Source organism: Plutella xylostella, chromosome 17 (assembly GCF_932276165.1).
Source record: "Plutella xylostella chromosome 17, ilPluXylo3.1, whole genome shotgun sequence".
Lineage (NCBI taxonomy): Eukaryota > Metazoa > Arthropoda > Insecta > Lepidoptera > Plutellidae > Plutella > Plutella xylostella.
Window position 1 is genome coordinate 8,285,630 of NC_063997.1, and position 144,179 is coordinate 8,429,808.

The window sequence follows — 144,179 nt, forward strand, 5'->3', positions numbered from 1 at the left end:
AATCAGATTCCAAATTGCTGCTTAGCTCTTTTTATTTTTAATATAAATTGAATTGTATTTTCGGCACAGTAAGGTCTATAAATAATAGAATGTAAGTTTATTTTGATAAATGTCTGTACGTATGACTGTTTGTTGCCATAATAAAGATAAATAAAAAAAAAATAAAAAAAATAACTTCACATTCAAATTAAACTAAAGCAAACAATGTAATAACTGGAATATTTAATTAATGAAAATCGTATAATACGACCTCTTTAAATAAAGAACTAATTAAGTAGGTACCTACGCCTTTTACTTCTTCTTTTTCAGCTGTGGCGGTGGTGATAGAGTCGGCAGTGCAGAGGTTGAAAAGAACTCCAGTCTCCCCTCCATGACAGCCTTCTTGTACTCCTCCTCAGTCTCTCTGTCCAGCGCCTCCTCGTCCGGCGGCTCCTCCGGCGGCAGGTTCACCGCCTCCTCGGCCTCCCTCATCTTCAGACGAATCTCCTTCACCCGCGACTCGAGAGTGTGCTCCCGCTTACTCTCGCGCTCGATAGCGCGCCCGAACATCGCCTTGTCATTCGCGGCGGATATAACCATATTCTCCGATAAAGCCAAACAGAAAACCGCCCCGTCTTCGTCACCCATCGCCACAATGAAACCTTCCTCATTGGGTTTGATATTCAGAAGGGGATACTTTGACAGAAGGAAGGTGAGTGAAGGGTCCCGGTAATTACGCAAGATGTCCCAGAAGCGGAAGGTTCCGTCCCCACCGACGGTCATGTAGCTGGACACGCGGCTCGGCGCCCACGCCGCGTCGTTCACTGGGTAGCGGCTGCTCGTCCCCGTTATTATCGGAGCTAGGGAGATGTCCTCATTCCACACGTGCGCCGTGAAGTCTCCACAAGTCAAAATAACTTTTGGTGAGACAGGGTTCCTGCTCACCGCGCGCACCGGACCATTGTGTGCCTTCTTGATCATCGTCATCCTCTCCGTATTGGTTTTGCCTTTGCGATTTACGGTTACCACAAATCCTGTATCTGTGCCACATAAATACTTCGTAGGAAAAGCGCGATCGAATTGTAGAGACGTCACACCCTCCGCATTAGCCATACTGATTTCTTCGTCAGGAGGGGGCCTAATTGACATAATCTGTTCGTCAACGGGTTCAGAAATGTCTCTAATGTCCCACCACAAGCAGCGCCCGTCTGTTGAACCGGTAAAAAACTCATTGTTAAGACGAGAACCCATGAACGACAAAACGGTAACAGGATCGCGATGGGCTAAATGCAGAGGAGATTTCGCGACTGGTGTTTTCTGCTCTCGGATATCGAAAACGCAAATAGTACCGTCTTTCAACCCTCCAATAACTGTAGTCGGCATCATAGGAGGACAAACAATTTGCCAACACGGCACTGGAGGCTCAAATTCGGATTCGGGATCGTTTGGGTACTCAATATTCCAAAAGTAACCTGTGTTACTTTTCTCTTCCTGATCGTACGGATGAGTTTTTTTGCAATACGTGGCAACTAATCGGGATTGCTCGTCGTTGGTCCAGTCGAGGCTCGCGATCGGTCGATGGAAGGGGTCGCGGCAGACAGTCTTGAGGCGAGCGAATATCTTCTCGACCGGCGCTTCCGGCGGCATGTCGTTGAAGTATCGCTCGTACATTTCGATGGCGTTGTTTTGGTTGACGTAGTGCTTGAGGCGCGGGTACAGGGTGAGCACGGAGTGTACGTAGGCGTCGTCGCGTTCGAAGCGGCGGCGGTAGCGGGCGGTGGTCTCCTCGTCGAGGCAGTTGACCTCCTTGGGCCAGCCGCCCTCCACGTGGTTGGCGCCGGCGTCCCGCGTGAGGGTCACGGGGGTGTTCACTGTGCACTCCGACTGCGGCACGGTGGCCTGCGTCCCCTGGTGCACCGGGTTCCGCAGCATGAACTGCCGCTGGACGGACACGTCGGGCAGGATGGAGTCCAGCATCTGCTCGCGCACTTCACAGAACAGTGGCTGGCGGCCGAAGTCGCGACGCTTCCTCACGTAGGAATAGTTTATGGATGACATGAGGTAAAAAGCACAAGTGTCCTTTAATCGCAAAGGGTAATAACCGAATATTTAATTAATTTATTTATTTATGATCCACAATACTCATCAATTATTTTTTTATGAAAATCACAGAGTAGTTGTGTCAATACATCATCTATGCAATTCATAGATAAATTAATGTCGACCCAATGTCAACATTAATTCATAGATAAATTAATGTCGACCCAATGTCAACCACAGAAAAATACTTACCCGAGACTGCCCGAGACTTACCCCCAGAAATCATAATCAAAATAATCATATACTTAAAAAAAAAAAAAATGGTTGTTTTTTTTACCTAAACATGCCTAAACACCAGTTAGCGCATAGAGCGCCGCCGCCGCCGCCAAAGTATTAGCACAGGTTAAAATATAAGATGTAAGTAAGTATTTTATAACACATTTTAGCAAACTGAGCCCAAGGGAAATTACACCTGAAAATTCTTGAAAGTTTCGCGAGTCGCCGTGAGAGGGCATAAAATGAAATTATCGAGTCGCCGAGGAGGTCGTAAAGAAGCCTCCAAGTAAACGCTTTAACTCTACTTCGGCGATTCAATTTTCAATTTACCTCAAGAACTTACATGCCCCGTGCATGCCCCGGACTAAATCTCGCGACGTTTGAATTTTCGAAAGGTCCAAATCGCAAAAACACCCTCGTCAAAATAACTAACTCGCCAGTAGAATGGTTCTGTATTCGAACGTGACTTGGGTACAACTGTTTCAAGTACCTACAAGTAGTAAATGTTGAAGAAGAAGGGCCGGCATGCACTTTTTGTTTCCCTGTAAATAATACTTCGAATATCCTAAAACAGATAGATATTTCGCCTAAAAAGCGAAAAAGAACTTTAACTGGGTTATGTTAAATTTAATTTTATATTTTGCATTCATTTATTTACCTACAACTTTTTAGTATTATTTATAAAAAGTTGTCTCATTTACACTCTAGCAGAACTCTTAAGAAAATCTTTTAAGTCTTCACTCTTAGAACTTTCCAGCAACAGCACACCCATATTTAATGATAAAGCGAGTTTCTCAGAATTTTTCATGAATTTATTTTCAGTCCTATCACCTTGTGATAAGGCATAAAAGGAATTCAGTTCACACGTTGAAACGTGAAGAATAATATAGAAGGAGACGTTAAAAGCAAAAGTATGTAGATTCAGAAGAGCCGACGACAGGATATAAGCCCGTCGAGATACGCGTATGAAGATTACCTCAAATATACGTGAGTATCTAATTATTTAAATGACTCACGGTTGCTGCTATTTACATGAGATATACAGATGAAAGTTTAAGCATTTGTTATACCAAAGGGTCTACTTACATAATTATCTTATATCTTTTTTGTACAGTTTTATTTATAAGTTGTAATTTTGTAATAATTTGTTCCATGTTACAAATCAAAAGAATTATAATATTTCTTTTTTGTTAAAAGTGCGTTTATTATTTTTATTTAAACCTATTGTGAAACTACTGAAAACTGTACTCTTAAGGTTTATAATGTTCATAAAAGCTACTGTGGCGACATCTATAATGAATACGCGCAAAGCATAGAAGTCAAGATATATAGATCCAGCAAAGAGATATCAAGGACGACCAACAGATGGCATGGAAGAGTGAAAGCAAAAATACCAAATCCTACATCGCGGTATCTAAGAATTACAGCTACTCAGTATATATACAGAATCCCGACATGTAACCGTCGGGCAGTTGCCCACCAAGCTAAACCGCCCAGCTTGGTCGGAGGATCCTCCCTTTTCAATGGAGGAGTGGCAACACCTTCGCTCCTCCACATTGGTGACCCCTACAACCTGAACACGACCTGATGATGACCATGCAGAACAGCAGCAGCAGAACATCTTCCACCATGTCGATGACCTCACAGACGATCAGCAGACCTTCCAGCAGCTACAAGATGAAGTCCAGCAGTACCATCACCCCCACAGCATCCTTCAGCAGCCACCCGCTAGTACCCGAGCTGTTACACTACATTGTTAAAATTTAAAAGAAACGTAAAGTGTCTTACAACTCATATCATGATACTAACATAAAGCTCGCCCTTATAAATAAACAATATTATTACGACACAATATAGCGGAGCAATAGGAGCGGTGGTAGCTCAGTCGGGTAAGCGCCCGCTTCTCGATGCGGGTTCGAATCCCGGCGCTGATATGTACCAATGAGTTCTTTTAACTTAAGTACAATGTATACCATCGCTCTTACGGTAAAGGAAAACATCGTGAGGAAACCTGCATATCTAGATTTAGCACATCTATGTGAACCCACCAACCCGCAGTAGACCAGCGTGGTGGGAAATGGTCCAAGCTTAGAAAGGCAGTTTAGACCTTGGGGATATGCACAAAGGTTCCACTCGAGAGAACCAGGTGCAGGTGCTTACACCCCCACAAATAATATAATAGAATATAATATAATACGACACAATATTTACCGCGAATTCGCAACATACATATTTTAATAATAACAATACACTAAGCTCTCAATATACTACATAACAATTTAATGAATACACGGTTAACGGCGAAAACAGCAGGTAAATAACGACATTTACTGGAATTAGGAATTTATTTATTACGCGAATAAGAGTGGTCCACTCCAGGTAAGAGCTTTTCCTAATAATGATGTCAAAGAAGCTATCCGAGCTTACGGCCAAAAGCAGGTTAATGGTAATAGCTATCGTTTATATTGCTTCCTACTTATTTATTATGTATGGAAGCGGAACGATAGAACCGAATATTACATTAGCGGTGTAATTTCATAATAATTTCGACCGGCCATGTTTATGAAGGCTAGTTTTAATTATTGCTGCAGTCGGTAGTGAAATATTAAAGTTCTATGCAATGTGCAGTGTTCGCGGGGCGGAGCGAATGCCGGCCTTTTAATTATTAAGTTTCTAATTACAAGTACGGAATGAACTTGGCAGGTGCACAAACTTATTTATACTTTTTCGAGCCCTTTTTATCTGCAGTAGGGTTGAGGTCAAAACACTCCAAACAACCTTTTGCGCAACACTGTAAACCTTTAAGAAAACTGCAAAGTAATGGCAAAATACGTACAAAAAATGAGAGATAAAGAAATAAAACCCCGGCCCGCCATCACGATCCCCGCGAACCCTTCTGACAAATCGGATCTGCGAACAGCAAATTGTTATAAAGCGGACAAGAAAAACGTCCATTCGTAGGCAAGAGAAGTGCTCGTAAAAAAATCATAAAGTTAACATTTTCGCTTTGCCTCATTCGTGGCACGCGCCGCCCCGCCGCCGCCGCCGCTCGGCCGATCACGTACGGTGGCCTGCGCCTAAAAGTATACAGGCGGAGATTTTAAAATAGCGATCTCAAGCTCACATGCTGCTCAAGCACATCCACATAAACACCACTGCTACACACATCACACACAACACGTCCCCGGATTTATAACAGATGTAGCTGGTCCCTTCATCATCAGGGATCGCTATTTTAAAAACTCCGCCATACTTTTAGGCGCAGGCCACCGTACGTCTTTGTTTTTTCCTAAGTAATCTGCCTGCTTTTTTCCCAGAAACACATGCGCATGACAAATGGTGCAGATTTTAGGGCAGTCGAAGAAGAACGGGAAGATTGTTGTCTTGTATTATTGTTTTAACCCGTAACTAAGCTTCTATAAAGCATTGTACCTATTATTAGTTTCCCTCTTTCTGTACTTTTTAAAGACTCACCTATCTGTTCCGCTGTGAGAGTGAATTGTATTTTTTTCCTAAAAAGAGGCAATTTAAAAAAAAAACTTTTTAATTTTAAAATTATTGTTACATATATACCTATTTATGTTTATTTTGTATGTAAAGCATATTTTAGCGCAACATCGGTATTTGTCGAGGAACAATGCTGAAATATGCTGGGAGAAACAGAAACAAATTGGGGCACACTTAAAAACTATTCAAAAATTTAAAAAAGCAGTGGGCAAAACAAAGTATTACAAAATTTAGATAGTTTAGCTGCAGTAGAGTTTGTTTTCGTAACTGTTTTCTCTGTGTGTACAAATATGGACAAATCCGGTGCGCAGTTGCCACTGCTAGTAACTTTGTGGGGATTACTTTAATCCCACACGAAAACAGTTTCATAAAGTACGTGCACACAGAATTATTGCGAGCATTACTGTCGTGTGTGAATATTGTCTCTATGTGTCAGGGATAATAACACAAAACTTAGCAATACATATTTCGCTAAATTTGGAGCACAGTTTGTGAAAGTTTTAGCGCATCTCTAAACAATTTTAACAAGCTCGGATAAACATAAATCCTAGCACTAACAAACAATATAGCAATATAAGTCTTTGAAACACTTGCGAAAAATTAAAATGAACGTATAGAATTTATATGGCTACGTATTACTACGAATTATGCTCCCAAGTTGTATGAGAAGCTACGAGTGCTACGCCACAAAAAGAAACAGTTGAAGTCAAGTATTCCAGTACCTAAACGAAATAACGATGATCATCATTATAAGTAAAACGTATGGTTAGTATATGTATACTTCAGATTACTACGAATCAGGTTCTCTAACGAAAAGATAGTTGAAAAAAAGCAAAAACACTATACGATAAAGAATATGTCCGTCCTGATGGGTCAGTCCAACAACAAAAATTTTCAACCATTCTCACATATTGTATTCCATCTGTAAGAAATACAATCAAACTATTTTCGACATGTATTTACAACGAGAATGCGAAAAACGATGCATCGCCATCTCAATAGTAAAACTGCTACGCATTGTTGTTGTTTATGCCTTGTTAGTTTTGCTACTGCAAAGAAACGAGTTGGTTATTTTAATGGTGCTATGAACATGAGAAACTAACAACAAGTATACCTAATGTAATTTTTTTGAGTTTTATATTATTATATATTATTACTTAAATAATGTATTTTTTTCATAATTATTACTATAGTTATCACTAGGGCTTATCGAATAATTAAAACTAAACTAAAAGGTAAATGATAGCCAGATCGCCACCGCTGTCGAGTAGGGTACCCAAAAGGCTGGCCGCGTTACTCCGCTTTCTAAAGTATTTTCAGTAGTTTATATTAAAACTGTATCGCTTTCAGAGTTCATGGTACGGCAACGGGCGTCGTGGGTCTCTGTACGATATTGTTAGCTACATCAATATATCTTAATTTAGGGCCAACGATCCATCAATTACACAAAAGGGTTGAAAACTGTTGGGACATTTTCGTGTGTATATTTGTTATTTTGAAGTCGGTATCTTAACTGTTTTGGTAAGAAAATATTTAGTTCTGCAACAGTATCGCGCTTTCCATTAATGTGAACTATGTATATTCAAGTTTTGTACATTACATCGATGCACATAATTACTAGTATAAAGCGATATACCCGTATATTCCAGCAACACTCACTATCTACTATTATTATCATTATCAGTATCATGACCCGGTATCGGATACAGACCTCCTTATGATTCTAGATTGTATGTTGTGTTCCTTAATTGTACTGTATCCATAGCAAAATTATTACGTGAGTACAAAATCTACGAAAGTTCGCTTGATAACTCAATTTAGCATAATATATAGTAATAGGTTGTAGGTAGGTACATTGAAAACTTGATGAGCATAATTATATATGTACTTATGGAGATACATAATATACAGGGTGTTGCAAAAAGGGTATATACTAAGCCGAAACCTACATGTGCAGCATAGTATATCCAAGTCCGAAACTGAAATCAGAATTTCAAAATTCGCGAAAAAAAAAATTTTTTATAGGAACTTTGTTGGTCACGTGACTTTTTTACTATGGAGAATGTAATTTTTTTTTTCGCGAATTTTGAAATTCTGACTTTAGTTTCGGGCTTAGATGTACCATGCTGCACATGTAGGTTTCGGTTTAGTATACCCTTTTTGCAACACCTTGTATATTTATTATAAATATGCTAACGTCTTCGGTAATGTGCAGCCCAATCCACACCCTATATATAATCTTGGCAATCAGTGAGCAGGCCAAATCACCGAGCTAGATAATAAAACCCGCACAAACTTTGTTCAACACTTCCCCTATAGAAACTCGAGAATTACCTCACAAGAGATGAGGTTATTACTGTTGACGCAGGCAGAGGGCCTCGTTATGTAAACAAGGAAGTGTTTGCAAAAGGTGTCAGTTTTGACCCAGCATTGGAAACTGCTAAGGAAATTGGGTCTCTCGAGATGCTCAGTGTATTATTTATTTAGGTGTGATACCGTTTTGAGAGAACATTATTGAGGTTTGCGCTCACTGGGAAATTAACAGGTGCAGGTTGTGGTAGATACTTTGTTCTTCTTCAGGTGCCATCTACTATCGTAGGTCGGCTATCATTATGGCCACTTGGGCCCGGGAAGTCGCAGCTCGGAATAGCTCTATGGTGGACATATTGAACCATTCGGCGAGGTTCTGTAGCCAGTGGGTTCTTCTACGGCCAGATCTTCTTTTGCCCTGTATTTTCCCTTGCAGTATGAGTTGCAGGACTTTGTAAGAACTAGTTATAGGTAAAGTTCCAGTGACATATGGAACGTCAATGGTAGGTGGAACTTTGTCATTGCTCGTGAGAGTCGTAAGTGCTTATGCCAAATGATAAGTAACTATATATAGGTAAGTACCTACCTATTCTTCTGATACGAATCAGGTAGAGTTACATTTAAATGGATCAAGTACAAAAGCAACTGCGTAGGTACATATTGCAAATGGGAAATCTATTTGCTGAATAAAGATTTATTTCGAGGCGAATGCTTTATTTTACAAATAAAAACAAAAGTGTACGCATGAAACATTGGCGTAAAACATTTTATGCATTTAACAATGAAATACTACCCCTTGGGGTAGGCAGAGGTGCATTGCTGCACCCACTTTTCGCCAGTGTTAGTAAAGTTTATTTTTCACAAAAAGGATTTATATTAAAACAAAGCAAATTTATAACCCAATGATCTTTGTAAAGACTGCTAAGTAGGCTATAAGATTTGAAAGAATGTTCTAAAATTGTTCTTATTCTTGCAGAACAATTTCATTTTCTTTTATCGTTTCAGTTTCGTTGTACTTAATGACGACCGCGAACAATGTGCCTTGATGGTTCTAATTAATTTTAATCTGTTTGTTTCTATTTTGCTCACGTTCTTTGAATTTAAATGTTAAGGGGACGACACGATATTCAATCGTTTTCTATGTACTAAATAATATTAGCGTATATACTTTATTATGATTGAAATATACTATGTACTTGTTATGTTTAATTTATTGGCTTGGGTGGCATTTTTCCTTTCAAAATATATTTTTTATTTTGTACGTTTTTTCAGTCTGTATGTAATATTTTGAAATAAAAACTAAACAAAAACAATATAATATATAAAAAATAAAATAAATAAAAACTACATAAACATTCAAAATTCGTATGTTTCACGCCAAATTTACACACCTACAAATCCTTTCTAGACAAGTAAACTTTTATGATCGTACCAGATATATTCACAGGTTTTCTTGTTACATTCGTCGCCTTAACAGCTTTGAATTGGGGCATCTTAACGGGGTAATATTTTGTGTAAACAAAAACATACCGGCAGAACAAGGGTCTCAATCCAATCATAGCTGATTCCCCTCAGCTTGCTCGTAAAATCACAAAGGGCTGTCGGTAGTGATATAACACCTCGGTTCTACGTTTCTCAGAGATATGACCTTTGTCATGTCCATAATGGTTGTATTATAACCAAACCAACGTTAAGAACCCCTGAAATTTAACACTAAAAGTAGCATAACTTATGGACGGCTAAGCTGATTTGTATAAAATGATTAACTATTACCCAAAAAACAAATCGAAAATTGGTGTAGCCGTTTAGGGCTACGTTACCACAGACAGATACACAGACAAGTTAAACTTACTTACATTTCCTCCACTTTTCCCCTTTTTTATTTTTTTTGTTTGAGACACACTGACAAAGACATATTTAATTTAATTGCTGTGTTGAACAAAATAATAAATTTTATATTTGAATGGATTCAAACGACCTGTGGAACATAATATATTTGAAGAATAACAACAATTGAAAACCTTTGTAAGGATAGCCATTGAAAACTGTCCCCTGTGAATCTTTTGTCATAAATATTATTACTATTGTGAAAGCTTTTCGTGAAATAACATTTCAGATTAAAAAAATATATAAATGCTTGAACAGTTACTTATATTACTTTTGAAAAATATGTGGTTTTGGAATATTGGATACATTATAACAGACAATAACGATAAATTGAAACTAAAGTACACTTTATTTTATTTTTTTACTACATCGTATGCTAAATACGAAAGTTTTCAGAAAAAAATACGATAAGTATCTACAACATAGACCTATTGTCGGGTATCTCTTAATGACGAAGGCGGATCGGCAAATGTAAATCAAAAACATACTGTTTTGACCGCTCTCTCTCTCTCTCAGCCTTCTGTAGTCCACTGTTGGACATAGGCCTCTCCTAACGATCGCCACCCCAAACGGTCACCCGCCATCTGCATCCAGCGGCTTCCCGCTACCTTCCGCAGATCATCAGACCAACGGGTTGGGGGGCGACCGACACGCCGTTTGCCGACACGGGGTCTCCACTCCAGAACCTTTCTACTCCAGCGGTCGTCGGCTCTGCGGGCTACGTGGCCAGCCCATTGCCACTTCAGCGTGCTAATCCTTTTGGCTATGTCGGTAACTTTAGTTCTCCTGCGGATTTCTTCATTGCGAATCCTATCTCGCAGGGACACGCCTAACATAGCCCTTTCCATAGCACGCTGAGCAACTCTGAGCTTGTGGATAAGCCCTTTGGTGAAGCACCACGTCTCGGCTCCGTAAGTCATCACTGGCAACACGCACTGATTGAAAACTTTTGTTTTCAGACACTGAGGTATGTTTTCGGTGAAGATGTGTCGTAATTTCCCGAACGCTGCCCATCCGAGTTGGATTCTACGAGCTACCTCTTTATCGAAGTTGGATTTACCTAATCGGATCACTTGTCCTAGGTAGGGATACTGATCGACAACTTCGATGGTGACACCTCCTACAGTTACGGGCGATGATGAAACATGTTCGTTCGACATGACCTTTGTCTTGTCCATGTTCATTTTCAGCCCAACTTGTTTAGAGGCATCATTGAGGTCTGTGAGCATTTCGCCCAACTCCTCCAGCGTTTCCGCCATAATAACTATGTCATCAGCAAATCGTAGATGAGAGATATATTCGCCATTGACGTTAATGCCCAGTCTTTTCCACTCTACAAGCTTAAAAACATCTTCCAGTGCACAGGTGAACAGTTTCGGAGAAATAACATCTCCCTGTCTCACGCCCCTTTGCAACTGGATCGGTTTTGTGCTATGTTCGTGTAATCGAACTGACATTGTGGCAGCATTGTACATCAACACCTCGATATAGCGATAGTCTATATGGCACCGCTGAAGGGATTGAAGCATCGCCCAGAGCTCAATAGAATCAAAGGCTTTCTCATAGTCCACAAACGCTAGACATAAAGGTAGATTATACTCCTCGGTCTTCTGTATAACCTGCCGAAGCGTGTGTATATGATCTATGGTACTATAGCCTTTTCGGAACCCGGCTTGTTCGGGTGGCTGGAAGTCGTCGAGTCTTTGCTCGAAACGATTCGTAATAACTCTCGAAAACAGCTTGTACACATGGCTCAGAAGTGCAATGGGTCTATAATTCTTCAATAGGGCTTTGTTGCCTTTCTTGAAGAACAAAGTCACTACACTTCTGCTCCATGCCTCCGGGCCTGTGCCTTCGAGTATGACGGAATTAAACAGCCTCCGAAGTGCTATTAAAATCGGTCTACCGCCGGCTTTCAGAAGTTCTGTCGTTATTCCATCATCTCCCGGAGCTTTGTTGTTTTTTAGCTGTTTGAGAGCTATACTAATCTCGTCTAGACTGACGTCCGGAATATCTTCGGTATAGTGTCGGGTGAGTGGCGCTCGGCTGTCGTGAGCACCGCTGGTAATAGGGTTTTGTGTTGTGGTGTATAACTGTCCGTAGAATCTCTCAATTTCTCCCAGAATTTCGGGCACTGATGAAACGGTGTTGCCACTGTCTTCAGTTGGGTCAACAGAGTCTGTCGAACAGATCGATTTCTAGCAAAGACTTTGGAGCCCTTGTTTTGCTCAATTGCGTCTTGAATGCGCTTGCAATTGTAGCGTCTCATATCGCAACGTCTTGCTTTGGCGATCTGTCTGTTTAGACGTCTGTATTCGACCATATCAACTGAAGACTGCAACCTCATTTCTCTCCGTTCTCTTATGAGACTCAGAGTCCCATCTGAGAGTTTTTGAGGTCCTCGGTTGGTTCGGGACGAAAAATATTTCGATCCTACCTCTTGGACAGTTTCCACAAACCTATTATTTAAATCGTCAACTGTAACGCAATTCTCTAAACATATCAGGCGGTCGCAAAGCTCAGACTGAAAGCTTTCGGGATCTTGAATTTGAGCAGGAGTAGGACGGAGCATGGACTTCATTAGACGGGAGCGTTCTATTTTGCAGTTTATATTCAAAGTGCCTCTTACGAGTCGGTGATCGCTGCCGGTCTTAACCCTACTGATCACTGAGACATCATTGAATATGTGCTTCTTATCCGTCAATATGAAGTCGATCTCGTTTTTAGTCTTCCCATCGGGGCTAATCCACGTCCACTTCCTTTGTGGCTTCTTCTTGTAGAAGGAGTTCATCATATAGAGGCCCTCCTTCTCCAAAAAGTCAGCCAGCATTTGCCCACGATGGTTCCTGACTCCAAATCCATGTGACCCCACTTTCGTCTCGCCGCCTTCTTGTTTTCCGAGCTTCGCGTTAAAGTCTCCACCGTGAAATGAGTAGTGAACTTACGCAGGGCAGACGATACGTCTTCATACGCAAGTTCGACCTCATCATCGGTGTGCTTAAATGTGGGTGCGTAAACCTGTATGACCTTCATTGAGTATCGTTTAGATATTCTCAGGATGAGGTACGCAACCCGTGTCGACACACTTCCGATTTCAACGATGTTGTTGACGAGGGACTTGTTGACGATGAACCCGACACCCCCTTGGGACAGTTGGTCGCCCTCCCGGTGGTACAGCAAGTTTCCGGACTGGAGAATTTCCGTATCCTCTCCCTCTCGTCGGACTTCGGATAACCCTATAATGTCCCATTTTAACTTGCTGATTTCCTCTTCCAGCTCGTCTATCTTCACGTCTTCCCTCAGTGTCCGTGCGTTATATGTTGCCAGGTGCAAGGGTCGGTTGGGCTGGTAGCCGACTCTCTGCCGGAGATTCTTCGCACCCCCTGCCCCGCCGTTACCGTGACCGCTACCGGAGTCCGGGATAGCGGGGCTGCCGGGGACTGGGGGCCGGGGCTTTGGTTTTTCCATCATTAGGAGGTGTTTTTGCCATAATCACCGCGCTTGGCAGGCGTGTTGGTGATTCTCCTTTTTTTTACGGCGGGAGATCGCCGCCTCTGCTAGGAGAGGAGGTCGGGTCGATTTACCGCCGCCCGACATTCGGCGTTGTCACTCGTTAGCACCACCCAGGGGGCACGTGTAGGGTAACTAGGGTTTGTACCTACGGACGTGAGCGACAAGCCCCCCGCCCCCAGTTTTGACCACTGTCATGTAAAATTCAGCTGAAATGTATAATTTCCACATTATACTCGTCCCTTTAGGGTTTACCGTATAATTTAGTATAGATTTGAATACTCAACGACGCGACGGTCGCTGTAAACCTTCCTAATACCAGCGGCTGTTTTATTTTTTCAAAATAAAATTCATTATTGATAGGTATTATAACCTCATAAGTATTTTTGCCATGAAATTCTGGCGTATGTTTCACTACTAAATACCTTTTGTGTGTGCATAAAACATACATAGATTTTTTTTAATCAAACTCAACTTACGGTACAGTCCCAGGTTCACATTCACAGGTGTGGCTTGAAGGAACAGATGTTGGCAACAAATCACCTGCGAAATTGCTTATACCTGCGGTGTATCGCTGCGAGAAACAAACAAGAGGCTATGATAAATTACCCTGCACACAAACCATCTTACTTCGATCCTCCCACTCTCAAAACTGACACGGAAGAGGATAAGGAAATATGAAACTTCAAGGGCCAAATTATAATAGATAGCTTCCGATGAAAAATTGTTTTCAATCTTTCCTACGGGGTCTGGGTGTTATTATGGTAAAATAAATAAAAAGCATACCTTTTTATTCATCTCTTTCATATTTTCTGAGCTCATTGAATCCACACGGAACTAATTCAACAGGATGGAGAAAACATTTTATTTACATAAATATTTAAAATAAATTAAACTGCATTCAGATGTTGATTTAAAATTCATATATTTCCTATACAAGCTTCAGAGAAACGGCATTAAATCTACAATCACGAGTACCAGGAATGGCCGGTCTTGCAGAAACAACAAAATAAACATCAATTAAATTCAAGCTATAGGCGATGACAAGACAATGAATGTAGGCAGAAATATAAGTGGTGAACAGGCGTCTCTATGTACCGACTCCGCCGAGATCTCGGATATTGGTCCCGTCAACAATTAGCTTCACCGAAACCCTTATCTCACGGCTTTCACGGCCAGTATCACGTTTCTCTTTGACTTACTCCTATTCAGTTTAATAAACCTATAATTAAATTTATGCTTTGAAAGGAAATCGATCCTATTTCTACTAATGTTTTGTTTTTCCGATCCTTTTTTCGCCTTTTCTCTAACTTTGATCCAGCGGTCGTTTTTCCAATCATACTTTTTTCCGATGGATAGAAGCATGTCTTCGAATTTCGGCCACGTAGAGTCGCGCGTGGTCGCTTCATCGATAGTATTCTCTCTGTCGGTTAAAGGAACAAAGGAAAATGATGAAAAAGCTCTGACTTTTTCTGCATACTCTGTGTGAGGGTACTCGTTTTTGTTGTATTGTTTTGTTACACTCGATACATTGGAAAGGGAATGTCGCGTCGGCTCCAATATCAGTTCGTTATAGAATTTCTTTGATGTTCCAGTTTCCAACTCAACGTGTGTGTCATCGTAAAATTTATCGTCGAGTCCTTTGTAGTCATCATCGTAGAAGTCGTCAATTTCACGTTCAATATTTTCTGAAAATAATAAAACAGAAATTTTGTTATCTCTAAAAACATTTTTCAAGATTTGTTGCAGTAAGTAATCTGTCTTAACTTTTTTGAAATTTTGAACAAAGCTGGTGTTTAATCAAATTGTCCGACCCCGCCGTATGTTCGAAGCTTCTAAATTTAATAACAATGAAAACTTACCAGATATTTTTCTGAATATCGAAATGTCACGCTCAAGTTTTTCTCTGCTTGATTTCTTCCATCGACCGTCGCCTCCGTCTGGAAAAATAATTAAATATTTCGTATCGGAGGGTCGGCGCTCTACAAATCTAATTCGGTACATTTACCAATTAAACTTTTACAACGTTCGACACAAAATACAAGCTGTAAAAGAAGTAATCGACTCGGTCAGGCTGAAAGTGCTTTCCGATTTTATATCTCTATCTAAATCAATTTTACGATGCCGCAAGCAGCGCCAGTAATAACTTCGATTAAGAAGTAATCTATGTTGTTGGGGAGTTACTTCGGTAAAGTTTAATTATATCGAACAGGGATACTTTAAATTGTATCTTACCTATGCATAATGTGAGTACGATGACGTAGTAGACATTCTTAATACAATTTTTCATCATTTGTGCACCAATTATCTGAAACAATACAGACAAAAATATTTCATGGGTTTGTATTACTTACACATTTTTCAACTCTAATGTGTAAATAAAATGGTACTGGTCTAGCAGATGTGTGATGACTCGATGTATTGTTCCTCTTTATAATCGTTGAAATATTATCTTGGACAGCTTTGTGTTTAATTTGGACAAGTTAAATTCCGTTAGCCATAATAATAATATATTTAATAGATAAGAAAAACACCCATTTCCCATCCATTAATTATTAGAATAGACTAGCAAAAACAAAAGTACTAAATTTTAACACGTCCGTTTTAGTCGTTTACCCTGTCAACTATAAAATGCATGACCAAAAGTTTGTCCCGCGTCAGTATATACCTATAAATATACAGTGTTACAATAACATCGACCGTTAAACCGGTATAGATAAAGTTTGGAGACAATTGTGTTTTTAATCAACGAATGCGCCGTGAACAACCAAAAACGCGCCGCTTCGTTATCAACTATTATGCAATACTCTCTGCTATCTACTCATACGATATGTTTTTTTTGTAAACCTGTATGATAAATGATTAGCTTTATTTACAATTTCACGAGCTTTTGCCCTGTTGTTGCTTGTGATTCATCACAGACTACGCCTACAGGGTTTCTTTGTTGTTGTTTTAAAATGATTTCCAATCGGATATCGTTTTTTCATGACATGTGATAAAATTATGTATTAATTAAGTTTTGGAGCGCCGTCACGCGTTTTAGTACTTAGTTAGTCCATCATATCATTAGCTAGACCTATATTAGACCTTTTGTCTCTTGAATTCCGGACACGTCTTTTTTCATGGCAATAGTGTATGGCATACCACATCCCTTTTCAAATATTTTGCATAGGTAAATAAATCTTTCAGATAACTTTATTAACACGTCCGACGCATATAACAAGCACAACGAAAACGAGCCAAACACCACTAGTAGCTGTCAAAGTTAATTTACAGCAAATTGCTCTCGACGCGAAAAGCCCTGCTACATGTCCCATTTTCTCTTTTGTCTCGCTATTTCCGATTTAAAAGCATCCGCCGGCTAAGTACACTGAGCTATACTAAGCCGATGCGCCCGGCGCTCACGGCATCACTAATGACGTAGTGACAGAGAGCCAAACGGGCAAACTTGTATGGTTGAATTGTATGTCGCCAATACGTTGCTCTATCTTAATAAGTGAAATAAGCCGATTCGTAAAAGAACCAAATTGGTTGCTGAATGGAAGTGGCAGTGGACCGACAAAACGTGTTCATGAGTTGCTGAGACCATGAACAGTCAAGCGTAGTATGGGACACCCTCAGCTCCGGTCAGTTGGACTGCTGATCGGTAGTGACGGGATGAAGAAAACCGAAAACAGAGTGGTGTGGTGCTCCTTAGCCCAATGTCTAGCTACTACAATGATAATGATTTTATCTTACTGTTATGATTTAACCCCTTCGCTACTCTAATCAAATAGTTGTGGCGATTCCTAAGGCCGTAAATTAAAAATAAAGAAATGGTAAATTAAACGTTATTTTCTTGTTCTGTCATATTCCTAATACGATAAGTACTTTAAAATTAAGATGCAATCACATTCTGCTACATATTTTTTTATTCTAAACACAACAATCTTAGTGTCTTGTGAAGTGTATGTTTCGTTGAAAAGAGTGAAAATACATTATCAGGATGGTTGACCTTAGTAGGTACAGAATGACAATAGAAGTATGTAGCTTCCTCAAACCTACTTTCAGGAAAGACAGGCATAGATACATAACAAGGTTCGGCCGCTCTCCAGCCCACTGGACTGAGGACCTCTGGATAAGAACGCCGTACTCGTAAAAAAGTTTATAGGGAAACAAATTCAAAATCAGATATTTTGGTTCAAAGATAAATATTTGTACTCGGGTCTTGGGTGTTGATATTTATATTTAATATGTATCTATCTATGTATTTGTGTAGATATATCAGCTGTCCGATACCCATAACACAGGCTCTGTCTAGCTTGGGGTCGGATGGCTGTGTGTGAAGATGTCCCCACATATATTAAATTTTTTTTTATTAAAAAATATTATTTGTAATTTATTACTCTAATCTACTAAGTACTTACTCTTTTTCAGTGATTGAGGGCTATCTATCTGTGACCCATTGAAAAGTTGGCGTTCTTGGTCTCTATCTAATCATAATCGAGTTGACAAAAAGTACTTGTACTTTCACAAAAAGTCGTCCACTTCTGGTCCATTTACCATTTGTGAGTTCTACACTCACGGGCAATAAAAAGGTTCCACTGAGAGAAGCACCAAATTACTATTAAACGGAAAAGGCTAGCTTAATGCAACTTTGAAGTACATTTTACAGAGCATCAGGATATTACCAACTAAAAATGGTAATATTTTGTTCAAATTTTAAATGAAATGTTTTATATAATCGGGGTCATTTGGTGTCGATACTTTTTGAGTGGAACTTTTTCATTACCTGTGAGTGTATTAATACGGTGGTGAGAAATAGTGAGGATTGTGTCGTCTTAGCAACAGCCGGTACCAGACTGAAGAAAAACTAAAACAATATGAGTTTTTACGTTTGGGAATCACAGCAGCAAAAAATGTGATAGACTGACATAAAACATATTTTTATGCATTTTAACCAATCTACTTGTATCTAATTAATAAAAAATCTAAAAATGACAGCAATGTAATACACGAGTATCGTTTGGGTAACTATTCCAATGGTTTTGATGAATTAAATTGTAATCGTAATACATAGTTTATGAAATTAGTAAGAAACTAAACTTTCCTGAACTGCGAGTAATTCAGGGCAACTAAGAATTAATTATTTATCTACGGTATGAGATATTAAAAATACTCAGTCCTTCGAGGAACTACCTATACATTCTTCTCGCCGCTATTTTCTTTATTAAATTGTTGAGGAGTTCTCACTTTGGAGTGAGATCTAGAACTTCTGCAAGTACCTATTGTTTTCTCAACCCTCACTCTCTTTCTCAACTCTCAATTCATTCATTTGAGCAAATCTGCCTGTACCCAACAGTGGGCGATAGCAGGCTGATGATGATGATGATGAGCAAATCTGCCTGAGTGTGAAACAGACAGTATAACTGTGCAGTGAAGACTCCCACTTTAGAACACTTGCCAAGAATGGTAAGTAGCACATATTATGTTATGTAAATAGATACCTAAGAATCCTGATATTTTTACACTGTTATGTAGCTACAGAATTATTTAGGGCAGGCCTCATATTGTACGGATAAGTTATTTTTGATTTATTGTCGACTTCATACATGTTATCTATTTAATAGAAAATAGCCATAATTGTTACTGGCAATAGTTTCATCTATGCAAGTATTTTACTAGGTAGGTATCTGGCAGTTTAAAATATGTACTTACAGTACTTAGTCTAAAACTATAAGTACTTATACCTAAAGTTAGTATCGAAATAAAAGAAATAGATATGAAAAAATGGCCTACATTAGAACAGTGAATTCAAGTATTGTATGGAATGTAAAGAATTCCTTTCTCAGTGCACCTCCGTTGTACCTAAGCTACGTCCCTTCCAAATTCAAGTGCCTTTGTCAGTCAGTTTCTCCCTTTATATATTTAGAAGATGGGTATCGAATACACAATTACTGGACCAACCACTTACCAGTTCACCATTTAATGATAATTAATAGATAACGTTTTGATTTTCCGCTTACTCAGCCCAACCAAAACAACAATAAAACTAAACAGCTATAAATCCAACTTTACGCACCTCAATACAAAATCCAATTCACTTTTACCGCTCCTTCATTCAACCAAACCAATTTAAAGTTCGTTTAGGTGAACGGAATATTTATCCAAACGATTTGCTAGTCACTTATTAAACTTTGCTTGATTACGAAACCCGAATGTCTCTCATTCGCAGCCGTGCGGTCACTCCGGCGGCTTCCAACACACTGAACTGTCTGTTCTGTCTGAACTCACAGTTTTCCTACCCCTAACCTACCGATTTCCACCCTGCGACTAAACCGTAATGCCCCCTTTCCATCGCTGCTCCACTTATTTCAATTCTCCGTGGACGAGGTTTTGAGCACGTAGTGTACATCGAGGATTTTAAAGTGTCACTGACTGCAGCAGCAGTGTTTGGGAACGTGGTAGCTTCTCCACTTTCTTGCCACTTCTGTACCTCGCTAGACGGCAGACAGCTACAATAAACTGCAACTCCACACTAACCGAGCTTTTCAATCAAAGCCTCTATTTTGCACAATCAGTCTTACCTATCCATCGCTTCTATTGGATATGGAAATTTTAAATGGAAATAAAACACAGTAAGTAATAGACACTATTCGCTGATATTGTTTTTGCATGTCCGAACTATACCTAAGCTGTATAGTAGCTTAGCTACATTAGATATACCTCTACTTATGGTATGGTATGAATGTAACAATTAAGGCTCTCGTGGTCGACTCAGCCTCGCTCCCTCTTCTTTTTAATTTAATTGTGTCCCCCATTGCTTTGATTGGTGTAGTCGAGGATAATACCAGTCTTTATAGTGCCATTGACCTTTGTCGTTTCGGGTCGTTATGCTGCTATTTAGATTAAATGTGTTTTATTACTCTCGAGTAATCGGCAAGCGCTAGAAACAAGAAAATTTATTTTGGACACCCGTGGTAAACCCAAAACATAAAAAATATTTTCAAAAGTGATCCATAGAAAATAGCGGTAACAATGTGCAATGGTCAAAGATATTGGTGAACATAATAATAAAAAAACATACAGACGAATTGAGAATCTCTTTCTTTTTTATGAAGTTATAAAAAGGAAGTTTTAAGTTTGTCCTGGTGAGTAGGTACCTATATCAGGCAAGTCAGATTAGCTAAAAACGGTGATACGGCTCGCGACCTATCACGTGAGAACAAATGTACAGCGAAAAGCGGGTGACTCGCTTGCGAGTCACCTCTGACTACCCCTTCGGGGATTACAGTCGTGAGCATATGTATGTATGTATCTCAGATTAGCTATCATCGTACAGCAACATACACTCACGGGCAAAGAAACAGTTCCACTCACAAAATTCCGAAAATAAAAGTCCTCAATTTGTTTTATATTTAATAATAAATTTGAACAAGATGTTTACGTTTTAATTGGTAATATTCTTGTGCATTTATAAATGTATATATGTATAAATATTGCAGAAGGCATTATTTTTTATTATTTTAGACGACCGAATGGTGTAGTGGTTAGTGACCTGACTACTGAGCCGATGGTCCCGGGTTCAATTCCCGGCTGGGGCAGATATTTGTTTAAACACATTTGTTCTCGGGTCTTGGATGTGCCCGTAAAATGGCAATAGGCCCGCCCCCTATTACATTGGGACTGACATAACACTCTGGCGAAAAGTGGGTGCAGCAATGCACCTCTGCCTACCCCGCAAGGGAGTACATTAGTACAAGGCGTGAGTGCGTGTGTGTGCATTATTAAACTAGTATTTTCCGCTTAGGAGTAATTTTGTGATTTTCCCATTGGAACTTTTTCATTGCCCGTCAGCGTATTAATATGATTAAAGTTAAAAAAAAACAAAGGAAACAAAACTTTTCTCGAACCTTCAATTATTCAATCAATGCATCATTACCGCTGCTACGCGAGCCGCCATTGTTGAGTTAATTAGCTTCGAACAAAAGTTGAAACTCACGAGTCAATTGGATTTGAAGTAGGATAATTCCCATCCATAATGTATACCATTTAATCCGTACTTTATATATATACAATTATTCATTGAGCCTATGTTTACGACCGACGTTGCAGGGTGCGTATTGCGACGTATAAAAACGAAATGTATAATTTCACAACATATAATGAACGTTACGTATAACAACAAAATCTTTATTTTCATAAGGTATAAGATTCAATTGGTATAACGTACATTTCATATAATAACAAAATAACTAACACTCACGAGGACTAATATCAATTCGTATAACATACATTACGTATATCAATTAAAATATATACTATGAATTTGTATAAATTTCTTCTCATAACACATAATCTGTGTTTAATTACCCAACGCCGTCAAACCCCCTAGTACCAAAACCTAAATATAGGTGCGACGACGAGGAAAGCGAGGAGGAGCGTGTTAGGTGCACATATTTGTCGAAACCAAAGCGGAGCGCAGCGAAGCGGAGCGGAGCGGAGCGTCTCCCAACATAGCTTCAATAATAACAACGCTGTGAAAACCCCTACTACCAAAACCTAAAGATAGGTGCGACGACGAGCAAAGCGAGGAGGAGCGGTTAGGTGCACATGTTCGTTAAAAGCAAAGCTGAGCGCAGCGAAGCGGAGCGGAGCGGAGCGGAGCGTCTCCACACATAGCTCCAATAATAATATTTTTTTGGTCATTATACATAATGATATTATATCCGTTGAATAATATATATTATAAACGTTATATATTATGAACGTTATACATTTTAATCGATATATCGATTGAAATTATACTTTTTGAACGTTATTCTTGACGAAATTATGTATTTAGTAATTATACCTTTCGTTTGTTATACACAGTGAACGTTATACTTAATAAATTTATATAATATGGGCGTATACCTTGTCAATGTTATACTATTCGTTTTTATACCTCGTATTACTTACCCGACGTTGCATCACAAAAGTTTTTCTGCGTAGTAATGCCGGTAACAGAAGGTCTTTTCTGCAACAAAACTGGACTTATAAAATTTGTAATAACTAAAAAAGATATTGCTTTCTATATAAAAATGGAATGAAAAATATTCAAATTTTTTTTTTCAAACGATAGGCAATGTTGTAGCAGTTTACTTTTAATACTTACAAATTTTTGCATCCCAGTATTCGAATTATCCCGCAATCAATTCATCCGTGACCATGGTATTTACATTATCAATTCCTAACATTCACCCCGGGACTTCATCCCTACAGCAATAATTACGCCATTAGGAGTGCTCAGGCATAGGTATAAAACCGGACCTTTTTAAGGTCGACACTCTGTTTGCATTGTTTTCGTAAAAAGCTCTCGTGAGAGACACTCGCAAGGTGTAATGCGAATGAAAAGGAGTTTTCGGACTATTATCGAGGTAGGTACCTACTGTTGACTTTGAGAATTGTAAAAACAAGTGCCGATTTACTGACTACCCCTTCGGAGATAACAGTGAGCATACTGTATGTATGTATGATGACAAAAACATTATGGATTCATCCCAACATTTTCAGTGTGCTACGCAATTCGTAGCACACTGCTACGAGCTACGGCGTAGCCTCGTAGCATTATCACCAAAGACGTCCGCTGCGAGGATGTACAGTCAGCTGCGTAAGTAGTTGTACACTTTTGTACCTTGTCAAACTCACAAACTGGAGGGTGATTCGTGTCACAAAAAACAACTTCGTTTTCATCTCGTTTTCAGATTTTTACGAACGAGCTATGAAATTGCGATTCACATGGCACTAAAAACAAGCTACATAGTAAGATCGTTTCGAGATCGCAAAATGAATGAACGGAATGGAGAATGACGCGATTCATGTCATTTTTGTTGAACTTTTTGATATCGCTTATCTGTCATATTTTGACGTTTTAGCGATTTTAAACTTTCGAAGAAAAGGGTGAAATTGTTAGATCGTTTTCAGAAAATACTGCTAAAAGTGAAATTGACCTTGTACGCATCTCTCCAAGATCTTCAAGCCATTTTTCAGCCGGACAGCCGTCCCTACGAGATACGTTTCCATCTTTACCGAATTCGTAATTTTCCTTTAGAGTAAGCTTGTATTAGTGATATTTATTTGATTGGTGTGGGTTTTGGCCTGAGGCCCTCGCAGAATGAGGAAGAATATTTTAACCGAAAGCATACACATTCCCTCAGTGTGCAAATTGTAAGTTAATGAATTAAACACATTGTAATGCATGTATATTTTATTTATTGATAGAACTAATAAATTCTATGAATTATCACAAATACTAAAAAAATATAGGTATTAATTAGGTCCCTTTACCACTTAATAAAGCTACAGATAATGGCAATCAAAGATTAAAGTCTTATTATTTTTCTCATATTCTCTCCTATAGGTTGGCTGGTACAAAATGCTTTTAGCCTTTTGTATAAGTAATTATTAATACTTATATATACAATATTTTGTTAACAATTATTAAACTATTATTGTATATAGGAACTTAGGTAATCAGTAATCACAGGTGCTCCTCTGTTTGAATTGACGCATGAAGAATAGGAAGAAGAGAGGCGTGAGGTCATTGAAGGCCAGGCGCATGCGCAGGGACGGGATCCTCCCGCGCAGCAGCCGCAGCAGCGCCGCGCTGACCGCGCGCTCCACGCCGGTCGCGGAGCCAGAGCTTCACTGGTCGCGCAACTGCGTCGCCGCTAAAATCTGTGGATTTTCAATTTATAATTAAAACATATACCTACAAAAATATTTTGTACTTATTCCGATATAAATTATGTATACGTATTATTTTACTTTAAGTCTGGTCTTGATTGTTCCTTTCATTAGCCTAGAAAAGACAAAATGAAAAGTTCAGTATGATATTGTTCTAAAAAATTACAGACAGATACTAAATAAAACTACGCTGTAACATAAATATTCAACACCAGTTTTCCTAAGACATTATTGGGGTAACAATGAAGTTAAATTCTATTCTATTATTTAGCCAAACATTTAGGAATAACCTACCTTTTTCCATATGAGGAACCCCTCCTCAAGAAGCCTCTCATTGACTGCAGCCTGTCTGTTCGTTACTTCAGCTAATCAGCTATCATTGTGAGGGCTGAAGCCGTGGCACTCTCACAACGCAGTTGCTCCTTCTGCTACTCAAGCACATCGGCTGCTGCTTGTGTTTCTAAAACAATTCAAAACAGAAATTGGATACATCGTAAATTACAATACCTTCTTGACTACAACCGGTAACATTTATATTTCAAAAAAAATAGGTTAATACATTGATACTTACATGTCTCAGTCGTATTTCTCTAAGTAAGTTAAACTTCCTTTCTTCTTATTTTCCAAAAAAACTACGTTGACACGAAAATGAGCAAAGAAAATCAATGTTTTTATGGAGAAAACATGGCGGCTGTCAAAAGTGCCACAGGTTATGAATTTCTTCAACGTTGAATTAAAAAGCTGTTTCTTGATACTTGCTATCGACACTAATTCCAACAAAATATATTGTAGGAACAAAATTATTTAAAACAATTAGTGGTAGTATTTATAATTTTTGCATGGCAATTAAAAAAAATATAGTTTCATTAATTTCACTCAAGCCATCCAAATACGAACTAGCGATATGAAAACGAGATCAAAGTATGTGTGCTATGAATCGCGTTTTTAAACATTGCGGATTTCATCTCGTAACTCGTTCGTATCGCTTTACAAATATTTCGGTTGAGATGTGAATCGCGCCCCTGCCTATACAAACATTGACGGTTTGTTATGTAGTCAGTTTTAAAAGGTACAAAAGTGTATATATATACCTAGGTACTTATGCAGCTGACCGTAGGTACATAATATTTATAAATATGATTAATGTATCTGAGAGGCAGTGATGACTCCTGATCAGACTTTGTGAGATGTGAAATAAATAACACGATCATCATCATCATCATCATCAGCCTATAGCAGTCCAACTGCTGGACGTAGGCCTCTCCCAAAGCACACGATCATTACTGATTAAATAGGATTTACATACGTGTCGCTTGAATATAATTATTTCAAAGCATAACTTTATTGATTGTTCTGCTGGTGTATAAGTATATGTTTTTTTGACTGTGCATCCTACTACACCGAGTAACGCTAAGCCATATGAATTCCATTTACATTATAAAGGAAATTAAGGGTTGAAGAGGGTGTCACTTGAAGTAATGATATACTGTCTGAACTCATCATTCATAGAAAGTTCTAGGTATTCAAGTAAACAAAGAAAATATCCTTCGTATTGGATAAGATGATGTGTGATTGTAAAAATTAATTGAAAACTTTACGTGAACCCTAATCATGACACCAACTCATTAACAACTATAGGTAATATTTCTTAGCAACGTAGGTTTTTTTAAGGTACTTGGAGGCTTACTTAAGCTTATCAAAAAAGAAGCAAAGAGCTGTATGCAATCGGTAAGGCCTTTGAATAAGTTAGCGCGGAAGGGAGCGTTATAATTTATTTTTTTCGTTATCTAAAGTGACCCCCCGGGAAAACCCGACGGCAGTACACTGATTAAATCCCACCCTATACAGGATGTTGCAAAAGGGGTATAATAAGCCAAAACCAGCAATAAGAATTGCAAAATTCGTGAAAAAAAAAATTTACGTCACGTGACTTTTTTACTATGGAGAATGTTGTTTTTTTCGCGAATTTTGAAATTTGGATTTCAGATTCGGGCTTAGATATACCATGCTGCACATGTAGTTTTCGGCTTAGTATACCATTTTTGCAACACCCTGTATTCATACCGAGCATCTAACACTAGGGCCAACCTCGGTCTGGATATAATTAGACCATTAATAGGTTTATTCCGAGATTTTCATAAGTGTATTACAGAATCACCGACAGACGTGCATCGTTTCTCCATTTGTGGGATCCATTATTTATATATACGTGGATGGAATGATTATACTAATGTGTATCGATTCTCACTTTAAAATAGCACTGAATGGATGGATGTATGAGCATTTTGGGACTTTGTGCGCTTTAGTTTCAAGACTTGAGCTCTGTGAACCAATTCTTAACACCCCAGCAACATAAAGCATTAATAGTGTACTTTTTAGTTAGGCCGCAATTTAGAAACACAATGGGATGGTCGACACTGGAGATCGAACCCGGGACCACTGGGTGTTGTAATAAGAATAAGAATAAATTTATTAAGATAACTATAGGTAATACGTATTTTAAAAATAGGTCATCTCTTAAATCTAAAGATAGGTGAAATACTGCTGTGAACTAGAAAATAACAGTGTTTTTCCTGTGTTTCAGATTAAAAAGTTACATACAGAAACTTAAGCATCTAATTAAATAATCTTAGTAACTAAACATCTTAATATTATGAATAAGTTTAAACAAGGCAAAATTATGTAAAAGGAATGTGCAAAGTAGAAGTAAAATTGTTTGCTGAATAATTGTGTATATGTACAACGTGCAGAGGTGACCGCATCATCATTTATTAGTAAACTGGGTCAAGATCGATATGTATTAAGTAAATACTAAAATTCTTTCTCAAGTCTGTTTAGATTTAGTTTAATACATTGTTTACGTGTAAATTAGCTTAGGTACGGTCAGGTGCAGAGAAACCTGACCCCCCTCTCATACTAACAATGCTTCTGAGTTTCAGTCCAGTTCCGTGTGTTCTATTACTTATGTAGAATCAATCTAGTTCATTAAATTAAGATAAGTACATAGGTACATAATATTATACATGAATAAGTTCAAATTAGACTACTTAATAAGAGGCGCCTTTAGACGTCTGTATTAGAGCTTCTACCAATAGAACACATGAACACAGAGTCATGTTAATATTATGTTATTTAGGTAAATACATAAACATAAGGTAATCAATGTTCTACTTTTAAATGAATAAAAGTTGTTGATTTAAAACACAGACGCGGGATGGTAAAAAAGCGAATACAAACGGACCTATTTGTTGTTTTATGTTTTAACAAAGGATGGATATTAAGGAAAACCGCAACCTTTTAAGCTTCGCAGATTGTACCCAGCCCCTCCGTATTGTACAAAGTGCCATCCCTCACTTAGTAGAGAAAGAAGCAAAATCATTAAAAGCGGTTGTCGCTTTATAAAAACACTCCATTATCTTACCCTTTTCACGTCCTACCTAAGAAAGTATAAAAAAACCGTTGCCCACAAAACCCAGCCATTTATTTTTACTATACCAACTTAACTATAGGTTACAATTATCTATGTTTGCCGAGTGTTAAAAAGGAGAGCACGTTGCAGAAAAAGTAATTTCGCACGGCATTAAAGGAATCGAGTTTTTGAAAGGAATTACCGCGAATACGCAAAGAGGCAGCGAGATATCAATTTGGAACTCCATTGACGTTTTCATTGGCCATTAAACCTCAGTTCAGAGTGGAAAATATCGGATTGTAATTTGGTATAAAGCAGAATTTTCGTTGCGGTCGTCGAGATAGCGGCAGAAATATTGGCAGATAGCGACGCCTCGGCACGGGTGTGATAGCAGGCAGGAATCGTTGACTTCACGTTAATATGTAATTAGAAATGATGATTAAATCAATTAAATTAACTACGTCGTATTAAATAAATAGTGTGAGAGTACACCTGAATAACGCAACTTTTTTTCTAGGCTTGTCGTGTTACTGTTTCATATCTGAGTCAACCTACAAGTTTATGCGAATAGTTATTAATTGAAGGACTTCTATAAAAGGCAAGTACTTTATATTTATTTTATGGATAATCACTATCATTACAATGTATAAACATAATCATACTAATAAAAAAAGTGTATTTAAGTAGGTTAATTTTGTATCTATGAACATTTGAGATCAATTCCACACTATATCGACGGTATACGGCGAGCCTCTATTTTTCGTAAATCGTTAATCAGCCAGCGAAGCGGAAAACTGATAAGGCAGACCTTTCACCAATTAACTTAATGGTGATTCTTTTAGGCCTTGACGTAAATTGCAATGTTATGGCCGCGCTCCGTTCCATAGAAGGCATAGATTACCTATCTAGATGCTGTGGGTTTGATTAAATTCTGTAAAAACTTTGTCTGACTTGGAAAAATAATATTTTGTTCGAGGTAAGTATATTAGCTAAGCGGTAGCAACTCGCGTACAATGTCCAGAGAGGAGGTCTTCTTTTTGGGTTTTGGAGTCCTAGAAATTAAAACATGCATCTAAAAAATATTAAAGTGACGACTGCTTGTGCATTGCGTTATGGAAGTTATAAATTCTTATAAGCTAATCGTATTAATAATTATAATAATAGATTCATACCTACGAAAGTAAGACAGTAAATAGTGCAACAAAATAGCCACCCGCTGATTTTAGACGGCAACATGGCCAGTTACTAGATAGTATAAAAAACAATTTCTTCCTAACTTGCTAACTGGAATATTGGTTCCAGGAACATGCGTGTGTTTATTTGAACAAAACGATTCCATTCACCGGCCATGTATATCGGGCAGCAAGTGTTGTATCGGAAAGCTGTCCATACGATAGATAATCTGGGTGTGCTCGTAATTGAATTCAGCTATCGAGCGTTGCATCTGCCCACTCTCGAGCGCTGTATGCGCCCACTAGCCAGCGCTGTACAGGGTGTCGCAAAAGGGGTATAGGTATGTTAGCTGAAGGAGGGTGATTCGTGGTGACTCGTTCTAAACATATTTTCTTCTACGAATTTTGAAAGTTTGTTAAAACAATGGAGATGCTAATATATTTTTTATTGAGGATTAAAAGTTATTCAGTATAACCCCCGAAAACAGACACTTTCGCTTCTACCATAACCCTTTTTTAACATCCTGTCACAGGATACCGCACTCGATAGTGAGCAAATAGGCACAGGATTCCTGTGCCTATGTGCTCACTATCGAGTGCGGTATTTCAGCCCAACGATCACAGCAGGCCGTCGAGACAATAATAATCTATGTGGGCATCTGTTCTGAAACCTAAGTTTAATGAAAATACAACGCATTAAAACTTCGGTACACACACGAACAATTAAAGTTCCAGTGACATAGGGAACGTCAATGGCATGTAGAACTTTTTCATAGCTCGTAAGTAAGCTACCTAATGCAAAAAGCTTATGAACAATGACTGAACCAAGAAACCTTAGACCTAATTTTCATGCGTTTGTGATTTCTATTCAAAGCATTTCTGAATAAATTCATAAATTGTCAGTCTGCGTAACTCCTTGTTTTAAAAGGGTCCGACAAAATGATAAAAGTGTCAATTATTAGCACCCTCATCAGAATGTTCATATAATTTGGCTTACGGGCTTTTGCTTTATTGAGACCTCAAACAAAATTATTGTTCCTGACAGCATCATTAAAAGGGAGAAAGTTTCACACCGTAAAAACATCCGCCTCATATTTTTGGTGAGTGAAAAACAAAATTAAAAGCACTTTTTGTTATAGGCTTCTACTTCAGTGGTTTTACGATTTCTTACATAAGAAGAAAGCTTTTTGCTTTACTCAAAGGTAAGTATATGTATACTTTTATCTAGGTAGGTGTATTCTAGAATACCTACAGCAGACACATACACAAAATACGTAGGGCAAAAGTTGTTCAGATTGACCACCCGAGTCACCCCCTTTTGGCTTAATTTACCACTTTTGCAAAACATGCGAATCTTGTACGGAATTTGAGGAGGATAACAAAGTACTGAAGCATAGTCTTCTCTCATGCAGGTCTTCCTATTTGTATAATACCTACAGTTCACATTCACAATGTTGAAACCTCAAAGGAGGTTCTTACGTAACTATACAAACTTTTGCAAGTAAAAAAAGCTCAGAATTTATTCATGCGGCACCAACAAACCTACCTAGTTATAGTTAGTGGCTTCAGTTCGAACCGGCTTGGTTTTAATTAAAAGCGAGCCGCATTGAAAGAGTCTAGCCTCGTCATTAAGCCAGAGATACGTGATCTATTAGACGCGTTGTATGAAAGTAGAGATGGGTTTTATCATCGTCTCTGCGAGAGGTTGGGTTTTTGTAGAGTTCCGAAGACCGTTTGCAGTAAATTGTCCGGTTTTGTCGCTATAATGAATTTACTTTTTGTGGACGTTTGAATATACTTCTTCGTGTTCTCTGGACATGTACTTTTTATATTGTGTACTAGGTTTTGGTTAGGTACCTAGACGTAGGTAGTGTTGGCAACACCAACACAAAGTTATATTTTTAATATTGTTATTTTTTCGTCTGGCAATACTCTCACTCTCTCTCTCTACCCACCTACCAACGTGTGTGCATTGTTAATCATATAATAATTAATAAAAGTGCAGTTAAAACAAATAATTAGCGTATAATTCAAGCGTATACAGTCCCGCTTCGCTACAGGTACCTACATATTATGAGGGAATCGTCCGGTGGCCTCTTCTACCTTTGACACTACAAACACGCATGAATGACCAGTGGTGTATAGAATAATGTAGGTACTTACTTACCTATATATGAGATAGCTTTTACACAGATGTGGTAAAACATGCACCAAAGTAAGGTATAAAGTAAGGTACAAATTTATGTATCCGATCTAATATATCGATGCGAAGATGCTCACGTTGCCTAAGGCCCACGTAGGTACGTGGGCCTACCTACACACACTATGTAGATAGATAGATAATTAGAATATTATTTATTTGTACACTCAGGTAGGTTTTCAAAGCAATATGTAAGCATGGTAAGTAGTTCTACCTATACGATAGCTAGGCTGAACTAACCAAACGTACCTAATTTAATATTAAAATGATTCCTTTGAAAGCCACTGAAATCAAATCCACAAGCGCTCCCCTTTCTTGAATAAAATAGGAAAGAAAACTAATTTATTTTCTTTCAACTTAAATCGCATCTGCTCGTATTAAATCTGCGGAAGCTCGTTTCCAATTCAATCTGAACTCGATATCAGAGGAAGATACAAGAAACTTGTGAACTAGTTCAATTCATTAAGTTTACAACAAAGCCATGCGGATATTGGGCGCCAAGTAATAGCTATTTGAAACTTTAACTTTCCACAACTGCTGTTTTGCTAAGGACTTTAGTGAAAAAAAAAAAGATTCTGGAAGCTTCTTTGCTAGCTAGATGGTTAGGTACTTCGAAGTTTCCCTTAGAATTCTAAAATTTATAACTACTTATTTGAAGTTTTGTTTTGTCTGAAATAAAATTTCGAGTGAGTACAATAATTAAAAAGCATTAGGTATTTCTTACCCCAGTTGTTATTCAATTTATAGCAGATTGCTAGCGGTAAGTACTAAGTATTAGTCGTAGTTCTGTTGTAAGCAGATAAAGCCTACCCGCGGTCACCCCTTTCCTCATTTCCCTATCTTCCCGCCCTACTACTTACCCAGGTGATGGGACCTCTATATGCTCACTTTAATTAATTTTGTGCGTCGGCCGGGCATGCAAGATGAAGCATACCGAGCGAGTAGGTATATCCTATTAACTGGGGTGTGCCGGGCCGCACTTTTGTTAATTAAACTTTCGAATAAGTACGGATAAACTCGCTTATGTTGATGGAAGAAAAAAAACTCACGAAAAAGGGAATACTCGTAGAAGTAGAAGCCATTTTTTTAGGTCATCACAACAACTCGAATCACTAATTTAACACGCTACCAGGTCATGACCTTAGATATTCACCTAGCGTTGTTGGGATGCTTGGGCACAAAGAGAACAAAGTAAAGCCTTTACAGGAAAGTTAATTACACAAGAAATTGAGTATAGTCCTAAGGGTGACGTAGAATTAGCATAAGTAAATTATTTGATACTTTTGGGCAGAAATCCTGTCGGGATTTTGCCCTAATTTAAGTTCCCGAGATTGTCGTAATTGAGTTGCTGTTTCGAAGAGTTTCTTCGGCTTATGTTTGTTACTTTGTTACGGCTGTTTCTCAGGGAATTTGTTATTTTTATTATTCCGAAGTAGGTGCAGCGTAATTAAAAATATGCGAGGCGGTCGTAAAGACGAACGCCGCGCGCCCGCCGGCAGCCATTACCGCAAAACCGCGTTAATTCCTATTTGATTAATGTTTCGTTGAAAACAGTGAAAATAAATTATTATGATGGTTCTTGGTATTTGACCTGAATAATATGAATACGCGTATAATTTGCTTTTCTTTTGCCCCAGCAAGAGCACCCTCACGAGGGTTTTTACCCTCGTGAGGGTGCTCTTAAAAGTGCATGACGAAGAGTTTTATTTTCAGGGTTCCGCAAACGAGACACTTATGGATTCGCCATGCATGCTTTATGTCATGGGCATGCATAAATCATACATACATATACTCACGCCTGTCTCCCGGAGGGGTAGGCAGAGACTATGGACCTAATGGCATAAATCAGCCATTTCATTTAAAATGTATGTACTTCCACCGTTAATTAGCAATCAACATCGTTTATCTGACAAAATGCTATGTACCTATCGGTTTTCGGTTAGATTAAGTACTTACCAAGTATATAAAAAAAAATACCTACAACATCTCGTTCATATTTATATAAGTATATACTAGTTAAATATTTTGTTGTCAGTCTTTAAGCAGCACTTGTTGTTTGCCTTTTAAATTATTGTTCATTTCATGGTTCCGGTTTCTTCTTAGCGTGTCAGTGACAAACACGAGACACAAGTATGTAGAATAGCGTCAGTCACTGACTGGCCAGGGTGCGACGGATGCATAATATGTATAAAGTCCTTAACTATACATTTAATATGTGACTTGTATTCTTCTTAATGATTGGTAAATATGTAAACAGTCCTAACAGAGTGAATAATTACCAACGAAATGTGCAAATTTATACTTTACATTTACAAATCACTGCCTATTTTACCTATGTAGTATACCTATAAATAGTACCAACCAACCTAAGCACAGTATCATTCTACCTACCTACAGGGGCTTAAGTAAATTAACTAAAAGGATTACAGACTTACCCGGGCTACAGCTGGATTACTTGTAAAGCTGCGTATTTAGTCGTCGTCGGCTCGGTGTCGCATATCAACTTTGTAGGGGTTAAGTAATTTGATTTAGGGTGCGTGCGTGCGATTTAGCTACAAGATAAAATAGAGGCTTATAAAATGTAACACCCTTTTTTCCACCAACATCACACAGTGAGGGTAAATTTAATGTCAACAGAGAATGAGAGGGCGATGGGTCAGACGCACAGGCGTGAACCCCTGGGATAGGTTCGGCTAAATCAACCTTTAAACTAGATAGGTACTTACCTATCTACGAGTATAATATTTATGCATAATAATTATGACGAATTTTATTTCATAACGTACTTACCTCAATAAATAAGCCCAAAATCCGACTACGCGAACTTGGCAATGGGTAAGAGATATTCTGGTAGCCCCAATAAGAAGTACACGGGTTCGTTATCGCGCCAATAATAGTGCCGTATTTATGACAAATCGCATTATAGTGACGTTTATCTACATAGATAACTAACCCGTATCGCTACAGCAGAAAATAGACAAGTATAAAAATACCTACCTATCAACACATCACAGTGTCGATATTATCGGTTTTAGGTATACAGGTGAGTCTTTCATAGGTGCACATCGGGAAGTAGGTATGTCACAGAGCTTTTCATTCTAAACAACTTTTGTTATGATGACCTTGGGATATTCCCGAAAAAAAATATCTACTCCCTATACACAGTGTCTCGTAAACAACATTTTTTTCGGGGAAGCATCTTTTTTTTTGATATATCCCAAGGTCATTATAACAAAAGTTATTCAGAATGAAGAGCTCTATAACATACTTCCGGATATGCACCTATGAAAGACCCACCCTGTACAAACTATCGATAAGTATACAATAGATCGCAGCACTACATAGCACCTCAAATCGCAATCATCGTCTCTCAATCTGGGTCTCAGCCAATGGAATCACGCGGCTGCGGCGCATTGAATATAAATGAGTTAGCTTTTAGTGAACCACGGTGGATGCACTGATTGCACATTCAGACATCGATAAAGAGCTATTAATTGAGTATTCAGGAGGAATGCTTATGGTTATTATTGAATACAGGTGAGACTTTCGTAGATGCACATCCGAAATTAGGTCACAGAACTATTCATTTACGATTATACTTTTAAAAATACGTAAAATATTAATAACAATATTTATTTCATAAAAATCTTAACAATTACAATTTTCTGTCTTACGTTACTAATTATTATAATTATTTATAGCTTATTTTTCTTAATTTCAATTTCATACAGACAGACCCGACTGTTTACGAAAATTGGGATAAAATCACAAGGCGTACAAATACATATTCAAATAATCATACCGTAGTGAAACATTCTGTTGCAAACCTTCGTTTTTAAAGTGCGCTTTAGTTCATATAATTACGCATTGTATGAAGGGGATTCACCGCTCAAACTTGGACTTTATAACAAAAGTCATAGCGTCTTCATTATTGCGTTTAGACTGTACAAGATTGGTTAAGAATGTTGTTTAGAACCACAAGCCATCTTCCGCCTCCTCTTCACTGTCCGTGACTTGCAAGTCGTCTTGAATAGCTGGATCCGGCTGTAAACAATGTTTTTATAGTATAGGTACCCAGTATAATTTATAATTATAATAGACCATAGTGGGAGTCAGTATTCGTAGCACGGGGCGCAAGACAAGACGTGAGAAACTTGCGGTCATGTCATCCTAGCTGTTGAGGTCTCTCTGCTGAGTTACCTTATCAAACTGTCGAACCGTCAATGTTTCAATGAATTGTTGATAGGCGGTTTCAGGTTGACAAGGTACAAAAGTGTATAGCTACATATGCAGCTGACTGTACGACGCTGAACCTACCATTGGAGCTTGCCAGAGACTATGAAGCCCTAATTCTCTTTCAAAAGAGGTCTATGAGTGCTACCTAATGATGATGATAGTTTAAACTAGGTATTATGGTCAAATTCAAACCATCGAGATTCCCCAAAGCGGTTTTAAAAATACTACATTATGGGGTTTAGTGTTCATTAATTGCGGCAGATTTTAGATCTACTTAAAACTCTAATTATACCCAGCATTTCAATTTACTAATGAAAAGTGGACGGTAATAATTAGTCAAATGCAATTTATGACCACTAATTGCAGGGTTTTAACAGGCGTTGTTTGTAGTTCGTAAGCTTTGATTTATGTAGGTGCCTAACTTAATTTAGTATTTACAAAAAAATACTTATTGTAAGCAGATAACGTGAATTATAGATGCATAACTTTATAACCATACGATAAAACGGATATTTTAATACGTGCTACATCCTTACTATCCTTACTAATAATCCTTACTAATATTATAAATGCAAAAGTAACTGTGTCTGTCTGTCTGTTACTCTTTCACGCCAAAACTACTGAACGGATTTGAATGAAATTGGGTATACATATGGTCTAGACCCTGAGAAAGAACATAAGCTACTTTTTATCCCGGAATTCCCACGGGAAAACTTTTTAAGGCGAAGCAAAGCTCGCGGGAACAGCTAGTAGAGTAAAAGTGCAAAAGAAACGTCTCGGCAAATAAAACCACTGAGGTCTTATTTGGAATTAAGAAGATTTGTGACTTTATTCATTGATACAGCGAATACAGTCACAAATTATCGTTAGTTAAAACGATTTGTGCTTTGTTTTCATAGTGACATACCATCTTGTTCGTATATCGTTGATCTAAGTTGTAAACAATGTTGTTTGAGCTGCAAGGTCTAGTCTTGTAATAAACTAGCGTAGAGTACGTACCTGCCAATTCTCCATGGGTTCCTCCTTAAGCTGCGGCGGCGCCAGCGAGGGGCCCTCCATCGGGTGCTCCATGTTCATATCCGGTTCCATTGGCTCCTCCTGTTTGCGTTAGTAAATTACTTTACATCTTAAACATAACTGTTGTAAGTAACTAAGGCATGAAAAATTCAATGAAATCGTGTTGAAAAATCTATAAGTACACCGGATTGCGTGACTCATCACCTGAAGGACTAGCACGGGACGTAATTAAGACGTGTATTTTTTTTGCAACGCGCTCACATCGCACAGCCTCAAGAGCGAGCGCGACGGAGATCTTTTGTCACGTCTTAAATGCGCTCCGTGCTAGCCCTTATGGTGGTCTGCCTTGTCGAGCTTTCACCACACTACATTGAGATACCTTTGTCTAGGAAATTATTTAATTAACCCTACAGCTCAGTCAGTTGTGTGTGTGTACCTTGACGACGGGCGGGAAGGAGTAGTCGGTGTGGTCGTCCAGGTCCACGAAGTCGTCGCTCGCGTGCGGCGGCTCGTCGGGGATCTCCCGTTTTATCTCCACGGGGGGAGGGGGGAAGCCCGTGTCTAGACCGGTGGATAGGTCGTCTTCTGGGGGAGGACAGATGCATTTTAGATTATTTTATTAAATAGCTTAGGGCAATCAATTTCTGATTAAATATTACAGAATAACTCCAAACTTATAGATACACTCACGGGCAATGAAACAGTTCCACTTACAAACTTCCGTCTCTAAATAACCTCAATTATTTTAAACTTTTAATAGGAAATTTGAACAAAATATTTACGATTTTCGTTGCCCGTGAGTGTAGAGTCTTCTAAGCATCCTTAGTTTATGACGGCTCTGATCGGTGGAGCAGTTTAAGCGTCAGGGGCCACGATTTAAGACGGTTACTCTTTATTGACGTGTAACTCGATTTTGTCGAAAAACGCACAAACGATAGCTTTCGTGCAATCGGCAAGTTTAATACAACGATATAGAGTCGTGGCTCGGGCAGCAGCGCTCAGAAACTTTTTCATCATAAATAGTGACATACTGAATCATACATAATCATCGGCAGAACAAAAAGCCAACGCGAAGACAACATAATACATAATATGACGAAGCTTCCTGCAACTGAACAGTATACTTCAGATATATAGGCAACTGCTTGCTAGGTACTAGGTTGTTGGTGCTAGTGGTGTAATACTGACGTGGGCGGGCGGGCTGCACCTCCTCCAGCTCGGAACCGCCGCTGTCCGAGTACTGCAGGTCCTCCTCGAGGCTGTGCGGCTCCTTGCGGGGGCGGCCGCGCTTGCTCGGGGTCGAACCTGGGAAGGGGACGGGAATGTAATTTTACGTACGTTTTGCTTACGATGCAAAAGGTAAGTATAGGATGTTCGTCAACTGTGTCGCTACATAATTAATGTGAACTCATTAAATAAAGCTTAAAATAGCCACTGGTTAGTATAAATCATTCGACGCTTTATAGCGGGCTAGAAGCGTCTCAACTTCCAGTAGATGAATAAGAATATGACGTAGACCAGTGATTATACTTATATAGGTTGTTGGAAAAAGTAACCCGAAAGGTCTCAATTGTAAGCGACACCTTCAAAAGTTATTTTAGTCATTTTAGTCATTTAAGATTCATGATTTTTATAAATGCTATTTTTTTACATAGGACTTACCATCAGATGTCTCACCCTCAATTTTAACTTTTCCATCTAGCAGCATTAAACAATAAAAAATTACTAAATCATTTGAAAAGCAACTTTATTTTCATTTTAAGCAAACACGGGACGCTCCTTTCGTCACCTCGCACCACAGAATACGTACCTGATCTACCTAGCAGAATTTTCAACTGAAAGTTAGGTATAATATAAAACAATATGGTGTGACATTACCATCGGCGCCGGAGTGCAGCTTGTGCTTCCTCGGCCGGCCTCTGCCGCGCTTCTCTCTCTCTCTCTCTAGCATCTTCTGTTGCACTAGCGCCATGTTCTATTATATATAATACAGTATAGTGTGTGTGACATTACCATCGGCGCCGGAGTGCAGCTTGTGCTTCCTCGGCCGGCCTCTGCCGCGCTTCTCTCTCTCTCTCTCTAGCATCTTCTGTTGCACTAGCGCCATGTTCTATTATATATAATACAGTATAGTGTGTGTGACATTACCATCGGCGCCGGAGTGCAGCTTGTGCTTCCTCGGCCGGCCTCTGCCGCGCTTCTCTCTCTCTCTCTCTAGCATCTTCTGTTGCACTAGCGCCATGTTCTATTATATATAATACAGTATAGTGTGTGTGACATTACCATCGGCGCCGGAGTGCAGCTTGTGCTTCCTCGGCCGGCCTCTGCCGCGCTTCTCTCTCTCTCTCTCTAGCATCTTCTGTTGCACTAGCGCCATGTTCTATTATATATAATACAGTATAGTGTGTGTGACATTACCATCGGCGCCGGAGTGCAGCTTGTGCTTCCTCGGCCGGCCTCTGCCGCGCTTCTCTCTCTATCTCTCTAGCATCTTCTGTTGCACTAGCGCCATGTTCTATTATATATAATACAGTATAGTGTGACATTACCATCGGCGCCGGCGTGCAGCTTGTGCTTCCTCGGCCGGCCCCTCCCCCGCTTCTCCTCGCTGGGCGGCGGCGGCGAGTCCCGCTCATCCGATTGCTCGGCTGCTTCTAGCATCTTCTGTTGCACTAGTGCTATGTTCGCTTCGAGTTGTGTGACGTGCTCGCCGAACTGGAAGTAGATTTAGGTTTAAAGTAAAGCCATTTTTGACGTAATGATGACAAAGACGTAGATAGTTCGTTTATTTATTTAAACTGAAACGCGTCTTTATTATTATACTCATGGGAAATATGGATACCTATAGCGCTCGCAGATAAAGTATGAAAGTGGCGGATGGACTAATAATGCGATCTCGGTATGTATATGACACTAATCGTAGGCTTTTCTACTCCCATCTATGTACCAGCCGCCATGTTCATGTTGTTCCTTTATCTGAGCCGTATATGCACATACTATACCTAAATACTAGACCACAATGTACCTACGTCTATATTGGTAAGTACCACATTTCTGTTACCATACAATTTTAAGACCGTTTTTCACTCACATTCACAGTTTATAATCAAATAGGACTAAGAAATAAAAAGTCTCCATAACAAAATATTATAGGTGAGAATTGAATAAAGCAAAGTTCGCGTGACAAAGTATGGTTTCTATTTCTTACACCCCTGTAAAAGTGTTTCATAGATTGTTTACGGTGTCATAATTTTATTTGTGTTGCATTGCAACCATTATCACACGATCTTGTAAATTATGCAAAAATGTCACGCAAAGTATAAAAATATGTTTTTTTTTAAGTATCTACTGAGTAAATTTATGGGTTTTTCTTTGAAACATTCCTTCTTTTATGTATTTTTATCACCTACTTAATTCTGATGGTATGGCATAAGCATAACTTTAAATATATAAAAAAACAGTTTGCTTTAGAAATGCACCGTTGCGATCAGAGTTAGTTTTGTTCTAGTTTGTATCAGGCAGTCATTGTAACTTTGATATCGACTCTCAGACTATGGTTAATTTACTCTTTCCCCTTTCCAACACTCGGGAAGTTTTACTCCCAGCAGAAATATGTTTCTACAATCTCAGGCTAGCCAAATAGCAATCCATGTACATTACTTAAGAAGAACTAAATAATTATGTTATATGAATGTATAATTGATTAAACTAATTATAATTTCATAGTCTTACCTGTTCCAAAGCCTCCTGAGTGACATTCAGTATGGTCTCGGCTTGTCGCGTGAACTGCGACGTCGGTCCGTTGTACGCGCGACAGTTGTCCACCAACAGCTGAATGTCGCGCAGGAACTCCGCGCGACTGTGGTACTTGTGCGCTGGAAATAACGCTTGTTTTAGCTGGTGCACAGGTTTACAAATACAAATTATGTACGTTGAAGAAGACCGATGACCGTTGGGGTATATAAATAAGTTATCATGTAGAGAAAAGAGCACAGGCAAACTTAGCGTGAATACGCTAAAGCAGCGACCTCAGATAAGCAGCTAGTGGCTGGATGAGGAAGGCCAAGACAGACAAACCTAGGGAGTGACATAATATATTCCAGCGGCATAATCTAGACTAGAAGAATCTCATCAACTTTTCCACGAAGTCATCAACTATAAGTTGAGCCTTAGCGAATAATAGTACAGCCAATCAATTAATTCGAAGATTTTTTTTCCTTCTCTCCTTACCTTGTATCTTCTTCCCCATGGTCTCCATGTCGATGGGTCGCTTGATGACGCTGTAGTAGTCCTTCACCTGCTTCTTGTTGACGGGCTTCAGGAAGGGCCACGCTTCCGGCATTATCTTCAGCTTCGTCGTGAGAAGGTTCTCCAGAATGAATGATAGGGCGACCTATGGGAAACAATGTGAATGAAAATTGTGGTTTGTGTAGGAGTATAGGTTGGAATTTTATTGGTGATCGAGACAATTCCGGTCGTTAATGAAAATCTCAAACAGAACAAAATTAGCGTTATTTCGGCACCATCACATAAAATTACACCGAATAAATTAGCAAGCTGAAGCGACACGCAGCGTCCAAATCTGCCGATATTTGGAGTAACTATGAACAGGCATGCGTTGCGTGGAACTCCGTAGTGGTTGGATGATAAAGGCGGATGGAAATTATTGAGGAGGTCCTCGTATGTCAAACAGTAGACAACCTACTATTAATAGCTGATAATCATCAATACACGCGTAAGCAAATAGGTATTACAAGAGTTAAACATACTTGATCATTATCGTCCAGTAGCGGGTTGATTTGTTTCTCCAGCTTCATGATCTGTTCCTCCTTCTCCGCCAGCTTCTCGACGCATCGCTGTAACATGCGCTGAGCGGCCACGGTCAGACTGCTTGTAGGTCCTGTTTAGAGATACGTGGCCATTAGTTTATGTGGTGTTGGTATGTTACTATGTTAGTTACTGGTAGTAATAGTGTCGTTACTGAATATTTTAATTGGCTACAGCTGGTAGCACAGTTTTTGATAGATACCTATAGAATTATTTGATCCATTTAATCGTAAAACAAAGAAAATACAACAAAAAAAACAGTTTGCGTTATGGTGTACGCAAATTACGCCAACAAAGGCCGATATCCGTAAACGTGGACGAGTTCTCAAGTCATTCAGCCTGCTGGACCGAAGATCTAAGATGATGACGTCATACTGCATGAAGGCCGAAGGCAGTTTGTTGTGGCGATCGATCGAGAGGCTTATTTCCCGTAGTTGAATATGATTGGCATGGATGATCGATCCGTGTTTACACATAACATAATTATGTACCTATGTATTGATACAGTTTAACTCTAACTTTCTATACTATATTTTATCTGTTCTAATAAAGCCGTTACCATTGTAAAGCGTGGAGTTCTCGACGATCTGGTTGACGTCAGCCAGGAACTCCTCGCGGCTCTGGTAGTGCTTCTGGCGCAGGCTGTCGCGGATGCTCTGCAGGTCCATCGGCCGGGACACGATGCGGTAGTAGTCTGCCACCAACTGCAAGTTTATAGCGGTTAAATATGGAGGTTCGTAAATAAGAATTAAAGCTACATGAACGAATGTCTGAATACGTTGCACCTAGTAGTTACAAGTTTATCAGAAGAACTATAACGCTTCAGATACTAACCATCTTATTCATAGAAAAGTTATATACATATTTTAGCTATTGAACTGTTTTATCCCTCTCAGAACAAATTATTCTTTGACGGAGAGGGACAAAACAATTCAATAGCTAAAACGTCCTATAACCTTTCTATGAATAAAGGGGTAAATATATATGTAACTACTAAAAAACTAGAAGGGGTCAGTATTTTATTGGTGATAACTTTGGAGCTTACATATATTAGAAAGAGTGGTAGGTATAAACTTTTTAACGACAGTTACCAGAGGGTCCGTTCTTCTTTTTTCCGCTGGTCTCTTCACCAGATAGTCTTTACGACTCTATAGCGGACTTTTGCCTCAAATCTATAATATATTTACCTTAGGATTAACAGGAAACAGGAACGGTTGCACATCTGGCAAGTGCCTCATATGGTTTAAGACATCTTCCAACAATGACGAGAGAGTAACTAGCGGGTCAGTCCTTCTCCTTTCTGCTGGTCTCTTGACCAAATAGTCGCAAGACTCGGAGGCGGTGCCGCGGCGGCGGATGCGGCCGGCGGCGCGGAACTCCTTGCGGCTGCCGCTCTTGCGACGGAGCTCTTCGGATTGCTGTGGGGGATTGTGTGGTTAGTTATTACGTTCATTATTACATGATTACGGTAATACAGTCGGTGGAAGTGTAAATAAGGTATGGGGAGGCGAAGTGGCCTTCACAAGTTTTTGCCAGGTGGCCGAAGGTGGCAGAGCAATAATATGTGTAGCCTTTGTCCAGCAGTGGCACATTACAATACGGTAGCATTTATGTATGAATGAAAAGAAAAGTAGTGTGATAAATTTCATACTTTTCACGATGTTGCAAGCATTCTGATAACTTTTACAGATCGCTGAATAGCTGTTATTTTCACTATAGAAGATAATCGTTCTGCTATTACCTTCTCTTCCTGAAGAAAACCGTAGCGTTTTTCTACCTAAATAACCTAGACAAAAACATACCTTGATAAGCTTAGTAGGCAGCGTAAGCTTGGTCCCATCGACGCAGCCGGTGGGGGCGCTAACCGGCTCGGGCGGGGGCGGCTCCAAGTCCGGCGACGCGCCCCTCTCGGCGCCGCCCCCGGTGTACAGGCGGCACGCCTTGTTCGTGCGCATGTGGCCGACTTGACCGCAAGCACCGCACTGGAAGAGGTGGTGAGTGAGATAAAGGGGTAAGTGCGTGCATCGCGGCTTAGGCAGAGGCTCCAGTGGTACATTGCATTTTTGCAGCGCCATATTTTGATGACCGTTTCTCTGGGACGACGCGATGCAATGCACCGCAATGGGACCTCACCCTTACGCTAGACATCTGCCAGGCGCAATCTGCGGTACACGGATTAATACGTTTAGGTAGGTTGGCCGTTACAGTTACAGCACATTAATAAGACTGTAAACTGAAATGACCTTCCATTCTTCATAGTAAGTACTCATAGCAAGTGATTGGGGAAAAAACTTTATATTCTACAAAGGAGCTTTCAGGAATAAAGATAGTATTATAATTATGAAGAATACAATGTTATTGTAGGTATTCCAGTAAACAAACCGAGAAACGTATTTGGCTGTGTAGTGTAGATGCGTGAAAAGGAGGAAAGGAATGATGCAATGTTGGGAAAAGGAGGGGAATTACTTGGGAAATCCTATCTGACAGGAAACAAGGATGAAGATGAAAGTAACCCAAATTTATAAATCCCTCTACCGATGACAGTATAAAATGTGACAGAGATGCCTCCTTGTAGAGCAAAGTACCCCATTTTAAAGCCCTTTTTCAGTCTTATACTTATTGCATCTATCTATATTTATAAGTTATGCTAATGTGAACATGTGGCAAACAACGTGATCAAAGCTATGAAAGTGATGGCAAGTGATGGTGAAATAGTGAAGAAATAGATAGAATTTTAATTTATTTTCCGTTAATAAATGCCCCGAGCCGTCAGCTCAAATTCATAACAAAATCTTATTTAGTTGGAAAAACACTCAAATCAAAACTTCACGGGTGACATAGCACACACTGTGAGAATTTTATAGTCTACGAAAATAGGTACATTAAACCTATCTCTTACACACAAAATTAGCTGCGATACTTGAGAGTAAGTCTAAATAATACAAAGAAGTACACAATACTAAAACTTCAAGAAATACATACCGATACTAGCGCATCATTTGCTTCAGAAACATTTCCCAGTATCAAAATATACTTCTACTATTGTAATCGGGCCCTTTGATAAACCATCCAGTTCAAAATGATCTTCAATACTTTTTAAGGTTATTTTGCGACTTACCCTGCAGACGGCTGGGCCCTAGGGTTAAAAAAAACAACAACTATTAAAAAGGATTGGGTGCGGGATAAAATTAAATCGGGATCAACGGAAATTAACTTAGGATACTATGAGGAAGGGTTGTTTTTGGGTTCAGGGGTATTGTTACCTTCAGTTTGAGGTCAGGTTTCAGTTTAGCGCGTCTAGATCTGGACGACGAAGGTGTGTATAGGTCCGGTTCCTGTTTGATCTGACCCAGCGGGATCAGGCCTGATGATGGAGAGCCCATCATGTCCATGTTTGATGAGCCTGGTAGGGAAATGTGTCATTATTATTGAAGGTGTCAGACTGTAACGGATGGCACGCATAAGTAAAATATATATGATCTGAGATCATGTGAGATCATTGATCTCGCAAATTATGATGGGTTGCAGAGCAAAAGTAGCTTGTACAGTCAAGTGCAATTAATCCTGATCCCCTATATAGCTATAACTACAACCCTCCCACATAGGCGCCACCTATGTAAAATAACCTTGAACTACATACACCTTGTTTCGTTACTAAGACTTCTGTATGTGTGTTAAAATATGGCGCTAAATATCGACTTTTATTAATTTAAGCGCCATCTTAAATCAAATATTGGAACTAGCTTCATAAAGTTCATGCCAGAATGTTAAAACCTGTGTTGTTCACTTTTAACTATTGCAAGCCAGCTCAGTGTGATACGAAGTGATTGCATTTTTCACCAGCTTAACTACTTGACGGTGTGGTGTAATCGTTAAGGTATTCGGCTTTCAATATGGAGGTTCAGAGTTCAAATCTCTGGGAGGTGTGACTTTTAAAATTTATTTTTATGTTTTACTTTGTTAATCATTATAGATAGGTTATTTTAGACTATCTTTATCAATATGAACAGGAAATAAAATAAAAACATAATATATAAGAAAAAGAACTTTATTTCACTAAACAAGTAAATATTATTAGTCTGTATGCAGAATAATTATGAACAAAAGTAAACAAATTCAAAAATTGTAGAATTACAACAATGAGAACCAACATGTTACTAAATTTCACAATTTACATCTCTTGTTGTTTTCTACAATTAAATTATAAATAAGCAACAATTTTATTACTAAGTAGTTACTTATAAATATGTAATCAATTATCTTAACAGTATGAACAAATAATTATCTTACTACTAAATAAATTTTACTCATTTTTAAACTGGGGACCCGTTAAATACCTACTAAACGTATAATAACATAGTTATAATGTTCCATTTCTTCTTTGCGAGTTGTGCTGTTATAGTGTAGAAGATATTTCTCACGCAATGCAAACAGCAACCATAATATCATCCTTAAAATTCTCAAATTAAATCTTGTCATGCGTTAGCTATTTTATAACAGTTCTTCAGGGTCCATTATAGGACATCCATCTTCGGTAACCTTTAAAAACAATGATTTGATCATGCCTTAATGAATATAACAAATTGTGACATTATTACTATAGCGTAAAAAGTATATTATGATAATCTATAAGTAAAATAAATGAAAGCCAATAATATATAAAGTAACCAATAAAATTATAAAGAGAAAATACGAACCCAATGTTGTCCTGGCACTTAACTCAATTAATAATGATGACCTTGTTAATAAATTCGTTTGTCATCGTTACAAATCAATAATTTTGATTATATTATAGGTACTAGAGGTCGCGTTGTGGCGCGGGCTGCAAGCAGCCGCGCGGTGCTTTGATACTTTCGGTTTAGGTGGGTGTCTGTTTTCAGTATGAATTTCCATTTCAGCAGGGTATTGGCTTGAATATACCGTAGCAAATCTTTCTTGCGTTTTGTTACGCCTTAAAACTGTGTTCACTATGATTTTTTTAAATTAAAGGGGTACTTTAACGATTTTGTTTGACGTGGGAAACAGTTTTCAGTATGAATTTCAGTTTCAGCAGGGTATTGACTTGAACATACCGTAGCAAATCTTTCTTGCGTTTTGTTATGCCTTCAAAACTGTTTTCACTATGAATTTCTATATTAAAGGGGTACCTACTGATGATTTTGTTTTAGGTAGTTATACGTTTTCAGTATGAATATTGGTTTCAGCAGGGTATTGACTTGAACATACTGTAGCAAATCTTTCTTGCGTTTTGTAAGGCCTTTAAAACTATTTTCATTACGAATTTCGATATCATGTCGGTATTGATGCTTTTGTTTTTGTTTTCAAAACAGTTTTTTAAGCATAATAATCGGTCAGCTGGCTTTACTTATAATATAGGCGTTTTCCTTTGTATTCAAATTTGAGTGAAGAATACTTAAGCAGCCGCGCGGTGCTTTGATGCTTTAGGTTTAGGTGGGAGACAGTTTTCAGTATGGATTTCAGTTTCAGCAGGGTATTGACTTGACCATACCGTAGCAAATCCTTCTTGCGTTTCGTTATGCCATCAAAGCTGTTTTCACTATGAATTTCTTTACTAATTTCGATACTGATGATTTTGTTTTAGGTGGAATACAGTTTACAGTATGAAATTCGGTTTCAGTTGGGTATTAACTTTAACATACCGTAGCAAATCTATCTTGCATTTTGTTAGGCCTAAAAAAAGGTTTTCACTATGAATTTCTTTTTTAGAGGGGTACTGATGATTTTGTTTCAGGTGGGATTACAGTTTTCAGTATGAGTTTTGGTTTCAGCAGGGTATTGACTTGAACATATCGTAGCAAATCTTTCTTGCGTTTTGTTACGACTTAAAAACTGTGTTCACTGTGATTTTTTTTTATTAAAGGGGTACTGACGATTTTGTTTGACGTGTGAAACAGTTTTCAGTATGAATTTCAGTTTCAGCAGGGTATTGACTTGAATATACCGTAGCAAATCTTTCTTGCGTTTTGTTATGCGTTAAAAACTGTGTTCACTATGTTTTTTTTATTAAAGAGGTACCTACTGATAATTTTGTTTCAGGTGGGATTAGTTTTCAGTATGAATTTCGGTTTCAGCAAGGTATTGTCTTGAACAAACCGTAGCAAGTCTTTGTTGTGATTTGTTTTGGATTAAAAACTGTTTTTACTATGAATGTCTTTATAAAAGGGGTACTGATGATTTTATTTCAGGGAGGGTTACAGTTTTCAGTATGAATTTCGGTTTCAGCAGGGTATTGACGTGAACATACCGTAGCAAATCCTTGTTGCGTTTTGTTATGCCTTATAAACTGCTTTTACTATGAATTTCTTCATTAAAGGGGAACTGATGATTTTATTTTAGGTGTGATACGGTTTTCAGTACGAATTTTGGTGAGATACGGTTATTCACTTGACTATAACGTATCGAATATTTTATGGGGTTTAGTTTTCCCTTGAAATCTAATTTCAGTATGTAATTTGGTAGTAGATGGGTATTGATTTTCTCATAATACACTCACAACTTACAAATTCAAGAAATATCCGTTGTACACTCCCGGGCAATGAATAAGTTCCACTCACAAAATGCCGACCCCATACGACCTCAATTCCTAAAACTCCACAGGAATGTTAATATTTGCCGTGAAAACTATTTTTAAATTACGGATTGTCTCACACAAATACGGTAGAGAAACTGATCTATATGGACATTTTTTGGTTTCCTAAACTTTACCTAGTAGTGAGCGAACATCGTTTTGTGTACAAATATTGGGTTCTTTAATACCTCATAAATCTGAGTCACCTTCATTCGCGCGTTTTTCTAGCGTCTCGATTATTAGTTTATTCTGTCCTGAAAAGAAACTTTCATAGCAACGAAATTTACAGGCTTTTTTTATTCATTAATTACTTTTGTGGGTTTGCTGTTTAAGACACAGTAAGTATAAGTAGGATAAAGTGCGTTTTTTAACATTATAGAACTATGCTTTACTGAAATTTAATTCATAATTGGTTGCACACGTATATGGACGCGGCCAAACTTAAACTTTGTCTTTCTTTTTTATTCATTCAAGTTATTTCTTAACCACAATCGGCTGTCAGGTTATATACGTAGTTGTGTTGACGAGGGTTTGAGTAGTGTTGCCTCACTTCGCTCGGCTCTCCAGGGTTTGCAGTATGGTGGTTCGCATTGTTTTGCCTCGATTGGCTCGGCTCCTCTTTTACGGTTAGGTAATACTTGAGTTGTATTGCCTCGCTGCGCTCGGCTCTTCAGTGGTTGTGGTATAATGTTTTGAAATGTTTTGCCTCGCTGCGCTCGGCTCTCCAAGGTTTGTGGTATGATGGCTTGGATTGTTTTGCCTCGCTGCGCTCGGCTCTCCAAGGTTTGTGGTATGATGGCTTGGATTGTTTTGCCTCGCTGCGCTCGGCTCTCCAAGGTTTGTGGTATGATGGCTTGGATTGTTTTGCCTCGCTGCGCTCGGCTCCTCTCCAGGTCTCGGAATGGTAGTCTCGGTTGTTTTGCCTCGCTTCGCTCGGCTCTGCAGTTACATAGGCACTTGCTGTTTATTATACTTTAGCCTCGCTTCGCTCGGCTCTTCGGGTTTTCAGATATTGGTTTCAGTAGTTTTGCCTCGCTCCGCTCGGCTCTCTAGGTTTTGGATTGATGGTTTAGGTTGTTTTGCCTCGCTTCGCTCGGCTTTCCACTTCTTAAACTTTTGATTTGACACTCTTTATTGATATTAATAATTATGATACGTAAAGCCTCGCTTCGCTCGGATTTATTTCCTTTTATGGCAGGGTTACTTGTCGGATGCCTCGCTGCGCTCGGCTGGTTTTATTTTGGTATAGCTTGTAGAAAGACTATGGCCTCGCTGCGCTCGGCACTTACACTGTGGTAAAGTTGATTTACATTTTGTATAATTTTAGGGAAAATATTTTTTCCTCTAAAAGTGGGGAGTTTTTATTTTAAAAAATAATTCTTTGTATTTATCTTCACAAATGCGCCATAAACCACAAATCTGTCTGACCACTTCAAAGGGGTGAAATTGCTAATGTTGGTAATTTTTTGTACGTTTTTAGGGAAATTTTGATTTTTTCCCTACAAGTGGGGAGTTTTTATTTTAAATAATTATTGTTTGTATTTATCTACACAAATGCGCAATATACCATAAATCTGTCTGACCACTTCAACGGAGTGAAATTGCTAATGTTGGTAATTTTTTCTACGCCTTTAGGGATTTTTTTTTTCCCTTTAAGTGGGGAGTTTTTATTTTAAATTAAAATTGTATGCATTTAACTACACAAACACGCTATACATTCAAAACTCCTCAGACCATCTCAAAGTGATAAAATTGCATATTTATGTAAATTTTCCCATGTTTTTAGGGAAAGTTTGTTTTTTTTTTATATAAGTGGGGAGTTTTTATTATTAATTAAAAATCTATGCATTTAACTACACAAACGCGCCATACATTCAAATCCCCTCAGACCATCTCGAAGTGATAAAATTGCATATTTATGTAAATTTTCCCATGTTTTTAGGGAAATTTTGTTTTTTTTTCCTATAAGTGGGGAGTTTTTATTATTAATTAAAAATCTATGCATTTAACTCCACAAACGCGCCATACATTCAAATCTCCTCAGACCATCACAAAACGATAAAATTGCATATTTATGTAAAATTTCCCATGTTTTTAGGGAAATTTTGTTTTTTTCCCTATAAATGGGGAGTTTTTATTTCATAGGCGAACTAAATGCATCCACCTACGCAAACGCGCTCTACAAGTCAAAACTGTCAGACCACTCAATACACCTGAAATAGCCTAAAAACATTTAAAATTTCTCTTTTACAAAATGGCTGCCACTTCATCCGCCATTTAGATTTTTGCACTTTTCGGAATTTTCCCATGAATTTCACCATATATCCAACCATGTACATAGAAAAACATCACCCCACCTTCCCTCCTTCTGGCAGATCAATTCACCTCAACTTGAATCGACGTCGAACTTTTTCAAAAATATAATCTCCCGTATTTCTCAGCGTTGCCAGCCGAAAGTGATAAAAATAGTCAAATGTCATTAGTATGAGCTTTTCTGACTAAACTGCATAATTTTTAAAAATCCAAAACGGTTATTTCTATTTTTCAGGTTTTTGGGGAAAATCTCAAAATTTTCCCTAAAAATGGGGAAATTTTATTTAGTAGGTATAGTCTACTCAACAAACTACACAAATGCGCCATACAAGACAAATCTCCCCAACCACTCTAAACATGTGAAAAAACCAATCAAAAATCGTGAAAAAAAGTCACTTTTAAAAAATGGCCGCCAAAGTAGTCCGCCATTTTGTTTTTTCAACTTTTCGGAATTTTCCCATAAACTGCACCATACATCAGACCGTGTACAAAAAAAATCATCACCCCACCTGCCTCCCTTCTGGGAGATCAATTCACCTCAAGTTGGGTCGACGTAAAAAAATACGAAAAAATATAATCTCGCCTATCGCCCAGGGTTGCCAGTCGAAAGTAATTAAAATGGTCAAATTTCATTAGTACGGGTCTTTCCGACAAAACTGCATCAAATTTTAAAATCAAAAGTGGCCATTTCTACTTTTCATGTTTTTGGGGAAAATCTCGAAAATTACCCTAAAAATGGGGAAAATTCTTTCACATGGCAACTCTACTCGTCAAACTACACAACCGCTCCATACAAGTCAAACCTGTCAAACGCCCCCAACACAATAAAAAAACGCTTTAAAAATCCCCGAAAAAACACGTTTTTATAAAAAAATCTCCCCTCCCCCCGCAAATGAAAAAAAAACATTTTTTGAAATTTTCTCATAAATTTCATCATGTGCCCCACCGTTTACAAAAAACACCATCCCCCCACCTCCCCCCTTCCGGGAGATCAATTCACCTCAAGTCGGGTCTGACACGCCCTAAACTTTACTTCACTGCAACTCGGCCGCCATTTTGTTTTTTTATTTTTTTATATTTTTTTTATAATCTGTCAGACATTCTAAATACACCCTCGAAATATGAAAAAATGTATGGTCACCAAAAAAGAGGAACAAAAAAAATTTTTTTTTTTTACAACTTTTTTTAAAAAGTCGGATTTTTCCTCTACTCACTGGAGCACCCTGTACATTTCCCTAAAACATTTTTATATCAAAAAATGGCTCCTTCTGGGAGAACTACTATGTCAATCAGTCAGTCAGTGGTAATCCAGCTTTATATATATTACTAGAGGTCGCGTTGTGGCGCGGGCTGCAAGCAGCCGCGCGGTGCTTTGATGCCTTTGGTTTAGGTGGGAGACAGTTTTCAGTATGAATTTCAGTTTCAGCAGGGTATTGACTTGAATATACCGTAGCAAATCTTTGTTGCGTTTTGTTATGCCTTAAAAACTGTGTTCACTATGTTTTTTTTTAAATTAAAGGGGTACTAACGATTTTGTTTGACGTGGGAAACAGTTTTCAGTATGAATTTCAGTTTCAGCAGGGTATTGACTTGAAAAAACCGTAGCAAATCTTTCTTGCATTTTCTTATGCCTTCAAAACTGTTTTCACTATGATTTTCATTATAACAGGGGTAGTGATGATTTTTGTTTTAGGTGGGATACGGTTTTCAGTATGAATTTTGGTGAGATACGGTTATTCACTTGACTGTAACGTATCGAATATTTTATGCGGTTTAGTTTTCCCTTGAAATCTCATTTCAGTATGAAATTTGGTAACAGATGGGTATTGACTTGGCCATAATAGACTCGCAATGAAAAGGTTCCACTGAGAAAAGCTAACGGAAAAATCTAGCTTAATGCCGTCTTCTGCAACATTGACGTACATTTAACAGAACGTCAGGATATTTATTACCGACTAAAAACGGTAGGTAATATTTTGTTCCAATTTTAAATTAAATCTTTGTAAAAATTGGGGTCGTATGGCATTTTGTGAGTGGAACTTTTTCATTGCCCGGGACTGTACAATGGATATTTCTTGAATTTGGGTTTACATAAAAAAAAACTCCACAGGAATATTAATGTTTGCCTTGAAAACTATTTTCATTATGAATTACGGATTGTCTCACACAAATACGGTAGAGAAACTGATCTATATGGTAATTTTTAGGTTTCGTAAACTTTACCTAGTATCGAGATGACATTGTTTTGTGTACAAATATTGGGTTCTTTAACACCTCATAAATCTGAGTCTACTCCATTCGCGCGTTTTTCTAGCTTCTCGATTATCAGTTTACTCTGTCCCTGAAGATAAACTTTTTCATAGAAACGAAATACACAGGCTTTTTTATTCATTAATTTCTAACTTGGGTTTGCTGTTTGAGACTATTTTTACAGAACTATGTTTACTTCAATTAAATCCATAATTAGAACTATAAACGCGTCCAAAACTTTGTCTATCTTTTTTATTCATTCAAGGTATTTCTTTGCCACAATCGGCTATCAGGTTATATACTCGTAGTTGTGTTGACGAGGGTATGAGTAGTGTTGTCTCGCTTCGCTTGGCGCTACAGGATTTGCAGTATGATGGTTTACATTGTTTTGCCTCGCTTCGCTCGGCTCCTATTTTACAGTAAAGTAATACTTAAGTTGTATTGCCTCGCTACGCTCGGCTCTTCAGTGGTTGTGGTATAATGTTTTGAAATGTTTTGCCTCGCTGCGCTCGGCTCTCCAAGGTTTGTGGTATGATGGCTTGGATTGTTTTGCCTCGCTGCGCTCGGCTCCTCTCCAGGTCTCGGAATGGTAGTCTCGGTTGTTTTGCCTCGCTTCGCTCGGCTCTGCAGTTACATAGGCACTTGCTGTTTATTGTACTTTAGCCTCGCTTCGCTCGGCTCTTCGGGTTTTCAGATATTGGTTTCAGTAGTTTTGCCTCGCTCCGCTCGGCGCTCTAGGTTTTGGATTGATGGTTTAGGTTGTTTTGCCTCGCTTTGCTCGGCTTTCCACTTCTTAAACGGGACTTTTCCCGTAGTTTTTCTTTATTGATATTGATATTAATAATAATGATACGTAATGCCTCGCTTCGCTCGGATTTATTTCCTTTTATGGCAGGGTTACTTGTCGGATGCCTCGCTGCGCTCGGCTGGTTTTATTTTTGCATAGCTTGTAGAAGGACTATGGCCTCGCTGCGCTCGGCACTTACACTGTGGTAAAGTTGATTTACATTTTGTATATTTTTAGGGAAAATATTTTTTCCTTTAAAAGTGGGGAGTTTTTATTTTAAAAAATAATTCTTTGTATTTATCTTCACAAATGCGCCATATAACAGGAATCTGTCTGACCACTTCAAAGGGGTGAAATTGCTAATGTTGGTAATTTTTTCTACGTTTTTAGGGAAATTTTGATTTTTTCCCTACAAGTGGGGAGTTTTTAATTAAAATAATAATTGTTTGTATTAATCTACACAAATGCGCCATATACCATAAATCTGTCTGACCACTTCAACGGAGTGAAATTGCTAATGTTGGTAATTTTTTCTACGCTTTTAGGGAAAATTTATTTTTTTTCCCTTTAAGTGGGGAGTTTTTATTTTAAATAAAAATTGAATGCATTTAACTACACAAACACGCTATACATTTGAAACTCCTCAGACCATCTCAAAGTGATAAAATTGCATATTTATGTAAATTTTCCCATGTTTTTAGGGAAATTTTGTTTTTTTTCCTATAAGTGGGAAGTTTTTATTATTAATTAAAAATTTATGCATTTAACTACACAAACGCGCCATACATTCGAATCCCCTCAGACCATCTCAAAGTGATAAAATTGCATATTTATGTAAATTTTCCCATGTTTTTAGGGAAATTTTGTTTTTTTTTCCTTAAAGTGGGTAGTTTTTATTTCAAATTAAAAATTTATCCATTTAACTACACAAACGCGCCATACATTTGAATCCCCTCAGACCATCACAAAACGATAAAATTGCATATTTATGTAAAATTTCCCATGTTTTTAGGGAAATTTTGTTTTTTTCCCTAAAAATGGGGAGTTTTTATTTCATAGAAAAATTAAGCGTACCTAAACACACAAACGTGCTCTACAAGTCAAAACTGTCAGACCACTCAATACAGGTGAAATAGCCTTAAAACATGTTAAATTTCTCTTTTACAAAATGGCTACCACTTCATCCGCCATATTGATTTTTGCAGTTTTCGGAATTTTCCTATTAATGTCACCATATATCCAACCATGTACAAAGAAAAACATCACCCCACCTCCCCCCCTTCTGGGAGATCAATTCACCTCAACTTGAATCGACGTCGAACTTTTTCAAAAATATAATCTCCCGTATTTCTCAGGGTTGCCAGCCGAAAGTGATAAAAATAGTCAAATGTCATTAGTATGAGCCTTTCTGACTAAACTGCATCATTTTTTAAAATCCAAAACGGTTATTTCTATTTTTCAGGTTTTTGGGGAAAATCTCAAATTTTTCCCTAAAAATGGGGAAATTTTATTTAGTAGGTATAGTCTACTCAACAAACTACACAAATGCGCCATACAAGACAAATCTCCCCAACCACTCTAAACATGTGAAAAAACCAATCAAAAATCGCGAAAAAAAGTCACTTTTACAAAATGGCCGCCAAAGCAGTCCGCCATTTTGTTTTTTCAACTTTTCGGAATTTTCCCATAAACTGCACCATACATCAGACCGTGTCCAAAAAAAATCATCACCCCATCTGCCTCCCTTCTGGGAGATCAATTCACCTCAAGTTGGGTCGACGTAAAAAAATCCGAAAAAATATAATCTCGCCTATCGCTCAGGGTTGCCAGTCGAAAGTAATAAAAATGGTCAAATGTCATTAGTACGGGTCTTTCCGACAAAACTGCATCAAATTTTAAAATCAAAAGTGGCCATTTCTACTTTTCATGTTTTTGGGGAAAATCTCGAAATTTACCCTAAAAATGGGGAAAATTCTTTCACATGACAACTCTACTCGTCAAACTACACAACCGCTCCATACAAGTCAAACGTGTCAAATGCCCCCAACACAATAAAAAAATGCTTTGAAAATCCCCGAAAAAACACGTTTTTATAAAAAAATCTCCCCTCCCCCCGCAATAAAAAAAAAATCATTTTTTGGAATTTTCCCTTAAATTTCATCATGTCCCCCACCGTTTACAAAAAACATCATCCCCCCACCTCCCCCCCTTCCGGGAGATCAATTCACCTCAAGTCGGGTCTGACACGCCCTAAACTTTGCTTCACTACATTTCGGCCGCCATTTTGTTTTTTTATTTTTTTATATTTTTTTTATAATCTGTCAGACATTCTAAATACACCCTCGAAATATGAAAAAATGTATGGTCACCAAAAATGAGGAGCAAAAAAAATTTTTTTTTTTTACAACTTTTTTCAAAAAGTCGAGGTTTTTCTCTACTCACCCGAGCACCCTGTACATATCCCTAAAACATTTTTATATCAAAAAATGGCTCCTTCTGGGAGAACAATCATGTCAGTCAGTCAGTCAGTGGTAATCCAGCTTTATATATTATAATTAATAGGTATAAATATAAATCAGATCAATCAGATGGAATTAACAAAACCCATCTCAATGCAACAAAACATTCTCTTCAAGTCTACAATTTCAAATGAGAAATAAATTCAAAATACCCTCTGCGCTTATAATATTTCATATTGTAAACAATTATCACTACATAGACTATACGTTTGCTAATGAACCGCAACATATTCACTATTTTGCAAACGAGTTCAATAAGCTTCTTGGCGTAGCGGGCAAATGGTTGGTTTGCGAATAATTGGGCCGCGGGTTCGAGCCCAGATGAAAAACAAAAATAATTTAAATTTTGTATTTCATAATATTATTGTTCTATGAATTCGTTAGTTTGTGTAAATGATGGATATTATCTAAAATCTAAATGATGGATATAAATAGGAGAATAGTAAAATAGTTCTGTGTCTGTCTATAGACACGAGCACTACCGCAACATACGTCACACCGACAAATTGGCTTTGCGTAGTTTGAATTTCTATTTGAAATGCAGGGGGTCAGGTTTTTCTGCACCTGACTGTACGTGTTTTATAGCCCTTTGCTCCCGAGTAATTGTTATAAATACATAATCGTCTTTACTCTAATATTAAATCTTGTAGTGACCTGCTGAAATGTGAACTTATTACATAACCGCTCTCTAGACAGATTGCCAGGTGTGGCTGGATGGCTGAAGGTAGCCAACTACAGTGCTGAAGCGCTTGTCCAGTGGTCACTGATGTTGATAAATGCTAGAGGTATACTCACTGTCTCCGCCCATACTCGGAATGGTGACATTTCCGGCTAGCCGCTCCCTCTCTTGGTTTCGCTTGATACGTCGCAGTTGTTCCTGTACATTTCAAAATAATGATATGAATAATGGATATAATTATCAAGATTCAATGAAATACTAAACCAATGAAAGAAAAAAAAACATTATTAGGTCATACTCCTGTAGCAAAATGATCGTATTAATTATGTTACATTTTACGTCATAAATATAGAACTTTTTAAACGATTCCATGATACCCACTAGCGATCTTTGGGCACCAAAGTCCTCTGTTAGGTACCTTTTCCAGATTTTAGGACATAAAATTACATTTATAATTTTTTTTACGAAAGAATCGAACCTGAATCCTCCTCTTCTCCCTCTTCATCTCCTCCTTCTGCGTCTCGTCCATCGTAGCGAACTGTCGTATAAATGCGTCGTCTTTAGTCGAGCGTATCTTGGTGTACGCCTCTATGACCGCCGCCTTGCGTACTATTTCCACTCGAGTGTACCGCTGGCCGGATGCGTTGCGGAATGTACGCACTATGCGGAGTACGCGGCCTGGGGATAGGAAATAATATTAATATTGTACACACAAACAACTCTCCAGTCCCCAGACTATGCAAGCTGCTCAATACACACAGTGGGTTGATTGATCTTCACGCAGATTCCTTCTCACAGTTCCGTAAAATTTTGTACGAACAATTATAACACTTAAGTAGTCATACCTAGTTGCAAATTGCTGTTGGTTTAGAATATTAATTGCGTTAACACTTTAGAATAAGTACGTAGTTAAGTAAGTAAGTTAATACGTATGTCAGTTTAGAATAAGCCTTAATTTTACATGTAGTGTACACCTATAATTATCAGTGCATTTAGTTTTAAGTCTAGTTTTAAAACAGTGATTGTATAATGTAACTGATGTTGGTGAACCTAATAAATAAATAAATAAATAAAATAAACTACAAACTAAAAGTAATAAATATTTATGCGGCCATATCGCCAAAAAATTATAATAAAGGGTATAGTTTGTAAAATATAGGCCTATGACTTATGCCTGGTAAATAAAATTCGGTTTACCATCTAAAAAAAAAGAAAATGGCTTTTGTATCTATCCATAGGAATCATGCTGTATTTTAGTTTCTAGAGAAGTTGAAAAATGATTTTAAAAAACTAGTTCTTATAATATTTTTACCTTGGTGAGCGGATAGCGAAGTTTCATTCTGGTTGATTTGCGGTTTCTTCTCCGACTGGCCCAAGATCATCTTCCTCAGCTCAGCTCTTTCTGCTTCCTCTCTTTCTAACGACAACTATTAGACAAAGACAACAACATTAAATTTTTGAATCAGATTATCCACTCGTCGAATGAAACTGCAATACAAGTATTGCAGTTTCATTCATTTGTGCATTATGTTTAAGTACGCAAGGACTATTTTAACATACCTGTTCAGTAGTTTTCTTATTAGCGAGCATGTTTTCGAGATTCTTTCCCATCTCTTCGAGGTCGGACTCCTCACTGACTGAACTTTCCGCCTCGTCTGTACTAAGCACTTCTGTGCTCGACAGTACCCGGTTTTGCAGCTCGAATATACGCTGGCATTCCTCTTTGTATCTGCAATCGGAGAAAATTATTTAGTTTCAGTTTATAGTATGTGTAGAGTGGTTCGTTTCACATAACATTTAAATAAATGGACTCCCTTGTGGGGTAGTCACAGGTGCTGTAATTACTACTCGAAAGTAATAGTTATGCCAACATGCAAGACCTGAAAACAAAATATCTTCCACACCTGGGAATCTAACCCGGTGCCCTCACCACAACAGAGTTTACTGTCCACTGCACTATCTAGTCAACAAAAGCGAGTCACTATGTTTTAGTCATTTACCTTTCCTGGTGCTCAGCGATGGAGAATCGGTTTCCTCTGGAGAACTTGGTCATGCCTTCTTCGCCCGCCTTGGCCTTCTCCGTGGACAGCGTGCGCACCACGTCAATGACCTCCCAACGGGATAGCTTCTTGATCTAGAGGGGGGAAATAATGGACAACATTTCAAAAAACTAAAGCTACTATAAATCGAAAACCATTTCGAGATTTAGCTCTAAAGGCTACAAAAAAAATGTTTTTGTATTTTTTGGATGTATCATTTTCGAGAAATTCATAAAATAGTAAAAAAGTGCTGATGACGTCATGCATCAGGTGCGATGCATTTTGATGATCAAAGCCTATAGATTTAAAAACAAAGTAACTGTCACTTTCATTTTTGATTGACGTTGACGTTTTATCGTGATGTTGTTGTTTATTTGGGTCATTTCCATAAATTCCGTTCTGTCACTTTCTGACTATTTTTTTTATTTATCATATAAAATGGTTAGTACGTATTAAAGAGATGACCTCTATATAATATGTCCCAGAACATGCCACCGCCTTCACAGCTGAAAAAATGCTTCTGAAAAATGCTTCTGCTTATTTTTTTACATGATAAGTACATTGTATCATCAGAAATATCAATGTCATTTGAAAATGACCCATTTGTTGGTTGACATGTAAACAAAGTTTAAATGTCACAGTCAGTGTCATTTATGTTTTTTTTTCGAGACAAAGCAAAAGACAAAAATTAAAATTGAGCCTAATATGTGACGTCATTTCCGGTTTTAAAATAATTAACTTTAAAGTTAAAAATAACATGCAAAAATTAATGTATATACAAAATAAAAAAATACGGGTCCTCTAATTTTTAATAAACTTTCCGAATAGCTAATAAAAATATAGGGTCAAGAAAATGAAATGTTGTCCATTATGGTTAATTCAATAAGGTTGTGTGGAGTGTGACCGCAATTTTTCAATACGTAAAAACTGTTGTCCGCGAGCTTTGCTTCTGCTTAAAAAGTTTTCCTGTAGGTATTGCGGGAATGCAAAAGTTACCAGGGGGGTAAACAAGTTTAAGGCAATGAGACCATTGATTGTAGCTGGATGAGAAAGACCGAGAACAAATTGTGGCACTCCTTGTGAGAGACCGCTGTTCAACAGTGGACGATTACGGGCTGATGATGAAGTTTACCTCTTCCTCAGGCACCCCAAACTTCCTCAGCAAGGCCTTAGCGTTGTTCAAGCTGAGTCTTCTCAAGTCCGCGTCAGTGCCGGTAACTGTACGCTTGGGTTGTTGCTCCTCGTTCGGCTGTTGCGTCGGCTTGTTGGGCATGCGGACGTACGAGAAACCTGGAAAAAAGTTCTAATATTAGTACATAATGTATTTCTTTAAGAACAAAACACGACTGCGTATTGCCGTTGATGACGTAGCGTAGGTACTGAAACGTAAAACAATAAAGTCTTGAAACCTACAAGCTGAAGTGGACAGGAGCGGTCATTGCTGCTGTAGAACTGATAAAACACTTTCTGTACTACCACAAAAAACTTTAGACACTGTTTAACAAGTGTTTAAAACGAAATCTGACAGATATTGTAGGTGTTTGACACCGCTAAACACCTATTAAATACTGTCTTAAGTTTTTGTGGTAATGCCGCTGTTGGTCCATATTGGCATCTTCACTTATCATTCTTTCATATATAAAGTGAAACCTGGTTAAGTGGGACCTGGATAAGTGAGAAACCTCCATAGCTGGAACTCATGCTGAGGTCCCAACACTTTGGCACTGAATTACCTCTGTTAGTGGGACGAGGTAAGCCTCTATATCTGGGATTTGTTCTTTCGATTTATCATCATAGTTACCTCTATAACTGAGACAGCGAGTAAATTTTATATGCATAAACCTCTGTAACTGAGATAACATTGTGTGTTTTACTCATTCTTATTCTACCCACAAATTCCATACGTAATTCCAAGTACGTAAGTACAAATTTTGAGCTTCAGTTCAGTTCAGTTCAATGTACCTATTTATTAATCAATTACCTTTTTTAGTTTCGCTTTACTATCATACAGATGTTTAAATTTGGAAAATGCCAAAACGAAAGCTACAATCGTTTTCATTACGTGAAAAACTGAATTTAATATCCTTTTATGAAAGTGGGAAGACACGCGAAGAAGTTTGTGCTGAATTTTAATTAATGAATAAAATATATATATATATAATTAATTTTATTTAATGATCGCACCTGTATTACTGAAATAACCTGTATTCTCACCTCTATTAATGGAACCGGACAGATATTTATTTATACCTGTATATCTGAGACACTGGGTAAGTGAAAAGATACCGCAGGACCCTTGAAGTCTCACTTAACCAGGTTTCACTGTAAATGAAACATTGCCGCCATTTTCTTCTCCTTTCATGACACTATGTATAAGCATAAACGTGATTCTGTTACCTTCTCCACAGCCAGTAGGGTCGGCCGGTCCGGTCAACTGCAGCAGACACTTCCCGCGCATCGCCTGGATGTAGGCGCGGGTTGTGTTCCACGGAGCCACTTTCACCTGCAAATGACAATATAAATGTTTAAATTATAATTATTAGTGAGTTTTGCAGGACATTTCCCAGGGGTACACTAATAGAGCCTCTAGCCTATTTCAATAATTTAAGTGGGGGTGACCATCAAATGGCACTATACTTTTGTAAAATATAGCGTGAGTCCTATAAAATTATGTCACATTCATACATTTTATTTAACGAACATTATTTACCAGGGACAAGCATCTCCCAATGAAAAGGTTCATATTGCATGCTATAATTAATTTACAAAGTATAAGCCTCTGCTTAAAAAAATGTTAGAACCTTTCACTGACAGCCAATTTTTTTCCAGTTTCAGTTGGCGCCACTGACCTCTTCATCCATCTTACACACCATCTTCTCATCATCATCCTCTTGCGGTGTAAACTCCGTAACCCGTGTCTCTCAGCCTAATACCATTCAACATAAGCTTCTATCTAGTTCCAGGTGGCGCCACCGACCTCGTCCGGTTTTGTGAGAGAAATTACGGTTTTTTTAAGATACCGGATCCAGTACAGAGTCTGTTTTGTGTCTGGTAGGGACCAAAAACGCACCGGATTACCGGGTCCGCAGGACCGGATTGCAATCCCTCCATACTGCCCAGTGCTAAAAGTTGCTAACTTTTTGTCAGTTGCAGATGGCGCCACTGACCTCGTCGTCCATCTTGGACTGCATCTCCTCATCATCGTCCTCCTGCGGCGTGAACAGGAACTTCTCTCCGTAGCCCGCGTCGCGCAGCCGCTGCTCCGCCGCCGCCATGCTGAAGTAAGCGCAGCATTGTTCCGGGGACACCATGGCTCGGAGCTCTTCTTCTGAGGGCAGCCGGAAGTCCGGCTTTATTACCCACCTGCGGGTGGAAAGGTTGTGTTATTTATATTCTTCTAAGGTTATACAGGGTGTTGCAAAAAAGTTATCTAAGCCGAAAGGGGGTGACTCAGGGGGTATGGGTATACTCTTTTTGCGGTATTACCAATATACAGCCTGTACGTATAGTTTTTATAGCCTTTCCTATTTAATATTGTAAAATACCAACATGTTTACCGCAAACAAGTACTGCGCATCAAAAGTTAACATTATTTAAAAATGCTTATTAACATCTCGGTTTTTGTTTTTTTGAAGTATTTATTTGTTTTTTTTTTTATGTCACCGGACATGAACACCAAATAAATACCTATTGTATCTACAGGCAATTATTTTATTACATACCAATTAGAATCCAATCCAGTACGTTTGAAGTCGGCGCACAGCTTCAGACGCTTCCTGATGGAACTCTCCGAGTGTGAGGGGAAAGCTCTCTTGATGTCGTCCATTTTGATACGACGCGGGTTGTCGCGGGACTTCCAGAATAATCTGTAAATGTACACCTGTAACGAACAAATAACGTTAGATAAATTGTTATGGACAAATTAAATAGCTACACTTTTTATGATAAGGTATCTAATTTATTAATTACTTATACGAGGGCTACACCGAAAAGATCGGGAATAGAATACTTAGGAATAAATTAGAGTGAAACCTTTTTGGTGTATCAAATGTAGTGTTTTTTCAAACATAATTCCATTTTCGAATTTTAAAAAAAGTAAAAAATAAAAGATTATTGACCATTTGAATTTGACAAGTCGGTGTAAAAAATGGAGCGTACGCGGGAACATTTCCGTGCAATAATTTTTCACAACTTTCGTCGAGGTTTATCTCAAGAACAATGTCTCGCCGAGCTTGTTTCTATTTATAAACTTGAAGCACCAAGTAAAACGACTATATATCGTTGGTATTCTGAGTTTCGCCGTGGACGTTCCTGTCTTACCACAGTCCCTTCTACTGGTCGGCCAAAAACAGCGGTAACACAAGATAACATCGATGCTGTACGCCAGTTAATAAAAGAAGATAGACATGTGACATACGAGCAGATTCGGGCTTCTCTCAGCATTGGTATGACAGCCATTCAAACCATTTTACATGAAGAACTGGGTGTCAAGAAGTTAGTTTCGCGCTGGGTGCCCCACCGTTTGACCGAGGAACAAAAGTCGGCTCGTGTTAATTGGTGTCGATCTGCTCTGCAACGGTTCAATGGAGGCAGTTCAAATGCTGTCTACAATATCGTCTCTGGTGATGAATCGTGGATTTATTCATATGAGCCCGAAAGAAAACATCAATCGGCAGTTTGGGTCTTCGAAGGTGAGGTCAAGCCAACAAAAGTTATTCGCTCACGCAGCGTGTCGAAAAAAATGGTCGCTTCGTTTGTATCGAAAACTGGCCATGTGGCTACGATTCCATTACAAGAACAAAGGACGGTTACTGCTGATTGGTACACAACAGTTTGTTTGCCGGAAGTCGTAAGAGAACTTCGTAAAACTAACCCGAATCGTCGTATAATCCTTCACCACGATAATGCAAGCTCTCATACCGCTCGCAAAACAAGAACGTTTTTAAATATGGAAAACGTGGAGTTGATGGACCATCCTCCGTATAGCCCTGATCTGAGCCCCAATGATTATTTTACATTCCTAAGAATTAAAGATATGCTACGTGGTCAACGGTTTAGCGGCCCAGAAGAGGCGGTCGAAGCTTACAAATCAGCTGTTTTGACAGTATCCACTTCAGACTGGAATTACTGTTTCAATGATTGGTTTAATCGAATGAAAAAGTGCATTGAATGTCACGGAGACTACTTTGAAAAACAATAAAAGTAAATAATATTATGATATCTTTGTACTTTTTTCTATTCCCGATCATTTCGGTATCGCCCTCGTAATGACACTACGGTACTGGTTAGTACAATGTTTTTGATAAGATACAAGTCACAACATACATTCGGATAATGTTTTTAATAAAGCACAAAAGTGTACACATTTATGTGGCTGACTGTACCCTATACATGTGAACCCATTAATACCTGCAAGAAGTCTCTAACGAAGTTATTGGCCCGCTTGGAGTTAGGCCCAGGCACCTCGTACAGCGGACACTCTTGTCCCGCCACGAACAGGGCGTCCACCTCGCGGATGTAGTACGCTTGTCTGTAATTAAATATTAGGGTTAAAAAGTGTAAAAGATAATTGGAGACGTTGAGGATAGCATACATTCTCCCACTCACTTTTCCATTTGATTAACTATGTATATAAAATAAATCTTTGATATACAAATCAGGTATACAATAAAGATATAAATTTTGGGTAGGCGAGTGCCCGAAGAGTCAAATGAAGCGCCATATGATTTCGGAGTATTGTGACAGTCAGGAGGGACTGCCGCGTATGACGCGTATCCCGCATTAAGTTTGTACGAGTTCATACATGCACAACAACCCCAATGTTTAATCATGGCTCGGATGTAACGACATATGGCGCTATATTTGGATGAAGCCTCAGAACAACGACCCTCACCTGGTCCGTATAATAAGGAAGTCGGTCTGCGGCACGGTGTGCTCGTATATCGGCGCGCGGTACATGTTGTTCTCCACGACGGGCTGCGTGGCTCCCGGCGCCAGGATCCCGAGGAACGGCGACGTGTGCGCGTACGCTATCTCGCCGTACTTGAGCGGTTTAGGGCCGCTGTCCTGTGGATAGAAATATATTCTTGAATAAATGTTATTGTTGTTAAAAGTAAAGATAATTGTGTGGGAGAGAGAGTGTGCCTAATTGCCAGTTTCAATTTACCTTCACTGTGTTTGGTTTTCAGGGTTTAGAAAATGCCGGTTTGGTTTGTATTGCCTCGCTTCGCTCGGCTCTTTAGAATTTAGAAATGCCGGTAAGGTTAGTATTTCCTCGCTGCGCTCGGCCCTCTAGGCTTTAGGGATTGTAGGATTGAGATGTATGGCATTGCTTTGCTCTGCTCTTTATGGTTCAGAAAATGCCGTTTAGGTTTGTATTGCCTCGCTTCGCTCGGCGAAGGAAATGCGGGGTTGGTTTATATGGCCTCGCTTCGCTCAGCTCTTGAGGGTTTAGACAGTGCCGGTTTGGTTTGTATTGCCTCGCTTCGCTCGGCTCTTTAGAGTATGGAAAATGCCGGTGATGTTAGTATTGCCTCGCTGCGCTCGGCCCTCTAGGCTTTAGGGAATGTAGGATTGAGATGTATGGCATCGCTTTGCTAAGCTCTTTATGCCGGATATGCCGGTTAGGTTTGTATTGCCTCGCTTCGCTCGGCTATTTACAGGGTGATGCAAAAGTGGTATAGTAAGCAAGGGGGTGACCCAGAACGTCGAGCGTCTTATGTTTTAAATTTTCAAGAGTCGTAGCTCAATTTCATTCCGTTATCAATTAGCACTGTATACCTCACCTTAGTAGCGGTTCGTTTATAATAATTCTTTATCTTCGAGCACATGCCGACTTGGCTGATGAGCGGCGGGTGTTCCTCGCAGAACTCGATGAACACGAGCTCGCCGTCGCGCCCGCTCAGGTCCTCGGCCGTCCTCATGAAGAACACGTCGCCGCCTCCGGACGCCAGGCGCTCGGCTTCGCGTTGCTGTTGGAAATCGAGTTATACAATTAGTGGATTAAGTTACTACTAAGGCCTGATTCGGTGGGACGCGGTGGATTTTCGTCCGCCGCGGATGAATTCGTCGTTTCCACTGCATCGCTCAGAAAGCGCTGTAAGGTTTCATACCATCCGTCGCAGACGTCCGCGTAGGTCATCCGCATCGCACTGAATAGGCCCTAATATTATAAATAGGAAAGTGAGTACGGATGTTTGTTACACATAAAAAACTGAAAGGATTTTCAAGAATTCTGGTATACAGGAATCTGTCTACTTGGATTCACACAAAGGCTATTCCGGAATTTCCGGAGAAAAACTTTATATTGCGAAGCAATATCTAGCAGATTATAATTCGACGTTTTGGTTAAGGGCGTATTCAAACTGCAGCGATATCCGTTACCGCCGATAACTCTAAACCTTTAGCAATGTGCCAATTCGAACACTTCGTGTCCCCATTTTACTGAAGTCTTTTCATGCAGTAATGCACTCAAGGCAAACTAATCAACCTATACGAATCGAACAGTACCTTGGCCTTCTTCCGTATATGTTTAATAAGCGGCTGCACGGGGTGCGGGCCGGGCGCGGCGAGCGGCCCGTGCGACAGCTTCTTCAGCGCCGGCCGGTGGAACGCACGCAATCTGGACACAAGGGGGAAAAAATATAATTAGGTATTAAGTTTGTGTCTCTCTCTCTCTCTCTCTCTTACTTTACTGATGTAGGTATGGATTTGTGGATGATTTTATTATTTTCATTAAAATTACCATCAGTCAATGCATGGCCATGACCACTACTGGAATTAGAGCTCTGTCTTGGAGTAATACAACAAGAGTGCGGTGTAGCATACGTAATCCAGCCCACCATTGACTAATCCAAGTCAAGGGTTTCCTCGTAGTGATCAAATGATGATTTTAAAGTCATATCAGATTAATAAATACCGTAAACTTATGACGAATTCTCTCAATTACATGACAAATCAGAGGAATCCAGCTATGCTTATAGATCTAGACAGGGTATAGATACTCTATCTTGAGCGTGTAAATAGCGTCAGTTTTGTATGTATTTTTGCCGTGTTTACTAATCTAATCAGTAAACCTACCGTCCAGGTCCCATATGGGTCTGTATGAAGGGCGCCCGTAGCTCCACCACCGGTGTACTGTGCTGGATGAGCTGACCGCCCGCCACCTTCAGACGAGGGTTCTGGGACTTCGGCTGGTAGAATCTGGAAATAAATACCGAGTTTTACAAGCGGATACGGGTGGGATAGTGAGACGCCTTTGTAGTCCGCGGATTTTCATTCACATTCAGCATATTCTTTAGCATCAAACAGCGCATCTGTTTGGCTTTCTTGAAACTACATCAAGTTCTTTCGGAAAGCGAGTGTAGACCCCTTAAAGTTACAATCTGATTATTTATAGTGTTTACTATCCAGATAAGTGTCACTTTGATACGGTCGGCAGAATATAAATATCTAACCCGCTCTTGCATACATTTAAAATCTGGCATTCCAAGGCTTTTATTGGATTCCTCTGCGTACTCAATAAATATACTCACACATCATTAGAGATATTAAAAGGATCTCTATCAGGAGACTTGGGCGGCGGCGGTGGCGCGTCCTCTTGCAATACGTTGATCACGCCCGCCTTGCCCAGCAGGATCTTGGACTTCTTCACGTGAGGGTGCGGGATCTTCACCTTGGGTTGCGGGCCTCTTTCTGTGCAAGTCGAATTGGAAAATGTGTTAACATTATTTTGAATTCTACCAAGGGGATTATAAATAGTATAACTTTTATATTATATTCTACAAGGAACAAAGGTAACATGTACAGTCAGCTTCATAAGTGGCTATAGCAGAGTAATTTCTATACATTCCAACATTGACTGATTGTATAGCCTACTAATGAATCTGTCCGTACCTAGGTAGTGGCTACCATAACGATATAATATCAAGCTCTATTACCGGCAGAGTATATCGATATGCTTGCTTTGTAAAGCATTCCTTTGTAAAGCTGTAGCACTATTGGGTATTACTACAACTACTATGTACCACTACGTATTATATTTCCACAATCTTTATTATAATTTCAAAACAGTAGTTAGACCAATCAAAACAAACCACATACCTCTAGTAATCTTCGACGGATCCACATCATCAGGGATCCCTAATATGATATTCTCATCATTTGGGTCCAACGTCAATATCTTCGGCTTCGGTATTTTGGGCATGTTCTCGGCGTCCCATATGACCTCGTCCTCCCATGTGCCGTAGACCAACTCTTCGTTCTCGACTGGGAATATGCTGTACCAGGTGTTGTCTTCGCCGTCGGCCGTGGGCCCGCCCGGCTGGTTGGACGAGGTTGATGCTGCTGAGCTGTATGGGGAAATAGGCATTTAATACATTTTCACCAAAATATGCATGTTCGGTTATAAATAACGAATAGCCACCGAGCGGCAATAGCGCGCATCATCATCAGCCAGGCGTCGCAAAGTTTTGACAGTCCACACCTCCAAAAAAATGCCTTCAGCTGAAGAATCACAGAAAGAGAGTAGAATATTATGGCACTGGCTTACTAGAAGATTGCTTGTAAGAAACCGCTGTTGGCAATATAGCAGCCGGTTGTATAAATGTATATTGTTTATAGAGGATAACGTTTCAATAAAGCTAAATTCTAGTTCAGCGTGCTCGTCTGCTCTTTTTATTTTGTATGCTGCTTTTTTATTGCGTGTGTGGCGTGTCGATGTACCTACGCCACATATGCGGACACCCCATAATCAACTAGGCGCTGCATCCTACACCAATGGACGAGCAACCGGCCCGCCGCGGCATCGTCACCGATGGCGTGATATTCAACCAATGGCAAGACGGCTAGATCACGACATCGCGCGCCGAACCAATAGCGACGCGGCACCACTACTACTCCAACTTGAAGATGCGCTTACATAAAAGGACAAGCAGAGGACAGCCCTTCCCTTTTTCTCGGCTTGCGCTTCTAGCTTTCGCATCTCTTTAATTCTTTTTGTGCTTTGCTTAAATTCAATTATTAAAATTAACTATCTAGTTTTGTATCAAATCCTTTTTCCAAATTCTATAAACCTTTTCTATCGCAAGTTCAGTATTAATGTTTGTGTAACGTGTAAAAATAAAAATTACTTAGTGTTCGTGCTTCCGCATTTTTATTAAAAACTTCACATAGATGGTTAGGTCTCAAAATACCATAAAAATTAGCTTGCAAAGTTAGCTTAGGCAAAATTAGGCTAGGTAACTACAGCTAAACTGGTGACCCCGTACGAAGAAAGAAACAAAAGAACACGTGTGAAAATGCCATTGACGGAGGAACAACCGCAGGGTGAAAACTCTGGAACCAGTGCTAGAAGCCGTGGCGTGGAGCGGGTTGGCGTGCGAATACCACCGTTTTGGCCGGAAAGACCTGCAGTATGGTTTGCTCAATTGGAAGGTCAGTTTATTTTATCTAATATTACTGTGGATTCAACAAAGTTCTACATGGTAGCAGCGAACCTAGACCCAAGCATTGCGTCAGAAGTAGACGACATTATCGTGTCACCGCCGGCAACTGGCATGTACGAGAAATTGAAAACCGAGGTGATTAAAAGGCTTTCCGTGTCACAACAACGCAAAACTTTACAATTACTTACGCACGAAGAGCTAGGAGATCGCAAACCCTCGCAGTTTTTACGTCATTTACGTAACCTCGCAGGCCCCAAAGTACACGAGGAGTTCCTGAGAGAAATATGGACCAGTAAACTACCAGCTAACCTACAAACGATTGTTATTTCACAGGAGGCATGCACATTAGACGCCGTGGCGGACTTGGCTGACCGCGTGCACGAGATCGTACCCCCGCATCACCAGGTAGCCAGTACGTCCACGGATTTGCCAGGTACTGCTTTAGAGCGTAGAGTAGCAGAACTGACGCGGCAAGTAGAAGCTTTAAGCACACAGGTACGTGACGCACGTTTTTACTCTGACGGTCCACGTGGCCGCTCTCAATATCGCCGCCCATCCCGCACACGCCATCAACGTTCACGTAGCCGCAGCAAGACACGCCCTGAAGGCCATCGGTATTGTTTTTACCACTATAGATTTGGAGCCAGAGCCGAGAAATGCACCGAACCATGTTCATTCAAGTCGGAAAACTTATCGGGCAGCCACTGATTGCGGCAAGTGACTGTCCTGCATCAGCATCAGGCCGCCTGTTCATCGTTGACCGAAAAACTAAAATAAAATTTCTCATAGACACGGGTTCGGACCTGTGTGTATTTCCAAGGTCAGCAGTACGGGAGCCACGCAGCAAGACAAAATACGAACTGTACGCAGCAAACGGTACGAACATATCAACCTATGGGTACAAGCAGCTAGAGCTAGACCTAGGATTACGACGTGCATTCACGTGGCGTTTCACTGTAGCAGATGTCACAAAGCCAATTATCGGCGTCGACTTTTTAGTTCACTATAATCTACTAGTCGACTGTCGCAACCATCGCCTCATTGATAATCTCACAACACTATCAGTCACGGTACCAGCAAGCCACCAGCAGCCCAGCGACACTATCTCATCCGTGCGCACTACAGCCGGCTCGGAGGAAAACCTGTTCATCAACATCCTTCGAGAATTCCCAGAGGTAACCCGCCCAGCTGGTGAGCCTTTACTAGTTCCTAAGCACAATACGGTGCATCATATAAGGACGACACCTGGACCACCGGTCTCCAGCCGTCCGCGCCGTCTAGACCCAGAAAGACTGCAGACCGCCAAGAAGGAGTTTGACGAAATGCTGCACAATGGCACCGCTCGCAGGTCAGAAAGTCCATGGTCTTCCCCATTGCACCTGGCACGTAAGAAAAACGACGGCTGGCGACCGTGTGGAGATTATAGGAGACTTAACGCCCGAACCATACCAGATAGGTATGCAATCCGCAATATCCAGGATTTCGCTCATCAGCTGGCGGGCAAACAGGTATTTTCTACAGTAGATCTCGTAAAGGCGTATAACCAAATACCGGTTTTTAAGGAAGATATCTGCAAAACAGCTATCACAACGCCCTTCGGACTCTTCGAATTTCCATATATGACATTTGGACTACGAAATGCCGCTCAATCTTTCCAGCGTTTTATGGATGAAGTGCTCAGGGACCTGGAATTTTGTTATGGATATATCGACGACATAATTATCTATTCTGAGAACCAGCAGCAGCACATCCAGCACCTCAGACAGCTGTTCCAGCGACTGGCCGACTATGGAATCCTCATAAACACATCCAAGTGTGTCTTTGGTGAGAGTGAAGTAACGTTCTTAGGTTTTCGAGTATCAGCAGCTGGAATCCAACCACTCGAGTCTAAAGTACAGGCACTCCAGGACTATCCAGTACCAAAAACAATGAAGGAGCTAAGGCGATTCCTAGGTATGATTAATTTCTATAGACGGTTCATACCAGCAGCAGCCAATATCCAAGCCCCACTCAACGCTCTCCTTGCCGGCCGAGACGCAAAAGGAAACAAGCCGGTCGACCTGAAACCCGAGCACGTGGAAGCATTCGAGCGCTGTAAGGCAAGTCTGTCAAAAGCTACATTACTTTCCCATCCGGACTACAAAGCACCACTGTCAATCCAAACAGACGCATCTGACGTGGCTATAGGGGGAGTTCTTCAGCAAAAGAAAGGAGACACCTGGCACCCACTCGCATTTTTTTCCAGAAAACTGAGCCCATCACAGAGGAAATACAGTCCATACGATCGGGAGCTGCTCGCAATATATGAAGCTATACGCCACTTCAGACACATGGTGGAAGCACGAGAATTCACTATCTACACGGATCACAAACCGCTGACTCACGCATTCTCAACACCACGTGACAACTGTTCACCACGCCAATTCAGGTATTTAGACTTTATTAGTCAATTCAGCACTGATCTGAGATATGTTGCTGGCAACCAGAACACAGTCGCAGACGCCTTGTCCCGCATCGAAGAGATATCCCCGAAGCCGCTGGATTACCAGTCCTTGTCGCGAGCCCAAGAAGAAGACGCCGAATTGAGGTCCTTGCTGAGAAACGGAACGAGCCTGAAGATAGAGAAAGTCAGGTTAACAGACTCCAACACACAGGTATATTGTGATGTCTCAGTATCTCAACCACGCCCTTACCTAACAGCTAACTTCCGTAGACAAGTATTTGATAACCTACATAACCTCAGTCATCCAGGCGCGAAGGCCTCTGTCAAACTCGTCTCGCAGAGATTCGTCTGGCCTGGAATGCGCAAGGACTGTCGACAATGGGCAAAAGAATGCATACAATGTCAGAGCTGTAAAGTAACAAGACATACAAAAGCACCTTTAGCAAGCTTCGAGACTCCTTCGGCTAGATTTCGTCACGTGCATATGGATATAGTAGGTCCTTTACCATTATCTTCTGGCTTCAGGTACCTCCTCACCGTCATCGATCGCTTCTCTCGTTGGCCTGAGGCGTACCCGCTTGAGGACATCACAGCGGAGACCTGCGCCCGCACCTTCATCGCTGGCTGGGTCGCGAGGTTCGGCTGCCCAGAACGCATCACAACAGACCGCGGCCGGCAGTTTGAATCGCAACTATTCAAGACCATCGCTACACTCATCGGCGCATCACATCACACGACCACATCCTACCATCCAGCAGCCAACGGTCTGGTCGAGAGGCTGCATCGTCAACTGAAGGCAGCCATCACCTGTCACGTAAACTCAAGATGGACTGAAACCCTGCCACTGGTGCTCCTGGGGATCCGAAGCGCCTGGAAGGACGACCTGCAGACATCAGCTGCTGAGCTGGTGTACGGCGAGCCACTTCGCCTGCCAGGCCACTTCTTCGAGCCCCCCAAAGATGAAGAGATCGACATGAGCGACTTCACCAGCAGACTACGGGGCCTCATCAGACAGCTAGCTCCCCAACCAACATCGTGGCACACAAGCACGAACCGCATCTCCTACATCCCGAAGGATCTACACACCAGCAGCCACGTCTTCCTCAAGCAGGGTCCAGCGAAGAGGTCACTCCAGCCTCCCTACTCCGGCCCATACAAGGTGCTGAAACGAGGACCGAAAACCTTCGACATCGACGTTCAAGGGAAGCAAACTACAGTAACAGTCGACCGCCTCAAACCAGCCTTCGTGAGCCAACCGCAAACGCAAGTTCCAATTCCTAAACCTCAAGATGAGCCAATGAAGAAAACCAGAAGCGGGCGAGTAGTTCACTTCCCAGACTACTATCGACCGTAACCAGTCACGGTCTCGGCAGGGGAGTATTGTGGCGTGTCGATGTACCTACGCCACATATCCGGACACCCCATAATCAACTAGGCGCTGCATCCTACACCAATGGACGAGCAACCGGCCCGCCGCGGCATCGTCACCGATGGCGTGATATTCAACCAATGGCAAGACGGCTAGATCACGACATCGCGCGCCGAACCAATAGCGACGCGGCACCACTACTACTCCAACTTGAAGATGCGCTTACATAAAAGGACAAGCAGAGGACAGCCCTTCCCTTTTTCTCGGCTTGCGCTTCTAGCTTTCGCATCTCTTTAATTCTTTTTGTGCTTTGCTTAAATTCAATTATTAAAATTAACTATCTAGTTTTGTATCAAATCCTTTTTCCAAATTCTATAAACCTTTTCTATCGCAAGTTCAGTATTAATGTTTGTGTAACGTGTAAAAATAAAAATTACTTAGTGTTCGTGCTTCCGCATTTTTATTAAAAACTTCACATAGATGGTTAGGTCTCAAAATACCATAAAAATTAGCTTGCAAAGTTAGCTTAGGCAAAATTAGGCTAGGTAACTACAGCTAAACGTGTTTGTAAGTTTATCCGCCATTTTGCCTACTTTGGCCACAAACAGCGTAAAATACATGATATTAAATCAAAAATCTAAATAATTTATTTGGTAACATAGACACAGAACACAACTCACATGTTCGGCTTAGTCGTGATGGGCGCGGGCTGCGGGCGCGGGTGCGAGAACTGCTGCGCGGTGCGGCTGACCGACGTGGGCACCCAGCCCGCCGCGTTGCTCTTGCTGTTTAGACGCGCTAGCACCTGGGGCAGAGGTCAAGGTATAGTGGTTGGGGTTTGTGGTGTGGAGCAGAGGTCTTGGGTTAGTGGTCGAGGTTTTGAGTGTAGCGATTTAAATGCGTGAGCGTATAAAACTGGTTTGGATATTTTGTTAGAGGATGTAAAGTGTAATTATCCTTGACAGCCCGCCGCGTTGCTCTTGCTGTTTAGACGCGCTAGCACCTGCGGCAGAGGTCAAGGTATAGTGGTTGGGGTTTATGGTGTTGAGTACAATGGAACATAAAAGAGTAGAGAATAATTGAGGGCGTTGCAATCTAAGAAAGTGGCCACACTATTATAGTATAGAAAACGGACAAAAGTATCACGATACTTTAGCAGAAAAAATCAAAACGAGAAATGTTTCAAATATTTACTAATTATAAAATGCGACTTTTTGGGGAGGTTTATGTTAAGAGAAGAAATTAGTAGGGGAGAGGGGGGCAGTCTTGAATGAATTTCATTAAATCAAATCAACTGTAACTTTTATTTCATTGTGTATTTCATAATGTTTTTTTGCACTGAAACATGTGTTGGTTATCCCATTATGTAATTACTATAGGAGAAAAGTGATAGTATCACACATCGATATTTTATTACAGTTTTTTCTTGCTCAGGAAAAAGTTCAAATGTGCCCCGGCAATTCTTCTAAAACTGTGTTTACCGATTATCCTGCAACAAATTATTTAATTGGTCAGAAAAGCAGTGACTTGCAAATTATTATGTCTGGAGAATTTATACCGACTCTTACACTGAGTTGCAGAAAGGATCTTTAAGTTAATGTCGGCATTAAATGTATTGTTGCCTTGCTTTGACAGTATACGGACAGAAAGAGACAGACATAGATTTAATGTCCACATTAGCTTAAAGTCCCTTGCTGCAACTCGGCATTACATATTCTTACACATATTTTTACAATAGGTACTCTACACGGAGAGACCGACACACATAGACACCTACAGCTGTAAAACTTATCGATACCCTTTTTGAGTCGGGGGTTAGTAAAAAAGTATCTAGACCTGATGTTTTGACAACATTAGCATCCAGACCCTGATGTCATGTAACGTTTGACACTAGTATTTTCTAACCTCTATAAGAATAACAAATACACATTGAAAGGCATTCTATTACATCAAAATAGTACTTTTTTACAAGAAATATAAGCAATGTATGTTAATGGTTAGAAATTAAGTACCTACTCACCAGTATAAAACGCTGCTCTTTCATAAACATCGTATATATTGACTAATACTTCTCCAGCCTCATTCTCCGCCAAACATCGTAGGTAAACGCTGTAAATCATCTGTCTAGCTTCGCTGCGAATGGTTTTATTCATTTTCACTTCGTGAACAAACTCAACAATCCACAAAACTCCAAAATTAAGCAAAATTCGATTTGTTTATACAGGAACAGGGCGAGTTTGACATTCAAACCATAGAAACAGACCACAAATCACAAGTTTAAATCTGTTTAGTTCCAAAAACGTTAATCTCTACTCTTTTGTGTTCAGCTGTACTGTTGAGTGTAGGGTTTTTAACTGTTCACATTGGTAAGAGAGGACTTGAAGTGTAATTTAAGAGTGTAAGTAAATTTTGGGTAATAAAGCGAGAACTGCTGCGCGGTGCGGCTGACCGCAGGGGCACCCAGCCCGCCGCGTTGCTCTTGCTGTTTAGACGCGCTAGCACCTGGGGCAGAGGTCAAGGTTGAGTGGTTGGCTGGTTAGGGTTTATGGTGTTGAGTGTAGGATTTGAAATTCGTGAGCGTATAAAACTGTTGTGTGTCTTCGATAACATGACTTGAAGTGTAGGTAATTTGAATTTGAGTGTAATGAAATTTATCCTTGGGTAACAATTAAACCAAGTTAATAAAACCTCTTGACTACAAGGTGTTTCAAAAAGGGTATACCACTAGGTTCAGAATGACCCCCTGAGTCACCCCTTTTTGACTTAGTATACCCTTTCTGTAACATCCTGTAGTGTTAAGGGTATCAGGCGAATCTTTTTTTCCACTGTTGACGCATCAGGTTCACTTACAGGTCATCATTATCAGGTAACAGTACCTTATGTTTGATCTCGCTGCCGTCCCAGATCACATCGTCCTCCCACTGCAGCTGCGACACCATCAGGAAGGAGTCCTCGGGGAAGCCGCTGTCCGGGCTGTCCGACCCGTCCCCGGCCTCCGTCTCCGGGGGCTTCTCTTGCTCTTTGTCGCTTTCTTGCTCACTCTGGTGGGGAAAATAATGAAACCTTTAGGATTGAATTTTGTGTTGAAGGGTTATGGACATAATGGATGTTATTAGGTACTTAAGTACAATCAGAATTTAATTTTGTTCTTAGTAGCTAACTAGGTGTTCAGGGTTCAGTTTACTGATATACCCTTTACAGTAGATGAGCGTAAATAAGGCCGCTTCCACGACGCCAGCGGGCGGAGCGGCGGACGCACTAGTATTATTTACTCTATGGCAGATATTTTAATCTATGTGCGTCGTGGACACAGCCTATCTTTCCTACAAGTGACACTCACCTTGGCCTTGAACCCGTAGTTGAACCCCTCCCCCGACTCGGGCACGTTGAGCATGTCGTACCAGACCTGCGCGGGGCCGAACCGCCAGTGCGCCGTGCTCGGCTTCTGACTGCGGTCGCCGGAGTTGTTGGTGTTGTTGTCTGCGCTGCTTTGAGGCGACTCCTCCATTGGTCTGGATGTTAAGAAGTTTATTGATTTAACGACAGGATTAAGTATACAGGGAGTCTCTGTAAACAAGTACCCAGTTTAATTTGTTACATACTTTCAGGGACGCTAGGTCGTATAACGCCCCTAGGGGCAGAAGAGTTCTCGCTTAGAGGCCACAAACAGCAAACCATTCGCCGGACAACGACGTCAGCCATTCACATAATGGCTGACGTCGTTGTCCGGCGAATGGTCGTGATTTCAAAAGTAAATAGGAAAAAATATTGCGGCATATAATGGGGTTAATGGGAGAGGCAAATTCCTGCACAGCAGTGGACGTTATCAGCTTACAATGAAGATGAGGTTAGGGGTTTTCTTAGACAGACTGAGAATGCGCTAAACACCCCTCTTTCTCCGTCATCACTTACCTAAGGAACTTCTCCTCATCATCGCTAGCATACTGTATCTCGGTCTCCGGAGGGCGGTCGGGCGGGTCACTGCCCGCGCTGCCGCTGCGCCGCCGCCGCCGCCGCTTCTTCACCCCGCGCCAAATCTGGGGCAGGCTGGACAGCTTGCCGGGGCCGAAGAGACGCGAGAATAGGAGCACCTGGGAAAGGTTAGCGGTGAATTGAGGGTGGTGCAAGCACCTATGCTTTGAGACGAGAGCTATGTTATGTAGAACCTCTCTATACAGAATTTCGATTATCTCTTTGTCGAAAGTAACCCCCTTATTCATAAAAAAAGTTACTGGTCGCTTTAGCTATTGAACTGTTCTGTCATTCTCTGACAGAGAACAATTTGTTCTTTGACAGAGAGGGACAACACAGTTGAATAGCTAAAGCGTCCACTAACTTTTTTTATGAATAAGGGGATAAGTCTATTAGAGTAGAATAAAGAATGCAGCTATCATCATAGCTTGGTCGGACGGCGGCGGTTTGTGAAATATGCCCAAATATTATTATTATTTCTTATAAAGTCAACCGTTTATGGCACTTCTTGACTGGCTAGATTGACTGACTGTATTAGCATTAGCACTTATTTAAAAAAAGGTGCTCTAAGAAATTAACATACCTTATCAGGCCTAAAGTCTGGGAATAGCTCAGTAACATCTGTGTTTGCATATTTTGATGGCAACATGGCTGCCAAAGGAGTCTCTAATTTCTTTGGTTTTTCTGTTGATTGTTGTCTTTGGGCGTGGCTGGAAAATAACATTATGAATAATGATTACTTTACTTTATCCAATTTCAAGTGTAATTATGTAATTGCTTTCAAATCATTAAAGTGCAGCCTATATGTTTAATATGCTTTACTAAAATAAATCTACATAGTGTTTAAAAACAAAATTCATATAAATTACACAACTTACGTTGGTATAGTAGAAGGTGGCGGCATGAGCTCCCCGTCCCCCTCCATATCCCCTTCGTACCCCTCATCCTGTCCCGGTTTCCCACCATAATAATCAGACTGTACTATCTCTTCTTCCGTCTGTGGACAATCACTATTAATTTCAACCTCCGCAGTCTCCGTATCTGTGACAACCGTGTCTACTTCTACCTGCGATGTGTGTGCGTCCTCTGCCTGTGCTGACTCACTAGTGTTACTGTTACTAACCGTGACCACCTCCTAGGAATGTTAATACAAACACATGGTTAACACATGGTGATAGGAATGGGTTGTGAGTTAAGGGAGAAACAAACAAAATTGCTTAAACATTGATTTTGGTGTGTGGGAAACAGAAAGTGTGATACTGTGTGACATTAAGTTGGAAGACAAGTAATACAGGGAAGAACAAAGTAAACACACAAATATACTAACATTTACATTTAACATACATAAGCTAGACATATCATACTTTACAACTTTAGTAAATAGTTAACACAATTATTAAGAATTCAAAAAACATGTTGGTATGATTCATGAATGGTATGAAATAGTTTTGTGTGTAATAATGTATTAAACTCTAGCTTCAGTTCATACCAAACTAATATTTGTGCTAAAGAGATGGCAATTGCGAAAAGTGGGTGCAGCATTTTTTTTTCCCAGAAGGAATAGGAAAAAAAGGAATTGCTGAATGCTTATTATTTAACTAAGTTATAATTTACCTATAATAATTCTGTTACAAATCGATATAATAAAAAAAACTTAAATATGCTGGGATAAAGAAGAAGCAATATGAAAATGACATGGTTAAACAAATAGAAGAAGTGTAAGGCAAACAAATAGGGTGCAATAAAAGTAGTCCATATTCTGCCATCTTCATACTATTTCTTATCAATGCAAGTGCATCATTCTATGTTTATAAACTCAATAAAGGTTTCAGTTCACCTGAGTATCTTCTGCTGCATCATCAATGTCAAAGAAATCTTCAGCAGATGGACTTTTGAGGCTATAATCTGAAATGCACAAACATACAATCACATTTTCACTCTCCCTAGCAGTAAATCTATGGATTTTATTTTGTTCAAGGGATTATTGTAAATATTATTAGACCAACAAGTTGCCAATAAACTTGTGCGTGTTCTAACTCAAATCCAAAATAACAATAATATGGTCCGCTACCATTTATCTAATACAACTGAATGTAGCTTGCTCTTTGCAGGTCTATACAGTTAGTTGTGTGTTTATAATGAGTATCAATCCAGTTCAGTTTATGGTATGAACCTCTCTTGTAAGTAGTATAAGTGATATGTAAACTGTACTTTACACGTCTGGCACACTCTGTGCAGCCAGCAGCCAACATTTTTCTGATTCGCTAATCCTTTCGCCGGTGAAAAACCCCACACTTTGGTGGTTGGCCACTGATACGCTAAGTAGTTCAATGAAAAACACTCACCTTTTTCTTCATCGTCATGTGTAGGCTCCTCATTATCCAGCACTTCAGACAGGATGGAGCCGAGGCCGAGCCTCGAGAGGGAAGACAACATCCGCTTGGAGTCTCCATCGAGCAGCCCGTTGTCTTCCAACTGGCCACTCTCGTCAATGTTTCCAAACAAAAACCCGGTCAGATCGACGCCGCCACGACCCGACTCGCTGGGGTCGTCGTCACTGTCGCACATTGCTACTGATTATTGGGATAGTTGTCGAAATGGGGTTCTGCGTTAGAGCATAGTTCTATTGTATATTTGATGAAATTCGAGTAAAAGTTATTTCGTTTGCGTTTGCGTAAACACGAAATATTTCTAAAATGTGTTTGACGTTTAATTGACGTAATTTTTTTTTCTATTAGCGATGGGAAAACAAGTATTTGATTGTGATACTATTCTCTCGATTATGCTCTGAGCCCTAGTGCTACTCAGAATAATAATAGTTTGACATTATGATAAATAATCATAGATGGCGCTAGTGGTAGTGGTATCTTCAATGTGCTACAGAAATAAATACAGTAGTCATTGTATGAATCAGTACCTATGAATGCATTAACAGCGTCATCTATGATTTAGTTTTTTTAATGACCTCTCAGAAATCCTTTTATTTTAGCATTATTTCATTCTTTGAAATAAGTTGAAAGCCACTGAAAAAAACCAGGCGTGATTTTCAGGAAATAGTACCACATCATATGATAGAATAACGAGGTACCACAACAGGGAGTAGGTGGGTACTTAACTCAAAATAAGAACAACTATAGTCCAACTATAAAGTCGTGAAAACGGAAGTGGAAACTAATTAATCGATCTGTTATATTTATTAAGGGTCTGCAATAGGGAATCGAGGGTTGGCATTGTCATAGAATTATGTAGTAAATGATGCTCTACAGCCTTGAAAAAAATCACACCGGTAGTCGAAGAGTCTAGCTAGGTGCTGAATCATTCGAATTTAAGTAAAAGCTTATGGATAACTGTAAATTAAATTCAGAATATGACGAAAAACCAGTACATGACACTCCCGTATTGTAACAACTGTGTCGTAATCATCAAGAATTTTCATATGATTTTTATCATATTATAAAGTTAAAGGCTTGGACTAGGCGCTAAATACCTTGTTTTTTAATAAACACACACTTATTTTGTGTAAATTAATCCCAAACTTGAGCAATTTTTTTCCCTCAAATCTTCATACAAATATCTATGGCGGCTTTCTGTGTTATAAAATCATAAACACAAGTGACGTTTGACTCAGTTGGCCGCTGGCCTCCAAAGAAGGGTCACGTCGGTTTAGGCAGCACTGACAGCTCGCGATCTTATCGTGTACAGATACAAAATCACTGCACATTGGTTGTCATTGCACTTTTTCAACTTTTATGACACCAACATAATTTGATTTGAAATTGAGGAAGCATAATTCTTCCAGTATATTCAATACATTAAATTAAATTAGATAGTGTGCAATATTCTCGTGATATTACAGTCTCGTAAAGGTCTGATGAGGAGCAGGAATATAGCGAATGGATCTAAGTGATGACAATACGCACGAACATTAGGTTAGGGATCAAAAATACAGTCTCTTGGTGCTGGTTGAGGTATGGTCTCGTGAGGATCTGATGAGGGCAGTAACACGGTGGTGGCTCAATTTTTTTTCAAAGATGTTAATAGCTAAAATCATCGAGTTTGGGCTATTAAGTATGTTTTTCAGAGAGAGAGAAAGAGATTTTGTCTTTCCTCTGGATGTGTTAGGTTTACTGGGTTTACTAAGTTCATTCTGTTAATGGCATCAAGTTGTTATGTGTTCATAAGTAATAATTATTTATTAACAAAATGCTGTTGATTCTCCACGAAAATGTAAAAATAAAAATAAAATAAATAAAAATAAATTCGTAACGTAAAATTGTCAATGACGGAATTTCTTCTATAGACAGTAGCCACAAAAAAAACAAACGTTAGATGGCGTGATTTGAAGATAAAGATACATTTTTTCGACCCATAGACAGCAACAACAAAAAAATACAGATTTAAAGAAAAGAAACACATACTTATACAAAACAACAAAGAAAAAAAAAGGATACACATCAAAATAACTGGAAAAAATATAAGCCCCAATTTACTTGTGTGGGACAGGGAGTACCATAATATTTTTTTTGGGGTACTCCCCATCTATGCAAAATATAAGCTTGATATCTTTACCCGTTTCTGAGAAAAAGGGCGGTGACAGACAGTCAGTCAGACAGACGGACAACAAAGAGATCCTATAACGGTTGCTTTTTTTTTTTTTGACGTTCGAAACCCTAAAATTAAGTAAAAATATTATGCTGCCAAAAAATGTACTTACAGGTATTGAAAAAGCGGTATATAAACAAATTATACCAGAAGAGGGTTCACCATTTAGCTGAATGTTACTTAGAAAACGGCCTTGAGTGGCGGTCAAGTTGGTCCCCGCCTGCGATACTTTCCATTAACATTGGGACTCGTTTTCATGTTTTTAGCGTACAGTCAGGTTTTTAGTTTTTTATAATTGTATTTTTTTATTTGTAACTTTTTAGTTGTTTTTATTTTATGAAATTTTACGTCGGTAGGTAGTTCATGATCATTTTTTATTTCAATAATTTTGGGGTTGTTATTTAAATACCTTCAATATGCATATTTTTGTAATGTGAAAATCAAGTCCTTTCATTTGATACCTTACACGGCAAAGTTGAATTATTATTTTTTCGATCATCACGTTATGTCCTCAAGAGGGCGCTATGTACATTTTAATGGAACGTCACATAGCCATACATCAAAATCTATCAAGCCGTTTAGGCTACATGAGGGAACAAAGAAACAGACAAACATACATATATACATACATACAATCAAAAAACATTACCCTCCTCCTTCGGCAGTCGGGTAAAAAGGAGTAAGACAGGGGGTCATTCTGAACTTTTGCTCTACGAGTTTTGGAAATTAACAAAAAAAAACCTTTTTCATAGAAACTTTGTTGGACATGTGACTTTTTACCATGGAAAACGAATATTTTTTTTCGCGAATTTGCAAATCTCGTAGAACAAAAGTTGTTCAGAATGACCCCTTGAGTCATCCCCTTTTGGCTTAGTATAGCCCTTTTGCGACACTATGTATTTACTTTGCTTTGTCGTCGGGGTTCAGTTGGCTGGAGGATGCCCGAAATTTATTATCTACACTTTAATACTTTTAGTTACCTTTCTACAAGTAAATACCACATTTGTTTGAGAAAGCTAATCGGGTTCCGAGTATAGAGTAAAGTGGCACCCCTATTAATTTCTACTCTTTCCTGGTGCCTACCAGTGTAAGTAAGAATTATACTTACTTACCCTAAAATCACCCAAAATGTACTTGAACATAATTGTCAATAAAGTTGGCGAGTAAAAGTTTATCGACCCACTGTGCAAACTTACATGTGTGCGTGTCACTGCGTGTGCTGTGTGAAGAGCATTGAAAACCCAAAATTGGCGCGGCACGTCACCCTGTACGGGCCCTTAAAGGACAAATCCGTTACAAATCCATAATCAATCGGTATTGTATTTTTAAAATGTATGTATGTATGTAAGTAAATAACTGACGATCATACAAAGTCTTAGGTCCACTTGCGCAGACCTGGGTTAGCGAATTAACTCGGAGATATTTGACATAAGAAGGGTTAGATTATTAATTTGTCTTGCATCGCTGAAATATGAGCGCTAACCTTGGGATAAACTCTTAAATATTTAACCCCCCAATATTGGAGGGTTAAGACGCTAACCCGGCTTACGTCAAAAGAAAAGGTTTTTATCAATATTCTTGTATTCGTTGGAAATGTTTGATTATGATGATTAAATCATCATTCTTATATTTTTCCCCTATCAAGCAAAGTAGCAAATGGTCCCACTTGTGAAATTAAGAGCACGATGGTGTGGTTACATACATATATGCTCACAACTATGACTGTAATGTAGTTACTCAGAGGTGACTCACCCACTTTTCGCTGTACATTTTTGTACTCACATGATAGGTCGCGAGCCGTATCGCCGCTTTTGAAAGAGTGCAATGCACTTTAGGGTACACATTTAGATCACGATGTTTTTTTCACCGTAAGAGCTATGGTATACAATTTTGGAGATATTGTGTAGAGTAGGTAGAAAATAATACTCAGAGTAAACAGAATAATAATAATTTATTTACAGAAAATAAGCCTATTTATACGCGCGGTGCTAACTTAAATACTCGTTGCGTTGGGAATGCACGGGGACTCGTTCCTTTTCTGCGCTGTCGGAGGCTCTCCTCTCCGAGCTGCCGCGGTGACGGTGGTGGTCGCTGCTGCTGCTTGCTTGAGCTTGCTGAACAGTTATTTTCGGAACTCCCTCTTTGTTTCCAGAAACAGCTCTTTACAGGGCTATCTTTGCTGTTATCTAAAGTACAACTTGCAACCGCGATGTGTTCAATAAAATCAATACTTGCTGTTGTTATTGGTTGAGTATTGCTTGCTGGTACGGTTAGATTGAAGAGAGCTGCTTATGATAAGGTTCTTGAACGTTTTGTGGTAAGTAGAATTTGTGGCAGTAAGTTGCCACACATTGTACTTAAATTCCAAAGAACTCATTGGTATGTCTGCGCTAGGATCCAAACACGCATCTTTTGTGTGAGAAGCGAGCGCTTACCCGACTGAGCTACCGCCGTTTCTTTTCAATTTTTTATAATTTTCGTAATGTATATCTACAAGGAAATCACAAATATGACACTTTGTAAACAAAATACAAATAACTGATACTGACAGATTTCGAAAATGGAAATAGAGAGGGATAGTTTTATCCAAAGACGTGAGGTGAAAACGAGATAGAAGACAATGTTTTTTTACGGCAATAGAAACTTGGTCCCTTTTAGCCTGGAACGGGACATAGATTCACAGAGTGCAAAAAGAAACATCAGGTTAGCTAACTCAGGGTTATTTTCCATTAGCGCAATCAAAAGTCCGGGTTAAAATTTTACAAAGTTAACCCTGAGTTAGTTACCTCTGAGTTTATATTTTTAACCCTGTGATCCACGCAAGTGGGCCTTAGCAAATCGCACTCTTTGATGTCAGAACTTTATAGTTTGACTGTAGGTATGTGATAGGCAAGGACTTTGAAACGCGGATACCTCAGAAAGTTTGCGGCTAGTTTAAGTCAGAAAGTATCTTAATAACTAGGAAATAAGTAGGTACAGGGGTACAGGTAAATAAGTTAAGTATAAGTACTACATATCTCTGCCTATATACTATATACAGGGTGTCCCAAAAGTCAACGATATGCCTTGGAGGGCTGATAGACCAGCTCATGAGTAGCCAGAATATCATAATGCGACCTCAGTAAAAATTCCATAATTTTCGAGATATTTACACTTTTATAATTTTGGTGAAAATCGACACCTAGGATCAGTTTTTTGCGTGCCGCCGGTACAATATTCCATATTGTTAGTATTTTTTGGTGTTGCATTACCCTGTATAGCCCAGCTATTCATCACAGTCAAAAAAATAACGAGTAATGCTGTATGTTTAAAAAAAACACGGTTTTCAAAGTCATACAAGTTAATCATATTTTTTATAAGCAACTTTGACTCTAAATACTGTAAAAAAAATATACTACACAATCCTGGCACCTTATTTAAAAAAATTGCTCATTTAATGCAGTTTTTAAAATGATATAAACCGTTGCTATTGTTTAATTAAGAAAAAAGTTATTGCCATTTTATTACAAAACGACCTCGATGTAAAATTGTTTGAAGGAAATTGGTCTATCAGCCCTCCAAGGCATATCGTTGACTTTTGGGACACCCTGTATATACTGACTGCAGAAGGACGCGGCCATTAGGTGAATAACTCTCTTAATAAACTTACACCGGCTGTGCGCAGAACTATTCATTACTCAAGTCTTATTAATTTATATTCAGACTTGTGGATTAATTAGGTAAATACACTAGCTCGCTTAGTCCGAAAAGTATGTTCAAATGCTTCGTCAACCAATAAAATACTAGGGATTGTATGCTATATATTATTATCTATACCGCAGAACTTAGATACGTAAGTAGACGGTAGATACTACAATAATATACCTAACCAGTAATTCCGCTTACACAGGGCGTTCAAGAACTTCATAAACTTCACGGCTTCAACAGAAGTATGTTGTACGTATCTACCTTGTACCTAACATAGCCTACCTAGCGCCTACTTACCTACCCAGCTAGTTAGGCAGCGTGAAAGACTCAGCACAAAGTGGAAGTCAAACAAAATTCCAGCAGAGCAGACATCATAAGCTGGGGGAATTTATTGTTTCATTCATAGCTGGTGGCGAGGCCCCGCTTGCGCTAACTCCGAGTGGCTGCAAATTTGAATTACCAACTATTTGCTAAAGTTGCTCGGTCGCGTAAACACGTTGCTTTTACACCGTGCAACTGATGCAGGGGATCTTATTCTTTTGAAGAATGAAACAAAAACATAAGTACCATCACAGGAATATTGGATTAGATAAATACAAAACAGCAGCATAGAAAAACGCAGAGTTGCGTGGTGGCATAAACGATAATGTCTCAGCTCCACAGAAAACATTTACCGACTCAGCTCTCATTCATTAGGCCGTGGGTTCGAATCTATTCTTATGGTGTGTTGCTGTCCAGACGTCCATAGTGTATAAAACGGCCAATTTTAGTATTTAGTGTGGCCAATGAAAGCCACAGCGCAGATTTTTAAGTACGTGGAAATAAGATGAAATCACTTTCTCTTGTCATCCGATTACTACCTACGTATACCTTGTACCTAAATACTGCGTTACAACAAGTATAGGTACACAATAGACATACCAAACTTATAAGACCCGTGCCATACCAACCCGATTTTAAATTCGAACTGTTTTGTCGTCATTCAGAGAACATTGCAAGCTGTAAAAGGCCCTGTGAAGTGGCGGTCTCAGTTGGTTTGACTGGAAATGAAATAATTTTAGCTCGTCTCTCTCGGCTCCATGGCACTAGCACAAAGATAAGTGCTCTGTTTCAAGATAACTCGCACAAAAAGGTTTTATGGTTTCTATTAGTCTGTCAACGACATCTCTGTGACTAGCTATTCGTGATGGAAAATACATAAAAATTATACTTTTATCAATGCTGCTTTTTTATGGTTAGCACTTAAATCATCTATATAAGTGTGGAGAAATGCTATTAAAAACATTTACTTCAAGCCACAATGCAGTAAGTACCTAAATATTAGATACCAATAATATTTTTAAAAACTACTCCTACATGACCTCTCCTACATTGCTACGGGTGCTACGAGGCTACGCTATTTCGTAGCACGCCGCTACAACAATGCTACGACAGTTTAAAGTTTTTATGACTTTTTTATTGGTTACTTCCCGACTTGGTGCCAAATGGTTATTTTGGGCACCCGTAATTCATAATAACTAAATACTTTATGAGAACTATAGTGACCATATTTTGTTCAAGCATTTAGCTGAAGTATTATACGATTTCAACAAAGACCCGACAACATCCGGTCTTCTATACAGAGTGAATAATAATTAAAGGGTATTAAGTTAAATAGACATACTTATTACTACCTCACATAAATACTTTTAAAAACCTCTCCAGTAAGAAAACACCTATTTTCCGAGGAACTCCCGTGAAGTAAATATGACAAAGTGTATTTATCTCGAAGTCAGCTCAGCAGAAATTGGTGTTAGTTCAGCGTTGCTTTGAGTCAAAGATTTCCGCAGCTTATCCCTGAGCTGCTAACGCTAGCTCGTGATATAACTCAAGCTAAACCGGGCACACAGTGGACCGAGAATTCATTTAGAACGACACTTGAACCAATATCTATACGTAGAAGAGCAAACAATAACGATAAATTCACTTTCAGGTAGATATTTCGACATACCTACCTAGTTTTACCAGACGGAAGACTTAAAGTTACAGCGAATTCTTATCAGTACCTAGTAGAATAGTGGAAAAACGATGGTAGGTAGTTTAGGTACTTACACAATTCAAAAAACACTACTTCGGTCTGAATTTTTACGTTTATACCTTCCCCGCTTATACTGAAGGTAACTAGGCACTTTACTATGCTCATAGTTTTACAACCAGAGGCTGTAAACAGTTGTTGTAAACCCTGGAGTTACTGGAGTGAAAATGCTAAAAATAAAACGTAGGATGGACAATACAGGCTTTAATTTGCAGCAGACTGTTCCTATCTAAAAAAAAGATGAAGTACAGAAGTTATGCTGAAATGGGCTCCCCACAACGAAAGAAGTGGGTACCGGACTTATCAAACAAAAGAATGCGATACTAACATTAATCAATTTCCTACGTACGTTTACAAATAATGTATTCATAGGTACATAGGTAGTGCACTATTCGATTTTTTTTTTACTTATTTCAGTACTTATGTATTATTTTTGTTTTTGCATCATATACCTCAGATCTTTTGATCACCAATTATTAAACTATTAATTAAATACGGCTGAATAAAAAACTAATAAAAAAAGAGACAAACTTCTGTAGTATTCTGTACCGACTCTCTCTTCCCCCGCAGTCTGTGACTACATAATAAGCACCTCGAAAGTTATTCGGGTTAAAACCCCGAATTGCGGGGTTGATGATTTCTTTGCCGACGGAGGAAATTAAAAATAAACCCGAAGGGAGAGATAAGGAGGGCGTGAATTCGCGGATTACTCGGTTTAACAAGATGTTTTAGCTAAGCTTATTATGTATTTAAAGGGATGGATTTTGTTATTTTGTTGCATTTTCATTTAGTTTTGTTTTGGTATTAAATGTGCTAGGTCTTTATCTCTATCTATAGTAGGCAGCTCGTTAAATTGATTTTGCACAATTTTGCACCGTAATGTCCTCCTAGCCGAATTTCGACCACGGCGGCCAATCTCATCTGAGATCAGCCATCTACGCAGGAATATATTATAGTGCCCAAGTGTGTGCGCAGTACACAGGAGCACTCTCTGTTCCATCACTTTCTATAGCCCAATGGGACGGATTGACCGACACGACTGGAGAGAGCAAGGCGCAGGACCGACTGCTTTACATGCCCATCCGACAGCATGGATCGTTTCACTGTTTCGGACATCAGGTGATCAGCCTTCTATGTCCTAACCAAACTTAGAACCACAATTTAGAAACACAAATTGATGGTCCCACCCGGGAATCGAACCCGGGACCTCTGGGTCATGAAGCGAAGCTTCTACCATTAGACCACAGAGGCAGCAACAAAATTTTGCACCGTATTACGTAGTTAATCGTAACAAGAATTATTCTAAGAATATGACCAGTCTATAGTGTAACTGCTAAACAAGTTAGCTAAATAATAAAATTTTAATAGGTACCAAGAAAAATAAGCCTGCTTTCTAGTTTGTAATTATTATGTAGGACCTAGGCACTATAGTTACTGTATGTTGCTATGTTTCAGATAAACATTAGAAATATAAAGGAAAAATCCCTACAACTACCTACGGGTACAAGTATAACCAAGAAACTATGTAAGTGTTCCATCAACATTATCCTACTTTCCTTATTCTCTCTACTTACGATAAGTTCAAAGCAAACGCTAAAAGGCCGGCGTAGTCCAGCACTAAAAGCCCACGAAACTGTTGGGGGAACTCTTTTAATTATTCCCGCCTACCAAAAATTTCCCGGGAACTTTCCCCAATGATATTAATGAAGTTCGGAAAGCTTCGCCTTTGTAAAAAAAACGTAATGAAGTAATGAAATTAGTTTGATCACGACACAGAACCTAGGGACTTACTTTCTGTGATTTCAGTAGGAAATGTAGAATGCAGTATTATTATTTCTTTGAGTGAGACCCTACCGCGCAGTTTTTCTCCTGATTAGAAATATTTCATGCTGATTAATTATTGCAACCAACATGAAAGAATCCTAAACAACCCCCTTTCTTAAAATTCTAGGCTGAATCTATGCTGTTTCCTGTTCAAAGTAAAGTCCGTACTTCTTCACACATAGTTTAACCCCTCGAATGTCGCGACACCCCCAACTCAAGCTCATTAGCAGCTAAGTCGCACTCGGATCAGCTGAGCCCTTAATTCCGACACATTACGTAGCTGACACGAGCTCGACTCACATAGATAGGTAGCACCGCTGAGTAAACATTCTGCGTCTAGATTTATTTCTGGGTTTAAAAATTTGATTCTGTATCTAGATATTTTGAAGATACGTGAGAGAATTCTATTATTATGTAGGCACTTAACTACCTTTTTCAAAGAGATAGCCATGGCTTTAAGCGAGAGCTATGAGCTAAAAAATAAGTACCTAATTTATTGCTATTGAGATTGGGAATAAGTAAGTAAGTAATTTATTAAAGATTCATATGTAGGTATTTTAAATATGATAAAGTAATGTATAATTTCAAATATTCTATCAAATAAAATGGCAAAATTCTCGACAGCCATCACATATTGTGAAATTTAATATCAATCGTGGAATCTGTTGAATGGGGCTTTCGGTAGCAAAATATAAAGCTGTTCCGACCGTACATACAGAACCGAGCTTCATACGACAAGTAAGTATGACGCCGTTTACAAAACATCGCTCAAATATGAGCTGTTTGGCGTCTTTTCTATCCATTCGCGCGGCTAATGCGACGCTAGTGACGTCACATTTTCTCATGTACCTACGATTTTTCTGAAATTGCGGATACGGAGTTTTATTTACCGCCGACCTCATCCATGTAGCCTATGTCCATGGTTATCTGATTGAGCATAATAGCACAATGGGTACAATCATTGAGTATGACCGAGTCCGCGTTGTTCTATGGGTACAATGCAATACAGTAATTAATAACTATAATAATATCTACAAGAATGTGACCATTTCAATGGCTCACCAAGAACTACTTAAGTACTACTACTATGTTCTACAAGTCAGTAACACTAAAGTTTGCGATGGTTGCGCTGTACCATACAAGGAGCAAGGAGCCACCGAAGTGGTGAGTTTAGTAATTAAGTACATTAAACACTTCTTCTTTATCAGTTTTTCACATAATAAGTACTTACTTAAAGTGTGGTACCAATAGTTTCAGATCTAGCAGCAACATGTGGTGGATACTTGCGGTGTTGCTGGCAGTCTCGGGCGGGGCGGCAGGGTGGTGGGGTGCGGGGCGCGGGGCGGGCGGCGTGTGGACGAGGCAGCTGTACCGCGAGGGCTTCAGCCGCGCGGGGGCGGCGCTGTGCCCGCGCGAGGGCACCGGCCTGCGCCTGCTGGTGCTGGTGGCCTCCCCACCCCCGAACATCCCCCACCGCGCCGCCATCCGCTACACCTGGGGACACTTCCTGCGCCGCCGCGACGTCGCCTTCGGCTTCGTGCTCGGAGCTACCAACGACTCCAAAGTGACCGCCCTCCTCCACCGCGAGAACGGTGACTGGGGCGACCTAATCGTCACCAATAATATAGACCACCCAGAAACGCAGTCGCTCAAGACGCTGTCGATGCTCGAGTGGACGCTGCAGTACTGCCCGCGCGCGCCGCGCATCCTCAAATGCGACGACGACGTGTTTGTAAATGTGCCGATGCTGCTGCAGCTGGTCAGCGACACGGTGGACACGTATAACGGGATCTGGGGACACGTGGAGACTAGTGACATAGGGTGGCCGCACGCGCACGGGTCTGCCTACCTGCTGAGCTCGGAGCTGGTGTACCCTCTGGCTCGCGAGGCGCTCCGGCAGCGCTACTCGCCGCGCGAGGCAGCGCTGTTCACGGGCTGGCTGGCGCGCAACGTGTCGGCGGAGTTGACACACGACGCTCGGTTCGCGCGCGCGCCGCTCTCGCCGCTGCTTGCCGCTACTGTGTCTGGAGTGACACCCGTGCAACAGCTCTCGAACTGGCGGCAAATGTTCAGTGAAATGCATGACCTGATCTACTCACCCGAGCACATCGGCATGGATAACCCCTTTATACAGGAAACTTTACTTTAATGCACCATAAACATAGTATTTAAACTTATTCTTATTATTTAGTGACTTCGAAGTACCTTGAGATAAAAGTTATAAGTGAGGAAGCGGATGCGGAGCCGAAGGCCCGGACGTCCGCCCTCCCTGCCCGGAACGTCCCATTTCTCCGAGCAAGCGACCAATATGGCGGTCCAACGTGTTCCTTTTGGCAACTGTGGAAGTCTTTTATACGGAAATATGCTGGTTTTTGAAGGTAAATAGCATATTATGTGACGAGTCTACTCGGCAAAGAGGTGAGGAATTTGTGATGTGAGTAATTCGTGTCTGCGGCTGGGGCTACATAGTACCTAAGTTTTTTTTAAAACATCAGTTAGTATTCAACGTTAATAATACCTATATACTTATTGTCTGCATTTATTGACGATACGGGTTAAATTATACGTAATATACGTAGGTATAATTATATACTTATGCCTTTTTTATTTGTAAAAAGATCAAAATAAATTAGAGTTGTGAGAAGAAAATACCTAGTTTTATTTAAGTAACATGGTTCTACGACTGTTGGGTAAGTAAGAACTGGTGAAGATAGCCATTATTGCATGAGGAAAATCGAGAATAGAGTTCAAAAGAAGTAAGAACGGTCTCTGGTCAGCGGTTTTATTTAAAATACATACCTAATGACGTGATCACTGTGTATTATACAGGACTGTAAGTTTTTTCACCTAGTTACGTAATAATAAATAATATACATATAAATACAGGATGTAGCGATAAACTGTTGTGTTCACGGCGCGGCGGGCAGGGCATGGCTGGACTGCTGCGAACTCGTTCCACTAAGCCGATTACGAGTAGAACTATTAGGTATTGTATTAACGTACTATCGGACAAACAGCCACCCTCTATTAGAATTATGTAATAATGTGACTAATAATAAGGTAACGTGTATCTTCTATTGAAAATGTTACAATCATATTTTGTTCAATCATACAATGCTGGTTATTGTATATTTGTTATGTTATTGCTGTTACATGGAAAACAATATAAAAAGTAAAGTAAGAGCTATTTTCTATTATCCTTATAAATTAATAAATTACGTAACTATTTATATTTATGCACTGACACTAACATTTGATTGAAAATCAACTAAAAACTAAGTACTTAGTAATAAAATTTTACAAATGAGAAATACTTACAAAGAATCAGCCCTCTTAAAGTTCCCTAAAAATTATGAAATCATACACTTTAGTTCAACAGTATTCTGAGTACAACCATTGTACGTAGTCGGTTAGCCGCCGTGTTCAATTTAATTGATACGACTTTACATGTTGAGATGGAGTTTAGATAGGTACCTAGGTACAATACAGACATCCTAGACTTGCTAACTAGTTTCTGCTTATCGGTTTGGTTTCTGCAAAATTACACGTCGACGAACTTCGCGCGAACTTTTAATAATATATTGTAGTAGAATATGTAGAGTTAACAGTTACAATGCAAAAAAAAGAGCGGTGGTAGCTCAGTCGGGTAAGCGCCCGCTTCTCACGCCAGAGATGCGGGTTCGATCGCGGCGCTGACATGTACCAATGAGTTCTTTTAACTTAAGTACAATGTATACCATCGCTCTTACGGTGAAGGAAAACATCGTGAGGAAACCTGCATATCTAGATCTAGCACATCTAGATATGTGAACCCACCAACCCGCAGTGGACCAGCGTGGTGGGAAATGGTCCAAGCTTAGGAAGGCAGTTTAGACCTTGGGGATATGCACAAAGGTTCCATTCCAGAGAGCCAGGTGCAGGTACTTACACCCCCACAGAGAATAGAATAGAATAGAATAGAATGCAAAAAAAAAATAGATTCATATGTGATCAATTTAATTTGAATGATTAAAATTACCATATATAGTAAGACGGAACCAAGGTCAGCTACTACAGCAAGTAATTAAAAAATTTTCATTAAGTTATCATCATTCAGGACAATATTAGCAAGTATAAGTACTTATATTTTTGCTAATACTTTTCAGCATATTTGGTACATCTATAAATTATAGACTAAAAACATGATCTTGATTGAACATAACGTATTAAAATGTATAGCGTTCCCCATAACTTAAGGCAGTACCTATTTAGTCAACTAGTTTCAGTCAGTTTGAACATCTAGCAAGTAACACCATTTAACTAAAGGTATCATACAGTACCTATACAACAATGCGTATATTTTAACTCTACATGAAACAAATTTGTAGGAAGCCAAAATTACAACCTACATAATAACTTCATTTCTGCCTCGTTAATTAACAACATATCGATATCCTTAAACTGCCATTTACAATCGAGCTCCATTAAATCAGAGCGCCGAACATATTTTCTAAAACAACGCTCCGATAGCCTACATAATTAATTAATGTTAATTATCTATTTGGTAAAACCGAGGCTGGGGGTCTACTCTTGCTTGACGATATGCAAAGCTTTCATACAATATGAAACTTAAGTAACGTTTATTTATTTATTTATCCTTTATTGCACAAATTTGTTAATAAGTGTACAAAAGGTGGACTTAATGCTAAAAGCCTTTTCTACCAGTCAACACTGCGTTTACTAAAGCTAGATACAGTCGAGAAGAAGCTTACTGCAGTAGCCCGAATCTTCTTATTTCGTCAAATAGGAGTAGACCCCCCGCCACCCGCTACGCTAGCAGTGAAAGCTTAATTACCCGTTACGTTACGACATGTACATTACGTTAAAAGGCATGTAACTTGGCGTCTTAATTAACCTCCAGTGGATCGGGCCGCAATCACGTTAGATGGTGACGGTGAAAGATCTGTTGTCCCTTGATGTTACGAGTTCTGTTACACGCCGTAACGTATCTTACTATTAGTTTGCACGTTTAGTGGTTAATTTTCCGTAGGTATTATCATACATAGGCTATGTCATGCTGAGAGTAAATCCTGAGCTTAGTACGATTAGTACACTTCTAGGGAGCAAAATAATTATGATAATAAGATAAGATAATCATGTCGATTCTGAAGGCGGAAATTCTAATTTTAATGCTGTCAAAACCTTAATTTTTATGTTTAAAATTCGACTCTATGACAGTTCTCTGAAATCTCATTTTATACTAGAATTTTTTTTTGTTTGACAGCGTTAAAATTATAATTTCTGCCTTCAGAATCGACATCAATGTCCTCCTAGCCGAATTTCGACCACGGCGGCCAATCTTATTTCAGATCAGCCATCTACTGCACTTTCTGTTCCATCACTCTCATAGCCCAATGGAACGGATTGCCCCACACGACTGGAGAGAGCTAGGCGCAGGACCGACTGCTTTACACGTTGGTTGAGACGCTTGGTTAGGACATAGAAGGCAGATCACCTGATGTCCGAAACAGTGAAACGATCCATGCTGGAAATGCCGTAAAAGCTAGTCGATAATATTAAATTGTATTTATTTGTACTTATGTAGAGTAAACAGTATCCCATCAAAAACAATACTTGTCCAAAAAATCAAGTCTCGTAACTCAGTTGTTCTACGGTAAAAAGTTGTGAGATTCATGTAATACCAAGTCTTATCCACGAACGCTTCTCAATCTTAAAAATATTTAATGATTTATATAAATATATTGACTCGGCCATCGCATGGAAACACGTGTTAATGAAATTATTTAGTGCTTACACTACGAGTAACATAAACAAATGAAGGTCTTATTATCGCTTAAAGCTTCTTCCAGATAAAAATTGTAAGCAATCGAAATATTTTAGAAATCACCTACCCTACTTGTTTACAACAAGTTTACCGAAATATCTCTGCAGTGTCACTAGCTCTGTGAGCTTTAAGCTGTACTATTTTAATTTCTGCGAGCTTACCGCTTAGCCGCAGTAGTTTAAATACTCCCCATTACTGCAGGACAACTTAAGGCGCAAAGCTTAAGGGTGCTTTTCCACCAGAGATGTGCTATGCAGCTATGCTGCGAAGATGTGATATCTACGCTACGAAAATATGTGACCGTTTCCACCAATACTACGCTAGGTAGCTGTGCGAGGAAGATGCGCTACGAAGATGCGCCGCCGCAAAGTAGCTGTGCGAGAAAGATGCGCATCTCGAGCTATGCTATGTATCAATAGTAGGGAAACGAGGTCTGCTCTGCACATACATAGCTACACCACTCGCGATGGTCCATAGCACATATCCATAGCACGCATCCATAGCACACATCCATAGCACGCATCATTCCATACAAAAAACATATCTTAGTTGAATCCGTTTCCACCAGTGCTAAGCTATGTGCACCAATTAATATGATTGGTGGATATCAAACGCATCCATAGCATCGTAGCATAGCACATCTCTGGTGGAAAAGCACCCTAATGCGCCAAGCTCGGCACAGATGCTCAAACAAATGGTTCACAGGACATGCCACTTAAATAGAAAAATGATCAGCTGTTTGGAGATCTTATAGCAGAGACTTGGTTGAGCTTTCTTACAACAGCAGCTTAGCTAAATGACAGTTTCAATAACTCTATCCAACCAACGTTGACTATATGACTAATAATAATTGTAACCAAAATATGGTAAATTGATACCATTAACGCATGAAAATTTCAATTTGTCAAAATACATAATATGGAAGTATCTAACGATAGAGTTTTATTGGAACTAACAAAACACCTCTTTCCAAAATCTTTATGATAACATATGAGGGCACACGACCGACGCCCTCCCCAGCCGTAACAGTCGCCGTGACCGAATCCGGTCGGACAGAATCATCATCATCATCATCATCATGATAACAAATTAGTTTTCATTTTCGGCTGTGACTCATGGACTGTGACTTTTGGATGTGCCATCTTTTACAGGTAAGCTGTTCCACTAACAAGTGGGGGAAGTTGTTCAGGCAGTGATAATAGGCCGAGGTGAACTTGAGCCGCGAGTACCTGGAGGTCACTCTCTAAATCGACAAATAAACGAACAAACATCTTCACATTCTCACGCAACCGGCACGCTTATTACAACGAGATAGAGTCGTGCACTTTTTAAATCCTTAGTTCGGTCTCATTACCTCAACAAGTTAGGATATAATTAATTACAGCCTTTTCATGAACCTCTGTTTTAGTGTTTAATATTGTATGTATGTATAAGTAGTATAAGTATATATAAATGTATTATTATATATTATTAGAATGTTAGGTATATATATTTTATAGGTTTATATTTTTTTATATATATGTAGGTATAATTATGGTAGATTTTGTGTAGGTTTTTTTTTGTGAGATTCATTGATTGATTGTGATTTTTGTTATTTTTTTTGCACTTCCCTTCTTTCTGCTCCTGAACCTCCTGCAGGTTGACTGGTAGAGAATGCTCTTAGCATTAAGTCCACCTCATTGTACATCTACTTTTGTAAATTGTGCAATAAAAGCATAAATAAATAAATAATAGAGCCGTGGTTACTTAGCGCAGTGCTCAGAAGCTTAGAAACAACAAAACTGCAGCGCTAACCACGACTTTACCTCGTTGTATTAAGGCGTATAGCGATTGTGTGATAATTTTTGTTAGTTTATTTGTCGATTTAGAGAGTGACCCCCAGGCACTATTCGAAAGTCATCTAGATGAGTAATGTGGGAACTCGGTATGGAATTTATTGAATTAGGTTATGTATGAATTATCAGTAGGTACGTAGTGAGTTAGAAAGAGTAGTGATTGGAATAGATATCATATATATTTAGGTAACTACATATATAAACTCCCAGGGATAAAAACAAAACTAGAAAATAAAGTTGTTGCCTGTGAGCTTATAAAATACGACGCTTCGCTTTCGAAGGCTTACTTCTCTCCCATCTACACGTAAATAATATAATTCAGAAAGAGAAGGGACTTATCCAAGTGTACCTGAACCAGTGATATTATTATTGTAATTATAGTGTTGCGTGATTTCACCTCAATTTTCACACCCATAGCAATTCTAACAAAGAAAATAAATTACGGCTATTGTCCGATTCTCAATAAAAAGCTACAAATTGTTGGTAGCAAGGGTACTCTTAAAAAGTTTTCTTGAAGTTTCGGGTAAATTGGGGTCAAGAGGAAATACACTGCGATTCACGAAAGATGATGATAAATGGCTATAGAGGATTATATTTTCAATAGTAGCTCATAAATAAATGTAGCATACATTTAATTTGTCCGTCGTATTTTATAAGTTGAAATACATAATAAAATTTAAAAAATAGCCTACCTGTTGAGGTAACAATAAAACTTTAAGTAAGGGTGCACTCACCCTGGGCAATCAGCTATTCTGACTAGATAATCCCTTCACCATGGTAACACTCCTAGACCTCCGCACCTCACCGACACCGACTCTAGGCAATTTTCACCGACAAAAAAATATTTTAAACATGTTACACAAATCTTAGTCAACTTAATTGAATCGGACGGTACCTGCAATCCATGGCTGTTCTCACTCTATTCTGGTCACGATTAGTCACGAGTGGGTTCGTAATGTGAGAATGTATGGGTGTGAAAGGTGCGAACCTATTTCAGTTGCTGCAATGCACTGTTTCAGCTTTGGGGTGCACAAAAGGAGCCTTCCAAAGAGTGACGTATCAGATAATGATCTAAATGCTCCATTGTAACTATCTCAGGTAAGTAGACTTGTACGGAACCTTCAGTGCACAAACTCAAGGTACACTTGGACGGTGTTTAATTAAAAAAATTGAAACTGTCTGTCACCGACATAATACAAAAAAAGCTTCGGCTTTGTACTGGACTTAGCTATAACATTTTTCAAAATCGGTTTAGTAGGTCCAAAGATTATCCCTACAACCGTAACCTCACAAACTACATCTTTAATATAAATGTGGACTCTAGGTACAAGGTAGGTATAAGACAAAGTCATGTTTTACACTTGTTTTACATAAGTATTTAAACATAACGGTTTGAAATCTATAAGCATTTCTGTATGTTCAAGTTAGGATTAGTCGATATGTACCAACAGTGTATACCTATAGAGAATGTGAGAGTGAGCTGGTTGTAGTACGTACTTGTGTGTTCAAGCTGAGTGATGTGCGATGTCGGACCAGGCAGCATTCCCTTGTCCCTCGAGGGTGTCGATTCGATTATTGCCTGAATCTATTTAGGGTGTTAATCTCCTAGTTAGAACTGCTGAACTCCCGGTAAGACAATTGAATATTGATAGTTTTATATATCGAGTGATAATGGTACCTACAAAACATGAATTTCAAAAACATGTACACAATGACGATGAGTTGATTTAAACACTTGTTGTTTGGGGTGTCGTGGTGTGTTTAGTAGTAGTACCTTTACAGAACTACCGGTCGACTTGCTTTGCTTTGCTTTCCTTCTTCTGGCCTGCTTTGCTTTGCTAGTGGTGGTTGCTGACTGGACTACAAACCACCATAATCTCTTCGCTGGTGGCTCCAAGTAGCTGTCGTGCACGCAGCGGCCACACCCCGGTAAACCGCGTCGACCCGCGGGCTAAACCTAGTGAAGGGGACTGTGCACACTTCGGTGGACATAGTTACCGACGGGTGATCCCCCGTTTAGTGCATGAAGACTGCTCCGGTGTAGGAGGCGGGCCCTGTCAATATGACAAACAATCCGGCTACTACAGCGGTGTAGCGTCGCAATGTGACAAGCGTAGGGCGCATGTCTGGATCTTTTTAAAGACTTGTGGCCTGTCACTGCATCCTGTCATCCTTTCCAGCCGTATCGGTTTACCGCTCCGTTGGGACAAGGGAGGGCCGGACGAGAGAGGGGATATGCAACTGCGCAACTGTTTATCCACTAAAAATTTTCACGCGCTGATGACACCAAGCTAGAACCTGGACTATGAGCACAAGCCCTACGGCGATGGATTTGTTGGCGGGAGGAACGTGAATAGGTGATTTCAGTTTCTAGTCGGCAATCTGCACGTAGGCGGTCAGATGAGAGTGGTCGCTCCTTGAATCGACAGAGGCAGGATTAGAGGTTCGGCAGCACATCTGACGACAAAGCAGGCCTATTTAGGATCACTCTGCTTTCCCCAATCCGGGGAGGGGCCTAGAAAAGGTGGCCTAAAAATTGTCTGTCTCACCGTAACCCAGTTGGCAGGCCGTGGTCTTCTGGGCACCAACCAAATATCGCGGTCGAAAAACACATAAAAACACGATTTACATTGCTACCTGGAATGTCAGGACTTTACTGGATAATCCGAACAACCTTTGTCCTGAAAGAAAAACGGCTTGGATAGCCCGTGAACTATCTCGCTATAATGTTGATATTGCGGCAATAAGCGAGACGCACCTTGCAGATAGCGGAAAGTTGTGTGAGGAGCTTGGTGGCTATACCTACTACTGGAGCGGAAAGCCTGCTAGTGAGCGCTCAGCTAGTGGCGTTGGGTTTGCCATAAAGAACTCGATTGCAAGATCCTTGATGGAGCCACCTAAAAGTATCAATGACCGGCTTATGACACTTCGTTTCCATACGGCCAAAGATAAATTCCTCCACCTGATCAGTGTTTATGCGCCTACTCTTCCCTCATCAGAGGACGTCAAACAAAAATTCTACGACGAGCTTAGAAACGTACTGGCAAAGATTCCAACCACCGATAAAATCATCCTGCTTGGCGACTTCAATGCGAGAGTTGGCACTGAACATGAAGCATGAACAGATGTTCTTGGTCGGCATGGAGTGGGCAACTGCAATACAAATGGCTTTGCACTACTTCAAGTCTGTGCTGAATTTAATCTTAGTATCACGAACACTTTCTTCCGCTTGCCAAATAAGTTAAAAACGTCATGGATGCACCCCCGCTCTAAACATTGGCACCTTCTAGATTACGTGATCGTTCGAAGAAGTGATATTAAAGATGTCCTCATAACAAGAGCTATGCGAGGTGCTGAGGGATGGATTGACCACAGACTTATTCGCTCACAAATGAGATTGCACTACAAACCTCCACGCAGAGCACAACATAAAATCTCACCAAAGTTGGCATTCGCTACATTAAGTCAGGACCATGAGTTGCGGCATAAACTGGATACTCATTTTGGCACTGCGTTTCCATCAGTTGACAGGAGCGTGTCAGCGGGCGAAAGTTGGCGTACGTACGCGGATTCTTTACGAGAAGTCTCCCAACGAGTAGTTGGCAAACCACAAAAGAGAAACCAAGATTGGTTCGACGAATGTGATGCGGAACTTCAGAAACTCGTTGAGGACTCCAGACGCGCACTAAAAACCACCACAAATGCCTTACAACGCCGAAATATACAACAAGAGCTAAAAGCTAAAGTGCGTGAACAAAAAAACCGCTGGTGGCGCTCCAAGTCCGAGGAACTACAGAATTTCGCCGACTCTAACCAAACGGCAAAGTTTTTCGAAGGTTTGAAAGCTATCTTTGGACCAAAACAACATCTGACGGCCCCGATCTACTCACGCGACAAGTCAAAGCGCCTAACAGATCCTGATGAGGTCCTCGCACGATGGGCGGAGCATTTTTGTGAAGTTCTGAATCCCAGCAGTCAGGGAGCTGACCTTTCATACATCAACCAACTTGAGAATCTGCCTATAGCTCCGGATCTGGATAATCCGCCCTCGTTCCAAGAATTTCATCAGGCAATAAAGCGACTTAAAAATGGAAAAGCGTCTGGTTCGGATAATTTACCGGCTGAAGTATTTAAGTATGGCGGCCCAAATATAAAGAACAGACTGTTCGAGCTAGTGCTGCAAATATGGGAGACTGAAAATATACCACAGGAGTGGAAGGATGCAAACCTGTGCAAGTTGTACAAAGGCAAAGGCAGAATGTCAGATTGCGGATTGTACAGAGGCATAGCTCTTCTTTCTGCTGCTGGAAAAGTCCTGTCGCACATCATCAACGGGCGACTAAACCAGCTCGCAGAGAATTACCTTCCAGAAAGCCAGTGTGGATTTCGTCCCTTTAGAGGCACAGTCGACGCTATATTTGTCGTCAAGCAGCTACAGGAGAAACATCTGGAACAATACCGTGACCTCTACCTGTGCTTTGTGGACCTAGAAAAGGCCTTTGATAGAGTACCGAGAACTGCACTCTGGGCTGTTCTTGAGAAGATTGGTTGCCCTGTGAAATTTACCAACTTCTTCTTCCGGCCAATTCCACGATGGCATGTTGGCCAGAGTCCAGCATGAGAACAATTTCACAGACCAATTTCCTGTTACCAGTGGTGTCAAGCAAGGCTGCGTAATGGCCCCAACGCTCTTTGCCATTTACTTCGCTGCAACGATGAACGATGCGCTAGCAAAATGCAACAACCCAATAACGCTTAACGTCCGATCAGACAAAAGCGTCTTTAATATTTCACGCTTTAAAGCAAGAAGCAAAGTCCAGAAACTCCCTGTACTCGAGATATTATATGCTGATGACGTCTGTTTGGTAGCAGATAGCGCAGAAAACTTGCAGCTGTACTTAGACAACTTAGACGAATCGTGTCGCAAATTCGGACTGGTAATAAGCGTGTCGAAAACACAGATCCTGAAACAACCTGCAAGGGGAACATCTGCAAATGAGACCGCAATTTATCTGGACAGAAAACAATTAGAGGAGGTCCAATGCTTTCGTTACCTTGGAAACCTAATTCGCAGTGACAATCGCCTCGAGTCTGAGCTCTCTGCTCGTATTGCCAGTGCTGCTGCTGCCTTCGGAAGGCTCAATCGAAGAGTATGGGACTCACATGACCTACAGCTCCAAACAAAACTAAGCGTCTACAAAGCAATAATATTACCACTGCTTCTCTATTCCTCGGAGACCTGGTGCCTTTATAGAGGTGATATTAGACGACTGGATGTGTTCCACATGAGGTGCCTACGATCAGTTCTGCGAGTCACCTGGGAGGATCGTGTGCCTAACTCGGAGATTCTTCGTCGCGCCAACATGACCGGCATGGAGTGCCTACTTATGAAAGGACAGCTAAGATGGTGTGGCCACCTGGTGCGGATGGACGACTCCAGATTGCCAAAGTCTGTCTTTTACTCTGAGCTGTCGAATGGGAAATGGAGAGTCGGAGGCCAGCACTTACGGTACAAGGACGTACTGAAGCGTCACCTGGTATCGTGCGACATATCTTGTGAGACGTGGGAGGAACTGGCCCAGAACAGACGCGAATGGCGAAATGCAGTCATGAAAGGCACGGCCAATTTTGAACACGCCCGGCTCCAAGACCTTGACACCAAACGCCAGCATCGGAAAGCTCGCCCAAAGCCCACCTACGACTACACATACAACTCAAGTGGCCAGCTCTTCTGCTACACCTGCCGAAGAGTATTCAAGAAAAAGTTCGGGTTCGCCAGCCACTGTCGAGCACACGCCCGGAACTAGCTCGGTGTCGCCGTCGACGGATACGTCGTGGAGGACATCGATCGATCGACCATCATCGATTTAAACACTTGTTTTACGTTGACGATTATCATTTCTTAAATGCATTTCACAAAATAATAGTATATTCAGGATAGTCTCTTATGGTATAAACTAATACTATTTCAACCATAACCGCACAACATTTTTGAACAGTGTACGTACAGCCAACATTAACCCGTCACGCGTGCCGCCAGTTAGTCTTACTAAATACGTGTTTGTTACATTTTTATAGCATTTAGTGGCAATAAATCGAGGCGGCCCGGCGATCCGGCCGCAATGGGCGCATGGGTTTACGCCCTGACGTAAATATATGCCTGAAGGGACCCCACAGACATATATGGCACAAGATACCTCGACTGTACGTACGAACAAATGTCCAACTTTTGGCTAGTACATTTAGTTCCAGGTGTCATTATTAATAATGTGTGTAGCAAGAGTCGCTGTTGTCAGATACGACGAAGAGGACATCATCATCATTAATAATAATAATTCCTATACAAATTTCGGCACGCGCTGTTTGCATAGAAATGAGTGCATTTGTGGCGTCTAGTGTAATTTATGTCTGTGACGGACCCTGTGCCGTGATTCTGCTATACAGGGTGGGATTTTACTTGTGATATTCCCTTTGGCAGGTGATTCTACTGTCACACCTGCTTACTGAGGAACTTTCACTATGGAGGCAAATCTTTGTTTAATGTTTTTTTTTTATATAGGTACATATAATTGTGATGAAAAGTTCCGGGCAACAGCCAGCTAGTCTTATCATTATCTTTTAAAGTCTAACATCCTCCTTCCTTTGAATTATATTAAAAGTTTTGAACAAAAACGACCTAATTAGTCTTTATTTACCTTTTAACTTTATCTCCCTTTAAAAGCACAATAACCGTGTATTCCTAGAATCGTAAAACTTTCTGTCTTAAAGGGAAGTTCAGAATCTAGAAAATTTTACTAAAGAGAAGTGAACCTATCCATATACATTAAAATAATTATTATATAGGTAATTCTTCCTTCATTGGACAGAGACCCGTGCCCCAGCAGTGCGGACGTGATGGGTAGTGATGGTTGCTCATTTTGAAAATGATGATTTGTTTTTATTTTATAGAACCTTTACAATACACCCTTCAATTAAGTTCAGTCAGACGTGACTCGGGGCAGTCATCAATAACTTCTCTGAATGGCTAATCCTTTCACTATGTGATAAACCTATAATATAATATAATACAAGTCTAGAATAGCATAGAGTAATACAGAGATTCTCCCCAATCAACTCACATCTCACTCGTTTTGTTCTGGAGTTGGAGTCAATAAAAACAAAATGTCAACCGGCGCAGTCGTTGGGGGCACGTTGGGGGCACGCAATCTCGTTATGTTTTCATCATACTTGCGTACTTTATGATAAAACTTTGATACGCTGTGTCTCACCAACTTAATTTAGACATTTCGTGAGAACTTCGCGCGAGGGCTGGGTTTGCCGTGATTTGGTATGTTTAGGACTCAGTAATTCAATAAATCCAAGTATGCATATTGATTAATGGCTATTTTTATAACGATATTATTTTGTATATCAACGTTCAAGTTGTTCTAATTTTCATATTGTAGATAGTTATGTATGCTTTCGCCGTGTTTCGGGTTCATTTAACACCAGAGAGCAAATACCTCTCGATCCTTTGGCGCTCCAGTTTGGTCGTATTGGTTATCTATTATATACATTGTATATAAACAGACAGCAGGACATGGATCCCCTCGAAAGTTCCAAAAGCTTCAATCTGCATGCTTGGCAGACGGGTTAAATATATACATAATACTGTCTCTTATAATTTTAAAATATACTTACACGAAAATATGATAAAAGCTCTTACGCAAACAATTCATATAATCAAAATACATTCTCCTAACTAGGATAAAGTTAAAAAAACGGATAGTCGAGACGTAGCGCAAAGTGCTACGAAACTTCGTAGCAAAAATCTCGTAGCATTTCGTTATGTAAGCGAAATCCTAATCCCAATCCTAACTAATATTATAAATGCGAAAGTAACTGTGTCTGTCTGTCTGTCTGTCTGTCTGTCTGTTACTCTTTCACGCCAAAACTACTGAACGGATTTGAATGAAATTTGGTATACATACGGTCTAGACCCTGGGAAAGAACATAGGCTACTTTTTATCCCGGAATTCCCACGGGAAAACTTTTTAAGGCGAAGCGAAGCGCGCGGGAACAGCTAGTAACTTATAAATAAATAAACAACATTAACCTAAATATAAGTAAGTAAGTGCATATTTTTTTAAAAGTTTAGTAGTGTTGCTGATTTTTTATATGAGGCTACATGTACTCTTTATAATAGAAACATGATTATATTATTAAGTATTAAATTTTATTTCCATCAGCTTATTCTTCACTTAGTAAGAAAAGTGGCTTATTTTTTTTTATTTTTTTTTATTTTTATTTTTTACACACACACATTGTAACATAACAGGAACACAAAACCCAAATCGTTACAATATTAATTTAACATATAGCACTCACTTTCATACTTCTCTCTAACATTCCCTTACATACATTCATCAGCGAACTCATTCTATCCACAAATACATCACATTCTGGTGCTTCGGCGAGCAGGGAGCCGAGCAAGTCGAGCGCGCGCGCGACGGGCGAGCACCGGTACAGGTTCGTGCGCGACGGCGGCACCGCAAACAACTTGTGGCTACGCGCCCTTAGATACCTATCAGGTACAAACAATTTAATTGTTTTCTCAACAAGATCCATACAATCAATCTTGTTCCGGATAATGTTTAAGATGAACTTTACCAACGCCAAATTCCTACGCAGCTCTATCGAATTGTAACCTAAATGTCCTTCCAGAAATCTAGTAGGGTACATAAACGGGTAGTAAACGTGCTTTTTCTTATATAAATATCTAAGAAATCGTTTCTGGACTTGCTCCAACATAAGGATATATTTATCTTCATGTGGAGACCAGACCACTGCGTTTGTTTCTAGGATGCTGCGCACCAGAGCCCCGTACAGGGCCTGCGTGGCCGCGGCCGTGAGCGGCGCCGCGTTGCGCAGCACAAATCCGAGTCGCTGGAAGGCAGCTTAATCCAACTAATGACATAATATCATTAGTGCCTCCCGGAAAGTCAAAGTTTCCACTCTGCAAAGTTCATTAACCACTTTAGTGGAAGTTTCAATAATTTGTAAGTGAGAATAATTAGAACGCTTTTAGGCTTACGACACTACTTTTTTAAGTTAACACTTGCTGTAAGAAGAAATGGATGTCCTGAAACCGGTTACATCCCTGGTCATTCTAATAAAAAAGATAGATAGGCTGATAGAATATTCTTTATTTGTACACAAGAACAGATTTTATAGAGCTTATATACAAACATATAGGTACCTACAAAAAAGGCGGTCTTATCACTAAAACCGATTTTTTCAAGACAACCTTTGGGTGGTTAAGCTCGGTATCGGTCTCATAAACGTAAAACATTATACAAAAATACAGTAAATAATACATATTTTTTCAGTTGGTGGTTAAAAAGCTTTAGCGTGCTTGTGGCTTGAACACAATGTGAGAAAAAACTACAGTTTCATCTGAACTCAAACATTTGAGCACCTGAGCAAATACTGGCGTCACAGAGTGTTTAGTCATTAAATTTAATGCCTCAGCTCTGTCAGTGCGACCGGAAAGGTAAATACATATTAGCGAGTGACAAAGCTCTCATTGTTTTATGAGAAAACATCGTGTATTTGAACTCTACAAGAGGGCTAAGCGTTTTCTCCCTGCTTCAATCTTAAGATTGAAATATCAAGTTATTTCAGTATTGTAGATATTTATGTGATGTTTTTGTAGCCTGATATTAACGTGGCAAAAATATGTGACAAAATTCAATAAAGTAATGAACACAAACGTTTTTATATTAGTGCAGCTTTTTTCACTTATGTGATGCTGGGTTACAGCCCTATTCCTAGGCGGTGTCATGCATGGTATGATCATTATTATGAATACATTATTATTGATCAATAGACAAAAAAATCATTGTGTGATAAAAACTCCCGCAAACGCTCAACATTACTAAGTAATTGAGAAAACAATAGAAAATCGAAAGTCAAATGATATAACAATGTTGCCAACTCCCATCACAATACTCATTACACACGTGTAGCGAAGTTACAGCCTCCGCAGTTCCCGTGGCGGATATCAGACCCTGATTGCAGGAGGCGACAGTTAATTACAGCCTCCTGGAACACACATAGTCGGTAACCACTATACTATTCCTTTTCCACGTAGTGTATGGTAGCAAGCGACTCACTGTATGACAGATTTTATGATTGAAAATTGAATTCTAAGAAGTGTTGTTTCCAGTGGCTGTTAATGAGAGTTCGGCCGACAACACAATAGGTACATAAATACATGATAATAGATGTTTTCTTAAATAATTGCGGCCCTTATTTTGATATTGGCACTTGTTTTTGTTGTCTTGTTTTTACACGAAAGATGGTAAAATCTTGTCTAAGAGTAAAATAATATAGGTACATATTATGAGTGAGTATATCGGGACAAGATCTTGTTTTTTTGTATTAAGTATTTAAGTTAAACGGTGGTCAGTTTATAAGGAGGCCTTTGCCCAGCAGTGGGACACGACACAGGCTGCATAAAAAAAAAGTATTTAAGTAAGTAAAAAAGTTTACTGTTAGTTCTAGGGCACAGTATAGAGAAGCCTCATCGAGTGACGTAGCCTTTGTGCCTACACGCCCGGCGTATCCCGGGCAGTCAGCGAGCTCCGTACGCTGACTGGCTAATCCTTTCAACATGATGACATAGTCAACAGTCAACATGTCTCTAAGCCCGTAAACGTGTATGAACATCAAATAGATTTATAGGTTGGTGAATGAAAATTTTCATATTATACCTATAGGGTTTTCAAATGTTAATCTCATGGACCTTTTATTTAAAAGACATAGAAAAACATAATTAAATATTACATTACATTACATAATACAAATAGCACGCCCCAGGACGCACCCGACCCAAAGGTTCCCATCACGCTGGCAGCATTACCACGCTCATTACATAAAACTACAATAAAAAAAAGATCCCGACGAATTGAGAACCTCCTCCTTTTTTGAAGTCGGTTAATAAAATAGAGTATTGTGACTAAACATAGATACACGTAGTACGAATGTATTGACTGACTCTTGTACTTTAATTAAATTTATACCCGAAATCAATACTGTGTAAGGTGAGGATTCCAATTAACGAAAACGATTTCTCATTAAAATTATGCCAAGTGGAAGAACTCGTGGCCTGTTCTGATTATTACTGTGAAGTTCATCGGAGCAAATTGCCGAATGAATGATTCATTTAACTTCATTATGTGCACTGTACTAGTGTACAATTGTACAATGGTACAGTGATTATTATACTTAAAGGTGTTAGAAAAGGGTAAAATAAGGCGCAAGGGAGTGTAAAGGGAATCATGCTTTTTCACGAATTTCCGTAAATAGTAGAAGAAAAAGTTCAGAATGATGAGCTTACTATACCCATAATTAACTGTGACTTCTGAAATGTGAAAACTTATTTTTTTTAACCTACCTATATTGTACCTACTTATAGGAAACAAATTAGTGATGATGTGGAGTTTATCCCAGACTAATACATGCTGCTTTGATTTTCAAATTCTACCCAAATCAACGGAAATCAATGGCAACAACTAAGATTTTAATTAGAATAACACCAAACGCCGGTGGTGCCGAAATGCTCAGCACATCTCTTCATGTATGATGGAGGGAAAGGGGGGATTTTTTTATTCAATTATGAGATCGGCCACCTTCATTTGTAACCGGCTGAGGTACTTAAAACCACAAGCAACGGAAAGCTTCGGAAACCACAATATCTTATAAAATATGCAAAAGCAAAAAGTGTAAAACGGTGTAGCCGCGTAAAGTTCATCCGCTAAAGAGATAAGGTTCAAAATGCAGACGTAACGAGGTTGCAGGCCTAACTAGCCGAGTGTAAATTATGTAGGGCCGGCGTAATGTGAAATGCCAAGGTTGGGAGTGGCTACTCGTTAAAATTACCCTCAGAATGAGAGCTATGAGATAACACTTTTACCAGGAATACATCATGTAGATTATTTTTTAACCCTTGATGGAAAGAGTGTTTTAAGTTTAACGTGTTTGTGTATGTGTGTATTCAGTCCGTGGTAGTGTAGCTCTGCCAAACGGATGGACCGAGATTTTCATTTTGTTTTTTAAAGTGATATGTAATGTTAATCCGAGTTTGCCAAATTTTATCAAAATCGGTTTTCTTCATAAGCTATAGGTACAATTTTAAGTGTTTAATTTGTAACGTTGTAACGTTGCGGTGGTTATCGTTACAAGGTCATACCTATTTGTTTACAAGCTTTCAATGCAAATGGCTCCTGCTTTTACACTTTGATAAATATATATGTACTTATACAGTACATAAATAAACCTTCGGTTTTAACACATTGATGGACACTAGTGTTTACTGACTACATTTATTGATATCAATAAAAAGGTCTACTATTCTTATATTTATACACTTCACGGGAGTTCAAGTCCTCGTAAAGAATCACCAAGCTAGATCTGAGAAAACTTCAGCGATGTAACTTAGTTACGGGAGACATCGTACCTGCTGCGAACCTAGTTATAGGAAACACACATTCTGCGACTTCTTAACTGTAAATACACCTTTACAATCAAATTGCAGACGTGATGTGCCGGGTAACATACAGTGGAAAAGTACGCGGAATTTAATTTTTCGACAGCCAAAAAGGTGTTTTTTGTAGCGGCATATTTCCAAAAGTCACGTTTCAAACTGAAGTCGAAAAGCTTTCAATTTGGCTGTTTCATTCACTTGGTTACTCAATTTTTGACGATGGGTTTTGACCGACAATTTGCTAACGGTTGTTTTAGAGTGAGATTGGATTGTGGGAGCCCTCTCACATATTGTTCGGTTTTGCTGGTAGGTATATAATTAATAAAATGGATCCCAAAATACAATAAATTTTAGATACTTATTATTTTTCCTCCACAATAAGTAGTAATCAAAGAGTGTGATGTGGGTACCTATATGTTTAAGCAACCAAAAGATTACTTAAACTAGAATAATATTCGATTTACAAATTTTTACTACTTACATATTTTTTATCGCGGACGAATTTACGGGACCAATGTAGAATTGTAGATATATATCTAAAAACTCGAAATCCTGTTTATTAATAACTTTAGGTACCAAATTATAACTTCTGGATGCTATTTAAATATTAATTATCAATTATATTTTGCGCAGAAAAATAGCTGTGCCTGAAACGTTCTCCTTAGGTAGTTTAATTTTGCTATAAACTGTTCTTGGGTAAGCTCTGAGATTTACGTTCTTCTATTATTGCCAAAGTTCTACCAAACTCAGTGTTCTCTAGAAACTTCCAGATGAAAATGATTCCTAGGAGCTTGCATAAGTATTTAAGTGAATTGCGTGCTCTATGAGCTTTGTTCCGTAAGAATTTAGACATTCTTGAATGACTCTATCAAACAAATGAAATAGCGCACGGTGTTTTTTTTAAGATATTTAAAATAATTATTATAATTTTTCCTTTATTATTCTTTAGTACACTGGACCCCTCTTTAATCAAAATATCCTTCCACCCTAAGGTTGTCTTGAAAAAATCGCTTTAAGCGATAAGACCGCCATTTTTGTACATAGTTTATAGTATTTAAGTTATGTAAGTTTCTTTAATGTGTGTGTGTACAAATAAAGAATATTCTATCTATCTATCTATCTTAAATTTGTAAAAGACATTTTATGGGTATGTCTACTACATTTATGAAGTATGTAGGTACTATGTTTTGAGATAATTACCATTACATACTGCAGAAATCATTCGAAGAAAACTCCTACAAAGTTAATGTAGTTACATATGCCGCATCACCCTCTTTAATTACCGGTTTGACGACACAGATGTACAATTCCCACATTTAAAACCATCTCTTTAATTTGATTATATCTCGAATTGTTATGAGCCTCGAATCGCACATGTAGGTATATGCATATTGGCAAGGAAGCTTTTACTGCGTACAATGGAGAAATACCGAAGATTTTACTGCATGAAATTTGAGGGACTGCTACGAAAAATAACACCATTAGGTTCACATGACGAGTACGAGCGGTGTAGTAGGACGCCGCACTGTGTAGTAGTAGACACGACGCCGGACAATTTTATTGGTGTGCCATACGAGTTAGATTTAAATACTACCGCTACTGCTTTGATGTGTCCTCGTTTATACAGGCTGTATTACTGGGTTCTTTGACGGAACCCGTGCTAATGATGTAGCGGGAAGCGCGTCGGTATCACACAAACTTCCACGTACTTACTCCAAGTCAGACATGCTGTTTAATGGCAAATTATTTTATCCAAACTGGCATTACGGATTCCTGTGCCTTTGATGTCGAACGTGCTATGAACGCTGCTAATTTTAAGTGATGTATCTGAGTGAAAACTCGACGTAGAACTTTGTAATTAGGCTCCTGTTGCCTAAGTCTGCAGCGTGATATTAACTCTGCATCGGATAAAAAGGCGGGTGTGTTAGTTATGGTATAATAGTATCACATGTATCCGCTGTTTGTAGTAGCAATACTACATAATTTTAGAAAGATAGTTAAGCCCTTTCCTTTATATAAACAATATTTATATATAATTATATATATATTTAAATATTTTAATAACTTAAAATGATATTAGTTAACAAATAAATATGCTATTTACAAACTACTTAACCTAAATTATGTCATAAAGACCTCCTTCTATCGTACCTGGCTCCTACTACTACCTATTTTATATTTATAATATATTAAAGTAGGTATAAGGTAATGTACATTTTATAATATTATACAGGATATCCCAAAAGTCTACGTCATGCCTTGTATGGCTGATAGACCAGCTCATTAGAGATCTATACTTTCAGGGGCAACCTGTATATGTATGTATATTTAAATGATTCCGTCTAATTAGTGCCCTAAGCCATGGTGGGCATCCCGCGAGTTTCCCGTGTACTGAACCCTCAAGTCGCTCCCCAACCAGCAGGCAACACACTCTATTATTCATGATACTATGAAGCAAGTAAACTTGGCGAAAAATTGAGACAACTCTTAAGAAAATGAACTGGATAAAGTTTTAACAACGGTCTTGTTCGTGGATTGGATAACGAAATGTTTTTCTAAAGTTTCGTAGACAAAATGTAGGCGAGAAATTACGAGCGAAAATCCTCAGTTCATTTATTAACCATACGGCGGCGGCATACTCGATTCGGTTTTTGTATATTTTGGTTAAGTTTAGTGAGCTTTTGCTTAATAGTAATGGTCCGAATTCGAAAGAAAATACTTAAACAGCCTAGCAATGAAGACTAGCGATATAACCACCTACTGCCAAACGTGTGTTTAGGTTTAGGACATCGCGGCCTGGGGTGTACGTTTATAGGATCAATTTTAGGAGTTTGACAGAAGCTATACATGGATTTATCGTATTGATTTTTTTGGTCTATGAACGGACCAACGAGAATCAAAAAACGACTTCATCTCATTCTCGTTGCATTATCCCTCAGAGTGCATTAACCGTACCGATTGTATGACAGTTCTCGTTCGTTCGTTCATCGTAGTAACAAAAAGAACGTAACCAAACAAAACAATATTGGCAAAAAAACATTACTTATGCAACTGGCCATATTATGCATATAACTGACCTATTTACGTATATAATGTAAAGCACAATTTACATAGTTAATACAAAAAATTTGAAAACATTAACATGTTAATTACACTACCCTCACGGCTGGAACGAATGAAGGTAATGTTATTAATTTTGTCCTAAAGGACAATAATTTACATAATACATTATATGATGTTATACGCCTTCCTTTATTTATATTTATAAAGTGAATTAACTTGAATGATAGAACTACAACAAGAACAATTTCTGAATATACGTATTACATATTATACGTTGTGTTACGGCACACTAGTACGCTAGCTGATAAGCAGAGCAGCTAATACACGCACTGAGCACTAGATGGCGCCACTCTCGGAATATCACGTCATGAACAGCCAATCAGAGCCAGCCTTCATCACGACATATTCACGGGGACCAATAAGAAGACGCCAACACGATGTCCGCCTGCCTACGTCATTGAAGAAGCCTGTAGATCCTCACACGCGCAACTAACACTCACACATTCGAATTCGCCTCTCACCTAACTGCCACTGTATATTTAAAATATTGTAAATAATTAATAAAATCAAAGTCTACACGCAAGAAAGTTGTCGCCTACATCATTTCCACAACCACCAACTGGAGAGCCTATGACCGCAGCCCTAAGCCCCAACATCTGGACCTTCTACGCCGAACACCTGCTGGAACCAGCTCCTTGGACGGTGAAGACGCACTCGTGGAAGATCGGCTTCAACACTCAGCAGCAGGCAGCATCACGCATCATCTGGTGAGACAGGCCGACCGCAATATCCTGCCCTCACCCATCCTTACAATTTGTGTCAAAGTGTGCTTATCTCATTCCAGTGCCATAAAATTGCCTCATCATCTGCTTACCACCTGTCGCTTGTGCTTGTGCCTGTGCTACCTACACATCAGCTACGACCTGCTAAAAGCTGTAAGTACTCCACATTTTCACTCGCACCATGATGACTAGCACTAGGGACACGTCACCAAAGATAGATGAGCTAATTAAAGTCCTTAACAAGAAAAGAGGATCTATTAAAGGTAGATTAACGAACTTTTCTAAATATGTAGATAAGTTTGCTGATAAAACGTTATCAGAAAGTCAGCGCGCAGAATTAAAGTTACGCATGCAAGGCGCATTAAATTTATATGCCGAGTTTAACGAAATTCAAAACAAAATTGAAGAAAATATTTCTGATAGCGAACTATCTAGTCAGATTGAAAGCCGGGAAACCTTCGAAATGGATTATTATAGTGTCCTTGCTAAGGCTCAATGCATGACCAACGATGATAGGTCTGCAGGGAGCTCAAAATCATCTAATTTTGAATGCGCATCAGTTCAATTGCCTACAATAAATCTACCTACCTTTGATGGTTCATATGAGCACTGGTTAGAGTTTCGTGACACGTTTACATCCCTAGTTCATAACAACAGCAAAGTAGATAATTTCGGTAAACTTCATTATCTGAAAAGATCATTAATAGGTGACGCAAAATCCGTGATCGATTCTATCGAAATTTCATCTGCCAACTACTCCATCGCATGGGAGTTGTTATTGAATAGGTACAACAATAGCAGGTTATTAGTGCACACACATGTAAAATCATTGTTTTCCCTGCAATCTTTATCAAAAGAATCACCTGACCACATTAGAAAGTTCATTGATACCATTCTAAAAAACATACGTTCCTTGAAAATGCTCGGTGAACCCGTCGAGCATTGGGACACACTCATTGTTTACATGGCCGTGTCCAAATTAGATCAAATAACAGAACGTGAGTGGGAACAATACAAAAGTAGATTGTTATCAATGTGCAATGATTCTAGTTCGTCAATAAAGATAACCGATTTAATTAACTTTCTTAGGGACAGGGCGGATATGTTGGAGACAATAAATTTAAATCACAATAAACCTACAACCAGTTTCTACACGTCACGCGAACATAATAAAAAACCTAACAATAATCAAAATTCGCCTAAAATTCACTGCAACGTCATCACCGGAAAAACAAAGAATAAATCACCGCATAATCACAACAGTTTCAATCGCAACAAACCATGTCCCAAGTGCAACGGTAAGCACTCGTTATATTCGTGTGAATCATTTCTGAATTGCAATATTCAGGATAGACTAAAGTTTATTCAGGAGAATAAGTTGTGTGAAAACTGTCTTCGGTCAGGACACGCTAGCACTGAATGTAGGTACGGTCCGTGTAGAAAATGTGATAAAAAACATAATTCACTAATTTGCAACTATAAATGTAGTAATAGTGAAAACGTAAACAACCAGTCGTTGACCTTGATTGCGACGGGGGACAAAGGGAGCTCAGCTGACTCCAATGATAAGAATAGTTCTATTCAGGTTCATAACGCACTCCTCGAACTAAACTCCGCTCGCTCAATTCCGGTGCAACAAGTCTTATTATCGACAGCAATAGTTGAGATAGCCGACAATGCAGGTTGTTTTCATAAAGCACGCGTGTTATTAGATAACGGTAGTGAACGTAGTTTTATCACGCAGTCGTTATGCAACAAACTAAAATTAAATTCAATACAGTCCACTCAACAAATTCAAGGTGTAGGAGGATTAGTCACAGAAAGTACGCAACTGTGTGACATCCAAGTAAAATCTACAATCAGCACCTTTATTGCGCGCATAAAGTGTTTCGTATTACCGCGAATCACATCAACAGTACCAACTGTTACTATCGATCATTGCAACATTGATATCCCCGATCATGTTCACTTGGCGGATCCAACCTACTATGAATGTGAAAGCATAGACATTCTTCTAGGTGTGGACATATTTTGGGAGTTGTTATGTGAAGGAAGAATGAGACTATCGAGCGGTCCCTTCCTTCAAAATACTAAATTAGGGTGGATTATTTCTGGCCCTATTTATTCTGAACCAAGCTATCGCAAGCAAGTTCAGTGTTATTTCACGCAGTCTATAGACAGTACGGAAGCTATAGATACCCAATTACGCAAGTTTTGGGAAATAGAACAGTTACCTATTGAGAGCAAGTTAGGGAATACGCACATGAATGATGAGGAGCGTGCATGTGAGGAGCACTTCGTACAGACGACAGCGCGGTTATCTGACGGGAGGTTTAGTGTACGCATACCTTTTAAACATTCACCCGACACTTTAGGTGACTCATACACACACGCAGAAAAACGTTTCTTAGCATTAGAAAAACGTTTAAATCGTAACGAGAGTCTTAAGCTTATGTACCGAGAGTTTATTCATGAGTACATAAAGTTAGGTCACATGACACGCGTTGACTCTTATAACTCACCCTATTACATAATGCCTCATCACGGGGTATATCGCGAACATGCAACCACGTCCCGATTAAGAGTTGTTTTTGAAGCAAACACACCATCTTCTAGTGGTAAATCACTAAACGACTTACAGTACGTAGGACCAGCAATTCAAGGGGATTTGATAGGTATTTTGCTACGGTTTAGGGAATGTCGGTACGTAGCATGTGCCGACATTGAAAAAATGTACCGACAAGTGAGCGTCGACCCTAAACAGCGTGACCTACAAATGATACTCTGGCGCGATAATCCATCAGATCCGATACAAACTTATCATTTAAATACAGTGACTTATGGCGAAGCCAGTGCCGCCTTCCTAAGCTGTAGATGTCTGAAACAACTTGCTAATGAATGCAACGACCCCGACGTAGCTAGAACAATAAATAATGATTTTTACGTCGATGATATGTGTACCGGTGATGACAGCGCATCAAAATTATTAAAAATCTGTCACGATACGGCTAAAGTTTTACAGTCAGGCTGCTTCCCTTTGCGCAAATGGATATTTAATTTTGACAACGATTTATCTAGTAGCGAAATTGCCAAAGAGTTATCACTAGGTGAAGATAGTCAGTGCAAAACATTAGGATTAGGCTGGTACAATCTTAGTGATGAGTTGTATTTTCACACAAAGTTTTCAGGGGGGACTGAGGATATAACTAAACGTAAAATATTGTCAGGTGCATCTCAAATTTTTGATCCAATCGGCTTAATAAATCCAGTGATCACAACAGCAAAAACTTTACTTCAAAGTCTATATTTGTTAAAGCTGGGTTGGGATGAAATAGTACCATTAAATATCGCACAATCATGGATATCGTTTGTAAATAGTTTGTCGTCGCTCAATGAAATACGCATACCACGTTATGTAATGGGTTGTAACAACACACGCAAAGAGCTACATATATTTACCGATGCATCTCAGGTAGCTTATGGCTCGTGCGCATACATACGCACAATTGATAACAGATCAGCTGTTACCGTAAGGTTACTTTATTCCAAGGGCAAGGTCGCGTCGCTTCAACCAGTTAGCATTCCACGGCTGGAGCTCTCGGGAGCATTAGTAGGCGCACGACTTTATCACAAGATAATTAACTCGCTCAAATCGAAGTTCGATAACGTCGTATTTTGGACTGACTCAACTATAGTATTAGGATGGCTACGTATGCCATGTAACTTGCTGAAAACGTTTGTTCAAAATAGGGTCGCGGAGATTCATGAACTTACCAAAGACAGTCTATGTCAATGGCGGCATGTTAGTGGTAAAGATAACCCAGCCGATATAGTATCACGTGGACAAAGTTTAGGTATGTTAAAAGAAAATAGTCTTTGGTGGAATGGCCCTACATACCTACATGACCCTCAGTTTGACGTAACGAGCTTGAAGGCACCGTTAGTACCTAATCACACAGAGTTGCCCGAAATAAAGCCAACTGCCGTACAAAGTCATGTAACACAACAAAATAATGATGAGTCATGGCTTGATTTTAATAGGTTTTCACAGTTTGTTCGCATGCAACGAGCGGGTGCCTACGTCTTAAGGTTTATTTATAACGCGCGCAACAAAATCAAAAGAATAGGCCCGTTATCAGTTGACGAACTTAATGAATCGCTCACAACACTGACAAAATTAGCACAAAGGGAATCATTCTCCGACTTATTCAATAAAAATGGTCTGTCAGTATCTAAATCAAATAGTTTATCGAAACTGAATTTATTTTTAGATGATAAACAAATTATTCGTGTGGGAGGTCGCATACAGAACTCCTTAGATTTTAGTTTTAATAAAAAGCATCCTGCCTTATTATCATCTAAACATTATTTCACGCTGTTATTGTTTAGACATCAACATAAACAACTGATGCACGCAGCTCCGCAGCTTCTGTTGTACACCGTGAGGGAGGCGTGGTGGCCGGTCGCCGGCCGCTCGCTCGCGCGCCGCGTCGTGCACGCCTGCGTCACGTGCGCCCGCCTGCGCGCCCAGACACTACAACCCATCATGGGTAACTTACCCGCGCAAAGGTTACAACCTGGGTTTCCATTCGAACGCTGTGGGGTAGACTACGCTGGTCCTGTGCTCATATTGAACCGTAAAGGTAGGGGTGCTATCACGGTAAAGGCATACATATGCATATTTGTATGCTTTGTTACACGCGCAGTGCATTTGGAGCTCGCTTCAGACTTATCATCAGAGGCTTACATATTAGTTCTGAAGCGATTTATTAGTCGTAGAAATAAACCTGCAGAAATATTTTCTGATAATGGAAAAAACTTTGTAGGCGCTAATAATGAACTTTCTAAGTTCCTTAAGAACTGTTCCGATGAAATAAAAGATTACGCAACTTCTCAAAGTATAAAATTTCACACTATACCTCCGTACGCTAGTCATTTTGGGGGCTTGTGGGAACGTGGAGTCAAAAGTTGTAAGCACCACTTGCGACGAGTGGTAGGTAACGCGCATCTAACTTTTGAAGAATTCACGACAGCTTTGACACAAGTTGAAGCCATACTAAACTCTCGCCCATTAACTCCATTGTCCTCTGACCCCAACGACTTCCTTCCTCTAACTCCTGCCCATTTCCTGGTTGGCCGTCCACTTACAGCACCTGCCACCGCCGACCTGCGAGACAAGCCGATGCTGCGCCTCACACGCTACCAGAGAGTCGAGCAGATCCGCCAGCACTTCTGGGCCAGGTGGTCCAAGGAGTACGTCTCGGAGCTGCAGCAGAGAATCAAGTGGAGGACGAGCAGTGAGGACTTGAAGGAGCACACCATGGTTCTCATCAAAGATGACAATCTACCACCATTGAAGTGGAGCCTGGGTCGCATCACACGAGTCTACCCGGGCAGAGATGGCATATCAAGAGTGGCCGATATCAGAACCGCCAATGGGACTACACGCAGGGCATTCTCCAAAATATGCCCGCTTCCTGTGGACGACTGTTCCTGTTGAAACCTGACGGTTCCAAGGCCGGGAGTATGTTACGGCACACTAGTACGCTAGCTGATAAGCAGAGCAGCTAATACACGCACTGAGCACTAGATGGCGCCACTCTCGGAATATCACGTCATGAACAGCCAATCAGAGCCAGCCTTCATCACGACATATTCACGGGGACCAATAAGAAGACGCCAACACGATGTCCGCCTGCCTACGTCATTGAAGAAGCCTGTAGATCCTCACACGCGCAACTAACACTCACACATTCGAATTCGCCTCTCACCTAACTGCCACTGTATATTTAAAATATTGTAAATAATTAATAAAATCAAAGTCTACACGCAAGAAAGTTGTCGCCTACATCATTTCCACAACCACCAACTGGAGAGCCTATGACCGCAGCCCTAAGCCCCAACACGTTGTATTTATTTTGTTTTTTGAACTGGACCCGACAGAAATTATTTTGTAGCTGTCCATAGTACCTGTCCATAGCGACTACATAACAAAAATAGATGTTGGCATTGTTTATTGGGAATTCATATTGCGATTCTATCGACACTGAAACACTGAAACGGTTTTCGTGTTATACGTCAATTATCCCATCAATTTTTATGCTCAGACTGTTGTCTACAAAAAATACGACCGTAAAATTGGCATGTTTGTTAATAAAAAAAATTAAGACACACGGCAGTACTTAAAAAAGCAAATAGCAAATAAACAATATAATTACTTATAATGTTAAATAAAACACTAGACGTACCCAACTATACTCATGCTCATGTCATACTAAGGACCTGTTTCACAATGTCTGGTTAGTGGCTACTTGTAACATAAAATAATGATGTCACTATCAAAAAAATAATAACAGAGAATGACAGCATGTATTTTATCTCACAGGTAGCTAGTACCCAAACATTGTGAAACAAGGCCTAAATCTGAACTAAAATACAGTATAGCCTTATTACCGTTTTGGGGCACGCCCAAAATCGGAGACCAGAGACAGGGTCTAGTTTCGCACAAAAAAAAACTTTTTCCACCCTGTATGGAAGTTTTGTGGTGAGCCGCAACTAAAATAAACCATCCTGCACTCGGGACGAGCTCTGCCAACCGCAGATACAGGGTGATGTATGAACTTATATATGTATAGAGCGATGGCCTTCATTTATCACTAGCTTATACCCGCCAGTTTTGCCTTGCCTTAACTGCAATCAACTTATTTTAAATAGTTTTCTTTGTGCTAGGTAGAAAGCTTATTTATATCATCAGGAAGATGGTCAGCTGACAGGTTTTTTTTTACATGGCCAATTTAAAAACTCGACTACGCCGCACCGTAGCAGGCAAGGGGCTACGAGCTACGAGCTACGATGCTACGAACATGCTACGACGTAGCTCGTAGCATAATCTGTCATCTACGAATATTCGTAAGCAATGAGTGATTTTAGTTTTTTTCTAATTTATTAATTTCAGATATTTCAGCAATTATTAAGAATTATTTCAGCGTCGTCTACCTTCATAAAAGTAACACTGCTCCTAATATTTATTCTAAAAGATCCAATAAAACTTACTTATGTGGCATATAAACAGGAAACTTGTGGAGATAAACACTTGCACTAAACATTGAAATATAAACATCGGCAGAAACATTCAAGTAAGGAAAGATATACGCATTATAAACATTGCAAATCACAGTTATCTGAATGACAGTTCAAAAGTTTTATTAAACTACCCTCAACCAGTTTTGGTAAGTTTTCCAATCCACCTTCGACTATCAAGATTCAGTGTTGCCAGTAAAATATAAATTCCCCTAAACTGGAATAAAATATTGTCTTAAGCGCGGACATTCAACATAATTGAAATCATCAAAAGATACTTTTACAATGGAGTTGCAACAAGGTTCATCAACCATAAAACGAACTTGTTTGGGCTGCAACCATGTTATAACTGGTCGTGAGTTTCTGACATGTTCAAAATGTACTAAAATATATGATTTAGAATGTGCAAATGTCTCAGAAAAACGCTTTCGTAATACAATGACTGAAGAGCATAGAATGAAATGGGTATGTCAAGAGTGCTTGAATAAGCAACCAAAGACCGGTAATACTAATACTCCTGTACGCAATATTAAGGGGAACGAAGTATACGAAAGTTGTGAAAATATTACAAAACGAAAGCAATCAAAGACATCTACAGTGGCAGTCATGAAAACGGGACCTGCTGGTCACCAGCCACAACCTGCTGCCTCCGTACCTCAGCATACTGAAACTCTCTCTTTTGATGATAAGCTACTGTCGGCTATAAGCGATCAAGTTCTCAAGGCCATACGATTAGAACTACTTAGTATGCTATCTCAAATAATAAACCGCGAACTAGCCACTATCTCCTCAGAACTAAAAGAAGTTCGTAAATCAATGGAGTTCCTCAGTGAAACACATGATGAGATGAGAGCAACTATAGAGAATTTAACTAAGGACAACATAGAAGTTAAGAAGGACAATATAAGGCTGCAAACTTCAATACATGAACTATCGGACCGGCTGAATAATATGGAACAGCATATGCGAGAGAATAACCTGGAATTACAGGGAATCCCTGAACACAAGAATGAGAACTTACCTAACCTTCTCCAACAATGCTCCACAGTCATTGGGCATCAGCTTCACAGCGGAGAGTTGATTTCTTGTGTACGAGTGGCGAGGCAAAACAAAGACGGTAAATATCCACGGACAGTTATTGCAAAGTTCAAGAGCTCAATGTCACGGGATGAGTTTCTCTCGGCGGTGCACAGATATAACAAATCAAACCCCAATAATAAGCTTAACACTTCATTACTTGGACTCGCCGGCGACAGAAAACCTGTGTACGTATCAGAACATCTTTCTCCAACTAATAAGTCACTGCATGCTGCAACCAGGCAGAAAGCAAAGGAACTCGGGTATATGTTTGTTTGGGTACGTAATGGTTTCATCTACGCAAGAAAAGAACAAGGATCTAGGTACATTCTAATAAAAAATTATGGGAGTTTAAAACTAATTACTTAAATAAATAAATTATGCTTAAGTATTTTTTTATGTATATATAGGTAAATTATGAATATTATGCACAGATCTAATAAATACAAATGGCTATCTCAATTTACTATCAAAATATCAATGGCATGAAAAGTAAGACTACAGATATTCATAACAATATTCTATGTAATAACTTTGATTTAATATGTCTATGTGAAACATGGCTGAATGATTCAATACTGTCATCCGAATTGTTTGATGATAGATATCTCGTCATACGTCGAGACCGTGATGCAAAATTTCATAAAAGATTTAATAAAAGTGACGGTGGGGGTGTATTGTTTTGCATTGGCTAAGGGGCTTGACTTTGTTGTAAGAAATGATTGGCAGTCGTACTATGTATGTGGTCTTTTACATAAATAACTTAATAAAAGGGAATTACCTTTGTAAAGTTTTCTATTGTGGTTCGTAACCTAATAAAAGCTTGTTATGAAATCTCTAACTGTCAATGTACTGCAAATGTTTAAAAAATACATAATTTTTAAACCTAATAGCTTACAAGTGTGTATTAAGGAAAATGAAACGTTTTGAAAACTTATTGATCTTTTCGTGAGATATAAATCGTATTCCTGACTAATCCTAACTAATATTATAAATTCGAAAGTAACTGTGTCTGTCTGTCCGTCTGTCTGTCTGTCTGTCTGTCTGTCTGTCTGTCTGTCTGTTACTCTTTCACGCCAAAACTACTGAACGGATTTGAATGAAATTTGGTATACATACGGTCTAGACCCTGGGAAAGAACATAGGCTACTTTTTATCCCGGAATTCCCACGGGAAAACTTTTTAAGGCGAAGCGAAGCGCGCGGGAACAGCTAGTGTAAGATAAAAAAGGGGTGAAAAAAAGTAATAAATCTTCAGGCGAATATTTCTTAAAGCTACAAATCACATTATAACAGAATCATTTTATATTTTTAATAATATACATAGCTCTTGTTTATCTCTTGTATATCCTAACTAATATTATAAATGCGAAAGTAACTGTGTCTGTCTGTCTGTCTGTCTGTCTGTCTGTTACTCTTTCACGCCAAAACTACTGAACGGATTTGAATGAAATTTGGTATACATACGGTCTAGACCCTGGGAAAGAACATAGGCTATTTTTTATCCCGGAATTCCCACGGGATAACTTTTTAAGGCGAAGCGAAGCGCGCGGGAACAGCTAGTGTTATATAATATATAAGTAAATTGGTACTCGTAATATCCCTCAATAACTAATAAAATTCTCGTTTTCGCAAATGCAAAATATTGAAAAGGGCACTTTTGAATCGAGTCTCATTGAAAATTAATTTTATTATTATCATTCAAAGATGTTTCCTCAACGTCGGTTGAAAAATTCAGCCGCGTTTCCCTCTCCAGGGAGCCTCGTTGTAAGTACGGTCAGCAAAAGAGATACATATATTTATGCCCACCCAGCGTGAGTAAAAATGGCTTAATAGCTAGTCACCCCATAGGTATTTCACGCATAATGGCCCACCTTGGAGGCTAAATGCGGAAAATCAGATCGCCATGATAAATAGATAGATAGATAGATGCCCACCCAGCGCCAAAAGCTTAATCTTAAGAATCATCGGTGGAAGATATATGAATCAAATCATACATAATTGTATCGATACATAATATAGGCTAATTATTTTTCATGTCACGTATCGCTCATCAGTAGATCATAAAATTTTGAATTTTTGGGCTGGAGTGGAATACATATATCTCTTGCTGACTGTACTTTTTTTCCAATCCGAGCAATCTGCACACATTCATCATGTTTGAGCCGAGATGACAGATGACACGGAAAAACCCTTCTCGAAGAGCCGCGGCGGAGTGGCGGAGGTCTTGTCCTCTCATTTGAGAGGCCGTGGGTTCAAATTTTGAATTTAGGAATTCACGAACTATTTTCTGTTTAGGAAAACTTCGGAAGGAAATAAGATGAAAAGACACACAGTTGTCTCTTTAAAAAAACTCTATATCGCGAGATAGTCAAAAACAAAACACATACAAACTAATTACTTCGGCTGACGGTTTGATATATAGCAGCTACGCCCCGCTTATACAAAACTTTTACAACTTCCCAGTGAGTTCTATTGTACGAGGCAAGAATACGCAGTAAACACATACAGCATCACATGGCTAGTTTATAGCTTACATAGCACCTGCGATCTCGGCAACTTATCCCAACATTGAAATCAGTCAAAAGAAAAAGTATAAGATTTAAAGTAATAAAGTACCTAATATTTTAATCACGCATCCGATGAATATGAATTAACACAAACTCACTCAACGCCTATCCTAACTAATATTATAAATGGGAAAGTAACTGTGTCTGTCTGACTGTCTGTTACTCTTTCACGCCAAAACTACTGAATGGATTTGAATGAAATTTGGTATACATATGGTCTAGACCCTGGGAAAGAACTACTTTTAAGAAAACTTTTTAAGGCGAGGCGAAGCGAGGGGGAACAGCTAGGTCGTAATATATGTACTAATTATTACTCAATGTATAAATAATCAATTAACTTTTATTAAAGTCAGTATAAATACGAAAAATATGTTTTATTCAGCATGTATTTGTTATATACCGACATAATTTTCCAAAATAGAGAGAGCACATCGTCCGATTATCCTCATTTAAATGCAAAGCTCTGAAATCGAATGGAGAGGATAAAATTCATTTATAGCTTTTTCAAACAGCGGGCGATAGCACAGTGAATATAGGAGAATAGATACCTTTACTTTAGACAGCGGCAGCAGTTTACGGGGCGAATTTAAGAAGTTATATGAGTTTTGCATCGCACTCACTCACATCACGCTGCCCCAAGAGCGAGCGCGACAGAGAATTTTTGTCACGTCTTAATAGCGCCCCGTGCTACAGGGCCAGCATGTAATTACTTATCACCTGTAGAGAAAACTTTCAAAATGTTGCACAATCAGTCTTAGCTAGAGAGAGAAGAGAGGAACCCACACCCAAAAGTCCCGTGACCAACAAAGTTTCTATGGAGAAGCTAAATAATTCATTTATTTGTTTTCATTAAATAGGTTATAAAACTTAAACTTAACAATGCGAACACAAATACATTTCCTGAATTTTCCAAAACGATAAAAGTTTCTCAGAATCAGCCCGTGACCAAGGGCAATAAAAAAGTTCCACTTACAAAATGCCTGACACCAAATACCTAGCCCCAATTTATTTAAATATTGAACAGTTTTTTTTTATATTGTGATGCTGGGTTAAATGTACTTCAATTGAACTGCCTCTGTGGTCTAGTGGTAGAAGCTTCGCTTCATGACCCAGAGGTCCCGGGTTCGAATCCCGGGTGGGACCATCAATTTGTGTTTCTAAATTGTGGTTCTAAGTTTGGTTAGGACATAGAAGGCTGATCACCTGATGTCCGAAACAGTGAAACGATCCATGCTGTCGGATGGGCATGTAAAGCAGTCGGTCCTGCGCCTAGCTCTCTCCAGTCGTGTCGGTCAATCCATCCCATTGGGCTATGAGAGTGATGGAACAGAGAGTGCTCCTGTGTACTGCGCACACACTTGGGTAGATGGCTGATCTCAAATGAGATTGGCCGCCGTGGTCGAAATTCGACTAGGAGGACATTATTACTTCAATTGCGCCATTAAGCTAGCCTTTTCCGTTTAGGAGTAATTATGTGCTATTGTCACTGAAACTTTTTCATCGCTCGTGTTTTATCTTCACATCTCCTCTCGTGTTCTCTGTAAACTTCACAATAGAAACAAAAACGGTTATACCCACGGGATTTACAGACTCATAATGAACTCCTTTAACGAAGCTCGCAAAATATTTACTGACAAATATAACTCACTCCTACTTTAAGTTCCTTTAACGGGTTAATTTAATGCACTTGCAGTTAAAAGTCAGCGTTGTTAACTGTGTTTATTAAATTTATGTTTAAAAACCGTTCAAGTACGAGTAGGACTCGCGCGCGGAGGGTTCCGTACCATTAACTTTACTATTCAATAGTATCCCAATATTTTTTGACAGCACATACTCCACTTTGTTTTTTATGTATTACCTATCTGCATGATAAACAAGGTTTGTAATTTTTCGGTTGGTTATATGGAAATTACTAATGGATCTAGTTACATGTATTACAAATGTGTATAGTTTTCAACTTCAACTTCATTTTGGGGCAATCTGACAATTTTTCCAGCTATTTCTGCCTGTTGTTTAGAAATAGAAATTCAAAAAGGTAGGTATAGTGTAAAAGGATTTAAAAAACAGACGGATGGACAGACTACAAAGTGATCTTAAAAAGGGTTCTGTTTACCTCTTGGGGTACAGATTCCAAAAACAGAACATTGGGAAAATTAGACACACGACAGGTTTTTACTTAAATTATTTATATAAGTGTATTTTTGCATTAAGCTAAAGATAAAAATCCTTAGGGACACTATAAATTTTTGTGAGCGTATTCAGTATAGTATAATTAAGAAAATTACGGTGATAAAATTGTACCCAATAAAAAGTGTTAATTAACATTTTTTAGGGCTGATTTTTCAATAGCGAGATAAATGTTATCTGACGAATAAAATTGTTACTGTCACTGTCTAATACAAACATTCAGACGCGACAGCATATAGAATTATTCTCCAGATAACTTTTATCTGGCTATTGAAAATCTGCCCTTAATGATATCTTTTGTCATCCCATTTTTTTTGAACTTACTAATACATACATGGAGTGGCAAAAGTCAAAAGCAGCAATAACAAAAAAAAAATATAAGCTAAGAATAACAATTTGAACAGCTTTTGCCCTACTCTTTACTTGCTACACATGTAGGAATACAAACTTATTTATACCTAAAACGTTTTATACACTCAAAATTAAATTACGAAAACTCAACGTGACTGTCGAGACCAACTAGCCATTGACGTTCCCCAAAATGGATTCCAACAGTCGTGTATTCGATTCATTAAAATTCATAGTTGCCGAAATCGTATTTTCGAATTTTTATTTTTCACCTCCAATGCAAAACGTTCCATTTCTCAGAATTATTCCGTGCTTTTTCGATTAACGCCTATTGTAATAGCGGGAAACGTGACCGGTAAACAAGATGGCCGAAAAATATAACTTAGCGTTGGCGATGATTTATTAATATTTCACGTAACTTCACTCGTATGATTTATGTTGAACGTCGCGGCAGGATCATGCCTTGTTTATTTGACTGCTATAACAAGACCATAACTTTGTGATACAGTTGTAGGTAACAAACTTAGGCAATTAGCTTGATATCCCTGAAAATTTGTTAATGCTACGAGAAAGTTTCAGTCAAGATACCAAAATGTTAAGCAAGCAATTAAATAAAAATTATACTATCACCATCCAATTCTTTGATTTGGATCATATACCTACAGGATGTTGAAAAAGTTAATCAAAAATGTGATAAAGTTGAGTTAAGGGGTGATTCTAAACAACTTTTTTTCGCAAGACTCTGTATCATATATTCAATACTCAATATAATAAAAGTTATCTGGGGAATAAAATTGTAGCTTGCACTGTCAGTTGCAAAAGTTCAGACAGTTAGAGCATCATATTTATTCCCCAGATATGTAACTTTTATCAGACTCTTGAAATCAGTATAAGTTATGAAACTAAAATAGGAATGCCATCGTTTAGATATGTTGTAATTTTTTTCTACCTAATAAAACTGAAGTAGTAAAGGACATTTATTTTTATGAAGTGACGATTCATAGAGCTACTTTAGTACATTGCCACAACGGGAGCAGATTAATATTTAATAAAAACACCAGACAACTACAGTAAACACAACAAACTTTGGTTAGGAATTGAACCAGGGACACCACCACCACATGATCTCCAGATTTGTAGGTATCTATTTAAATATTTGAGACGCAACGCAACGGAGATCTGAAATCATTCAAAAGTGGGCTCAGCTTTATAGATTCGTCGTCAAATGACCACATTTTTTAAACATTCAATTTAGAATTAGAATAAAACATTGTTTGGTTTTAGTTGTTATTCTGATACGCTGTTATGTCCTTCAATATTGCAGACGGCTTCATTAAGCCAGTCTTTTCTTTTTATGAGTAATTTGGTGCTATTGTCACTGAAACTTTTCAATGCTCGTGAATGTAATAACAACAAGGTTCTCATATAAATACTCCGTAGGTACAGTGGTCAGGTGCAGATAAACCTGACCCCCCTCTCATAGTAGCAATGTTTCTGAGGGGGGTCAGGTTTCTCTGCCCCTTACTGTAACCCTTTAATGTGCTAGAGTTGCTAGACCATAGATCACGGGTTCAGCGGAGCCGAGTGCCACGTACAATAGTTCGCAGCGTCCCCACTAACAAATAGCTTGTAATCTAATTGAATTATGTCACTGGGCAGGAACCGTCTCAATCCGGACTAATTTATAACCTGGTCACATTAGTTTATTGCCTACTGTACAGGTCGGGATGTGGGCTGGCGAGTCGGCAACGTGATACGGGAGAAATGAGCATTGCGGTAATTACTCTGGACTCTGGATATTAAAAATTATTCAATCTAAATATTACTAGTGTAATGACTACGTAGGTATATGTATTTTATCCGTGCAAAAATATTTGCATTTTTTATTTCATATTTAGTTCATAAAATATATAAAAGTACTCTGTAGGTCCATCACTACATTACCAACCTCGCCAATAGATGGGATTCGATGGTACCTACTGAAATTCTGAGAAAGCTGGCTCACAGGCACTAGATACAGAAGCCCCATGGCACCCAGCGTACTTCTGGTGAGGTCTATGTGCAACGTACGACTGCGGTGAACAATATGCTTTATACTATGTATATTCAGTAAAAATATATGCTAGGTATAATATGCCTAGTAATTTTGAAAACTTTCATAAATAAGAATTCCTCCAAGGAGTCGGAACAATCCTTGCGGTGATCCCATAATTGGGAGCAAGAAGTATTTAACCCTTTAAGTTAACCTTTTACCAAGAAGGGTTGGCTGATTAACCCGGCTATGAAACACTGAATTTTCAAAGTTTTGAGCGAAGTGGAGGTTTAATGTAAGGGAGGTTTATGGATCTTGGAAGTGCTTGGGGACATGTCGAGACCGTATTAAAGTGTTGACCTCATGCTGACATGTTATTTGAGTTACAGAATATCAAGGATGTTACCCACGATCAAACCTACCATCAATGAGAATATTATATTAAAAATTTTAGGTATAATAATATTTTTCGAAAATTTGTACTAAAATAAAATAAAATTGTTATTGTCATTTTGTATTTTTTTTAAAACGCGCTAACTTTTATCTTTCATGATATTCTTGTTTCCTGTTTACATTAAAAATTTTATTACAGTATAGTAGAGAACATAATACAAACTGAAAAGAATTTACAAATTAAAAGCATTTGAGGTGTAAATCCGCTTTCTCCTCTACAAAGGGTTTTTATGGGCTTATTGTAATAACATTACTCTGCGAGCAAAACGAGGGAAAAAACAGATGAGGGAATGAATTATACAGTTAGAAAGCTTTTATCCGTCTCTCGTACTGTTTTGAAGTGTCTTGAAATTCAGTGAGTTTCACAAACAATAACATTTCTACGCCCTCTGGGCCTTGTTGTTAAGTAAACGTCTTACGGTTTCCACAGTACCGCCAATCCAATATTTCTAGCTTCTTCTTCTTTTGGCTTGTGGAAATATTCCTGGAAAGGTTTGTCTAATTTGAGGCTACCAAGAAATTAATTATCATCACAGAACTTAACTGATTTAGATTATATTCCATAAATTATAGAAATACCTACATAAATTACTTATAATATTATCGTGCTACCTTCAGCCGTGAAGTTCAAGTTCAGGAGGTAATAAGACCGGTAAAAGAGTGCGAGGTGTGTTATCTTTCACCTTCAGGATTTACGACCGGCGTGGCTCGTAGGCCGAGTCCGCTATCTCTCCACCGAGCGGGGACGAGCCGTCACCACAGACATGTTCAACTAGCTTCTAGAACTAGCTCCAGCCATACAGAGATTGATGACTGCCGCGGGCTAAACTTGCGAACACAGCCCCGCTCTCCACTATTACTCCCCGGATAATTAATTGTTAGAGAAAATAATCACGTACGGAACTCGAGACACATCGTTTGCCCAAAGTTTTGTTGTGTAATGTGGCAAGTTAAACCGTTCCCCGGGTATAACCGGTTATAACTGGCTGGAGCCGGATAAGCCCGGATCGCGAGATATTATTAACGGCCCCGCCGGCCATCGGCGGGTGGAACTAGGTATTAACGATTTCGCAAAGCCTCTTACAGATGTTTATCCGGATTACACTGCTTTCGCCACGTAAACTATTGCCGCGCGCCGCCGCTTGGCGTATTTATTCGTCTCGTCTTCGAGTGAGATATCTTCAGCTGGTATTTGGTTTACTTGATAGTAACGCTATTTCGCGCTTGAAGAGATATATAGCAATGATTAGTAACTAGGTATAGGTTTAGTATCCTACCACACAGTGTCCCATTGAATCTTCCCTCTAAACCTATTTAAAATTAACTGCATAAAGGTTCGTGCACATAAAAATGAATTAAATTAGCTAAACACCACCAATTTACCGTTTAAATGGCATGACATTTAACCGGAATAAACTGAACAGACATTGTGCGGTACCGTAACAAAGCAACGTCATACAAACTAGAGAGGCGGAATAATTAATTTTATCATAGAGATGTGGATCCGCATGGTCTTGCCCAGCGACCACCGCTGCGGTTGACCGCGCGCGGCCACCCGACGTGTGTCATCGCCATAGGAAGACATGTTTAAATTGGTTCTAAATTCAAATTCGTTTTAACGTTTTGTAGTTTGCATGAAAATTTTACGCGTTATTGTGGATAATGCTGGTAATTTTAGCAAACAAATGAATGTACTTATTAAGTATGTATAATGAAAAATAGCAAATCCATGTGATTTAATATTTTTTTTCATTAAATTATCTATAGAAAAATAGTGATAGGTACCTGAGTAGGTACTTTAAATTAAAATACATGTACCAAAAAAATATTAAATTGAACAGGTTTCATTCCTCTCCTATTGTACGATATAACAAAGCTAACTTTGTAAGAGAGCTGCTTCTTACTAAATTAAAGTACCTATTAACTTTGAGTGGATAATAATATAACTTTTTAGATGGGTATTTTCATTGTATTAGAATCAATTATTACAGAATTCTCATAACAGACCTAATGAATGTCGAAAAGGCGGCTCATATTTACAGACCTCATATCTGTTTATTACTTAGGTACTTAATAATATTTGGCGATAATAGATTACATATACACATAATGCACTCACGACTGTAATCCCCGAAGGGGTAGTCAGAGGTGGCTCACAAGCGAGTCACCCACTTTTCGCAGCACATTTGTACTCACGTGATAGGTTGCGAACCATATCGCCGTTTTGGAATAAGTACAATGCACTTAGGATACACAGCTAGAATCTAGATGTGCAGGTTTCCTAACGATGTTTTCCATCACCGTAAGAGCACGTGGTATTATTGTACTTAAATCCTTAATTTAAAACACAATTGAAAGAATTCATTGGTACAGGCCAGGATTTGAACCCACGGCCTCTCGATTGAGAGGACGAGGCCTTATCCTTTACGCCACCACCGCTCTAGCTCGCCATAATAGATTATTAAATATAATAAATATATTTTTATACTTAAATAAATCTGGTTACAATAGTAGAGGCTAAAAATATCCGTGTTTGTGAAGCCAACCGCTGGGCGAGTGTCGCTATATTTCAGTGCTCCTCCAATATTTATGGCCTTGTTACAGTGCCGTATCGGTGCCGCGTCTATTTCACTGTGCACACAGATAAATTGTAACACTATTTATACATGCTCATTGTTTACTGCAGGAGTCGTCATTATTGGTGCGTTCGTGACTTTTCGCACATTTTGGCACGCAATAATATAATAATAATAATAATATGTGGGGACATCTCACACACGGCCATCCGACCCCAAGCTAGGCCGAACCTGTGTTATGGGTGTCGGACAGCTGATATATTTAAACAAATACATAGATAGATAGATACTAATTATAAATATCAACAGCCAAGACCCGAGAACAAATATCTGTGTTTAAAGAAATATCTGCCCCAGCCGGGAATCGAACCCGGGACCTTCGGCTCAGCAGTCAGGTCACTAACCACTACGCCATTCGGCCGTCTGCAATATGCAGATGGAATTTTATTTTCAGCAATAATATTTGGGTAGGTAGGTATTAACTATTGTAAATTAAAAATGATTGCATTTCATTAAATATGTTTTACAATGAGTTCCTAACTATACATTTGAGCTCATGGATATGTATTATAAGTATGTTTACACTATCGGACATTATCAAAATGGCACCTACATATTGTCTAATGTATGTAATTAGACAATATGTAGGTACACTGGCGGTTTGTGATGTGAAATGCCATTTTGATAATGTCCAATAGTGTAAACATACTTATAATACATATCCATGAGCTCAAATGTAATTCTCGTGTAATTTCTGAATTTATAATTTAACGAGTTACAAAAGTGCTTACATATTTATGGAGTCGACAGTACCTAATAGAAAATTTTAAATAATTGTGGGAGTATAAAATATAATTATGGTGAAGAAATTAAAAGATAGAATAAGATTGCGGAAGCTACAGCTAAGTGGAATCCATTAGTGCCATTTCACTGGATTGTAATTAAACAGTATACATTTCTATTGAAACTAATTCTTAGTATTAATTAATTAATAAAAAAAATTAAGTTATTAAGTTACTTACCTGTAAAGAATGCAGCTATAATTAGAAAAAAATAGTTATTAACCCAATTTCATACAATAAACAGGTTGTAGTTAGTTAGGTAGGTTTACAAAGTTAAATACAAGCAGTAAGAACGTATACCTCGCACTAGAAGCAGTCTGTATCGCGTAGATGCATATTACGAACAAAAAGTGTAAAAAACACAAAAGTTGTAAACTAAGTCGAAAGGGGGTCACTTTAAAATTGTTGTTGTTTGTTCTATATAACACTGTTTTCTTATAAGTTTCACTTAGAGCTTAATACCTTAAATGTTTTTACCAAAGTCTTATTTTACACATATATTTTTTAATCCGTAAAACGCTCAGACAGCAGAATACCTACCTACCAAGTTGTTGAATCAGCATCCATGTTTTGAAACCGACAGATTGACTTTGGGCAAAACACAGGGCGATTCGCATCGACGAATCGCGGGCGGAAGCTCATCAACTATTCACCAGTGTTTAATATTCCGTTGAGAATCACCCGCGCGTTTGAATACGGCACATTCGAATACTTCATTAGCTTGTTTCACTCTCGCATTGTGCCATCCCCTTTGTTAAGGGGAAGTGTTCATAAATTAGATACGCACAAAAGTTGTTTCGGGTATACCTGAGACCTCTTATTAATTGTTTTGTTATTTTACTAATTAATAATAGGTATAACCGAGGTCTATTACTATTAACTTGGAAATATTAATTATTTTGAAGGTCAAGAAGATAATGTTTGTAATAGTGTTGGAAACGTAGTCTGTAAACAAAAAATAAAAAGCAAATAGGTACACATTCGTGAGTTTAAACTATCTATATGTATTAGGTGTTCAGTATAGTTATTCGGATTTATTCACAGGATTTCAACCCGATCACTGATAAATGTTCATACTATATAAACCGAAATAGGAGCTCCAGTGGGTTTTAGAACTCCGAAGGATATCTAAATTGGAGAGGAATGACGAAGCATTTTTATTATAAGTGAAATTTTCTCGAAAATGGAGATGTAAGAAAGAAAAAATCTCATAAAATTATTTTACAATATCTTTTACCGTTTTAAACATTGATTTTGTAAAGCTGTTGTAATATTTAACGTTTTAAACACTTGCGTTTTGTATGAATTCATATCAATCTCAGTGTCGACATATTGTTTTGTTAAAGTAAAGATTAACACCAGGACGGTAGGTATCAATTTCATACCATAATACATACTATACTTTTTATAGCTATCATAAAAAATATAAAATACCTAATTTAGTAAAAAAATAACTCGACCACTCCTGATTTAGCTGGTAAAATGAGAAATTCACCGTAGAAAGTTGAAATTGCTTGAGCAAACTTTTGTTTTTTACGTTACTTCGTAGAGTAGAAGTTCCCCACTGCCTGGTGTCTAGAGATCTATGAAATGTTCAAGCGGTTTAACTGAATTTTAACTTTTTAAGTGGTTATAAATAAATTCTGCCACGCATCATCTTAGTTAAACATACAAATTAATAAGTAATTATAGTGTCTAATTATGTTTAACTTTGTTGTGCAAGACGCCCTTAGTTACCTCAGTTTTAAATTAAATCAAGATTGGTTCTGATTGTCTCAGAAACATCACCTTAAATAATCAGGGCATATTATACGTACGAAATATAACCATTATTGATTTACACATAATACAAACTTTGTCTTAGTTGGTGAGGAAGTATGTAAGTACTATGTTTGGGTCAATTCTAATAATACCACCTATTAATTATTCATGTATGAATTAAAAAGTAATCAGTTTTATTCCTTGACAAAAAAAAATATAATCTAACAATCTGTCCTGACCACAAAGGCGAATTAAGCACATTGTTAAAAAGTATATCACAAGTCAAGATAATCAATCAATATCTGAAGAACTTCCTTTATGCCTTCAAAGCCTCCTTTATCATCGGCATTCAGAGTTTCCCCTTTATTTACTGTCAGAAACAAGTTAATCAAGGTAAGTGATTGTGACTTCTGAAACTTGAAATGAACCCGGCGAAGTTTCTTCAACTTACTTGAGTCGAGTGGGATTGCCTCTTCGCATTTAAATAGGGATCAAATCCTTATATTATTAATAAAGGACTTTGTAGTGAAATAAGCACCTGCTAATAATGATAAGTATACACTTCAATAAACTGATTTTCAGTTTATAAAGGAAAGTTACTAAATTAATACTCCGATATGCTAGGTTACAGAGAAGAAAAAAGTAGGTGTGGTTTGTGTCGTTTACTTTCAACCCAGCCATGGGAGGAAGTTTCTAAAATGCTATAAACACACTCCAAACAACTGCTTATGGTCACTCGGGCTCGGGACCGACTGCATGTTAAAGTGATTCCAAAAATATATATATATACATAATTTAATTGTAGTTTTGCCAGGTTCTTGATTCGTTAACGTTCATTCATACATATATTGTATTTCAAGCATATTTTTATTAAATTGAATCCAAGTTGCCAGCGAGAAATATCTGTAATCGACTTTGCTCCACATCTCGTTCGCGATGACCAAGCACTCCCGTATTCCGCTCCGAGGGAGAAACACAAGGAATTTGTTTAGCCCCACTACAGCTAAGCAGAATAAATTCACGAACCTCCGTGGATTGAATGTAAAGTTAGTTAAATTTTGGAAGCAACTCGTACATAACACTTGCACAATTTTCGATATCTGTAAGTAAAGTGAACTGTTTACTTTTTTAAATTAAGAATGCTGACTATCGATAAAATGAAGATGTCGAGACAAGAACCATGAAAATTATTCCACGTTATTTACATAATATTGCATATCTCAAAACTGTTTTTTTACATGAAAATATTGCTGAAATGGTCCTGTAAGCCAAAATCATAATGGTTATGCTCGCTAAGTTTCAAAATTCGTAGAACCAAAGTTGTCCAAATGACCCCCCGAGTCACCCACTTTCCACTTAAGTACTCAGCCCTTTTTAACACCCTGTACAATAATATCTCAACCGAAAGCTCCACTTAATGCCGCAATTAGTAAGTAACAAGTACGAACACAGAACTATTTGTACAGATTATACAGAGTGGTAGTTTCGCGGACAACATTAGAGCGACACTTATCGGAACTATTACGGAAGTATCCGGAACTCCGTAATAGCTATAACCGGCAGTTTCACCCGGAGCCGATTACCGGACGGATCGCAAATACCGCCTAAACACTACACAATTTCAAGGTTCTGTAAAAAGTTCCACCTGCCATTAACGTTCCATATGCCACTGAAACTATTTAAATGTTCGTGAGTGTATATTTCATTGATTCTCTATGTAGCATATATGTATTGTATATGTAAGCGTGGGAAATGTAAGAAATTCTTAAATCTAATATTTTTTATTAGTGGATTTCGGTCACGACAGGGACGGACTTTTATCTAATAAGTAATTGAACCCAGACACAAAAACATTCAATGTTATAATTTTTGCGAGAATTCACACGTAATATCTTGACTCTGAAGCGTCCGTAGTCGAGCGGGCCTCAGTGATCGTAACTGATCGCTTAGGTTAAGCAACAACTGACACGATCAGCCATTGGATGGGTGACCAATTTCAAGTGGTGCTTTTCTGGACGCTTCCGTGCTTCGGACGGCACGTTAAGCCGTGGGTCCCGGTTGCTGCTTCGGCAGCAGTCGTTAAGCCTAGTCAGAGGCCTTCGGGCGGCTTGAAAACATCTGACAGTCGGGTTGCCCACTTACCCGACAACTCTCTCAGCACAAGCTTGCTTGTGCTGGGGTCCACCAAGCCGCACTTGGCCAGCGTGGTGGACTAGGCCTAAACCCTTCCTTCATTGGAAGGAGACCCGTGCCCCAGCAGTGGGGACGTAATGGGTCGTGATGATGATCTTGACTCTTAATATTTCAATAGATTATAATAACACACCGGGGTCTTCCCTTTGTCGCACACCCAACAGATCTGGTCGTGTAAGTCCGGCCGGCTATCTCCGACTCTAACTGTCGCCGTGAGCCGCGCTCATTCCCGACGAGTTCTCCTCACGTGCGCTCGTTTCCTCACAATGTCGCTGATGCGCTTATCCGATGCAGTTTTATGCTTCTTTTATAATTACGTAAAGCGCTGAAAGATTTTTATTTTTATTTTTATCGCCCTGTAGATAAGAGATAGGGGTGTCACCGTATTGTAGGGGTCTATCTTCTTCGAATATCTGTAAGAATCACAGTTTCAACCATTATGAAATATATCATAATATCGTATGAATATTTTTATCCTCCTGACCTCATGGTGACTAAATGTAAGACATAAAGTGAATCAAAATTCCGGCGTCCATAGAACGACGCGGACTCCGGTGTTTCATACTAAATGTGTGCGTCAGACATTTCTACTTTTCTACTTAAAGTCAGGAGGCGGCTTTCCTATATTATACTAATAGATATTTAAAATAGTAATGGTACATTATCTCTCAGTAACAGAGCTACAAACACTTTAATTTTTAAAGTACTCTCACGGATGGGAAAACCTTTTAGACAAAGAAAAGCTACTAATTTAAATAAAAATAAGGAAAATTTTCAATTTCCAGATTTTGATTTATTTTTGTCTCAGTTCCAAATAACTACCTTATTATTGATAATTTTACCAAAAATATCTTCAACCTTTCTGCTTATCCGGTTGGTTGCTAAAGTGCCGATTCTTGGTAAATATAATAATAAACTAATGGTCTTGTTTTCGCCGGATCATATGAAAACAACAGAGAAAACCGCTCATTTTAGATTTCATTACAATGAGGACAAAATTGTTGAATATAACCTAACCAACGTTAAAAACGCCCGTCATTCAACACTGCCAATTTCCCCATAGTCGGTTATGTAACTAACCGACTGGGATTGGTTAATCAATTATACGAGTACGCCAACTAAAAAATTCTTGACAGATATGTGTAAAAGCCAACCACTCATACCTGGTTATGCGCTAACCAACTATGCAGAAATTGGCACTTAAAGTCGTATAACTTTTGAACCGCTAAGCCAATTGTGGTAAAATACAGTTAAAAACAAAAAGCGAATTGAATAATTTATAGACAACAACTGACAATATAACATTCTGGATCCCAGACGTAAATAGACTAATTCTAAGATACAGGATCCAAGATTATCACGACATTTTGCCGACCCAGCTCAGGTGAATATATTAACACTTGATAAACCCTTACCCTCATCACGGGCTCTCAGCACTTACTTTCAACTTAGCCCTTACCTTACTGAGTCCCAGTTCTCCGAAATCCCAGGTTGAGCCATGAGTGGCTCTTACAAACAATTCCTTTCGTTTTTAAGTTCCTACTTTTACCGAATGAACGATATCGGGGTAAATTAAAGTTGTTTTGTGTTAAGTTTTTCTATATGTAAGTATCTATCTACCTAATAAAATAAATTCTTACAGATAAGATAATATTTAGTACAAAGTTTTGATCCGGTAAGTCGTTTATTATGGAGATATTGTAAATATCTATAGATATAACTAACTACTTACTAACTTTTGCTGAAGTTAGGGATATGGATGCGTGGTATAATCTCAAACTTTAAACTTATAAGTCATAAGTTCGATAAACTTCGCAACCTGAAATAGATACTTCTTCGTTGAAGGAGCTCTGATGCTCGTATATTATTACTTAAATATAATAAGGATAGGTAGCTTAAATTAATTTGGAAAATCTAGTTAGTACTGACTAGAAAATCTAGTAGTAGATGCAAGAAAGGGCGTCTCGATTCAGAAGTCGTAGCACTAAAAGTTCCTTTGGTCCGTTCTTACAGTTGATAGAATGATCCGCAGACTCACCATCTTTCTGCTTACTATACCCTTTTTACAACATTCTGTATAAAACGACCGAACGGCGTAGTGGTTAGTGACCCTGACTACTGAGCCGATGGTCCCGGGTTCGATTCCCGGCTGGGGCAGATATTTGTTTAAACACAGATATTTGTTCTCGGGTCTTGGATGTGCCCGTAAAATGGCAATAGGCCCGCCCCCTATTACATTGGGACTAACATACACTCTGGCGAAAAGTGGGTGCAGCAATGCACCTCTGCCTACCCCGCAAGGGAGTACATTAGTACAAGGCGTGAGAAATAAACGGGAAAAATAAAATTCATTGACATAAAGGCTTCTTTCTATTGTCCGTTAAAATTTATACTCCACATAACAAGATTACCTAATGATGTTTAAAATCGACAAAAAATATGAATGAATGTTCGAATAATTTTATAGCACATAGGTACAAATGGCGGCGGCCCGACCACTACCGATGAAGGGTGTAATCCAATCAATTATTGTGGCCGACTACTATTGGCTGCAATTGGGACGAAGCGAAAAAGATTTAATAAAAAAATGGAACACTCATTTTATCTAGTACCGAGGTATAAAATGCAAGGATTTTAGGATTACTGTATGACGAAATTTTAGCTTGCACTGTGTTATTTTATTCTATATTTTTTGGATTAAGTACCAGAAACTTTCCCCAGGGTGATGTTGGTTGTAAACTTAAACGCATTTAACCGTAAAATTATATTTATACACCATGGACACGTTTTTTATTAAGTAGTGATTTAGTTAGTTTATTTAAACATAAATACTAGTATACTGTGTATTTTATTTCTCTCATGTACATTCGTAGTGCCCAAGTTAAGAATTGTAGATGATGTAGACGACCTGTATTGCTCCACAATACGGTGCGCCATTACAGGATTGATTCAAGCAGCAACTTGCAGCTCCCATCGTGAATACGAAACGCGGTGTCTCATGGTTGCCTTGTGCAGTTTTTGACCTAGTTTACAAATTATAAATGTCTACATATTCGGGGACTAATACTATGGGTATTACCAGTAATAGGTATAATTGGAGGAGGGGCAACGATCTATTAAGATATTATGATAAACAAATTATAAAAAAATACTGTTCAATACCGTTAAATGAGTAAGTCCTATGTGAGGGAGCTACGCTAAACAATTTATAATATTCGTGACTGAAGCGTGATTATTATAAATAGAAACAAGATAAGCATGCTTAATCCAAAAATCCAGATAAACTTACATTACAGTTCCCATATCTCTGCGAAAAAGCCTCTTGTCACATGAATAAAACGATATACTCGTAGATAAATATTAATATCCACACAATTAAATGTTAATTGCCTCTCGCACCGGAAATTTGCAATATGGACGGCAAATATTCATAGTTTGGGCTCCATTTTGAATGCACCTGCACATCGGGTGGAATTCCCGATAAATAAGCCCAGCGCCCGTTGTTAAATAAATAAAGTGCAAAGTAATCAAAAGCCCTCTCGAGTACAGCCTGACGCATTATGTCACATCTGGTCCTACTGATTTTTTGGGTTCCGTGAGTAAAAAGGTGCAATCGGTGTATTGGATAAGGGCTTGCAAGTGTTAGTACATTGGGAGAGTCCTGTGTTCAAGAAGAGTTTACGGATGATTAAGAAAAAAATGTACAGGAAGGTGGTTTTTCGTTCATGCACGACCTATTCCAACCTGTGGAAGTTACCCTTAGTAGTGAAAATGAGTCTCCAAACCCTATCCTAATGTCCGAATGTGACATGAAGCTGCTCAAAGCATGTTATTAATAGGGCTTATTATAACTGAATCAATATAAATTTCACACAGATTCGTTGGGTGTGTCTACGTCGCAAGTAGGAGAATGTACATAAATCACAGCTCATATTTAAATTAACCGTGGCAGATTGCGACGGCACAAAACAATTTTGCCAACAACCTTTGCTGACGCCGTCCAGGCAAGATGCCAACACCTGGACTGAGGTTCTAGTAACACAACTTTATTCATATTCTCCGCTAAGGTAGTTCACGGTATAAGGTAAGTTATTTTTCTGCGTATACATTATTTCTAATAAGCTGCGAGAAAGTTTGTGAGTACAATGTTTGTAGCTAATTGTAATAGTTAATCTTATCCTAGTTCGGAATACCATTAAAATAAATGGTAAGTATTATACTACCTCATACATTAGAATACCAAACATGCTATATAGCGGTATTTTAAAATCCCCCAATGCTTGCGGGAACTCACATTTAAATTACACTAATTTGTACTACATAACAGCTACCCTTTCCCTCCAAGATATCTTCAAGCTAGGAAAGTTGATTTACAGATTTATCTTCTGACACACGTAGATTATTCTATTGCGTAGCGGAATCGGGTCATGGGGTCTGCCAGGGGTCCGGCCGGGCATCCGTCTGAGTCTACTATGCAATGACTATGACTGTGTCAGGACGCGATTGTTTGCGTTGTTCTTGTTATCATTATTAAATAAGCACATCACGTTAACTGAATTTTGTGCACGTACCTACTTACTTTTAAAAAATAAACAGTACCTACTGTTACTTTTCATGAACTATGAAAAAGTTATCACCGAATGACTGCAGTAGTCATATAATATTGTTTATCTTATAAGTTAGTTAGCTTATGAATGGCTGGTCTAATTGATTATCTTTGTAAGGTAAAATATACAACCATGAAAAGCTTAATTCTTCACATTCACTTCAACTTTAACTTATCCCGCACCGCCGTTAAAGCCCACACATGTTTTTCACATTCCTAAGCTCACAAAATTATACGAAACTAAAATGTGACCAATGTAAGTAATCACGCGAATTAGTCCAGTTAATCAGTGCGCCCGACCGACAGACTCTGGCAACGTAATTTCATACACTCACGGGCAATGAAAAAGTTCCAGTGATTTATGAAACATCAATGGCAAATGCAATTTTTTCGTTGCTCGTGGGTGTATTTTGCCAAATGTATATACCTAACCTCATTTTATGGCCGCTTAGGGTGTGTTTTATACTTTTCAGAGCCGGAAAAGTTTTAGTTTTCATCTGTAAACTGCATGCAGCCATACAAGGCTTTCAAAGTATGTAAAAACTTTACGATTTAGAAAATGCCTATTATGTTAGACCAATTAATTTCAAAATCGTCTTAGGGCAGACTTATTGTAATCAGTCGCAATCAACGCTCGCAAGCGCGCGGATCGTTTAGTCGCATAGACGCAAGGTTGTCGACCCTTGAAGGACAATGTCCTCTAACGTGCTAAAATGTAAAAGCTGTAATATTGTTATTAATGAACTGTTATCGTTTGTGCAAAATAAAGTGAATGTGATGGATGATGAGAGCCTAGTGCGGGTATGTACAACTGCCTTTTCTGAAACTGATATAGCCCAGGCTAAGAGTTTACTGTTTGACTCAGTATCAAAGCGGAAGAAAACAAGAAGAAGGGAAGGTAAAACCTTGCGAGACCTTGATGACATCATCTGTTTAATCAGGGAGACCGCCACTGAGGATATACCTATTTTTGTAGCCAGAGAACTGGATAGAATACCTCCCGTTACGTTTGATCACGTAGATGTAACGCTAAATTCTAATTCAAAAAGAGCTTAGAGATATCCAAGAAAAGTATGCCTCAGAAGTTGAATACGCAACCGTTGAACAGTTGAATCAGTTAAAATTTGAAATTGATAACTTAAAAAAGCCATCAATAGAAAGTAACTGTGCACCTTATGTGAATATGCGTAGAGGAGCATTTCGCATGCATGATAGTTACGAATGTAACAGCGGCCCAATGGGTTTGGAACCGTGTGCAAATAGATCAACGACCTTGGATGAAGATGGAACAAAAGCAACCTGTCAGTCAGCTGGGCTACGTTCTCCATCTCTTTCATACGCAGGCGTTCTAACGCAGCCGCCTCTTTCACCCCCACTTACCGCGAGTATCGCAAAAAACTTTGAGCGCGTGGAGGCCCCAGCGGCTGGTACCGCGGTTACGAACAGTGACGTAGTGCAAGCGCATACTTCTAATGAGGCCTCAACTCCATTACAGCCAGTTGAAAAGAGCGCGAACTTTGAACGCGCGTGCGGGAATATCAGTACCAATAAGGGAAATAATGAAATGGGGGATGAAGAGGGGTGGACATTGGTGCAGAGACGTGATAAAGCATCACGGGAATCTCGAGAGAGATTTATTGGGAAAAAGGGAAAGGCTATTGACTCAAACTCAAAATTCAAAGCCGCTGTAATTAACATTCCCCTATTTATTTACAACGTATCTAAAGAGACAACGGCCAATGATATTTCGGAATATATTAAAGATAAAACTCAAATCTCTGTATCACCCGAAAAAGTGAGTATGAAAAACTCTAAAATGTATGACTCCTACAAGATTATGATTCCCAAGCACAAGCTATCATTATTTGATAATGACTCACTGTGGCCTGATGGTATATTCTTTCGTAAATATATAATATTCAGGAAGAGGACTATACCAGACAATGAGAATAAAAATGTATCAAAATGATGACTATACCGGACCAAAAGTGTAAGCTTGTAAGCTACAATTGTAAAAATGTAAAGAGATCAGTAGACTACGTTCGTGACCTATGTCAATCAGCTGATGTCGTGGCTCTGCAGGAGACGTGGCTAAGTCGTCATGACCTGCCCTATCTCGATAGTGTGCATCCGGACTTCGCGGCGACAGGCGTGTCGGCCATCGATGACGCAGCTGGCATCTTGCGCAAAAATCAAATTTCAAATTCAAATGGTTTAATCGACGTAAAATTTTACAATTATTTGTCGATAGTCATCTACCACCATTTCACAAAGGCCCCGTCATTGAGAAGGAAAGAAATGGCGAAAGAAACTCCTCGAGCATCTTTTCAACTTGTTCCTTATAATCTATTACAATTTTTACTTATATCTAGTACCTACAATTTTACTTAAGTACCTATATCCATTTCATTTTTTCAATAGCCTTAGCTGAGGTGGACAAGACCACGCGTTTTTGTTGTTTAAATAATCATTTATACTATAGTAAGCTTTACTACATAATGTAGCTTTAACATAATTCTTAAATTTTTGCTCAGTAAGGTTTATTGCTTCATTTGATAATTTATTATAAAAACGTATACAGTTCCCCATGAATGATGTGTTTGTTTTCGAAAGTCTGAGTGTGGGGAAAAGCAACCTATTTTTGTTTCTGGTCTCAATACCGTGAGTGGCTCCTACTTTACTAAATGAATTTAAGTTTTTACGAACATACATAATATTTTCATAGATATATTGGCATGGAACAGTTAGTATACCTATTTCCTTAAACGTATCTCTTAATGAAATTCTAGACCCTAATACATATATGGCTCGAATTGCTCGTTTTTGCAGAACAAAGATTTGATTAATATCAGCCGCTCGTCCCCACAATAGAATTCCGTAAGACATAACACTATGAAAATAACTAAAATACACAAGCCTGGCTGTATCTACATCTGTTAACTGTCTAATGGTTCTAACCGCATAAGCTGCAGAACTCAATCTACCGGCTATCCTCTCAATATGGGGTCCCCATTGCAACTTTGAGTCAATTGTAATACCCAGGAATACCGTTTCATTTACTAACTCTAGCTTATCGTTATTCAATGTCAAATATGTCTCTACTTGTCTTACATTAGGCAAAGTGAATTTAATACATTTTGTTTTCTTGGAGTTAAGAGCTAAATTATTTACAGTGAACCAATTAGCAACTATGGAAAGAGTACTGTTTGCATTGTCAAAATTGACTTCTTGTCGCTTCAACTTAAATATAAGTGAAGTATCATCAGCAAACAGTACTATCTCACATAATTTATCTACCAAAAACGGTAAATCGTTAACATATACAAGAAACAAGATTGGTCCTAAAATCGAGCCTTGGGGAACACCCATACGGACAGCCAGCCGAACGCACTCCATTTATGTCAACTAGTTGAGTTCTGTTGCTCAAGTATGATTCCAATAATGTAAGAGCTTTGCCAGTGAGCCCATAATATTTAAGTTTCATAAGTAGAGTGGCATGATCCACACAATCAAATGCTTTCGATAGATCGCAAAATACACCCACAGCATCAAGACGCTCCTCCCAAGCACTAAATATGTGTTTGACCAACGCAACACCAGCGTCAGTTGTAGATCGACCTTTGGTGAAACCGAACTGTTGGTTATGGAGAAGGCCGTGAATACTAAAGTGCGAAAGCATTTGATGTAGCATAATTATTTCAAATATTTTACTCAGTACTGGCAAAACTGATACAGGCCTAAAATTATTGGGATCAT

General features: G+C 39.1%; 6 protein-coding genes and 2 long non-coding RNA genes across 8 annotated transcripts; 4 read left to right on the forward strand and 4 right to left on the reverse strand.

The window, feature by feature from the left end:
• Positions 1–207: 207 nt before the first annotated feature.
• Positions 208–2,121, reverse strand: LOC105385554 (dynein intermediate chain 3, ciliary). The gene has a single exon (XM_038108684.2). The coding sequence runs from the start codon at positions 2,035–2,037 to the stop codon at positions 292–294; it is 1,746 nt and encodes a 581-aa protein (XP_037964612.2). The 5' UTR covers positions 2,038–2,121; the 3' UTR covers positions 208–291.
• Positions 2,122–13,971: 11,850 nt separating this feature from the next.
• LOC105385074 lies at positions 13,972–19,736 on the reverse strand. The gene is made up of 4 exons (XM_011555391.3): positions 19,571–19,736; positions 15,745–15,817; positions 15,372–15,449; positions 13,972–15,197 (listed from the first exon to the last, which is right to left on the reverse strand). The coding sequence occupies exons 2-4, from the start codon at positions 15,800–15,802 to the stop codon at positions 14,665–14,667; spliced, it is 669 nt and encodes a 222-aa protein (XP_011553693.3). The 5' UTR covers positions 15,803–15,817; positions 19,571–19,736; the 3' UTR covers positions 13,972–14,664.
• Positions 19,737–23,678: 3,942 nt separating this feature from the next.
• Positions 23,679–25,238, reverse strand: LOC125489816. The gene is made up of 3 exons (XR_007267256.1): positions 24,788–25,238; positions 24,511–24,676; positions 23,679–24,207 (listed from the first exon to the last, which is right to left on the reverse strand). It is a non-coding gene; the product is annotated as an uncharacterized LOC125489816 (long non-coding RNA).
• Positions 25,239–34,614: 9,376 nt separating this feature from the next.
• On the reverse strand, positions 34,615–79,186 carry LOC105385560 (transcription initiation factor TFIID subunit 1). The gene is made up of 36 exons (XM_048626692.1): positions 78,828–79,186; positions 78,320–78,387; positions 77,361–77,617; positions 77,066–77,192; positions 76,423–76,601; positions 75,851–76,022; positions 75,387–75,551; positions 73,191–73,315; positions 67,356–67,603; positions 66,788–66,947; positions 66,333–66,455; positions 65,763–65,874; positions 65,039–65,224; positions 64,147–64,319; positions 63,663–63,783; positions 61,976–62,133; positions 61,421–61,616; positions 60,651–60,756; positions 59,386–59,543; positions 58,215–58,348; positions 57,775–57,943; positions 57,527–57,641; positions 56,693–56,892; positions 56,331–56,412; positions 44,341–44,480; positions 42,880–43,059; positions 42,265–42,495; positions 41,637–41,781; positions 41,020–41,150; positions 40,481–40,643; positions 39,983–40,125; positions 38,800–38,965; positions 37,439–37,555; positions 36,687–36,835; positions 36,233–36,331; positions 34,615–35,041 (listed from the first exon to the last, which is right to left on the reverse strand). The coding sequence occupies exons 1-36, from the start codon at positions 79,048–79,050 to the stop codon at positions 34,967–34,969; spliced, it is 5,496 nt and encodes a 1,831-aa protein (XP_048482649.1). The 5' UTR covers positions 79,051–79,186; the 3' UTR covers positions 34,615–34,966.
• LOC125489758 lies at positions 44,623–56,111 on the forward strand. Its single transcript, XR_007267221.1, has 2 exons — positions 44,623–45,872; positions 55,579–56,111. It is a non-coding gene; the product is annotated as an uncharacterized LOC125489758 (long non-coding RNA).
• Positions 79,187–89,939: 10,753 nt separating the features above from the next.
• On the forward strand, positions 89,940–91,013 carry LOC105385568 (N-acetyllactosaminide beta-1,3-N-acetylglucosaminyltransferase 4-like). The gene has a single exon (XM_038109166.2). The coding sequence runs from the start codon at positions 89,940–89,942 to the stop codon at positions 90,816–90,818; it is 879 nt and encodes a 292-aa protein (XP_037965094.1). The 3' UTR covers positions 90,819–91,013.
• A 21,178-nt stretch (positions 91,014–112,191) lies between these two features.
• On the forward strand, positions 112,192–114,256 carry LOC125489800. The gene is made up of 3 exons (XM_048626908.1): positions 112,192–112,684; positions 112,762–114,129; positions 114,213–114,256. The coding sequence occupies exons 2-3, from the start codon at positions 112,881–112,883 to the stop codon at positions 114,254–114,256; spliced, it is 1,293 nt and encodes a 430-aa protein (XP_048482865.1). The 5' UTR covers positions 112,192–112,684; positions 112,762–112,880.
• Positions 114,257–116,356: 2,100 nt separating this feature from the next.
• On the forward strand, positions 116,357–118,599 carry LOC125489799. The gene is made up of 2 exons (XM_048626907.1): positions 116,357–117,342; positions 117,850–118,599. The coding sequence occupies exons 1-2, from the start codon at positions 116,412–116,414 to the stop codon at positions 118,197–118,199; spliced, it is 1,281 nt and encodes a 426-aa protein (XP_048482864.1). The 5' UTR covers positions 116,357–116,411; the 3' UTR covers positions 118,200–118,599.
• Positions 118,600–144,179: the final 25,580 nt, after the last annotated feature.

Bases quoted from the DNA above. Each gene is read 5' to 3' on its own strand.
- LOC105385074 (XM_011555391.3), bottom strand. From the start codon at position 15,802: ATGATGAAAAATTGTATTAAGAATGTCTACTACGTCATCGTACTCACA. The intron at 15,450-15,744 runs GTAAGATACAAT...TTATTTTTCCAG, and splicing joins CGTACTCACATTATGCATAG to ACGGAGGCGACGGTCGATGG. The intron at 15,198-15,371 runs GTAAGTTTTCAT...TATTATTTTCAG, and splicing joins GATATTCAGAAAAATATCTG to AAAATATTGAACGTGAAATT.
- LOC125489799 (XM_048626907.1), top strand. From the start codon at position 116,412: ATGCCATGTAACTTGCTGAAAACGTTTGTTCAAAATAGGGTCGCGGAG. The intron at 117,343-117,849 runs GTAGGGGTGCTA...GTCCACTTACAG, and splicing joins GCTCATATTGAACCGTAAAG to CACCTGCCACCGCCGACCTG.
- LOC105385554 (XM_038108684.2), bottom strand. From the start codon at position 2,037: ATGTCATCCATAAACTATTCCTACGTGAGGAAGCGTCGCGACTTCGGC.
- LOC105385560 (XM_048626692.1), bottom strand. From the start codon at position 79,050: ATGTGCGACAGTGACGACGACCCCAGCGAGTCGGGTCGTGGCGGCGTC. The intron at 57,944-58,214 runs GTAAATGACTAA...CTCCGATTGCAG, and splicing joins ATCGCTGAGCACCAGGAAAG to ATACAAAGAGGAATGCCAGC. The intron at 44,481-56,330 runs GTGAGTATACCT...TTTCCCTACCAG, and splicing joins TCCGAGTATGGGCGGAGACA to GCTCATCAAACATGGACATG.
- LOC125489800 (XM_048626908.1), top strand. From the start codon at position 112,881: ATGATGACTAGCACTAGGGACACGTCACCAAAGATAGATGAGCTAATT. The intron at 114,130-114,212 runs GTCCGTGTAGAA...GTAAACAACCAG, and splicing joins TAGCACTGAATGTAGGTACG to TCGTTGACCTTGATTGCGAC.
- LOC105385568 (XM_038109166.2), top strand. From the start codon at position 89,940: ATGTGGTGGATACTTGCGGTGTTGCTGGCAGTCTCGGGCGGGGCGGCA.